At 38.3% G+C, this 144,179-nt stretch overlaps 5 protein-coding genes across 13 annotated transcripts in view; 4 read left to right on the top strand and 1 right to left on the bottom strand.

Annotated features, from left to right (window-relative positions):
* Window positions 1-359: 359 nt before the first annotated feature.
* On the top strand, window positions 360-73,320 carry map4k5 (mitogen-activated protein kinase kinase kinase kinase 5). Of its 7 annotated transcripts, XM_028437647.1 has the most exons (37): window positions 360-724; window positions 2,171-2,383; window positions 9,259-9,316; window positions 19,389-19,479; window positions 24,538-24,602; window positions 24,770-24,825; window positions 24,922-24,969; window positions 27,636-27,678; window positions 28,725-28,797; window positions 28,886-29,017; window positions 29,095-29,157; window positions 29,270-29,351; window positions 29,968-30,084; window positions 34,895-34,973; window positions 40,815-40,886; window positions 42,196-42,254; window positions 42,366-42,433; window positions 44,474-44,512; window positions 46,029-46,073; window positions 46,146-46,191; window positions 46,276-46,486; window positions 46,573-46,596; window positions 46,685-46,770; window positions 47,473-47,514; window positions 48,574-48,658; window positions 49,471-49,550; window positions 51,660-51,720; window positions 52,197-52,199; window positions 52,270-52,384; window positions 52,576-52,634; window positions 53,485-53,588; window positions 53,701-53,878; window positions 53,961-54,029; window positions 54,113-54,205; window positions 57,871-57,941; window positions 64,502-64,557; window positions 72,488-73,320. In XM_028437647.1, exons 2-37 carry the CDS (start codon window positions 2,276-2,278, stop codon window positions 72,573-72,575), a joined length of 2,769 nt encoding a protein of 922 aa, XP_028293448.1. In that variant the 5' UTR covers window positions 360-724; window positions 2,171-2,275; the 3' UTR covers window positions 72,576-73,320. The 7 variants fall into 7 exon arrangements, with proteins under 7 accessions (XP_028293448.1, XP_028293450.1, XP_028293451.1 ...); XM_028437649.1 differs by lacking the exon at window positions 46,573-46,596; XM_028437650.1 differs by lacking the exon at window positions 44,474-44,512.
* An 8,415-nt stretch (window positions 73,321-81,735) lies between these two features.
* cdkl1 (cyclin dependent kinase like 1 (CDC2 related kinase)) lies at window positions 81,736-98,276 on the top strand. Of its 2 annotated transcripts, none has more exons than XM_028437393.1 (10): window positions 81,736-81,816; window positions 82,291-82,479; window positions 84,247-84,368; window positions 87,103-87,175; window positions 87,501-87,591; window positions 93,145-93,345; window positions 93,453-93,535; window positions 93,610-93,666; window positions 96,276-96,437; window positions 97,802-98,276. In XM_028437393.1, exons 2-10 carry the CDS (start codon window positions 82,312-82,314, stop codon window positions 97,901-97,903), a joined length of 1,059 nt encoding a protein of 352 aa, XP_028293194.1. In that variant the 5' UTR covers window positions 81,736-81,816; window positions 82,291-82,311; the 3' UTR covers window positions 97,904-98,276. The 2 variants fall into 2 exon arrangements, with proteins under 2 accessions (XP_028293194.1, XP_028293193.1); XM_028437392.1 differs by lacking the exon at window positions 81,736-81,816 and adding an exon at window positions 81,856-81,946.
* On the bottom strand, window positions 98,147-109,700 carry dmac2l (distal membrane arm assembly component 2 like). 2 transcript variants are annotated; one of them, XM_028437395.1, is made up of 5 exons: window positions 109,639-109,700; window positions 109,461-109,545; window positions 108,315-108,523; window positions 106,470-106,641; window positions 98,147-98,447 (listed from the first exon to the last, which is right to left on the bottom strand). In XM_028437395.1, the coding sequence occupies exons 2-5, from the start codon at window positions 109,541-109,543 to the stop codon at window positions 98,333-98,335; spliced, it is 579 nt and encodes a 192-aa protein (XP_028293196.1). In that variant the 5' UTR covers window positions 109,544-109,545; window positions 109,639-109,700; the 3' UTR covers window positions 98,147-98,332. The 2 variants fall into 2 exon arrangements, with proteins under 2 accessions (XP_028293196.1, XP_028293195.1); XM_028437394.1 differs by having other exon boundaries at window positions 109,461-109,565; window positions 109,639-109,682.
* Window positions 109,701-110,227: 527 nt separating this feature from the next.
* l2hgdh (L-2-hydroxyglutarate dehydrogenase) lies at window positions 110,228-123,942 on the top strand. The gene is made up of 10 exons (XM_028437391.1): window positions 110,228-110,711; window positions 114,453-114,568; window positions 116,279-116,430; window positions 116,547-116,678; window positions 117,285-117,447; window positions 117,525-117,559; window positions 118,252-118,419; window positions 122,541-122,698; window positions 122,771-122,902; window positions 122,990-123,942. The coding sequence occupies exons 1-10, from the start codon at window positions 110,620-110,622 to the stop codon at window positions 123,183-123,185; spliced, it is 1,344 nt and encodes a 447-aa protein (XP_028293192.1). The 5' UTR covers window positions 110,228-110,619; the 3' UTR covers window positions 123,186-123,942.
* An 8,113-nt stretch (window positions 123,943-132,055) lies between these two features.
* sos2 (son of sevenless homolog 2 (Drosophila)) overlaps window positions 132,056-144,179 on the top strand; it is a 49,861-nt gene continuing 37,737 nt past the window's right edge. Inside the window, 1 exon segment of the mRNA XM_028437638.1 lies at window positions 132,056-133,184. Within this exon segment, the coding sequence (XP_028293439.1) occupies window positions 133,101-133,184 (84 nt within the window). The 5' untranslated portion in view covers window positions 132,056-133,100.

Raw genomic sequence — 144,179 nt, forward strand, 5'->3', positions numbered from 1 at the left:
AAAATGTACAAAAGTAAACAAAACGAGCTCAAAAACACACAAACCATTTGTGTTTCCTGTATCAATGCTTAGTTTGGTCATTAATATTCTAAATGTTATATCAGATCCGATACGAACGACTGTCATAAAAGTTGCCCATCTCTACTTTACACAGATACAATCTTTTTTAATCTTATCAATCTAAACATTACAAAGCGTCCATATAGATTTTTGGTCTTTTGTTGTGTTTTGAACATTCTGATAAGTTCTGCTTAGGGTCAGTAGCTTTTATTTGACTTGTGGTTAATAAAATATGTCATGAATGTTTTGGTTTAACAGAATCCGAGGGTCAGTGAACGCTGCACCAGTGTCCCGTCGTCTCCACAGAGATTAGCGTCACACACTGTTGCTTTCTGCGGAGCGAAACCCTCCAGTAAAGCCGCAATTGAAGACTTTCCTCTGCGTTCTGTGGAGCTGGTGCTGTGCATGTTAGCGCCGTGTGTCGGTGGAAGTGTTCTCAGTGGGACATGACACGTCCTCGGCAGGCTTTGAAGCTGCTGTTTTCGTGTTCGGTGCTTCTTGTTGTGTGAAGGGACCGTGAAGTTTGCTCCTGTTTCCTCTCCAACAAAGAGGGGACACCTCTGCTCTCTACGGCCCGACATTCGACGCCAAAGCTCGGCTGCAGGCTGCCAGGAGTGCGTTAGCATGGAGGATGTGCTCGTCGTTTGTGTCTGACACGTAAAAGGTAACACACGGCTGAGTTTTAACTGAGCTAAGTCAGCGGTTGCCTGATAGCTTAGCATTAGCATTAGCTTTAACGATAAGCTCCCCAAATAAAGCCCCGGCTATTCACTGGAAATGACTCAGGCTATTTACTGCACTGACCACACCGTCCACTTATTCACATGTAATCACCTACAGGTAAATATGATCAAAGTAAATGCCCAAATTAAAAAAATGCATTAATAAAAATTTAAACGGACTATTTCACATAATTATTTCATCATCTCTAATGTACTTTGAGTTTGTATGTGTGTAGATATATAAAATAGACATTATAATTAAAGTTCTTGTTTATATAACAAAGTGCTACATTGTATATATATCATTGCATTTCTCTTTGAAAAGTTAATTTCCTCATGCACATTTACTAAAGTTTCAGTGACAAAATGGACAACACATAATTAGATTTTATTACAATAAAATACATAGTTTAACTTTATAGAATTACATTAATGTCATTTTGTATTACTTTAGACCAGTGGTTCCCAAACAGCGGTATGCGTACCCCTGGGGGTACAGGATCCCATTGCAAGCTATACTTGGAAAGATTTAACAATGAATTTAAAAATGATTAGTAAATGTTCCAAGTTCCTTTTTAGTTCCTTTATGTTTTAGACAAATCACCACAAACTAACAGTACTATTGCTCAATAAAATACTATATTTTCTAGTAATTTATTGAAACAGGATGTTTTTGTCACACTTCAGACAATAGGAGACAATAACTAGCTACATTTGACAAAGGAGATCGTACTTACTTACTATTGGAAATAAATGTTGTATTGTATTTTTTTTAATTTTTAGTAAATTCCCATTTAAATTCCACTCATTGTTTTAAATTTGTATATCAAGGCTTAGGAAACCAATGTTCCAGACACAGTTAGGCAGTGATGTCCAGAGAAAAAAAAAATAGTGGCAAGTTGCCGCCGCTGTGCGCCGATGGTGTGCGACAATTTAGCAAAAATGATGCGATATGGTGGCTTTTGATGCATTATATTAGTGTAATTGTGGCTTTTCTTCTGTCTATTTTGTTGCACTTTTCTTATCATGATGTATTTTCTCACCTAGTTTTTGTTTGCATGATGCATTTACAAGTTGAAATCTGGTATCCATGATAATAATGATCAAGAATTGAGCATCATTATCAGTTTACCTCTTTCCAGTTGAAAATGTACCAACTTATAGTATAGCAGTAGTAAGGGTGCTTGGTGGCTGGCACTGGAACATATCTGCATGATTAACATCATTTTTGTGTGGTTTGCTTGTAGTTGGTTTTGGTGACATATTTAGTGTATCAATGCACATTAATATCCATAATACATCTAACACAAGCATATTTTAATGAAGCACAAAAGTTTATCATGCAGTCTTTCCCTTTTTAAAAGAAAGTTCTAATTCTCTGATTGTAGGACATGGAGCACGGAGAAGGGCTGTCTGAATAGCCACAGAAACACTTGAATCCACATCTGTTGGATCCATCTAAATGTAAAGAATCCACTGCTTTCAACGCCACCATGGACATATTTCCTCGGCCGAGCCATGAGATCCAGCGGAGGAACCCTCAGCATGACTTTGAGCTCATTCAGAGGGTGGGAAGTGGCACGTATGGAGACGTGTACAAGGTAAAGTAGAGACTTATTGGTTCCCACACTGCTGTCATACACCATGGCTTGTTGATCACATGATTGGCTGATCCATGGTCATAATTTAGACCGGGGACGTGTTTGTTTTCTTATTCCTGATAACACGGTTGATGTTTTTTAATCTAACTCAAGTTCTTTCACATAGAACTGATTGAACATGACACAGTATGGTTTACTCTCGTCATGATAGAATCATTATAAAAGTCACCCTGTGCAAGTATCCTATTGCTGTAATAACAAAACACTGAAGCCTTGACTAAAAAGTTTTGACTTTAAAAACAATTTAAAAATTCTACAGCTGTTGAAAACAGGAGTTGAGCAAAGGTAGCGGCAAAAGATAATCTGTAGGGATGCACGGAAATGAAAATTCGTGGCTGAAACCGAAAATGAAAAAACCCAAGGCCAGAAACCTAAACGTATTATGCAAATGATTAGTTCTAAAGCATTTATGGCTATGAATGTGTACTGACCTCACTAAAATGAAAACATTGCAGTTGTATAAATCTATATTAATGTTTCAAAGAATAAATACATTCCAAGTATGAAAATATTTATCTAGCACTGACATTCAACAATGCACAATATAAAAAAGAAAAAAATGTAACTTGTCCCCACTGATACATTAAATAATGTTGTACATGCCTAACGGTGTGCGATCTGACTATATTAGATTGTGCAGGGCTCGAGACCTTGACCAAAATGATCGCATATGCGAGTATTTTTTCAGTGTGTGCGAGTGAAAATTTTTATCTGGTCGCATCCGTGTGAGTGCATATGGTTGATGTTATTTTGGACGAAGATGTTCAGCTGTGGTTCTCCCAGGACAGTGGTCTGCAACCTGCGGTTCTGGGGCCTAATGTGGCTCTTTGACTCTTATGCAATGTCTTCCTATAGCTTTAAAAAAAAAAAAAACATTGAAATAGTTATTTTTTACAGAACCTATTAATGATTAATGACAAATAAAATCAAGATATAACAATTTGTTAACCTAAAATAAATCACGTTGTCCAATGACTCAGCACATTCCTACTTCACCTCCTGCAACATCTACAGATTATCAACTTTCCTGCACCTGTGACTAACCTTAAGTTTTAAATCCCTGGTAAGATAATTAAACCAACATAAACACTATTCTGGAAGAAAATAGAGATTTTAATTGTGTGGGAACAGATTCATTTAACCACCAATGTACAGGTTAAATATGTATGTTTTATGTGTGGCAAGAAATTAGTAATTAACATGTGTTATCAAATTCAAGTTGTAGCCTTTCATATACATTAACTAAAAAAAATCTTTTTTATATAACATTATGTTCATGTAAACTGAGATGTGTAAGAATTTGAAGATGAAAGATACAGTTTTATTTCTTGATGTCAATTTATTTTATTTTGAACTATTTTTAAGTTTCCATTTACATGATCAACAAAAATCAAATAAAATTAAATCAAACATTATTCTATATCATTTTAACTGCCTATAATTTAATACACTGTATTGTCTTCATTGAGAAGGTATTTATGGCTCCAGGAGGACTTTAATCCAGGTGAGATGAGGTTAAATGGTTCCTTGTAGAGTAAAGGTTGCAGACCCCTGACCAGGGGAAGAGGGTTAGGAGACCCCACTATCAGAGCTGGACCCTCCGAATTTAATTCCATGGGGTGAAACAATGCAGATGCTAAGTTGGTAATATTACTGTTAACTTAATTAAAGTACAGCATTTCTGCAAAATAAAATAACAGAATACATGGAACCTGTTGTTATGCTTTGCTGTTATTCAAAAAAAATTGTTACGTCTTCTTTTAAAATGATATAAAATAAATGAGCTGTTATTTCAGCCACTGCTTGTTGCAGAAAAACTTTAACCGCTCAAGGATCCGTCTGTGTTAATGCACCCTTAGTCCCAGGACCAATCGATACTTGATGCCTAACCCTACATAAAGTACAGCAAGTTTGATGTGAACAGCACCCTCTGGACCCTTGTGTTCTTTTAAATTACACCAAAAAAGAGAAATTCTTCTTGACTCTTCAATTATCCAAGTAATAATTTGTCATCCACCAGGATTTTGGTGCTTCCTTCAGGCGTATCTGAAGATATCGCCGCCCTCTCTTGGAAGGCATTGGGTTTTAGTGTTTGGTGTGAGCGGCTGAGTTCTTCTGGTGTGCGTGTGTGTGTATCTAACGCTGTGGACATCAGGCACGCACACGCACACACACACACACCAGGTGCCTGACACTGCAAGCCTTTTCCTGCTGCGTCCCTGGTCTGGAGTGTGCCGCGTTTGGCCAGAAGTGTTTCTCTGCTTATCCATCCGTCATGGACAAACAGACCAAGCATTTGATCCACACGCCTCACCATCGCCTCCCTCCACACAAAGCCTCTCCAGCTTGGCCCCCACCCCCAGACATAGCCACTGGTGGAATGCTGCACCGTGTGTTCTCCAAGAGCTCACAGCCAGCGAGGGCTGCAGCCAACTGAAACCTGATCAGGCCCCTGTCTAAACATGTGTTTCACGATGGGTGTGTCCTACGCTGCAGACACAGCGGAAACACTTCACATTGTGGGGGAAAGTCTTCTTCTGCTCTCAAGTGTTACTCTCATTTAAAGTAGTGGTTCTCAACCTTTTCAGCCAACGACTTCCAAAATAAAGGTGCCAGACATCGGGACCCCCACTGTACCTAAAGGTAGTTGAACACGGACACAACCATAAAGTCCATAAAGTCAGCAAAATTATGGTCCATTGTTCTATGAATTTGTGATAGCCTAATTTATTTATTTATCTGAATAATATCCACTATTATCCAGGAAGTTTATTATTATTCGCACCATGGTATATAGTCATCATAAAGATGTAAATCCTTGTTTTAATCAGAAATAAAATGGGTTAAAAGTGACCAAAAATTGAGGAAAAGGTAATTAAATGGGATTTTGAAAACGACCGAAATTGGTTAAAAGTTGGGCAAAAAAAGTGGTAAAAGTGTTCAAAGTGGCAATATTCGAACAATTAGTTTAAACTGACAAATAACGGGCATGACAAATCATGAATGTGGTTAAATTGACTAAAATGAGCATGAAATGTGGTGAAAATAGGTTAAAAGTGATAATAATGGATCAAAATGTGCAAGATTAGGTGGAAAAGTGGTGGAAAGGGTTTTATAAGTGCTGAAAATGTCTTAAAAGGGAAACAATTTGCAGAAAAGGCATTGAATTTTGATGGAGAAGATGCAGAAATGTGTGTAATGTAGCAAAGTTTGGTGTAGTTGCACGAAAAAGGGTAAATATAAGCAAAAAAGGGCTCAAATTGTTCAAAAATTATTCTTAGTTTCTTGATGGCATCTGACGACCCCCCTCCCAGTGTCTTGTGATCCCAAATGGGGTCCTGACCTCAAGGTTGAGAACCCCTGGTTTAAAGTAATGTGTGTTAAATTCTCAACAGCTCTTTGTTAATGTGTAATTAAGTCTATCCTGAAAAGAAGCTACTTCTTGCATCCACTGACTGTATGCTCTGTAAGCATTATGGAATATTGCCCACACTGTACTTTTATTAGTTATTATTATTTGATCAGTATTCCATTTCAGCCTGTCTGTCACATCTGTGGTTAGCTTCTCACTCTGTCCAAGGTTAGTTCTAGTTGAGTCCAGTGCTCTCTTCCTCTTTACGCTGTATGTGCTCTTAAGTGAGACTTTTGTGGTTTGAAAGTTACATCTGGTGTTTTTACCTGAAAGCAGAACAGCTTCTAGTTTACCCATGGGAACATACAAACATGCCTCAGTGCTGCACGTAACAGCCTTGTTTACTTTTTTCTAAACTCGTGCATTTGTAGATTTTTTTCTGAAGCATTTCCACAAGTTGTGAATCACCCAAACACACCCAGTGCTGAAAGGTAGCTTTCCTGGGAAGCTTTTCACGGTTGACGGCTGATTGACCCGCTCCTCCTCCTCACTCCCGTGGATCAGAGAGCATCCCGTCTTGACCTAGATGTCGGAGCTGTGAACAGCCGGCTTTGGTACTGTAACAATAAACAGTGAGACGTTAGTTGCAGTGCTAAATCTTCATATGACACAAATGCAAACAAACATCAGAAAAGGTCACATTAGAGCCCTGTATTCATTAGGTTAGATGTAGAGTTGCTGTTATTACTTTATTTATTTACATTTTTTTGCTATATACGCTAATTGATAAAGCGGGGCACACCTCAGACCTCATATGTTCTTGAATGTTTATTATTGACTATGTCTTACAGAGTTCTCACCAGGAGTTTTTCTCAGCGTAAAGGGATTGCGTTGCGTGCGAAGTGTTGTAGCTCGGGATGCAACAAAATGAAAATTTGCGGCCGAAGCCGAATAAAATATAAACGCTTGGCCGAATATCGAATGCGGTTAAGTTTTTCAATTTTTTAATAGTGCATAAATAGCTTACATCTGGTGTTTTTACCTGAAAGCAGAACAGCTTCTAGTTTACCCATGGGAACATACAAACATGCCTCAGTGCTGCACGTAACAGCCTTGTTTACTTTTTTCTAAACTCGTGCATTTTAGACATGTTTTTAAAGAAAGTAAATGTTTATTGAATATTTTGACATTTTTTTTTTTTTTTTAAATATTCCAGTAGCCTGTGCTTTTTTTCATTGATATTAGCTCTTCAAATAAAACAAAACATGCATCTAAAAAAAAAAAAAAACTAAACTGCATTAAAGGGGAGGTATGATGAAAAAATCACTTCCTGGTTTTGCTACAGTGATATACATCCTTTAGCTTCATTCAGAGGAACAAAGTTCCTTGTTATTCTACATTTTGTAAAAAGTCAGCTCCAAACGGGCGAGTTGGATTTTGCCCACGTTGGCAGGTGACGTCACGTAACATGCCTCCTAGAATGTGAGCTCCTCCCTCTCCAACTGTTTAACAGCTAAAACAAACACTGTGGTTTAATATAGAATATATATTATACTTTATTGCCATGTATGTAAATGCAAACTGCACTACTGGACGCCCAATCTGCACTACTTTTTCTGCTGCCGATTGTGTTGGGAGTCACTGCTTGGAGTCACGGTCATTGTTCACACACATCAGCTGTTAGCACTCCGTGCTAATGCTACACCAGCCTATGCAGGGAGACCCAACATCGCTTGTGAACTGAGGGGGAAACGATGGAGATGTTTACGGATTTGTGGCTCACAACGCTAACAACGGACTCGGTTGTAAAAATGGACGGCTTCCAACTTTTACGTGGTAACGGGCGACGGAGAGCGGAAAGGAGAGAGTCTGGTTGTGTTTGTGTGTGGAAAGGAGGAGCTGCTGCTGCTCTGGTTCTGCAGCAACGCATGCATGCTTTTCCGACTCAAAATCACTGTACGTTGTTTTATTGCGTTACACGCTACTATTTGGCCTTGCTTTTAACTCACTCCACCGAAAGCCGAATGTGGCTTTTTTTGCAATATTCGGCCGAATATATTCGGTTACCGAATATTCAGTGCATCCCTAGTTGTAGGGGGTGTTGAAATTCATAAGCCTCTGAATCACTTTTGCCTGCATTTTGAGGGTTAAGATTTGTGACGTAAAGCTAAAGTTTTTTAGTTTTTTAACCTCTTTCCAGCCTTAGTTTAAAGTCGAAAGTTATTTGTTGGATTAGTGAAGGGTCATGATGAATGTAGTTAGTTACTAATGTTTGGTATTGGTCCGCCACTAATAAATACTTACACACACTGTTTAGACAAGAAATAACATTGGATTCAAAAGACTGATTCCAAGACACGCTTCGACTTTAAAACTCCTGCGCTCGTTCTGCCTAGTTGTTGACCAATGAGCGTCATGCGAGTACATACAAGGGTGTCGATTATATCCTCTTGACACATAGCCCGGGCGAGCGTTTGGGTGGCCATATAAACAGTGTAAAACGAGATGCACAAACGGGTCTTACATTGTTCTCCATTCTCTGAACTGTTCCTGCAAAGATGATATATTTTTTTTTAATTTGAAAGAGGTATTATGTGGGACCCTCAGTAATTTTGGGACTGTTATGGACACCCCCACCTCCCCAAACTCATAAATTTCATATTTTTTTTATTTAGTTGATTGTGTTTGTTGAGACTGTGATTATGGGTTGCAAAGCAGAGGATGCACACGGGCAACATCGGGGGCAGCTAAGTTGCTGCTGGGGTCCTCAGGTGAAGACGTAAGCATCCGAGTAAATTGCCTGTAGTAAGTAGACGGTGCGTCTGATGTATATATTTCTCGGATATGCAGAATAAAAAGAGAGTTTACACCAGTGTTTTTCAACCTTTTTGTAGCCGAGGTACTTTTTTTCATCGAAAAAAAACCCAAGGCTAAGTTTTTTCCCACGGCACACCTGATGATCTCTCACGGCACAGTTTTTGAGAATCACAGGCATGCCTGGAAGTCCTTTTTGTGTCCAAGTGTGCAACAACTATTATGACGGTACTGATCAAAAAAGGGAAAAAAACAACAGAATAGCCCCGAAAACACAGTGTAGGGGCTGACATCACAGCGTAGGCATTGAAAATCACAGCGTAGGGGCCTACATCACAGTGTAGGGGCCAACATCACAGTGTAGGGGCCGACATCACAGTGTAGGGGCCGACATCACAGTGTAGGCGTTGAAAATCACAGCGTAGGCGTTGAAAATCACAGCGTAGGGGTCCCCTATGCTCAACAGCACAGCCAAGAACCCTGCTTTTGATTTACTTACAATTTTACAATCACCAGAAAAGATGAGGCATAGATATTCAGGGTCCATGGCTCCTTCAGGTGCAAACACAAGGCTTCAGTGACCACCTGCAGTTGCTGCACTTCTTCATTTGAAAAGTCTTTTTCACATTGGACTGTTTTCTATTTTCAGGCTCGAAACATTCAAACTGGAGAACTCGCTGCAGTGAAGATCATAAAGCTGGAACCAGGTGAGAAGATTACTTTCACCGCACTTGGTCATTGTTACATTTTCTAAAACACACGTGTCAAAGGCCAGGGGGCTGAATTTGGCTCGTCAGAGGCTTCAACCCAGCCCTCAGAATTATTTCTGCACAGACTTTAATTGATAAAAATTAAAAGTAAAGCTCTTCAAATTCAGTAAAAATGTCTTATCTTATTTGGAATTGAATAAAACAAGTTTGACAGCCCTAAAATAAAACATTATGGGGAAAAAAAACAAATGCAGATCTGAAACCAACCAGTTCACATGAAATATTTGGGTGTCAAACCCAAGATCAGCTTCCCTAATACGTACCACCAAAGAATTTTAAGGATGATTTAGCTTTAACTGTTACTTTTTATCATTCACACACCAAAGTGTTGAAGTTATGGCACAAAACTGTTAAAAATTCTACATATTTTTTTAAGAAATGTTTGGATTTCTCTGTTCTCTCCACTTGAGATTGAACTGGTCCAAATGTGGCTCTTGAACTAAAACGAGTCTGACACCCCTGTTATAAAACATTAAAAACCTGCTATATGTATTTTTATATACTGTATAGATGGATTGTATTAAAGCTGAACAATCACCAATCCTACCACTACTTTATGGTACCTGTGTTTTTTAAAGACTTTATGTGTTGTAATGGATATTGTTCATAATATGGGTGAATGTTAGGTATTAAATGGCTTATAAACATTGTGTTAGCATAGTGAGACTTTTCAGGTCCACTGATGACCCAATGACAGTGAGTGCTGTCCAGATTAGTGGGATTATCCAATGGATTTGTGCCAACAGCAGACAGAGCTCAGCTGATTACAAGTGAAGGAGGAGATACTCTGCTGCTTTATTTTCTCTTTCATTCATCAAACGAAAGCCTTTTTCTTTTTACCAGGTCTGCAGCACACAATTATTTTATTCATCCAATAATCCAATAATTTGTAAACGAATAATTGATTAATCATACAAGAGAAATTACATGTTGTTACACAAGTCTTCATATTTACATGACACAAAATTGCTATTGAGCTCTTTTTTTGCACAAATAATCTCATGAAACAATTTCACATAGGTATTAATATTAGGGCTGTCAATTGATTAGAAAAAAATGTCCTAAATAATCGCACAGTTTTCTGTAAATTATTGCGATTAATTGCATTTTTCTATTTAAGACTGAAGAATGTAATATATATTATTTATTTAATAGAAAAAGATTTTAAAAAATGTTTTTAATAAGACTTAAAGAATATTACAACAGTGTATTAGGGCCACATTAAAATAAAAAAATCTGGGCACTACCAGATTAAAGTTGTAATATTTTGAAAATAAAGTAGTAATTTTGTTAGAGTAAAGTCGTATCTTAACTCATTGAGTGCCATTCACGTCTATAGTTGTGAATTGTGTTTTTCGGCTGAGGTTGCTAGGAGACAGTGTGACGAAGCTCTCTGGTGAATATCGAGCTTGGACAAAGATGTAGTGACCAACTGGTGACATGTAGGGGACAGTAGCGCACCTTTGGATGATAGATCACCCGTGATGGGCAGAGCTCAGAGGAAGAGGAAAGGAGTTTATGAGACAGAAAATGGTACTACAAGAGTTCCCACCTGCTCACAGCAGTGCACACTCAACCAGAGCATGTGTGGACTATTTAGAGTGTCGCGTTGGTGAGATTAAACAATCAAAAAACGGGGCAAGTGGTGACACTCTGCATGTCTGGGATGAGGAGGAAGTTGCATATGTGGGAACTAACAGGGAGAAAGACTTAGAGGATGGCCAAAATGCTCTAAAATTGTAATATTTAAAGATTAAAGTCATAATATTTTAAGATTAAATTTGTAATATTTTGAGAATAAAGTCCTAATATTTCAAGATTAAAGTATTCATTTTATGAGAGTAAAGTCCTATCTTAAGAACATCGTCGTTTTATGAGAATAAAGTCATAATATTCCACGAATAAACTCTATTTTGAGATTAAAGTCAGATTATTTCGAGAATAAGTTTTTATTTTTATGAGAATAAAGTCCTATTTTAATAACGTAATTTTATGAGATGAAATTCATAATATTTCAAGAATAAAGTTGTAATATTTTGTGAATAAAGTCATAATTTCATGAGAATAAAATTGAAATACAAACAAGTGAGATTATAAATGACTATCATCACCCTTCTGTTATCAGACTTTAAAGACCCTTTGCACACGTTTGCGTTTGTTCCGACCAAAGAACCAGACTGGTTTGGAGCAAAAGGCCTCTTCAACGTTAGTTGCGTTCACTTCCACAGGGAATTCTGAGCGCTATACCATTACGAGTTTTTAAAGTGTCGGCTTTATTCTCATAAAATATTTCCTGATCTCAGTCTTTTTAGCCATTTCTTTACACCACCCTTCATATCACTGTAATTACAAAAATATTGAATACTTACTTGAATAGAAGTGTTTGGTTGTGTCCGTGAGCATAAGGTGGTATCTTGAGAAATGTCTACATTACTGTCATTGACTTTTCACACATCCAAAGGTTAAAGTAGCAGAAAACAAAATAAAAGTTTTCCCCAAATATATCTGATTTCAGATTTTTGTAAAGTTTTAAATGTTCTATATTGATGTGGTACAAGAGGCTTTACAGGATCAACAGACTTTGGTGTAAATTTGTTAACGTTTTTACTGGTTGAAATATATTGCCAAACAAGAACAAGAAGCTCCTAAAATATATATTTATTTTATCAATCAGACATAAACTGTTTCACACAAATGTTGGGTTTTTTTTCATAGCTTTTTCATTTTTTATATATTTGTAAGGTCTGTTTTTTCTTTACACATGGTAAACATCTTAAGCCAGACTACAATCAAACAGGTTTGACCAGGATGAGGAGGCCCGAGTGTCAATGTAATAACAGTGAGAGAGGGAGAATAGTTTTAGGCGTGGCGAAGCACTCTCGCTACATACTGTATGTGCAGACTTGTGCTACTCTGTTTATGGTAGAATATTTAAAGGAAAACTACTACTAAAGCCCAACATTTCTTTCTCTTTTTAAGAGCAGATTTTATAACTTGAGTTCCACACATTTGTTTGTTCAGAACTTCAGTTCATGGTAACTTTTAACACAAGAGCCACAAACATGTGATTGTATCTGAGCTGAGGGTCACATGATCAACATTCATGTCAGATTTAGATTAAACACCAATGTGAGTTTTATGATTTTGTGTGTTTTTTTAAACTTGTTTTTGTTGTTTGTATGTTTTTCTATTTTCTGTCAATTTGTGTGTTTTTAGAGTGAAATTTGTTTTGTGACCGCACAAAATTAGACAGAGGGCTGCATGTGGCCCCCTGCGTTAGTGTTTTAATACTGACTTTCCTGTAATGACTTTAAATGTGTTGGTCATCTTTTGAAGTTGTCATAGCAGAGCCTAAAGCAGGGCTCAACACTAACTGTTCTAGTGGTGGCAGTGGTGCGACGACCCTTCTCAGTTGGTTGCACCAGTACAGAATTTGGTCACACCCTTTTTTCTTTTTTTATTTGAGTGGGGATGGGGGAGTGTACAGCATAGCCACGCATGCGGATGAATAGTTGACTTAACTGGCGTACTGTAGTTTTGTATGAGGTAAAGATTGACGATGACTCGAGATATATTTGCTAAATGTTTTCAGGTTTTAGTGTCAATATTACGTTTTTCTGCAACAAGCAGTGGCTGAAATAACAGGTCATTTATTTTATATCATTTTAAAAGAAGACGTAAACGTTTTTTAAATAACAGCAAAGCATAACAACAGATTACATGTCTTATTTTATTTTGCAGAAATGCTGTACTTTAATTAAGTTAACCGTAGCATAACCAACTTAGCATCTGCATTGTTTCACCCCATGGAATTAAATTCAGAGGGTCCAGCTCTTATAGTGGGGTCTCCTAACCCTCTTCCCCTGGTCAGGGATCTGCAACCTCTATAAAATGCAATTATCTAATTGCAAAGGCTGCAATTGTATAATTTTTAATTTTCATTTATTTATTTATTTTTTTCTTTTACTGTCCTGTTAAGTTCAGAGAGTGTTTGAGAAGTGCAGTCCAGATTGATTTATTGCTTGTGTTCACTGAAAAATTGCATATTAAATTGCAATTGAATATTAAGGAAAAAAAATTGCAATTAGATTCTTTTCCAAAATTGTCCATGCCCCACATGGGCTTCGTCACTATGCTCGGTGAGCTCAGCGTGCTCTCATGGGTCTTCTTTCCGAAGATGCAACGTACAAATCAGAAGAAGAAGAAGAACTCTGAAGCGTCGCCATTAAAACAGAAGAAGAAGAACCTGGAAGTGGAGAGATGCAAATCTCAACAAAAAGAGCTTCAAAAAAGAAAAGGCGGCAATGTGATGGACCGGGAATGTGCTGTGTGAGAGTTTGAGGTAAGCCGGTCCATGGCACTGCTTCAACAGTGATACCTTCACGAGGAGCGACCAGGATTTCAAACATGTTTGATATTCTTGCGACCATACGATTGCTGATCGGTAGCTTGTCGTATGGCGACTGAAGTGACTAGATTACATTCAAAATCTATGTAATTGACACGACTTCAAGCAAACTCCTTCAAATGACCCGACTTGCGTCATTCCAGCGATAAGTCCTGCGCGACCGAGTCGCTCAAAGTTGAAAAAATTGAACTTTTCAAGCGATAAATCCCCTGTCCTTCACTGTTTGTAGAGCTGAGGCATCAGCCTCTCCCTCCCGCTACAGTGAGACGGCTGCAGTGCATACTACACCATGCATACTACACCATGCATACTACACCATGCATACTACACCATGCATACTACACCATGCATACTACACCATGCATACTACACCATGCATACTACACCATGCATACTACACGATTTAGCCCGATCCCTAAAATAGACGCACAAGTCAAAACTTGGCCAAAAATTGCACAGTGTATGCCTGCTTTTAGAGATAACTCTAAAGTTTAACATGATGAGACACATACAAAGTTATTCAATTTCTTCACTGTGCTTATGTCTATGAAATAACACTAAAAACAATCATTTTGATTCTATTTACACTCTGTCAACAAGTATTATAAAGTATTATGAGTAATCAACAGGGGTTTCCCTAATCAGTTTACTTTTAGTTGCAGCAATATCTAACCATAACCCAAATGGTCAGTTTTTCTGTTTTTAAAGCGACACATGTATGTAAAGTAATTTCTACTTATACATAACCTGTTATGAATATCAGAAAGTGTTTTTTTACTGTTGGTTTGATCTCTTTGCATGTCGCTCTACCAGTTTTATGTTCAGACGTGACGCGAGAACTACTTAAGCTTACCCCATGGGCTGAGTCATGTCTGGAGATTTTATGTTTTTCACTGCATACAACGGATTTCCTTTGCACACTTGATCTGTGTGTGTGACGTTAGAAGGAAATGAAGGCAAGTGCATCAAAAAGCACAAAGTGTGTCACGAGTGCCTGACAAGACTACTCAAATGCAGATTTGGTGAAAGTATTAAACTATAAAATAAAGAATAGTTAATCTGTTCTTAAATATCACCGAAAATAAAAGTAGTGAGAGGAGGTTTTAACCATATGTGAAGAAGGTTTCTTTATGGAATTATCTTAATTCAAGAATTATTTCATGAAAATCAAACATTTCCTGGATATATTTTCACCATATTAGACTAGTAATGAAGTATATGTTGTGTTTCTATACATTGTGTTTTTTTAATCAATTGTGCGCTTTTAAATGTTTTGACTCTGAATGATTGCACAAGAGTTCCTATGTGTGTGAACTATTGATTGATTCTTGTTATTACACATCATTGTAGCAGCTACAGCTATGCTATAAATACTTAAAGGGCACCTGTAGTGAATTAGAAGATTTGCCAAAAGATGGTGTACTGTATAGTAAATTAGGGTTATCCAGGTAAAGTGAAAAATCCCCACATGGGGCGGATTTACTCAAGATTTAGGGTTATTAAAACGTGTGCAGATGTCACTCCACACGCTACTAATGGTTACAAACCCCAGGGAATCAGGAGTGCGCGGCTGCTGTGCGTTGCAATGCACCCTCAACCTTCTAATGAATATGTATAGTAGGCGGAGCTCCCAAGGGGAGCAAAAAAATGGGAGGGGGAAATGTAGATAAATTAATGCAGGGGAAGCAATGCAATTCATCAAAGCTGGACTTAATATATGCCTCTGTTTTTTGTATAAATTTAGTACGGCCCACAACCAGGTGGTAACTGTCAAAGCTGATGGCAGCAGTAATATTTGTGAGGAGACGGGGCAGGGGAAAGACGACCGAGGGATGGCATTTTCAGACCTCAAGTTAATATATTTAGGATGAATGAATTCACAATTTTAAGTGTTAAAACCTTTCCGGTGTTGTCTCCCTCACCGTGGCTAGGGGGACACAGCGGAGATCTGCACTCTCCGTGGCCGGAGGCTGCTTCTCCTCCGGGATCACTTCTGCACACCTCACGCTTGTTAAAGATGCTACCGCGTAGGAAGAACAGACCGTTTTGTTGTTGTAGAGCTACATTTTATTTTCTAGCTGCACTATAAACATAAGCTGGCTACCTGTCCTGGTCACAGTGTCGGACTCTACCCATAGGCACGCACATACATCTGTCTTCCGCATGCACCCACTCCATCACTCACATCCACGCACATTTCCCCACTGTGGGATGAATAAAGAATCTGTCTGTCTATCTATCTATCTATCTCTCTATCTATCTATCTGTCTATCTCTCTTTCTCTCTCTCTATCTTTCTCTCTATCTATCTTTTTCTTTATCTTTCTGCTGTATTTCAACCATTTTGTTATTAGCTTCCTCTACTAACACCTCCAATTCTGTTCAAATTCATGTTTTCGCTTCCGTGCACTCGGCTCTCCTTCACTCTCCATGTTCAACATAACACGTTCAAAGCGCTCATTTAAATAGAGCGGTCTCCACCACTTCTGCACGTGCACTAATCATTGCTGCAATCTTAGTGGATTTATGGAAAGCAACTGGTTTGCCACCCTTTATTTCAGATATCACTGAATCTGCCCCATAGAGCGCACCGCCACATTGGCCGCACCCTCAACTTTAAAGGAAAAAAATTGCGTCTTATACACCCCAAAAAACGGTAGCTACTTGTCATGTACTTTAAGTATGACTTGAACTCACCAGCGAGGGGAATCCTACATAGGCATCATTACTTACGCCGAGCGGCGTTCAGTTGAACAGAGTGGGAATGGAAATGCCACTACAAAGTTATTCTACACTTTTAATACCACAAATGCCAAATTAAATGACACATAAAAGTAAAAGTTGAGGAGAAAGTGAGTGTTTATTTCTCATGCTGTGAGCCGCCATTTTGCTAAGATGTTATTCTGATCGAGTTGGGCTGCTTGGATCCTGCGCGAATTCCCTAGTCATAGTCTGGAGCTTAAGGGTAGTTTTATTGGACTTTTCTGATTCGTTCTCTTGGATTTATCCGGATTCCGAGTGCATTATTACTATTTACTATTATACCAAAGCGCACATGGAACCATAACAACAGAAAAACTACACTTATAGACCTGCTATGCCTCTACCTCCCAGAATGCACCATTTCTTTAAAGTGACAGGCCATGTCAATCAATGAACGTGCGTCATATCCTTACCAAAACAGTGGCTCTCTCCCAAGGTATGAAATCATTCATTTTGATGTGTTTTTTACTAAAAAGGTGCAGTTTTTTTGTTTATTAGTAATACATTAAGCTTTATTTACAATAAGTTATCTCGTAGCACTCGTCTGAAAATATAGTTATGATAAAAAAAAACATTTCCACATGAGCAGAATCAGCGATGGAGGTGAGGATAAACAGGAAGAACACTCCTGCTAAAGCATTCTCAGAAATGTCTCCATTAATGATGTTTTCCTTCATCCTGTAGATGACCGCTATGAGTATAGCTGAGGTGTCAGCATAATTACTGACATTAAAAACCTAATATGTTGATGAAGAGATCCTCAGGCATCATCATAGGTTTGTTTGTCAGCAGGAGCGTGTTATGAACTTAAAGATATTTGGCGGGTTCCACCAGGAGAAGTTTTTCTGTGTGTGTTAAGTTGTGGAAACGTCTGGGGCTCAAACTAAAGCAATGTCAAAGCATTAATTATTTCAAATGTTGTTAAAAAACAAAATGTCTGGTCACAATACAAAGATATTGAGGTTTGATTGTATTCATATTGTGTGAACTGTTGGATTAGATGTTACTTACCCATGTGGTATTCTGTCTACCATTGTTGGTACCAGATCCTCAATATTACTTACCCTTGTGGTATTCCCATTACCATTGTTGGTATTTGAAAATCAGTGTTACCTCTGGTAATATCTGTATAATATGAAGTCAGTATGTATGTGTGGTTTTGCTCTTAATACTGTAATACTGTTTCTTAAAGGGACCCTTCACTGTTTTTACAAATGTGGATCATAACCTTTGAAATGACCATATGAGAAGATCTATGCCTAACAAAACGCATTATTTTGCACCATATTCGTTATATTAAGTTTTAGAAATGAGACTACTATACCTTTTGAGAGCCTGTGCGTCGCCATGTTGAAATGATGCTCCTATAGAACTCAATGTTTATTGAGTTCTATAGGAGATGAAGCATTCAGGATCATTTAGCAGCTTTTTCCAGTCAAAATGACAACTTGTGCTGCTTTGGGTTATTCTAAAAATCAGTAAAAGTTAAAAAAGTCAATGTAAACCTTTTTTGTTTACCGAATTTGATAAACGAAATCTATGACCGCAGGGGGCGACAGTTCCCATTCTGCTGTTTCGTAAACGGCATGAAGAAGAGAAGAAGAGCTCCGTGCATGTACAGTAAATACAGACAACCAGGATCGACTGCTGCTCATTAATGCCGACCCAAGTTGAATCTGTCAGCTGCAAAGAACCAGTGTTCTTGTCAGAAATGATTGAAGGTATAATTTAATTATCTAGAATTTTTGCTCTTCTTTTCTTTTCTTTTCTTCAATTTGCTGTTTCTACGAAACAGAAAATTTAGAACTGTCGCCCCTTGCCGTCACACAGATTTTTTCGGGTCACAGATTTTGCTTACCACATTTTGTTAAACAAGCACAAGTTGTCATTTTGACTGAAAAAGCTGCTAAATGATCCTGAATGCTTCACCTCCTATTGAACTCAATGGACTAAAGGGGCGATTGGTGTCATCAACGACGTCATTTCAACATCGCGGCACACAGGCTCAAAAAAGGCAAAGTAGTCTCATTTTTAAAAGTTAATAAAACGAATATGGTGCAAAATAGTGCGATTTGTTAGACATAGATCTTCCAATAAGGACATTTCAAAGGTTTTAGGTCACATTTGTAAAAACAGTAGAGGATCCCTTTAATGAGGTATTTATGAGAAAATTGAATAAGAAGCAGCTATTTAGTTCATATTAATTCTTTGATAAATCGGGGTGGGGTCCAATAAGTTTTACTTCCCCACACTCCATTTCAAGTGTCACTGTATGTGATTATTATTGTTTAGCCTTTCCTTTTGTTTTGTTCTTGGCTCACTGTTCGCTTGAAATGAAAAATGAAATGAAAGTGGCTGCACGTGTATTGGTGAAATGAGTCTAATCTGTGATGACTGTGTTGATTGTGCGGGCTGGCGGTGTCCGGTGGGTTTTAACCTCCTGTTAATCTATTCTAGCTTTGTATTACTGCACGACTGTGAGCAGCTGGGCCCACATATTTCACTCTTTTCACTCCCCACTGGTTGTACATGTTAAGAATGTATTTTATGAACTGGCAGCCAGAATGTCGGCCTTTACTGCATGAAGGAACACGATGTTCCTTCTGTCATTTATATATTTTATTCCTCTATTAGAGTTTTGCTATAAAGGACTTTTTCTCCTGTGTGTTTGAATTATTTACCTCAAAGAATTTTTCCGATTGGCAAAAACTGACTCCAGTTGCGTTGAGGTTTTTAACGTTTGTCTAAAATATTTTCAGCCCCCTGTGCTGCAATAAAAATAAATTAATTGTTCTTTTTTTTAAGTTTTTTGTTGATCTATTTCCTCTTTTTTTTTCAGGGGATGACTTTTCCATCATACAGCAGGAAATCTTCATGGTGAAGGAATGCATGCACCACAACATCGTGGCCTACTTTGGTAGCTACCTCTGGTAAGAGCCAGCTCCAAATACTCCTCACTGTGTTTCCTCCTATCTCTCTCACATCGGACTAATTCAAACAGACTTAGCAAATACACACATGATGTATTTCATTATTTTGTCACGGTGTGTGAAAGTATGACACAAAGCACCATGAACACACATGCAGGTGCTGACATGACCTTTAAGTGGGTGGAAGCTGTTCTTATGCTAGAGCAGACTTTGGGTTTTTGTGGTTGGCATCTTTGAGGAAGTGAGTCCAGGTTCGCCCACATGTGCCTCAGAGTTCCAGCAGGTTTAACTGGATCAGGAGCAGAGATGGGAATCAAAAACCGGTTCTTTCTGATAACCAGTTCCCAGTAATCCAATTCCTTGGATTTTTTTTGTTTGCTTGCCTGTCAATTCCGTTTATCGATTCTTCTTTTATCACAAATTGGTGATGACGTCACACGCAAGCAGCGCGTTGTTTAAACCATAGACTGGTGGCTCCGTATTTAGGAGTCAGTGAGGATTTGCGTAGTTTTTTGGCACTTTAGGCGGTGTTTGAAGCCTGTTTTATAGCAGCCAGGACTGGAGGGCAGCGGGCGGTGCACCAGATGAGCAGTCCCTCCGGAAACATTTTCTCTTTAAAAAAAAAGTTCCCAGTGACGATGTTTCATGCCGATTCTGTTCATTACAGTGAATTCCTTTTTCATTGGTCGATTCCTTTTTGTAGGGCCCTACATAGTCTATATAGGAACATTCCTCCCATCCCAACCAAAGACAGCGCCACCCTCTGGTGGTGGATGAAGAGGGACACATTGCCAATGGTGTCAGCTTTAGCTGAGAAATATTTCTGTCAAAGCATCCTCGACACCATCTGAAAGGGTGTTCTCCACAGCTCGTGACACTTTTAAGTTCAGAACAATCTCGTATCCTTCCTGACAAGGCAAACATGCTAATTTTTTTGCACCAGCGATGTAATGATTCACTCAACTTCTGATACAATTCGATTCACGATACTGGGTTCACGATACGATTCTGTCACAATTTATTTTACAAAATGAGACTGTAGACAAATGATGACTGAAAAATGTTTCTTTATTTTTATCGAAAAAAACCCAACTTTATCTTTCATTGTCAAAAAAAATCCCTTGATAAACTATTCACAACAATGCAATTTAAATAAAGGAATAATACAAATGAAGAAGCCTATTAATTTAAATTCTTGCTTGACAGTAAATAATGCAAAACTGCATAATAGCTTCTTTTCTTTTTAAAAGTGCAACTGAAAATGTATTTTGTGCCTTAACAATTGGACTTTTAAAAAAAAAAACAGTCAGTGTACTGTATTTACATATGTGTTTTGACCAACAGAGGGCGCTGGTAACCGAGTGGTCAGTTGGCATGCATCTATTCTAGCAGTGAAGAAGAGATGCTATGTGCTAGCAGACAGAGCTAATAGAAAAACTTGACTTTTACAGGTATTCAAGTAATATTACAGATATTCTTTCAGTGCTAAAGGGGTAAGGAATAATTTATGAACATGTTTAAGAGTAGTTTCTGGACGGATAAATTATTTTCAACATGACGAGTGCTGTTGCTTGTATTTTGCATTTTCTTCCACGCTACTTTCTTACAATGAGCTGACCAATCGCGGCAAGGTCAGGTCCAACGTCACTCTCTAGGTTGCCAGTTTGTAATTACAAACAAATGCATGGCTGGATAGATTACTGGAAATGTGCCCTGCAGTTTTGATGTGCGCAATGCACTGCAGTACCAGTAACATGCAAGTGGGGTTGCCAGGTTGGGGGCCCTAAGCAGCCGCTTAGTCTGCGTATAAACTGGGCTGGCCATACCAGTGTCATGTACTGAGTTCACATTGTACTGATATTGTAAATGCTCATATATGTGCATGCGCACACGTGCACTACTGAAAAATTAATTTTTGTTAAAAAAAAAAAAGGTATTCATGTATTCATTTTTGTTTTTGTTTTTTTGTTTTCAAAGTGAACGGACACGTTTTATTTGTTTATTGGATTATGTTAGGGTTATAATCTCAGTACGGAGGTAAACTCAGTGCATGACACCGGGCGCCGATGCGCCTGTCACGTGTGAGTGACGTAGTTCAAACAAGAGAAGGATAAATAGATTGCGCACTCTGCTGTTAAAAAAGTACTGCAATTCAATTTTCAGAGTATCGATATGAACGTGACACCTATGAATCGATTTGTAACTACCTTAAGATTATTCTTTACATCCCTATTCTGCACAAAAATAGTTCATCTACCACAGTTGATAAGTACAGCTGTACTCCTGGCTAATAGGTTCTTTTTTTTTTATAAAGAAGAATCTTTTGTTTCATGTCTGAATTAGTTTTAGATCAAGTTGTTCAAGTTCAAAAGGAGCACTGTAAATTTTCTCAAATGTTTGTTGCCAAAGTGTCATCTATTGTATATATTGTTATCCAGTGAAAACAATCACTAACTGCCTATCCTGGTGGAAAGAGAGCTGATATCCCTGTAGGAAATTAAAGGGACAAAGATAACATGATAAAGAGTTAAAGCAAACAAATCAATTTGTATTATTTCATTCCCTCACCCAATGAGAATCGATAAGAGAGTCGGCAAGGAATCAAATCGATAATCGAATCAGAATCGCTAAATTCCTATCAATTCCCATCCCTACTGGCCACGGTTACATGATGTTTTTTAATTCAGAATTAATTAAATTATTCAGAATTAAAGTGTTCTGCTTGATGTTTGCATGGTATTAGTAATTCCAAATTAAGGTTTAGATGGAAAACCGGTTTATTCGGCTTTATTCAATTCTGATTGATACGTCACTTCTATCAAGAAAAAACACACAGCAAACTTTTTTTTTTCGGCTCCAACATAGAAGACCATATAAGAACTGTTTCCACTTTTATTTTGAATGTAGTTTTGAAGCAACAGCTCAACGATAACACACGGTGTCACTTTCATCAGCGGAGCAGGAGAAAGAGATAGAGTAGCGGAAAAGGGAGGCAGAAAACCGTAGTTTGGTCAAACAAAGCCAGCGGTCAATGCAACAGCTGCTGTACCTCCACTGTACAGGACGTTGAGTGAAAAATGTACTTTAGAATTTGTGAAGCTCTGTGGGTCTGGTACTTCATGCACCGGTGAAGCCTGTTCAGTTTTCTGATGTCCATGTGTGTGTAATAAGTCCCTGTTTCTGCATGTTTATTCTTCCGTCTATCACTTTTAAGGCTCTCATTAAATAAATAGTATTGGCTCCAATCTGGTTAGCCATCCAGGACTTTGTCGTCACCAGCGCGTCATCGCGGCAAGTCGCGCATGCGCAGAACGACCGGAAATAACTTCAAGTGGAATTAAGTGTTTACAAGAAAGATGAATTATTTAATTCAGGATTCAAATCGAAATAAACCAGCCACCTAATTTTCGATTTAAGTTTAAGTCGGCATTAAATTTGCATTAGGAATTAAGTGTTTACAGGGTCGGTTTGAAGAGGATTTAACTTTTATTATGAATTAAAGAGGAACTAAAGCTCCCATGTAAATGTGGCCAATGACACAGAAGAGCTCTTCTAAGGGACCTTTATGCTGCACTCACACCAAACGCGTTTCGGACGTCAAAATCGTGCCTCATGCCCCTAATTGGATGCTTGTGCTCATTAAGACAGATGCTTGTCACCAGCGTTGAAGACGCTCTGGGTACGCGTCCAACTGTTGCCGGTGGTATTCATACAATGGATGATATTGTGGTGATCGGTTACATTCATAGTTCACCCAGTGACTGTGAAGGGGTGGGGAACATTATTGTGTTGAGAAGGCGGTGTTTCCGGTCGGATGTAGTTTGGTGTGACTCAGTGTGTGCACTGTGATGTTAAAGGGGACATATTATGAAAAATCCACTTTTGCACACATATGAAGTAAGTTGATTGTCCACCGGCTCACAAATAATGAAATAAATCCATCCAGTCCATTTAGTCCATTTAGTTAGACGAGCAGAGGAGGAGGAGGAGAAAGTGACTTAGCAGTTTAACACTTTGGTGAGAGTTTGAATGACTGCTGCTGCTGCTGCTGCTGAAATGCACGGACCCTGAAAAGCTGAGACGGACTCAAAATAACAATAGTCACTTAAATAACCATGTGTTTTAATGTAATGTGGGTTTTTTTTGGCTGAAAACAATAATATTGTGTGGATAGCAATAATAAAATTGCTTTGGTGATCACTGATTACCCTGTAAAAGAGCGAGACATGAAGTGAGTGAGCCTCTATAGACACGCCCACTCATGAATATGCATAAGTAGGCCCTAAACGGCCCCATTTCAGAACTGCTCAGAAAGTGACTTTTCAGAGGCTAAAAGTCTAGAAAACAGGAGAGTTTGGGAAAATAATTTTTGGGGTTCTTAGAACATATGGAGATGGGTGAAAAATTGCATTATATGTCCCCTTTAAAGGGCTATAGACAAGTGTGTTTGAATGGAGAATAAAGTTTGGCGTTCCTTGCTGAACACGCCGCCTCCGACTCACGTTCATCTGCGACATTATCAAGAGAGTGACTTGGCTTTCTGGATTCACCAGAGCTGCGCTTTCAGCGCTACTTCCGTCTCTCCCATGCCCAGTTTGATGACCTGCTGACCGGCAGAAGAGCACCTCTCCATCTGTCTCTGGTTAGTGTTTTTTTCTTTTATTATTCTGAATTTGTCACGGTTGGGGAACCCTCCTCATTGGTAGACGCACCGCAATATGCCCCAAAAGTTCCACAATCCCAACTCTAGCGTTGGCCGCATTGAAGGCGCCGGACGCACATCAAAAGCTTGAAATCTCAAATTGTAAAGCTTCAAAACGCGCCGCACAGGAGGCGCGGGACGTGCAGCGGGACCTCTCAATACTCCTAGAAGCGCGTCCACAATATATTGTTTATGTAAACTTCACGCTGTTGACGTGCTTGGTGTGAACGTGCCATTACTCTCCCTTAAACAGTGCACGGCTGACTCTCTGGTGGCTAAAGTTAGATTAATCACGGACTTGTCAAAGTTTCTAATGCACTGACTGTGATGATTTTTCTGCTTTTTTTTTTGTTCAGTCGTGAGAAGTTGTGGATCTGTATGGAGTACTGTGGTGGTGGATCCCTGCAGGACATTTATCATGGTGAGCTCTTGTTTTCATATACATGTAAAAGTTAATACACTTACAAGGCTTTTGTCTCACACTGACTGAGGACAACAGATGAATTAAGGCTCTATCTCGAGTTTATATTAAAAGTGTGTGTCGGCCTTTTCATACTGCCATTGTCTGATGAAATGATGTGTTTGCAGTGACTGGGCCTCTGTCAGAGCTTCAAATAGCATATATGTCCAGAGAGACCTTACAGGTAACGTGTCTGGGAGAGAAAAAACCAACAATCATTTTTTGGGAGATTCTCCTTTGGCGGTGCTTTGTTCTTAATGAAATACTCTGTTGGTTCCAGGGGTTAGGATATCTGCACAGCAAGGGCAAAATGCACCGTGACATCAAGGTATGGAGTCTCATTTCTATCACTTAACTGTTAAAACCTGAGCAATCAACAATGTTGTTGTTTGAATAAAATAAAATAGTTTTTGAAGCAATGACTCCCGTCATTGTTTACAAAAAATCTAATTTTTTTCTTTTAAATCTTTTTACTTGTTAATCGCTCCTCAAACCCAAACTGTTTTATTTATTACTGCTAAAACTGTTGGCAATTGAAACTGTGAAAATTGCCAAATACATTGTTCTCGTAGGAGTTATTATTCATTTTCCGCAACTTGCTCTGTCCTGGAACTCTTCCTAGGCTATTAATGCAGCACTAATGATATGTATGTCATCTCATAGGGACAGTGTCAAGGATGTACAGTTGACCTTTTTTGGAGTCAAAATGTCAAGGTCACGTCAAGTGTCAAAAAACTAAATTTTCCATATCTCTGAGTATTTATCGTACAAGTTTGATTCTTACATTTATGAAACGCTCATCTCAAGTGAAGTATTTTTTTTAATTGGGCCGAAGCTGTACGACCTACCAGTAAAAAGATTGGTAGGGGTTAAAGTTCATGACGTCACCAAAAAATAAAATGTCCCCTATAACTTGACCACAAATTGAGATACAGGGCTCAGACTGGTACCATTGAACAACATTTCCTTTCAATGTGTGACCTTGATCTTTGCTCATTGTCATTTAAGATCAAGTTCAGTCTTCTGTTTTTTCTGCATTATATAACTCGTCAACAAATCCAGATACAGTTTGTCATTTTTGCAATTTTCAATTGCCAAATATGTATTTGCCTTGCGAATACAGGTCTTGCCTAGTTTTTATTGTTATTTATTTCTTTATTTTCTTTATTTGTGTTTGTCTTTGAGTACCCAAAAAAGCGCTATATTAATTTGATGCATTATTATATTAAATCCAACATCATATACAACAACTATCATCAGTAGAGGAACTTTTACATGTTCATTTTCTAACAGATAAAGACATAGTGGCAGATTCACTAAGATCTGAAATAAAGGGTAGTAAACCACGCACGTCCCTAAATCCTTTGGTGATATTGTTTCCTCACCTGCTGTGGGGAATTCACTAAGATTGTGGCGTGAATTGGTGCATGTGTAGACGTGGCTGAGACCGCCCTATTTAAATGAACATTTTGCTCGTTTTACATGAAGTGGTGAAAGAAGCACAAAATGACATCTGAAGAAGTTCAATTGGAGGCAGGTGGACTTCTCTGTCTGCTGCACAAACATTCATTAACGTAGAAAACTAAATAAACACATAAAAACGCTGTATAATTAACTTTACAACTTCATTAACGTGGCTGCTCCATCAGTTCCTGTAACTTTTCAGTCGATGGAAAACAGGAGCGGCTTTGGACTGAAGCATCACCCAGCATGTGTGAGCCCCTGAGTATCGCTTTGTCAGGCACACGCTAAACGTATTGCTGCCGGTAGATTAGTAGCACGGACACACGCACCGCAGCTCTGCCCAAAAGTTATTGTAATGACGTGACTCGAGCCGTGATCACAGTTTTACAGGCTTTAATGGCGGTCATAGTAACACGCCAAAAATAAACAATCAAACACACAAAGAACCATCTTACACCGTCATACACCTGCTCTACCGTGGGAACAGAATTGTTCACTCTTTTCCCCACTTACGCCCTGTGTTTATTAAAAAATAATAATAATGTAATAGAGATTTAAAAAAAAAAAAAAAGAAATTTTGAAGCCGACTCTAATGCGTGACATCTTGACCCAACCGGGCCCGAATTTCGGGTCGTGCTCGGGCCTAAAATCTAACCTCTAATCAGAGCCACAGACTGTACCCAAAATGAGGCGGATATGTGAACATGTCTGTGATGTAATAAAGTGAAACTGATCAGAGTGTAATTTTAATCTCCCATAAATTAATATTGCGTACTCATCAATTCTCTGCCTGCTTTCTCTGCAGCAACAGTGTTGTTTTGAATTATTTCTTTTTTATCTTCATATTTTAAAATAATTATTCCTCAATTGTGACGCAAGTTGCTCTGCACAGTTTCTCCGTGTTTGTGATTGCTCAGAAGCTGCAATCTCTACCGCTGTCACAGGAGTGCGTATGTAGCCAGGCTGAAATCACCTGGGTTAAGTGAAGGTGTTGATACCCTGCTTTGTAGTACAGCTGCTCTGTGACAGGGAATGTTTGGTTAGGTAAAGCTAACAGAGAGAGATTGAGATATACAGCTTCGTAGTACAGGCCCAGTAAGAATGAAAAGAAACCACTTCTTAAAGAAATCGTTCTGCTTCAGGCTTGTCTTTTTATTCTTCTGCAGGGTTCCCAATTCCACAATGCAATGTGCAAAATGTTTCCAAAGTTCAAATCACATGACCATTTGTCAACAAACCCAGTGTTTACAGTGGAGATGAGAACAGAGTTTCGAGCAGCAACTTCAACCTTTTACATTTGTTTGTGAGCAAACAATCTTTGATTTATTGACCTATGAGGTCTACACTACATCAGCTTTAAAAACTGAGGATTGAAATTGACAAAAGGGAAGTGGCAATAGTTTCCGTTGAGTGTTACTGGCCTTGGTTTGAATACTTTCTCCTGTTAAATCAGACTCTGTGATTAGAGAAAATGTGTGATATGAAGCGGATGATGAAATGTAAAAATGAATGGTTTGTGATTGTTAACAGGGTGCCAACATCCTGTTAACAGACAATGGAGACGTGAAGTTAGGTAAGTTGGTTTGAGGTTTTAAAGGGATCCTCCACTGTTTTTACAAATGTGGCCTAAAACCTTTGAAATGTCCTTATTAGAAGATCTATGCCTAACAAAATGCATTATTTTTGCACCATATTTGTTTTATTAACATTTAAAAATGGAACTAGTTTACAGTTTGAGAGCCTGTGCACTTTCAATTTATTGAGTTCTACAGGAGGTGAAGCATTCAGGATTATTTGGCAGCTTTTTCAGTCAAAATTACAACTTGTGCTGCTTTGGGTTGATCTAAAAATCAGTAAAAGTTAAAAAAGTCGATATAAACCTTTTTTGTTTACCGAAATTTGATAAACAAAAATCTGTGACCACAGGGGGCGACAGTTTCAACTCTGCGGTTTCGTAGATGGCATGGAGAAGAGAAGAAGAGCAAAAAAATCCGGACTGAAACCATTAAACCAAACCTTCAACCATTTCTGACAAGAGCACTGGTTCTTTGCAGCAGACAGATTCTACTTGGGTCATCATTAATGAGCTGCAGTGGATCCTGGTTGTCTGTATTTACATGCACGGAGCTCTTCTTCTCTTCTTCATACTGTCTATGAAACAGCAGAGATGGAACTGTTGCCCCCTGCGGTCAAAGAATTTTTGTTTATCAAATTTCGGTATACAAAAGAGGTTTACATTGACTTTTTTAACTTTTACTGATTTTTAGATCAACCCAAAGCAGCACAAGTTGTTATTTTGACTGAAAAAGCTTCTAAATGATCCTGAATGCTTCACTTCCTTTAGAACTCAATAAACTGAAAAAGGCGATTGGCGTCATCAATGACGTCATTTCAACATGGCAGTGCACAGGCTTTCAAAAAAGGTAAAGTAGTCCCATTTTTAAAAGTAAATAAAACAAATATGGTGCAAAATAATGTGTTTTGTTAGGCATATATCTTCTAATAAGGACATTTCAAAGGTTTTAGTTCACATTTGTAAAAACAGTGACGGATGCTTTTCACAGCATTGTTCACATCTTTGTTGCGCAACATGAAGAGCTGTGGTTGTTTCTGTCACAGCTGACTTTGGAGTGGCTGCCAAAATAACAGCCACCATTGCAAAGAGGAAGTCCTTCATTGGGACACCGTACTGGTGAGTGTGTATTTCTTACTAATGTGTAATGATTAAGTTCAGTTGCATGTACTAATAGAACTTTTTTGTAACGACCATGTTTTTTAAGGATGGCTCCAGAAGTAGCAGCAGTGGAGAAAAATGGTGGATACAACCAGCTGTGTGACATCTGGGCTGTGGGCATCACATCGATTGAGCTGGCTGAGCTGCAGCCTCCCATGTTTGACCTGCATCCAATGAGGCATGGATCACTGATAAATACCTGCACAGTCAATCTAATCCTTTGATAAGCTTATCTATTTCTCTTCTCTTCTGTAGGGCTTTGTTTTTGATGTCAAAAAGTAGCTTCCAGCCTCCCAAGCTAAAAGACAAAAACAAATGGTGAGTTTTTCTTTATTATAGGACGGTGTATTTGTCCGTCTTTGATATTAAGCAGTGATTCTGTCTGTGAGAGCAAATCATTTTATTCACACACATTTCCTCTCTGCCTCAGGTCCCCTGCCTTTCATAACTTTGTGAAAATGTCTCTTACAAAGAACCCAAAGCGACGACCCACTGCAGAAAAGCTTCTTTCGGTAACGTGTTGGCCCTGTGAGGCCTGGCCCATTTCACCTTTGAATGTTAGATTCAAATAAGTAAAAGTGCTTTTTATTAAAAAAAAAACGTTGAAGTTTTGTCAAGCTTCTGACCAGCTTTTTTTTATTCAACTTTAAGTTATTTTGGTTTCTGCTTCAGAACGATTAAATAATAAGGATTTGATAATGTTATAGCCTATTATATTTTTTGTTGAAAATCTGTAAAAATATGTTTCAAAATATGATTTGCAGAACCAGTAACTCAATGACATAATTACAATCTGAAATAAATGTATACAAAGTCGACACGTTTATTGCAGATTGTAATTATGTCATTGAGTGAGACTTTTCACTGTAGATGAAATCAGAGTGCAGTCACTTATTTTAGTCAAAATTTCAATCTAAGCACGTATATATTGCAGTTTTTACAATTTGGTGAATATTACAGGTTGTTTTAAATACACTCTTCCCAAACAAATGAGAGATTTAAAATCTCTTTGCTGTTAGAAATGTTTTCCACATTTTAACATGACAGTATCAATGTTAAGACTTGTGCTTGTAACGTTTGCTATGGTCTCGTTGTTATTGACTTGTTCACTATCTGCATTTTTTGCAGCACGTGTTTGTGGCTCAAACGGGTTTGACAAGGAGACTCGCCGTCGACCTCCTAGATAAGATGAACAACCCAGACAACCACCAGCATTACAATGAAGTTGACGATGACGACCTTGAGGTAAAATTTAATTGCTTTACAAAATAGAAAAAATAGTCTTTCTCACGTGAGGAAGTTTCTTTTTTTAAACTTTTTTCTTACAAAAGACCATTACCGTTTAAATTTATTTTTTTTCAACAACAAAACATTATGCCACTGACCTTTAACCTTCACAGAATAATTTAATGTGAAATTTTTTTTTAAACGTTCTAATGCACATTGTTATAAATGTCTGTAGTTGTGTTTGGCAATTGAAAATGATCATAGGAGTTTTTATTATTATTTTTCCTTCTGTTACTCCTTTGTCCGAGAACTCCTCCTAGGCTATTAATGCAGCACTAATGACACGTATGTCATCTCATAGGGGCAATGTCAAGGAAGTGCAGTCAACCTTTTTTGGAGCCAAAATATCAAGGTCAAGGTCACGTCAAGTGTCAAAAAACAAAATTTTCCATATCTTTATGAATATTTGTCATACCAGTTTGATGCTTACATTTATGAAAATCTCATCTCAAGTGGAGTATTTTATCTCATTGGACTGAAGCTGTACGACCTACCAGTAAAACGATTGGTAGAGTCATAGTTCATGACGTCACAAAAAATAAAAATTTGAAAAATACTTTTTCCCCTATAACTTGGCCACAAATTGAGATGCAGTGCTCAGACTGGTACCATTGAACAACATTTCCTTTCAATGTGACCTTGACCTTCGCCCAAGGTTATATTTAATTTCAAGGTCAGTCTTCTGTTTTTCTTGCATTATTACGTTCAGTTTAATTAGTAAACAGTCCAACATAAAGGGACATTACACAACAACAAAATACACACAATAGTTCAGTATAATCACGGTGTTAACCTCACGGTACAGTAATTATTGCGATATTGTAACACTGTAGGCACTTTTAATAACTTGGTACTGCATATCGTCAATACTGTGACATTCCTACCAAATACGTATTTGCGTTGCGAATACATGTCTTACCTACTTATTGCTGTTCTCGAACTACAGCTTGAATCAAAACATGATTTTCTATTATGATTTTTAGCATGAAAAGTGTTCATCACATCTTTAATATGCTTTCTACTTTTTAACATCTTAATGGTGCGTTCACACCGAATGCAACTTCAGTGACTATAGTTGCTTAAATCGCCCATGATTAGTCACTTGAACATAGTCATGCTTTTTATTCACTTCATCTACCCCTCCATTTTCTTTTTTTTTAATTGTAACAAATACAAGTGACCACCCCGCCCATTTCAAAGACTATTTCCGGCTCAATTTTCATTTTCACATAAAACATGGCTGATTCTACCATGATTGCAGTACTGTACTTGTACAGAATCCAGAAATGCTGGAAGGCTAGACACAGTATTTTATTTTATATTATTGTTGTCCCAGTAAAAAGGAGGACAGGTAACTTACAAGACGAGGTAACCATGTAATCTAGTCACTGAAGTTACGTCACCAAGAAGCTCTTAATTTCAACACAACCAAAATTATGAGGATTTTATTGTTGGAGCATCCTCCAAAAGATTCACATTTTTTTCTTGTTCCAAGATTATTCAATAGGGAATATGTGTCGATTTTTGCGCATCTTTATTTTCTTTCATTTTCAGCTTCCAATATCTCAGGAACTACATCCCAAACTGAAATGTGGTGTAGTAATACAGCTTCACCTACTCTCTTAGAATATACAAAGATCTGCCATACATCCTATGTGGTGGACATGACAGCTAATTTAAATTGGTTTGGGTCTGGAACATGTTTGGGTGTTCAGTAAATAACTTATATGTCTCAGCTCCCTGTGATGTGATCAGCTTAGAGCTATGAACATAGACTGTTCACATCACTAATGATTAGTCACATATGCATTGGTTTTTGGGTGACATGCTGTTAAAATCTGAAAAATATAACTGCATGTGGGGTATCTAAGAAAAAAATCTGATCTCTGTTTTAATTTATAGTATAAATTTTACTCTTTCATGGGATATAAAACACGTTTTTAATTTGAACCCAAACTGGGTTTTTTCACCACTTGTGAATATTGAAAATCCTTTTAATGCATCAGAAAAACATTTACCAATGTCTCATGTTCATCATTTTCTCTTTTTTGGGGTGTTTTTCCCTTCAAAATGCATTAATATATATATATATCAATCATCATTATCATAACAGTAATTAAATTTGTTAAAATGACATGATTCCCAACAAATTGCAACAAAATTGTATTTGCGATACACAGCCCATTTTGGCACCAGTGTGGAGCAGTAAAGTTATCTTATGTTGTCCTCAGTTTTTCCCTGTTTCTTACTTGTCTCTATTGACTTTATTATTCCAACTGGAATCAACACCACATCTATGTAGCAGCCAGATGGGTGGTACCAGCTCCATTGTGCGACAGAAGTAGCACTGTTAAAGCCACAATGAGCGAGGAGAGAACCCACGGGCTATTGACTGCAGGCATTGGATATGCAGACGAGCAGCTTGTGGGATGCATAATAATGTGACGATGTCTAAGGAAGGCCGATCACAGCTCAGCTTTAACTAGTCAACTTCACAAGTTTTCATTAAACCTCAGCAAAACAAAATTCATGTTATTTGGAAAATGTAAAACAAATAGTAAACTGCAGATAGATAGTGTCAACATAGAAAGGGTGAATGAAAATACATTTCTCAGTGTGATCATTGATGAGAAAATTAGCTGGATGTCTCACATAAAACACATTCTGGATCACTATTCACTCCACATTCTCTATTGTTCACTAGTCTTACTATACTTAAATTCCTGTTCAGAGGTTTTGTGGAAACATGGGGAAAAAATTGTATGTGTGTGGAGCTAAAACAATGTTAAAATATAATTCATTTTAAAAAGAAGTATAAAGAAATGATTTTCACAAAGTACAGGAATGAAGAAGGGCTGCACTAATTACCAGGGGCCTCATGTACAAAGACTTGCGTGAAAAATGCCGTCAAATAAGCATACGTCTCAATCCAAAGACGGGCGTACGCTCATAAAAATGCAGATGTTTGAATCTGCGTGTTCAGCTTTCCTTTGAGCATTTGAATCAGCGTGGATGTGAGCGCACGTGTCTTCATAAATCCTTAGAATCTAAAGCCTCACCTATGTAGAATCGTATGTATGCCACCTCAGGACTTGACATTTTTGGGCGTAAGTTGTTTAGTAGGGAGGTTTAGCCCCAAAAATAGACAAGTGACTTTCATGATGCAAAGGTCCTTTTTGGTGTAGAAGTACTTTAAGGTCATAAGATTAAATTTACCCTAAGACACAAGTGAGATCACACTGTGTATTGGAAATGGACCTGTTTTTTTTTTTTTTTTTCAAAAATTGCCACCAATAAGCCTTTTCACACTCTTGAAATGAGCATGTGAGATCTCAGGGGTCATAGGTCGATATGGATTTAGACGTAAACAAGCTCGGTCGGTTTGTTGATATTTCCAACTTAACAGCGTTTGTAATTTTAGTCCAGAGTCCTTTAGTGTTTTAATAGTGTTTATATTATTCATATTACACATATTCAAACTCGAGGAGGGACCAGGGTTTTTCGCTGATGTCACTTTCGACCGATTTGAGCACTTTTAAAAACCGATGGGAGCAGCTCAGCAGCAGTATGGAAGCGAGGGGACTGCCCTCGCTTCCACACAGGTGACCCCTGGTGGACGACAACACGACTACCTGGGTCTCCAACGGGCAGAATTTGGACTCTGCTTCCACACAGCAAGGATCAAAGTGTCCACCTTTGGGCTTGAACCCAGGACCTTCTTACTGTGAGGAGGATGTGCTAACCACTAAGCCATTGTGTGCCTGACATCAGATAAATAGTTTCTCGTCCCTGAGCAAAGTTGTTACTGACATGAAAAACATCACGTCTACTGATGTCCCTATCAGCTTTCAAAGTAGCTAGAAACACATGAATATGTCTTCATGAAGTATGCTCTTACAGGTTCAACTTCTTGTGAAGCTGATTCTATTCCTCCCATGCTGAGATCGTTCTTTCACATGCTTCTCATTGGATCAGGTATTGATCAGCCATCTTCTGAACCTGAGAACTCTGAGGCTGTAACATCCATTGGGGAGCAAATAATGTTCAACTCTGGAATGAAACTGTCCGTGTTCCTCGGCACAAAAAAGAGACAAAAATACCAGCTTTTCTTTAATTTTTAGTGATTAATTTACTCTAAACCATTAGTCTCCATCACTAGAACATTGTAGGTTGCATATGTTATATATGGTTATTGTTGTTTCACTGCTCAGTTCCTCTACATCAGGGGTTCCCTAACTTGTTCTGCTGGGCCCCTCTTTGAAAAAAGAAAAGCTTTCATTGTGACAAAAAAAAAGCAACCTTTTTGAAAACAATTTTAATGCTTGGACTATTCTTCTCCAAATCTCATAAAAATAACGTAAAATTTGAAATCACAAAATGTACAACATTAATAAAAGACTTTGTTTCTTGCTCAAGGTTCCGCAAGGCCATTCTAGCACCATTCTATTAAATAGAAGGTGCGACTGACGTATGTGTTTCTGGGTTATGCTGATTCAAAAGAGAGTTAGAACAGCCCATGCACACCTGGAAGTCCCTTTTTGTGCCTAATTTATTACAGTTTATACGACGTTACCGATTAAAGAAGGAAAAAACAACAGAAATGCCCCCTACGCTGGTTGAAACACAGCATAGGGGTTAACGATGCTCAACAGTGCTGGAGAGAACCCTGTGACAGAATAAAACTTCATCTTACATTCCTCATGCACATGGATTTATGGCTTCATTAAACCTGTAAATTGTCCTAATCTGTGCCACTGTGTTGTTACAGCCTCTTTCTGAAGTCAGACACACCATCCGTTCCTCAAACAAACACCCCCGAGCTGAAAGGACGCGCTCAGAGATGGACTGTAAGTGAAGCCCAAACACTGTGTGTCTGTGTCTGTGTGTGTGTCTGTGCGCGTGTGCGTGCGTGTTTCTTCATTGGCTGCTGTGTCTCTTCCTCTGCTGGGCTGTGTAGGTCTGTCTAAAGGCTGAAACGATGCTGCATTAATGCTAAAGTAGCATGTCCATATTTTACAGAGGATAAAAATGTTTCATCATCAACTATTCCTGATTTAAATATTGCAAACAGGATATCATAAGAAAAGATTCTCAACAAATTTTGCAATTCAATTGACATTTCCGAAAAGTAATGGGAAGAAGTACCTTATTTTCCGGGCTATTGAACGCACTTCTGTATTAGCAGCATTCCAATAATTTAGCAATTTTCCAAGAAAAAACCACCTAAAGGCCGCTCTGTGACATAGGCCGCACCCTATTGGCTGAAGAGAGCGAACTTCAAACAACTAGGCCAATCAGAACGGGCAAGTAGGCGGGCTGCTATACTCATGTTAACGGAGGTTTGCGTATATTTCCGTGTATTCTGATAAGTTTCAATGGACGAGTTTCCATCTCCACATGAAATTACATCCTCACTGCCCCAAGTCTGCATATCAGTCCATTTACAGCTTTTTATGGTCAGCTGTCAGCCTGTCCATCCTGTGTGTGATCGCTCCTGATAAACGTAACACAATGATTTCACAACTTTATGCTGTAATCGGAGGGTTGCCTGTTCAGGCCTCACCTGGGCCATCACTGTGGGATGTTGAGCAAGTCCCTTAACCCCGAACTGCTCCCCAGGCGCCGCAAAATGGCTGCCCACTGCTCCTCAGGGATGGGTAAAATGTAGAGGACAAATTCCATTAATGTAATAACATTACATAAATGGTAAATGGACGTGATTTATATAGCGCTTTATCACCACACTGAAGCAGTCTCAAAGCGCTTTACATATCAGCTCATTCACCCAATCACTCTCACATTCACACAATGGTACAGTTGTGGCAAAGTGGGCTTCCGCCTGAACTTTTTTGTACAAAAAAGGCCTATTTTTGGCATTATCACCAAACTTGCTGTAGTTGATGTCTCTGCATTAGTTCTATTATTTTTTCTTCATAGCCTTCACTACTGAGAATTGGCTTTATATTTGATATAAGTCTATATTTATTTATTTTTTGGGTAGACTACAGATTTCTGTATTTAAAACATGATTTATTGTCACTCAGTATCATATATTTCCAAAATGTCACAATCTGTAGCCACTAAGGGTCCCACTTCAATGGTAAATGGACTCGATTTATATAGCACTTTATCCCCACACTGAAGCAGTCTGAAGGCGCTTTACACATCAGCTCATTCACCCAATCACTCTCACATTCACACACCAGTGGGACAGGACTGCCATGCAAGGCGCTAGTCGACCACTGGGAGCAACTTAGGGTTCAGTGTCTTGCCCAAGGACACTTCGACACATAGTCAGGTACTGGGATCGAACCCCCAACCTCTCGATCAGAAGACAACCCTCTACCACCTGAGCCACGGTCGCCCATGGCCAATTAAAGGCGAAAGCCCCGATTTAATTGATTTGATTTAATTTTTAATTTTATATTATTACTTACTATTAAAGACAGGCTGAGATATCTTTCATTTTAAACCTTGGTGTACTTTTTATTTGCTCTTCCCACTGTAAATGTATACAAACCACCGCTACCCTCTCCACAAGCTTCAATTTATTACATGTTTATTTATTTTTATTTAAACAATCAGCAATCTTATTTTATATATAAATATCTAAATAAAAGCAAATATTGAGCAGATGTATGACTTCTGCTGTCACTCGCTGCCACGCAAATTCCCTCCATGATCAGACACTGACCTGCACACTGACCATGATGCATCCGTCCTGTTATTAAACCTGTGAGCGTTTTCTTTCCCCACATTATCCGAAGCGCGTTTCTGAACGTTTTGTTCACCGTGATGTTCAGTGGCTGTTTCAGTTCATTCATACCGCTGTAGGGGGGACTGTCAGTAATATTCTGCCTAACGAGGTGTCAAAGGATAGGTCTGGTCTGCCCGAGTCTGAATATGTGCATCCCTCCGGGTAGAGTCAGGACTGCGCCTGCTAGAGGCGACACTCAATCGCCTTAAAAAACTTTAGAAAAATCCAAAAAATGCTCGGATCAGGTCAAACCAGAAAAGTCTGTTCCTCCCGAGGCCACAGAAGTTTGGTGTATTCCTTCACCAGGGGTAACCTCAGAGGAGTATGAGCAAAAGGGAGCAACTTTTATACTGCTTTCTCCCATTGACTGAGGTTACCCCCGATGCAGGAAAACACCAAACTTTCTCGGCCTCTAGCCGAAAACAAACCACATATTTGGACTCGAGGGAATAAAACGCGTCCGCTGCCACATTTTGCCCGGGAGGGATGCACATATTCGGACTCGGGAGAACCAGATCATTGAATAGCAATGGCGGCCATCTTAAAAAATGGCGCCATATTGAATTTTTGAGTGGCCAATGCCTTTTTCCAAAATAGTGGCCCTTAGGGTGTACTCACACTGGCAACCAGGGCCGTTCCTAACCAGCTCTGTGCTTGTGTGAAACCATGGGGGGCCATTGTCTGGCCTGCGTAGGTGTGAACTGCACCACAGGGGGGTAAACGGCCCGATGGTCCTGCTAGAAGAGGTGGTCCAAACACCGTGCCAACGCACAACTCGACTCGACCCACGCGCAAAATGTGATGACGTTGGTACCGCGCAACGCTTTACGGCACATAAACATCCGCATTCCGCAATGATAGCGGTGTCAGAAGTGCTCGTTAGCCGATGAAAAGTTCAGAGTTGGCGTTACCTGATATATATGAACAACACCACAGAGAACTCATGGAGGAAGAGGACAACATGACCATCAGGACTTCTCTTTGTTCAGCCGACAGCGGGACGGTTACGGAGTGTAGCAGCTCATCATCAGGTCCGGGTATTTCCGAGGGTATAAATATACATATAAACACATTACTGGTATATTAACCCATATAAACCAGAAAATATGGAAATAGGACGTTTTACTGCTGCAAATGTGTAACATATTACTGGTATTTTGTGGACAGGACACATGTGGTTGGCTATTATATAACCCAGAAAAAAATGGAAATTGGACATTGTACTGCTGCTAATGTATAAATAATATAAATATATATATGGTGTTTCAGTGTTCTGGGACACATACTCACAAACTCTGTAGAATGAAAACAAACACAGTGTCTTGGGGAGCAAAGTGTAGTGTATTAATTTATTCATCTAATTGTAACCAAAAACAGAACATCACAAATACAAGCCCAAATAAATGAAATGTCTGAAAGAAAGGGTAATAATTTTCCAAACAAAAATCAATAAGCCAGAAATAAAGTGCAACCTTTTGCAAAATGTAACATGAACCTTAAAAACAAAACATTTAAACATTAGAAGTACAAGGATGGGAATATTATGACAGCAGAACCTGGAACAAGACTGCAAAATGTTGCAACTATTTATTTATTTTTAATCTTATTTTATTTCTCTTCTTAGGTCGTGTCGTGTTAGTGCACATGTGGCAATACCAATTTTCAGTATGTGGAGTTCTTATTAGTCCTGCACAACTATAATGAATTGCTCAGAAATCTACATGTGTCCTGTTCTCAAAATACCAGTAATGTTACACATTTGCAGCTGTAAAATGTCCCATTTCTATATTTTTTGGTTTATATGGGTTAATATACCAGTAATGTGTTTATATGCATGTTTATACCCTCAAAATTACCATGGAATTTTGGGTTTTACTCGGACCCCTCATCATCACGTCTCTGCAGAAGAAGACCCTCCACTGCACCTCAGCACTTTAACAACTCACTAATTTCATAATTTAAATAAACTATTTCTACCTTTGTTTTTCTGTTTGCATGTTGTTTGCTTTGTATTTAATAAAATGGTTTCTCCAACAGTTGGTTAAATCTACACATTTATACTGTATATAATGCACATGCAGGATGATGTGTAACAATAATCAGTAAAATTAGCTGTAAACACATTTTTAGAACTAAATATAAGATTATGCTGTGAACAGAAAGAAAGGAAGACGAGCCAGATAATTATAAACTTTAGAATATAATACAATCATAACTTTTAATCATAAATATGACTATTCTCAAAACAACAACCTTTGATATCTTTGTCACACAATATCTAAGCTTCCAGTGAATAATTTACAAAAAAAAAAAAAAAAGTTCACTGATGGTGACACTGAGATCTCAATGTCACCATCAGTGAACTTTTTATATTTGTAAATTATTCACTGGAAGCTTCTCTTGTGGCGTGTGCAGTGGTTGTTGTTATTATTGTATGAAGCCAACATTACTGCAGCTTTGCACATCATTGTTGTCCTGTTAAAGTATTTTTATACAAAGACTTAAAAACAATCTGAAATTAGTGCTGACTCAAGTAAATCACCTTTATTATGCATTATAACAATCTGTTCCTTAAATCTCTAAATTATTGAAACAATTAAAAACATCTCCTAAAAAATAAAATTACAGAAAATTAAATAATCATTTAATATACATTTCAATAAATAAGTGCATCCCATGGTCCCATGTTGACTCTGAGCTTTATTCTGTCTGTTGTCTGTAGAAGTGATGGGTCTAGACCTGATGATGGAAACTAGGATCAGCTCATGGTTTTAATGTCCAGGGAGGGGCGTGTCCACTCTGCATGGACTTAATGAAGAAGAAATAAAAGAAGAGTTAGATAATGTAATGTTCATCAAAAGGAAAACTGAAAGTGATGGAGATAAATATGCTCAGATGGACACACACACACACACACAAAGTTTAAACAAACACACAAATAATTTGTCCTAAACTGTCTCACACATTAAAAGCATCTATTTACACTTATATTAATGCACACAAAGACTAGCTCCACAAAATCAGAACGACATTTATTGATCCAAAAATTAAACTGATCTTACGTTTATAGGCTCAGTTTCCTCCTTTGTTTTTAAATCCATTTGAACCTCCATTCATGGTGGTTTTTATCATCAGAGAGTCTTTCATTTTTAATAAATCCACCATTATTTGGTCTGTTTTAATCTTTCTTTCTCACTCACTTGGTTCTCTCTGTTCCTTGTGTCAATTTCATCAAAACAAAGCAGCATCTTTAATGTTTCCGTTACGTGTGAGTAAAATTACCGCAATGTACCGACACTGGCTGTAAAGAGCAACTTATTATCTTTCATAAACTGGTGGAATTTCTCCGATTGAGCAAATATGAGCAGAGTTACGGTCATTTAAATTAACGTGATGCGTTCAGGGGCCCTGGGAAACCCAGTCCGTGAAAAGAGCACGTGTCTGGGTAAATCTTGGTTTTTAGTTACCCTACGCAACAGAAAATATGAAATTAACATAATGTACTATCAACAACAAACCCAGAGTCGCTTAATGGTGACGTAACGCCATACGTGTGTCATAAATTAACGTGATGATGTGTTTCTCTGTGGGAACCGAGTTGAGCTGGTGATCACGTCCGTTCTACCGTGTCAGAAAAGGGACAGGGAGGGGGGGATTCCTGCTGTGAGCTTGGAACGGCCCCAGTTGCCAGTGTGAGTACACCCCTAGAGAGTATCTGTTCCAAATTTCATACTTTTATACCAAAGTGAAGGATTCTCTTGAAATATGCAATTAATCTGCTGCACTAAACATGCTCTTTGTTTCAGAAGGTTGTGGTTGTTTATTGCCTCTTAATTCTGAGGGAAATGTAGCCACTCTGTTGGTTTTTAGCAGATACACTTTCTGTTTGCATCTATGTTTCTCACCATTATCTAACCTTCCCTCCACAAAGCAAACAATGGAACAGACCATGGAAGGGGACAAACAAGTCCTAGCTTCGTTGAGGGACACGGGGGGGTTGCAGGTTAGTCCCAGTTTAGTGAGGCGGTGTGTGTTTGTCTAACCCCTGAGCTCTATCCTACTGGGAGACCAGTTGGGAAATAGGACAATGATGTTGCATCAACAAACTTTGGGGGAAGGATTTTATTGGCTCGATTAGGTGAGTGTACAGGCTTGGGGTCAGGAGACACTGGGAGCAGGTTGTCAGATGCCTTCAAGAAACTATGAATATTTTTTTTGACAATTTGCTTCTTTTTTTGCTACATTACTCTCATTTCTGCCAATTCTCCATCAAATTTCAAGACATGTTCAGCATTTATAAACCCTTTTCACCACTTTTCCACCTAATGTCACATATGTTCACCTATTATTGTCACTTTTAACCTCTTTTTATTATATGTCATGCTTATTTTTGCCAATTTAACAACATTCACCATTTGTCGTGCCCATTATTTGCCAGTTTAATCTAATTGTTCCAATATTGACCCTTTTTAGCACTTTTTCTGTCCGTTTTTGGCAACTGTAATTTTCAGTCTTTAACCAATTTATTTTCTTTTCCACCCATACTTGGACCCAGTTTATTTCTGATAAAAACAAAGATTTACATCTTTAAGATGACTACATACTATGGCACAAATAACAATAAACTTCCTGGATAACAGTGGATATTATTCAGATGTGGTTATCACAGATTCAGATAACAATGGACCATCATTTTGCTCACTCCCTCCCTACACAAATAAATCTAATTTTTATTTGATAGAAACAGTCTCATCAAAATGTTTGATTGGTTTCAAACATCACCATCAAAGGGCGACAACTATAAAGTGCCAGTTTTTAAAACTAAATATGATTGTTTTGTGTAGTTTCTCTTCATGGTTCAGTTTGAACCACCTCTCTGCATATCTCAGGCTGATAAACAGAAAAAAAATCTCTTGAAGAAAAAGTTTCTTTGTTGATGAGAAGCCGATTATTTGCAGGTTACTGAATATCCTTCACCTTCATAATTTCGTCATGTTTGTGATGAAAATTACACCAGCTTCCTACAAAGCTCCAGTCGTTTTGCAACTTTCCTCTGCTTTCACTTCATTCCTCTGAGCGAACCTGCTTAGTGTCTAATGTCATCTGTGTTAGTCTGACATCACCAACTCGTCTTCAGGCTGCACTCCAAACATTTCCACCTTGATCTTATAAACATTTGATGTAATTTTGGTTTTCTATCCTCCTGCTAACATTCTCCTTCCTGTGTTTGTCCTGAGCTGTTGGGTGCTGCTGCCCTCTAGTGGAAAAGAAAGCTGTAAACCTTTCTTTTTTTTTTTTTTTACATTTCACAGTCGACAAGCTTCAGTTTGAACCACCACTGCGTAAGGAAACAGAAGCTCACTCTGAAATGGTAAAGATCCCCTGCTGTTTATTCACAGTTTAACCTTCCCCATTTGTTTCCTTTTGAAAGCACAAATGTAAGATAAAAACTTTACTTTTGAGAACATGTGTTTTTCCACAGGATGTGAGTAAAGAAAATGATTTCCCTTCCCCTTGGAGTCCCTTTGCTGAGGGAGGAATAACGAGCAGGTAATTCATTAAGAAAACCAAAAACACAAACAATTGGCAGAACTGTTCTAATAATTTCACATATTTCCATTTTGCTTTGTTGAAGCATGTTTGTTTTCTCCCCCTGATCTTGTGTGAATAAACCATCTTCCCACATTGGCCATGTTTACATGAGAGCTTGAATTCCCCTTTAATTCAGAATTAAAGTTATATCTTCTTCAAACACCTCATCCCAAATGAAAAAAGCATGTCAAAATTAAATTTAAATCAGAATTAAGTGCCTGGTTTATTCTGATTTTAATTCCGAATGGAATAATTCCTGAATCTTTTAAATGTTTCATTTCACTTTAAGTTGATTTCGGTCGTTCTGCGCATGCACGTCCTGACGTTCTGATGACGACTTAATCCAAGATGGCCGCCCAAACTAGAGCCGACACCATTTATTTGATAAGAACCTTAGATGATATGGATATAATGAACAGAGTGGATGGACGGAAGAATAAACATGAGGACACACACACATACACACACAGATATTACACAGATAAATAGTCAGCGTGTGTATGTATTATGTCTTACATACACACACAGACACGGACATATTACACACATTTACACACAGACATATTACACACACGCGGACGTATTACGCACATCCACACAGACATATTACACACACAAGGACATATTAAACTCACACACAGACATATTACACACACACAGAGACATATTACACACATATTAAACACACTAACACACGGACATATTAAACACACACACAGACATATTACACACACACACCGACATATTACACACATATTAAACACACTAACACACAGACATATTACACACACACACGGACATATTAAACACACAAGGACATATTAAACTCACACACAGACATATTACACACACACAGACGTATTACGCACATGCACACACAGACATATTACACACATATTAAACACACTAACACACGGACATATTAAACACACGGACATATTAAACACACGGACATATTACACACACACACAGACATATTACACACACATAAACAGATTACACACACACAGACATATTACACACATTTACACACAGACATATTACACACACACGGACGTATTACGCACATGCACACACGGACATATTACACGCATATTACACACACACGGACATATTAAACACACTAACACACAGACATATTACACACACTAACACACAGACATATTACACACATACACACACAGACATATTACGCACATACACACACAGACATATTACACACACGGACATATTAAACACACACACACAGACATATTACACACATACACACACATGGACATATTACACACATACACAAACAGACATATTACACACAGACATATTACACACACGGACATCGGCAAAGTAAACAGTCTTTATTGGTGGACGTGAAGCCCTGCACCAGGACACAGAGCTTCACTAATGACGCGGGTCATTATAAAGTTCTACTTTCACTCAAAATCCTGTATAGTGGAGGCAGAATAACTGCTGCACTAACCGCTGGCTCTGATTGGCTAAAGTACGTCTTCTATCACCTTCTCCTGCTCAGCTGACCAAAGTGAAACGGTTTGTTATTGTTGAGCTGCTGCTACAAAACTACAATAAAAATAAAAATGATAGCAGTTCTTATTATGTGGTCTTATGTTTTAGCTGAAAATAAAATGTTTGTGTGTTTTTTCCCGATAGACGTGATACGTCACATTTGCCCCGTCCAATCAAAACCTTTCCCAACCCTAAAGCGGAATTGAATATAGTCAAATAAACGTGTTTCCATGTAAACCTCAATTCTGAATGACCAGTTCCTTCTAAACATGAAGCAGAATACTTTCATTCCAAATGATTAAATTCCGAACAATGAATTCCGAATTAAAAAAAACATCATGTAACTGTGGTCACTGTCACTAATGCACTTTCCTGTCCCTGCTGTTTGACATCACTTGTGCATTCAGGCTCATGCTTACACCTGCTTTGATTGTTTTTCTCTCTCACTTCTCTGTCTGTTATTGACTCGTCATGAAGGAGCCTTCTCAAAAGCGTTGAGGATGAATTGTACCAACGGTAACACTGACTCGTGTGTGTGCTGTAGTGCTGCATGCAGCCTGAGCTTCCTGTCATTTCAGCTGCACATGTAGTGCTCTGAGGCTTACAAAAAAAACTCCTGTTTAGCGTCACTGCTTTAACTGTACAAACCCACTGGGTGCCTGCATGTCTGTCTGTTCACACACGCCTGTGAACTGTGGTGGGGGCTTCTGCGTATTTCATATGAAGAGCTTGTTGAAAGATTTGTTAACTTGCACTTGTTTAGAATTGATAAAAGATCATCATTTTGAAAACCGCAAAGATGACACTCAGGCTTAGGGTCAATTACAAATACGTCTTCAATTATCCATGTTCAAATACAACTCATTTACGATTACAGAGACCAGCATATATTTTTTTTCCAATAACCATTAAAACTACAATTGTTTTTTTAATTTTTTTACGCTAAAAGTCAATTACAATTACGTTCTCAATTACTAAAGTTCAATCACAACTGACCCTTTAATAATTAGCCCCATAAAACCTAACCTTTCTCTTGTATTTGCTTTCTGTTTGCATCTCTTATGATAACGGGTCAGTTTTGACTAGGCCTGGCCAATATTTCAAGAGTTGCGATATATTGCGATTCATGTTTTGGCAAAATAGAAAATTACAATATGGCATTTCTCGATATATTTTTATTTTATGGCTTATTTTTTTTAATTAAAATACTCATTTTGGGAGTCACTGTTTTCTCTACTTCTCAAAACAGCATGAAAAGCATCACTGAGTGTGCCTTAACCCAGACCTTCCCCTAAACAAGCCACACTACAGAACTCACTCACACGTGCTGTCCCTTAGAGGAGAAAAAGCCAAAAGTGGCTCATATCATGCAGCTGTTTAATAAATGTGCCTGTATGATGCTCGCATCAGCAAATTTAACCTAGGATTGACTTTCTGGTAAGACTTTGAGTTAAAAAAATTGAGATTTATATTGTATATGGCCATTTTGAGAAAAAATATTGTGATATGAGTTTTTATCCATATCGCTCAGCCCTAGCCTAGTTTTAATCCATGTCTTAAATGAGCTGTAAAATAAAATTATCTATCATTTAATTTGTTTTTCATCTCATGTAACCTTGTTAGGCTTCCTTATCCATTAAAATATTGGTATTAATGTTTTTGGTGTGAGTGTTTTTCTGTCAATGTACTGTTCTGTTTTTAATGGTAATTTGATCCTCAAGAGAACTGACAGGTAGTAGAAAAAATTTTATGAAACATATTCTAATCATTAACTAAATACGTAAAAGCCATAGAACGATAACTTTGTTCCCCAGTTTTGCGTTTAATTAAATTGTAATAGACAGTTTTTATGCAATTTCCATGGTAATTACAAAGTCAATTAATTGAACTCAATTAAAATTTTGTTAGAATTACAACAGCAACATATTTTTATAATTATAATTAAAATGACATCATAATTGTAGTTCATTATCGATTATAATGTAATTGACCCAACCCTGGTTCCCCACTTATTGGTGTCTGTGCCCTGCAGAGGACACGTCACTCGTCTTGAAGATCCAGTTGAGGACGTAGAGTTGTGAGTGACGAGCCTTCATTTGGATTAGAACCAAGTTTTTTGGGTTCATAAATAAAGACTCTGTTTCTATAGATCAACTCTAAAGCCAGGATATCCCCCTCCCCCTCTGCCTCCGAAGGTAACATCATCTTAATCTTCTTATAGCATTGTTCCACATTTGGCTTGTGGGGGAAAAAAGCTGAGTCATGGTTGTCTCTTTCAGCCACGCGTGAACAACACCTCAGAGGAGCTGGGCCTGAATGATGAGAGTCTACTGACTGTGCGTAGGTTCCCCAACGTAGAGAACGGACCCAGCCAAGCGGCGCGCAGACAGAGCACGCCCGAGCAGGGCAACAAGGTGGAGCGCTTGTCTCCTGACTTCCTCTCAGCCAGCGTCAGCAGCCCGGGGCTATTGTCTAATGCGTCCGATAATGGTGAGCGATTAGCATCATTTGTGACATGTTGTTACAGTGTAATGGCACAGTTACTCTTCATTCAGCACCTGTTTTATTCCAACAAGCTTTCGTTAAACCTGATTGTAAAGGTAAGAAAGGCTGATGTGATTTCCACTTGTGTTTGTGTGGTTGGTGATTACATCTAACATATAATAATCACCACGTTTGTCATGACAGATAACGATTCAGACGACAGTGTAAACGGGGGGAGTCCTAAGCCGCTGCCCAAAGGGCAAAACCGGAAGGAGAAAAAAGAATTCCCAGTAAGTGGAATGACATTGACACTTTCTCATTTTCGCTGCTAATCCCAACTTGTTTCATGAGATTTTTACAACATATTTACTGTATGCAATGTCTCAGGCCACAGGTGTACAACTCAAGACCCGGGGGCTAAATTCGACCCGCTCGAGAAAGTAAAAATGATAGAAAAATACATGAAACATTTTGTTAAATACCAACTAATTTAGTTTTTTATATATATATATATATATATATATATATATATATATATATATATATATATATATACTGTATATGTGTGTGTGTGTTTGAAATCACAGCCCCTACAAATACAAAAATTCAATGAAACTACACAATACTTGCAGAGCTCCATTTTCCAGTTCTGATATTACATGACGCAGTCATTTTTTAACTCAAATTGTTGAAAGAACTCAATTTTTCCAAATTGCGGAAAGTTTTCCCCAAAGATTTAGGTGAAGTTCCTGCTGAGACATTCTTGTCTCAGGCTGTCTTTGATTAATTGGTAGATTTTTTTTAGTTTTCTTATTCTAAAAAGGCATCCTAAGAGGAAAAAAAGCAATTTTGAGGAAAGAGATGGGTTTGGAATAAGGTTGTAATAGTTTGGAATAAGGCTGTAAAAGAACAAAATGTGGAAAAAGTGAAGCGCCGGGAATACTTTCCGGATGCACTGTATAACACTGTTTGGGTTTCCTTCTCTTTAACAGAAACCAGCAATCAACGGCCTGCCACCCACTCCTAAGGTTCTGGTGAGTGAAGATTCTGATCCACTCTTTATCATTAAAGCCTTTGTGTGTTTAGGGTCAGTAGAATAGAAAAGAGTGCTTTTATTATCATTATACACAAGGTACAAAAAAATTAAGACCACTGTTGTGGTGCAAGATACATAGAACATAAAAGATAGATAGATATATGTATTTACAAGAGGAGCCACTAAGACGATAAATAAACTAATATACAAGGCAAGACCTGTATTTGCAAGGCGAATACGTACTTGGCATTTGAAAATTGAAAAACTGGGCAAAAATGACGACCTGTATTTTGATTTGTTGACAAGTTTGTTCTTTTTATTAATCGAAATAAAAGTAATAATGCAGGAAAAACAGAAGACGACCTTGACCTTAAATATTGAAAGGAAATGTTGTTCAATGGTAACAGTCTGAGCACTGTATCTCAATTTGTGGCCAAGTTATAAGGAAAAAAGTATTAGTTTTGGCTCAGTTTCGTCCTGAGAGAGTTGAGGTCTCACTTCACTTTTCTGAGGAGTTATTGACCTTAAATATGACCTTGAGCGAAGGTCAAGGTCACACATTTAAAGGAAATGTTGTTCAATGGTACCAGTGGCCAAGTTATGGGGGAAAAGTATTTTTTTATTTTTTTTTACTGGTAGGTTGTACAGCTTTCATCCAAAGAAATAAAAATACTCCACTTGAGATGAACTTGTCATAAACGTAAGCATCGAACTTGTACGATTGATATTGGGGGAGATATGAAAAAAATTGTGTTTTTGACACCTGCACATCCTTGACATTGTCCCTATGAGATGACATACGTGTCATTAGTGCTGCATTAATAGCCTGTAGGAGGAATTCTAGGACAAAGCAAGTTGCAGAAGAAAACTAAAAAGAACTCCTACGAGAACAATGTATTTGGCAATTTTCAATTGCCAAATACAATAAACAGTCAGAAAAATGAGTAGCGGCTTCCTGATCATTGGTCACTGGTATCAGCTCATCCAGCCTTGGATAAAATGAAAATGCAGGGTTTAAACGACTGCCTCAGTAAAGCCATGCTGCGTTTCATTGCAGATGGGAGCTTGTTTCTCCAAAGTTTTTGATGGATGTCCATTGAAGATCAACTGTGCCACGTCATGGATTCATCCAGACACCAAAGGTGAACACACCGCCATTACAGAACATGTATAATACAGTACAATCAGGGTTCGGGTAAATTATATACATTATGTATATTCACGTAATTGATAAGTAATTTGTAATCGGTAAAAAGTATTGCTGTTGGAATTGAATTGTAATCAAGTTCAGATAATTAACTTTGAAATTGTAATTGCCATGGGAATGATGTAAAAATGTACAATTTAATTAAACGCTAAACTGTTACAGTTCTATGGCTTACACTTACAGTATGTAGTCTACAATTTGTAGTTTACATATGTAAACATAACCACTTTTCCCACTACCTCTTGAGGATCATTTTACTATTTAATTTTTTTTTTTTAAATCAAGCAGTTTACAGACCGAAAAAAGGCTCAGACTTCCACACCAAAAATAATAATACCTATATTTTAATTGATTAGGAAACCTAACAAGGTAAACAAGAGATGAAAAACAAATTAGATGGTAGATAATATTTTTTAGTTTATTTTACATCTGATTTAAGACATGGGTCAAACTGACTCCTTATCATAAGAGATGCTAACAAAGCTAACACAAGAGGAAAGTTAAGTTTTAGAGGCTTATTTATTTTAGGCTCAGTAATTGTAATTGAATTTTAGTAATTTAGAATGTAATTGTAGTTGACTTATAGGGAATACAAATAGTTTGTATATTATTGTAATTGGAAAAACTAGTGGTCACCATAATCATAATTGAGTTGTAATTAAATATGGATAATTGAAGACATCATTGTAATTGAAAAATGTAATTGACCCCAACCCTAAAACATGTGCACTTTGTTTGTTTGAGTAGATCAGTACCTGATCTTTGGAACAGAAGATGGCATCTACACACTAAATCTTAATGAACTGCATGAAGCCACAATGGAGCAGGTAACTTCAACTGAAAGTTTTATTCATTTATTTATTTATTCTAGTCATGCGGTAGGAGGCGCCAAGCTTGCAGTAGGTGGATGTTGTGTTATTAGGCGATGCAGGTGGTGTCACTGTAGAAATGCATTTAGACTTTATAACAGTAACCTAATTCAGAAATCACATGAAATATTTTGAATAAAAAAATAAACAGACTTACATAATTAAGTAAATTGATTGATTATTGAATTGATTGAATTGATTATACTTTATTAATCCACGAGGGGAAATTCAGTTTCAGTTACATCCCGACCAAGAAACATGAAAGATAACATATCACATGGGGAACAGGTACGGAAGTACTGGGGAGCAGCCAGCAAGAGCAGCGCTCCGTTTCTTAGATGAGAAATATGAAACAATGGGTAAGAAGAAGAGATTAAAAAAAAAAGTCAAAAACCAAACTAGGCCCTTGTAGAGAGGGGCGGAGTTTGGGATCATGAAAAAACTCTTCAGCCAACATTGCAACCCAAACTCAACATACAATTCAATACAACAGAACGTTAGCACAAGGAATGAATCTTTAGGATGGGTAGTTCGCAGGTCAGCCACAGTGAGGCGGTGCCCTTATGGCGGGCCTCCTACTGCCCAACCGCTGGGAGGGAGGAGGGTTGGAGCCAGAGGAGACGGTGACAAAGACAGGATATGTAGTGATGTAGGGGGAGTGAAAGTGTTCGTTGAGATAAGCCTGTTTACTCAGACTCTGCTGCTGACTCTCACATAGAGATGACCTCGAGAGTTTGTTGGCAGAGCCGGGTCCAGGTGTTCATGAAAAGTGAGGGTAAGGTCAGAGCGTCTTATCAACATTCCGTCCTTAGAGAGTTTGGAGAGAAAAAAACAGACCACAGGCTGTTCATTCAGGGGGGGCCGAATGAGAATATAGAAGGTGTTTTGAGACGGGCTAGCCATAACATGGCTGCCAGCCCTACTGTTCCTGGTCAGTTCAATAAGTAATCCAATAGTGTGGCCATATCCTATGAGACAAACTCCTCCTCCTCCTCCTAAAGTACCACGGTGGAATCCATCTGAGAGAATTCGGAGAGTTTGGCTCCTTTTGTCATTGACTGCGGCTTCCAATAGTGCTGCCAACGTAATCCAATTTTGCGATCATTCAGGAAAATGCCAGATCCAATCAGCAGAAGACCCGATATCATACATTCCAATTTGGTGGTGGATTTCTTCCACATCCTCAGGACTTGTGAACTCTCCCATTGCCCGTCGTAGTAGAGAAATTTGACCAAAAGCCTCTATCAGCATCCCCATCCTGAATAATTAGATTCAGGATGGGGATGCTGATAGAGGCTCCTGTTAGATTTGAACAAGATAAAAGAGCAGCAAGCAGGGAAAATGAGGGAGAGGGAAAAATAGCGTCCGTCTCCCCCGAGAGCAAGCGTTCTGTGGAGCACCGTGGTGGGATCAGCCTGATGCTGAAAGTGCTCCTGAGGCCAGGGCTGTACTGGGACCAACTGTCATCAACTGTCCGTGATTATAACTTCAGCCATCAGAGCATGTCAGCGCACTGTTTAAGGGAGACTAAAAATCTTTTAGGAGAGATCTTTTTCATTGCTTCATTGTCAACTACCAAACCACAGAGTTGGAACTGTTGCCCTGTGGTCACAACTGTTTTTAATCCTCTTTCGGGACAAAAAAAGAGGTACACGTCGACATCATTATTTAGATCAACCAAGAGCAGCACAAGTTGTCATTTTGACTGAAAGCGCTGCTAAATGATCTAAAAAACAGGCTGAATACTTCACTCCAATAGAAAACAATGGGATGTTTACTGGCAGTAGGGCCTTGAGACATCATCAGTCACGTGATTTGAAGATGGCGGAACACAGGCTTTAAAACTGTAAAGTAATCAATTTTTAAAAGGTCATTAAATGAATTTGGTGCATAATAATGTGTTTTGGTAGACATACAGTAGATCTTCTAATGAGTACATTTAGAAGATTGTTGGCCAAACTTGTAACAACAGTGGAGGATCCCTTTAGTAAATCAATCCCTGATTCCCACTAAAATCTAATAATAATTATAATTTTATTCATGTATTTTCTTACATATTTTCTCCAGCTTTTTCCAAGGAAGTGTACCTGGCTGTACGTTATCAACAACAACCTGATGTCCTTATCAGGTGAGTGACGGACATCAGCCACTGTCATAACCTGCTGCTTCTTTGTCCTGCATTATCTTGCTGCCCCTGAAGGCCACACACACACCCTTGCTCCACATCAGTAGGCCTAAAATAAATGTGTCTTTTGTTTGCCATCAGAGACCCTGAGTAAAGCTCTGTGTTTTATTTTCTGACACATCTGGCTTTATAGCTGGTTTTACTGCAGCTGACACGCTCAGATGTTGAGATCTTTGCAGGTCACATTGTTCACTGAAAAGGTGCCAGACTAGTCAAATCCATCCATCCATTTGATACCAAACCTAAGAGCCTGACCTTTTTCTCCATTTAACAGTCGAGGATGGGATTACAAAGAATGACGTCCACTTTGGGTTTTATCTTCATCAGTTAACCTCTGTTCTCTTCTTCTCTTCCCTTGGACGCTGTCCATTGTCCTCTCGGCCGGCTTCATTTGTTATTCTACTAACTGGCATCATCAGAAGGTAATCATGCCTCACATCACTGTCACAGTGCGGTTTTTTGCATATTCACATTTATTCATTGGTTTTGTAGGAAAATCCTTCCAGCTGTATTCTCACAATCTCATCGGGCTGTTTGAGCAGCTGAAGAAACCCGGTTTGGCAGCTCAGTTCCAGACTCATCGATTCCCAGACAAAATTTTGCCAAGGTGAGAGATCATTTGGCGTCTGATCTATTGAAGTTTAGTGTGTGTTGGTGTATTTCTCAAAAGCAAATACTGTATTGGAAGCTTTGAAGTCTTAACCAACAAGCATGTGTATCAATACAAGTAAAGACTTATTTACTTCTTCTAATCCAACTGGAATGAAATCACAACTACTTGCCTGTTTCTCCTTTTAGGAGATTTGCCTTAACAACAAAGATCCCAGACACAAAAGGTTGCCACAAATGTTGCATCGGTGAGTGTCAACATTTGGTTTATTCATCTTTCATTCAAGTATCAGGAAAACCTCTGTCATTCATCAGACCAAATGCCCTCACTTGCCAAATTAAACGTCGTCAGATGAAAGGGCCTCAGGCTTCAAAATAAAAGTCATCAGACTCAAATGAAACCGTCTCAGGTCGTAAAACACAACATGATATTGTATTTTGAAAAAAACTGAAGGAGACTTGACGTCATCACTAAGTGCTGCTTCGCATTCGAGAGTAAGTTGAAAGCTGTTATTTTCTATTTATTTTTAAAGGTTAAGATATATCAATGTTTCATTCAAAGGTATCGTGGAGGATGTTATTTTGGCTTCAAATTCCATGTGGATCATAAAGACTATTGGTCCTCCTGTTCATGTAAGGTCGTCGTACGTGCTCATCCCTAGTAGGGGTTGAACAGACTAGTCGACTTAATGCTGCTTTCACACCGGATGTGTCACAAAATGTCCGTACGTCGAGATTACATACAAAGTCAATGGATAGATCCGGCCCAGATGCAAAATCTTCCCCGTGCGGTGGTGCGGTTCGATCCGCACGTGAAGTGCGTTAAAAATGAGGCCAGGCCCGAACTCGGCTCGGGCCAAGACTCTAAACTCTAGTTTGGTTTGACAAGTGAAGCCGTTTCATCTGACGGATGTTTTCCTTATACCGGATACTTCACTGTGAGACCTGAGGATGTCCTATAATCTAGAGTAGATCTTACTTATCACGTATGAACATAATGACTCAGGAAGGTGTTTTCTCTGCCCAGGTTGATTTGGTTTCTATGTTTAAGCCACACATTCACCACGTGAAGTGAAACTCTTTTTCTGGTCATTTCAGTGAGAAACCCATATACTGGCCACAAATACCTGTGTGGGGCCCTTCAGTCTGGAATTGTCCTGTTGCAGTGGTACGAGCCCATGCAGAGGTTTATGCTCATCAAGGTCAGTTTGTTCATTGATCTTCATCTCAGATGCTTCCCAGCATCAGGCAGTAAGAAACCTAATCCCTTATTAACATTGAACACTGATCTCTCCATCTCTGCTCTGTCCACAGCACTTCGACTTTCCTCTTCCCAGCCCACTGAAGGTGTTTGAGATGCTGGTGGTCCCAGAGCAGGAGTACCCTCTTGTGTGCGTGGCCATCAGTCAGGGCATGGAGCCGGGCCAGGTGGTCCGCTTCGAGACCATCAACCTCAACTCCTGCTCCTCGTGGTTCACAGAGATTGGAACAAGTGAGGGAAACATCGTGATCTGAAATTTGAAACAAATGCATTGAAGATGACACAGATTCAGAAGTTCTTGTTCTTCCCACAGGTAATCAACAGGTGGATGCGATCCACGTCACCCAGCTGGAGAGGGACACAGTATTGGTGTGTTTGGATCGTGAGTACACTCAGCTTCAGTCAAAATTCACATATCTTACGCAGCCTTCGTCTCACGTTTGGGTTTTAAATCTGCCTTCACAGAAAATTTGAAAATTGTTAATCTTCAGGGCCGACTTAAGTCCAACAAGAAGCTGGCGTCTGAGCTCAGCTTTGACTTTTGCATCGCATCAGTTGGTGAGCTTCCTTCTCTCAGGTCATTTCTTCTTGTTGTCGTTAAAGCGGTCGTTCCAATCGTACGTTTTCAGAATTAATCTATGTTGTTTTCTAATGTTGTTTTGTTAATAGTGTTATCTGACTTAAAAAAATCATACTGTCAACCGAAAATTACAAACCCTAAACAAGACAATAGGGGTGCATACAGAAGTAGTTTAAAAGATCACCTTATTGTTCTTTTATCACCTGAGACAAACATCCACATTTATTGTTTGTACACCTTTTTTTAAAAAAAATTGGCACGCATGTTAGAGATTTGGTCAATTGAAATCTGATCTTACTACTTTAACATATTCTGTCCATTTGGACCAAATATTGTAGCATTTGTCTTTTTGCACCCTGAGGGAAAACGGCGTGCGTGCGTATACGTATATATATATGTGTGTGTATACCGTATTTTTTGGACTATAAGGCGCACCAGTTTGTTGTTGTTATTATTATTATTATTATTATTATTATTGTTATTATTATTATTATTATTAAGGCTCATTAAACGAAACAAAATAGTCAGATAAGTCAAACTTTATTCAACTCATTAACAATAACTCTCAACATTGTTCAGGTTTAACACATAAAATACAGAACAATACACTCTTTCAGTTCAGTATGTTGAAGCACAGTACTGGTACATATCGCTCCATGAGGCGTCTGACTAAGGTAGCCCTGAAGCGCCAAAAATCAAGTGGTGCAGCTTCATAGTTTATCAAAGTTGTACTAAAACATTTTGACATATTCATTTCATACATAAGGCGCACTGTCGATTTTTGAGAAAAGGATTTTAAGTGTGCCCTATAGTCCAAAATATACGGTATATATACAGTGATGTTGATAGGTTTTCAATGTAGTGAGTCTCCAGGACCCACAGGTAGTGATATGAGTGGGTCCATGGGCAATTCAATGGGTCCCCAATAAAAAAATGTATTTCTTTCTATTTCTTAAATTGTAGTGTCAAACTCTCTTAATGGTGGTATGATATGTCTATAATTATCATATATATTCATGTACTGTATGTTAAAAATGTATCTGAAATTAAACAATACAATTTCAAATCTGAAAAGTTTATTGCACAGTAACAGTTTATATTATACTTTTGTAGCAACATAAAAGAGCACCAAATTAAATGACTAAAATTCAAATGAAAACAAAATGGTGTCTGTTGTACAAACATAAATTATCAATAAAAGTGTTGATTTTAACACAAACAAAACATTTTCATCACCATGACAGAGTCAGAAAATAAATTGTGACCAAAATCTTCTTGTCTGAACATCAACTAAATCAAATGAAGTCAATCACTATGAAACTTATAGCACAAAATGTAACTTAACTAACAGTGAAAAGTCTGTTGAGAAAAATAAAATGATCAGATATGTTTGTGGTGTATTATAAGCAGCTAGTTAACTGGCTGATTGTTGTTGTAGCGGCTAAACTAGCATGTACTCAAGGTGATCATGTCTGTGCTGAGTTAATGCGTAAAGGGGTCAGCTGACGGCTAGCATTCTTTTGCTAGTTACTGTGATTTTAAACATAAGTTGTTGTTCACAATGTGTCGTTTTTCATGGGAAAAATGAGGTGCGTCACTGGGACGCATGGATAGTGGATTTAATGCGTCCTTTTAGATTTTTATGCGCAGGACGCGTACCTAGCAACGTCACTGTATATATGTATGTACAGTGTATATATATTAGTTATACCCCCCTCCCCCCAAAAAAATAAAAATTAAAAATGACCAGTCACCCCTAAATTGCATTTCACAAGCACAATATTCAATAAACCACTAAAATACAGTAGAACAGATTTATAAAATACAAACAATTCATATGGAGTCATTACGTTATTGCAGTTTTTTTCAACCTTGGGGTCAGGACCTCATGTGGGGTCGCCTGGAATTAAAATGGGTTTTAAATGTCTAGTAATTGGTTAAAAAAAGAGAGAAAAACTAGGTGAAAATGGATTAAAATTCTATTTTTAAAATTTTTGGAATTATTTTTCAAATACACATCACAGACAATATCAAATAACTATATCCTATACTTTAACTTTCTCAAATAGTTTAAATAAAATGTAGTATAAAAATATCTAAGCTGGCACACTTGTCACTTTGTCACTAATCCTGGCGACTGTATTTGTAACACACTTTAATAAACGTTATCAAAAAGTAATTGAAGAAAAAACAAGTCTCTAGGGTCGCTGGACATTTGTGATATTAAAATAAGGGCTTATATAAAAATACTAATATAGTTTCCGGACAAAAAAAAGTGTACATATTTTAACTTAACGTTGGTGCCCAACAAGATGGTTTTTACCCAAAATGTGGTGCTAAGCTCTGTTGGGCAGTTCCTGGTATCAGTGGATAGGTCTGGTCCTACCGAGTCCGAAATGTACCTGTGGTGGCAGTAGAGTCTGAATTGAGCCGCTGGCGGCGAAACGCACACTTTGTGGAAACGATAAAAAACCTAGTAAAAATGGAACGGAGGCTCTAAAGGATTAAAGCATGGCTTCATTTAAAATGATCATTTCATTCTCTATTTTTTTATTAAAATTAACTTGTTTTATCATGCCACTAGTTAAATGCCTTTCTTCATTGACAATAAAGATCATTAACACTAAACACATAAAGAAAGTAATAATGAGAAACCTAAAGATCCCAAAAAACAGAAATTAAAAGAGCCTTATATTATTGGACCGGGAACAAAATGTAACGTGGAACTAAAGTAAAAAAAATAATGATTTACGTCAGCATTTACTTCACATGGAGCAGAACAATAAACAAACTTTCAATAGCTGACTTAAAAAATAAATTTCCTTTTTTGTTTTGTTTTTTAAGCTTTTTGTTACAGATTGCAAACAATGTTTGGTTATTTCCTGTATTTTAAAGCAGTACGTGTTCCCTGTTAGTTCAATACATTTGAAAGTGTGTTATTTGGCAACATAATTTGTGGGCGGTGGGGGGGGGGGGGGGGGGGGGCTGGAAAGTTCACCTTCATTCAAAGTGGGCAATATCCAGAACTACTGCACAAATGTACTCCTTCTCATTTTTAAAAAGTGTTTTTGTAATCTCATTTCCTAATGAAGGGGGTCCTGTTCAGGGTGTTAATATTTGTTGCCTTAGACCACGCCAGGGGCCATAGCAGCCCAACCCTAACCCTAACAAACAAACAAAACAACAAAATTACACAAATAATACACAAAACTACTCCAAAACTACAAATATGAAAAATAACTGAAAAATATCCAAGAAACAACATAAAATGACTCTAAAAACACAACAAAATATAGAAAAATAACTGCCCTGTCCTCCGATTGGTCATCATTTTGACTCAAACAATCATATTTTTGTGGCCCCCGCTGTGATAAAAGTTGCCCATTTTTGCCTCAGACCCCGATTCAGCTTTGATAGGCTGCACAGGATAATTGTGCATAAAGCACAGTTAAATTAAGTATTTTGGGCACGTATAGCAAACATAATAAAAACTGCAATAAATAACGATGTTTGTTTAAATGGTCTTTTTTTTTTATTTCAAGAGTGCGTCTACACAAATCCTAACTCATCATTTCAAAAGAAACAAAGCTAATTTGTGTTTGAGGACCTTGTTTACTAATGAACACGTTTGTTTTTATCCCAGTGTGCCTGCAGGACAGCGTCCTGGCCTTCTGGAAACATGGCATGCAGGGGAAGAGCTTCAAATCTAATGAGGTAAACGTCATTGTGTGTGCGTGCATGTGTGTGTGTTAATCCAATACAAGTAAAAGTAGCTCAGTCAAAATAAGTGAAAGTACTTGAATAAATAGTATTGAAAGTAGTTAAAAATCTCCATCATAATTTTCATCATCATAATTGCAATTAAGTAAAGACTGAAGCACCATGTGTTGCATGTTTATAGTACTGTAGTACAACTGAATAACACTGTGGTGTTTCATTAACTCACATAACATTTAGGTTTGTGTTTGCAATATTTTCATTTGACAAACTTGATTTATTGAGTAACATTTGATCATCGTGAGATAAGGGTGTACGATCTGAAGATATTAGATCGGATTACAGATCGGAAGGATTACAACATGATGACCATCTCTCAAATCTCGGAGACCGTAGAACCGTCTGTTGTTCACATTTTAACCCTCGCGGACTGAGAGACGTTTGAGGAAACTGCATGTATTTCTCTCCTATAACTAACTCTCCGTCGCTCCACAGCAGCAGAGCGATGAGGCTCACGGGGCTGTTTACACATTCTTAAAGGGACAGTGTCCTAAATGTGATTTACTTTAAAAACTACTTTCTACAACTGCCCTGAAAAAAAGCAACACTACAGAATTTAATGACGCATTTCAGCCTTAATGAAGGAAAACGTCAAAAGTGACACAAAAATGTTGTTATTGAGCTGCTAGTGATTAATAAAAGGGTCTTTGTGGCATTTTTCTCCACTGACTTTGACCTATTATTGTTTTTCTTGTAAAACTATTAAAAGAAATTAGAAAACATAAATTAGATGGTTTATATCGCCTATCGCCATTTTAAGGAAAAATATAGAGATAACGATATTGGTTCATATCACACAGGCCTAATGTAACCAAAGCAGTGATGTTTTATCTTGTTAAGGATATGATTGTCTAAACTGTGTGAAATGAGGCGTTCAAACACTGCTTAAAGTAGGATTTTATTAATATGAGTGTGTTACCTCAATAACAAATAGAAATCACTAGACAGATGTGCTGCCTTGTTATGTAGCAAGTGTCGCTAATGCTAATGCTACACCACTTTAATTAAACAAAGTAAAAAGACTGTGACTATAAGAACATATCAGCCTTTTTGTTTGATGTTAATTGTACTTGGAACCAGTTTGATAAATTGCTTACATACATTTTTAAAAATTATGTTAAATGACCTTGTCGTAAATGATCTTTATTGCTTTTTTCCATTTAGGGCGATGATTTTATATAGTTAAATGTGCAAAGGAAACTGAATAATTATTTAATTTCAACCATATAAATTCTAACTTTTATTTGTTTTTTATTGCTTTTATGCTTTTGTACATGTACTCTTATCATGCACCAAACAACACTATAAGTAATGAATAAGTATTTATAACTTGTACAAATATATTGGCAACTTCTATCATAGTAGGACCACAAAAATGGGTTTGTTTGCTTAGAGGGCCACAGGAATTTTTGTGTATTTCTATCTTTTTGTGTGCTTTTGTTGTCATTATCTGTAATGTTGTATATTTTTCTAAGTAATTATGTGTATTACTGTTGCTTTTTGTTCATTTTTGTAGTAGTTTTGTGTGTTTTTGGAGTATTTTCTGTTTTCTTGTATTTTTCTGTCATTTTGTACATTTGCTTTGGGGGCCGCATAACATAGACCGAGGGCCGCAATTGGTCTCCAAGCCGCCAGTTGCATATGTCTGCGCTAATACATGTTGTAGTAATTAGGAAACGCACCTACAATTATCTAATAGGTTTAAACCGTTTATCTATCTATAAAAGCAAAAAAGGTCTGTGTGTGTGGAGCGAATATCTCAAAATACACTAAACTAAATATTTATACAAAAAATACACTAAAATGACGACAGAAATGCACAAAACTACGCAAAAAAAAATGAAATACACAAAATGACTCCAGAAACACACTACAATGGCAACAAAAACAATAATCATACAAAAAATGCACAGAAAGATATAAAAATACACATAATGACTCCAAAAAACATACATTACAGAAAAATACACCAAACGAAAAAAATATAAAATGAGTAAAAAAGAAACAACACATTCATCTTGTGCATGTCTCATAGAATTAAACCAGAGAAATAACACACGCTATTTTACTTTGCACATGCAAATATACCCCTTTATAACACTACAGAGTATGTTATTATTATGCCCATAATTGACAACGCTACTTAAGCTCCCACTATATATGAATACATATTTCCGACGGGCACTTTACTAGTTAATGTTAATGTCAAACGTATTAAGCGATGGAGTGCAGTTGGGGAATATGTCACAACAGAATTAACTAACTTTAAATTCAGAAATGGCAATACATTTTTTTTATATATTGTACTTAATATTTTGCAAATATATTAGGTACTTTTATATCATATATATATTGTAATTTTTCACAAACCACAACTATACCAACTATTCACCAACTTCACCCTGGGACCCGTGCACATTTTGCCACGGTCATTAACCCTCTGGGGTTAGAGAGCCAATAGCGGAAAAGTGCAGCATCCTCGGATGTCGGTTTCAACCCGTGTCGAAAGTGCGGATGTCGAACTACAAACCAGTTTTTAAATCAGATTGATTGGCCAAATAGAAGTGACATTTTCTTGAGCTGTCCGTGCAGGAAGACACTGCAGAGCGCTTCTAAAATGAAAGCGAAAGTGTTGAGCAGCAACAAAGAACCACGCTGAAACCTCTCATTATAGCTGCTTCCTATTGGTTGAGAAGAAGAAGGCCATTGTCCAATCATAATGTCCACATATAGCGGAAATTTTGTTTTCAAGCGACTGGTAAACAGAGACGGAGAAAGAGAGGGTGAGTTGAGAGATTTGAGATAATAGTGATTATTACTGTGATTTGACTGTTTAGTTAGTGTGTAGTGAGTGAGATTAGAGTGTAGTGTAGTGTCTAGTATATTAGTTTATTGTTTTATATCAACACAATGAGGCACAAATAATTTGCCTTTCCCTGTATTTGTGATTCATAATTTTTTGTAAATCTTTGTACAAAATCACCAGAGACATTGCTTCCATTTTACTGTAAATAGCTGTATATGTGTTTTTTGATTCATCTGTATATAAATTTTTGAAATATATAGTTTAGATTTGCTATACAAGCAATAAAAATAATTCGTTAAAAATGTTTGTGACTTTTATAGTAAAAAAACTAACTTTTTCCCACTCGAATTTGAGTTTTCATAGTGGTTTTAGATCCACTGTGTTAATACAGTATGCCGTATTAAAGAAAATACATCACAGTCATATTTGGGAGGTTCTCCTGAAAAAAATGATACCAAACATGCAATGTTTATGGATTTTCTTATATGAAAAATAAAGATAAAATCAAACACAATGAAAAAACAGCAAAAACGTCTTAGGCCCCAGAGGGTTAATTCGTGACCCACTTTTTTTCTTTTTTTTTTTTTTTTTTTTAGAATTCCTTGACCAAGTTTAGTTTTTCAAAAATAGCTGTTGAAAACACACATACATAATGTTTTCTAAAACATAAATCCATAGGAGCAAATCACTGGTAAAAAACCAGTAAAACTTTGGAAAACAATCACCAGTAATACATATTTGCTTCCTGGTAAAGATAGTAGCTCTAACAACTGGTAAAATGATAAACTACAGGGATGCATTTACTCCTTCTCTGGGTCCTAGTGCCAGCCGGCCGGTGAAGCCTGTTCCATTTACCGTGTTTACTGAGGTCCGTGTGTGTTCAATAAGTCCGTGTGAAAGTCTGCATGTTTGTGCTTTGGTCCATTCAATCTTTTCATTATATCCACATCTTCAAAGGCTCTTATTAGATAAATAATCACCATGTCGTCATTATTGCGCATGCGCAGAACGACCAGAATTAACTTAAAGGGGAATTAAGTGTTTATAAGATAGAGGAATTATCTAATTCAGAATTAAAATCGGAATAATCTAGCCACCTAATTCGAATTTAAGTTTAATTTGGAAATAAATTAGCATTAGGAATTAAGTGTTTACAAGTTCAATTTAAAGACTAATTAACTTTTATTCTGCTTGAAAGAAGAATTAAGGCTGCCATGCGTGTGCGTGTGTTGACTGCAGCGCTTAAATTAATCAGAAATGAAATTATAAGTGTGTGGGACAACGTTTTTACGCGTGAGCAATGTATCAGTGTTATTGTTCATGTCTTTTGCGTCTTCACTGCTCACTTTTTGTTTTGGCCTCATCAACAAAGCCCTGTTCAGTCTGTTTTTGTGTTGGTGCTAATTTCAAGAGCTCAGCCTTCAGGTGTAACGCAGCCAAGTGCCTTTGTGTCTGGCCCAGGTAATGAATTTGTCCACCTTTCACGGAGCAATGGCGTGCTAACCAGATCACAAGTCGCCTTCAACGGCACAATGAAAGTTCAAGAGATCAACGGGAGGTGAATGTTTCTGTGTTAATGAAAGGTGATACTGCCACGGAGGCCTTGTCAGACGTGGCCTCTGTGGCACTGGGATGGAACAAAGAACCCTGCTTGAAGGATTTTTGAAATGTCAGCAGCCATGCAACATTTATGGCCAATCATAAACGCGACCTGTCACACAACAGGGAGCAGCATTGAATAATTCAGGCTTCGTCTTGTTATGATTCCTCTGAAAAGTGACGCCGTTGGAGGAGGGCAGACCTTTACCAGATCACATCCCTCCTTTGGCCAAGGACTCACACCTTGCTGTGTCATTCACCGATGACCTTACATCTGTCATTCACACAGCTCTGTGTCAGGCTAGCTGGACAGGTGAGCTCTTAAGATGCGTTCACACCGAACGCCACTGAAGAGATTACATTACATTCAAATCAATGTAAATGATTCAACCTCAAGTTATCCGCCCTCAAGCGACTTGATTTGAGCGACTAGGTTAAGGGCGATTATGTTGCTCAAAAGTTTTCAACTTTGAGCTTTTTAACCATCTTCAAGCAACAACTCCTCTGTTCTTCACTGTCTGTAGAGCCAAGGCAGCAGCCCCTCCCTGCTCCCTCCCACTACAGTGAGACCGCTGCAGTGGAGGGCTGTACTACACCTCCTCAATTTATTAGGGTAAAATGTGTTAAGTGGTTAACTTCTTGAATGAGTCTACATTCTGAGTGAACTCATCCTTTAGTAACTCCGTAAGTTGATAATTTAAACCATAAAAGCTGAGCTGTTTATGATAAGTGCTGTAAATGTACGGCCAGAGAAGAAAGAAAAGAAGTGATCAGACCTCGCTCTCCTCTGTCACCGATTCCACACACACACACAAACACACACACACACACACACACACACACACACACACACACACACACACACTGTTCCCTGATCGTCCCGTCAGTGGAGCGATGGAGTTACCAAAAAGCACCACTATGTTCAAGCAACTCATCAGGGGAAATTGACTGCAGTCGCTACAGTCGCGTTTGGTGTTAACACACCTGTAGTCGTACAGCTATGACACACAGCTAAGATTTAATCACACAAATTTAAAAAAAAAAAAGCTATGTAGGGCTGGGCGATATGGACCAAAACTCATATCTCCATATTTATTCTCTAAATGACGATATATGATATAATTCTCAATAAAGTCTTCCCAAAAAGAGAGTTCTTGGTTAAATGTATTGATGCAAAATGTCACACAGGCACATTTATTAACGAACTGCTGCACAATATGTGTCACTTTTGGCTTTTTCTCCTCGAAGGGACAGCACGTGTGAGTGAGTTCTGTAGTGTGGGTTAGGAAGCACTCAGTGATCATCTAACTGTGCTTTACATGATATTCTGAGAAGTAAAAAAAAAAGCAGTATTTTAATACAAAATAAGATGTCAAATATAAATATATTGTTATAGGCATATATCGTCAAAATAGAAAACTCGATATATCTTAAATCTTGATATTTTGCACAGTCCTAATGCTATGAAACTCTGAGCCTCTCCACAGGAGAACAGATGAAGACATGATGTTTGTGATGCAAACCTGAATGAAATCAGTTGTTGAGCTTCAAAAATTACATCAGAGGGGGGCAACTTTCATCACAGCGGGGGCCACAATGTGATTATCTGATCCGAGGGTCACATGATCAACATCCATGTGAGCATTTAGCAAAATGACCAATCAGAGCATTAACACAGATTAAAGCCCACGGTGGTCATGGAGCGTCACTTAAGAATTTGTGTTCATGTACGGGCCCGTCCGTACATGAACACCGTAATTTCAGCTTATGAACCCGCTGTGTGTGTGTCATACATCATTGTATGTATTACATTCTGTCTGCGCACAGTGTTGACCGGCTATCTGAGTGGGTGTGTCTTACTCCTACAGCAGCAACGCCCATAATCAAAGCATTTTTTGAATTTCCCTCCTAGTGGCAGCTCAGCAGAAAGCAGAGGTTTAGTTACTTTTTAAAGTGACTAAATGTCTGTATTTCACCTCTGAGGATACTTCATCTTGTTACGCAGATCTGAGTGACCTAACGGCTGATAAATGAGGGCCGTGATCTTGTGATTAAACAGATGTTTAATGACCTACTGTTTGTTGTTTTTCAGGTGACCCAGGAGATCTCAGATCCAAGCAGAGTCTTTCGCCTCCTCGGATCTGACAGGTTAGCTGGTGTTTGTGATTGAAAGGCTCCCCAGTGGCTCTAATTGTCCTCCTCCAGGTCTCTGTGTTTTCCTGTGAGCTGCTAACCAATGAGCAGCAGCCTCCTCCTCTCCTGTGATTTATGTTTTCTTTGCTTTCGTTTCTCACTGAGCAGCTCAGAGATCTGATGTCATGTCTTTTCCCTCTTCACTCCGCTGTGTTTCCCTTAACGTTAATGTCAAGGTCGAACACAGCAACATAACCACAGTTTTAATACACATAATCCATCAAAAGTCAGTTTCATTTAACTGAGAGAAAGGAAGGCAGAAGAAAAGACTTAAGTGTAAAATATGTTTACTTACATTGAAATAAGCCTTTATTTTGCAACAATAATTTATCCTGCTAGGAAGCCTAGTGGACATGTGGCGGAGGGGCGTTGTAGAGCGCGCTGAGCATAGTGACGGAGCACATGTGGGGCGCGCTTATCAGACCTGAGACAGGGGGCGGTGGCAGGGAATAACATGCCGAGCGGCGTGATAGAGCGAACACGCGCAGCACATACACGATTCCACCCAGTGGAAGAGGGTTAGGAGACCCCACTATAAGAGCTGGAGCCTCTGAATTGAATTCCATGGGGTGAAACAATGCAGTTGTTAAGTTGGTTATGGTACAGCATTTCTGTAAAATAAAAAAACAGAATACATGTAACCTAGGGGTGTGACGACATCTCGTGCCACGAGATTTAACTCAACAAGATTTCTCGTAAAAAATCTCATGAGATTTTTTATTTATTTATTTTTATTTATTTATTTTGTGTGAGCTATCCAAACTTCTATTTGTGACCTGTGGGGGCAGTAATGAGCCTTTGCTACTTCGAGCCTGCCAGAACCGATTCGCAAAACAATATCCATAGACCTTAACCGTGACTGTACATTGACCCAAAACAAAGCCACATGTGGCCAAAAATAAAAGGAATGCATCAGCCACTGCTTGTTACAGAAAAACTTAAAGGTAGGGTAGGCAATTTTCAAAAGCTAGCATGATTTTTAATGTAGCTTCCGCGACGGCTCCGCCAATGGGTAAGAAGAAGAGGTAAAAAAAAGAGGCAAAAACCAAACTGGGCCCTTGTAGAGGGGGGCGGAGTTTGGGATCATGAAATAACTCTTCAGCAAACATTGCGACAAACACAACATTCAAGTTCAATTCAATACAACGGCACGTTAGCACAGAGAATGGATCTTTAGGATGGGTAGTTCACAGGTCAGCTACAGTGTGGCGCTGCCCTTACGGCGCGCCTCCTGCTGCCAACTGCTGGGAGGGAGGAGGGGGTGGAGCCAGAGGAGACGGTGACAAATGGGATATATAGTGATATAGGAGGAGTGAAAGTGTTTGTTGAGATAAGCCCGTTTACTCAGACTGTGCTCCTGACTCACATAGTGCATCTCAAATACCAATGACGTGGGACGGCGTTGCCGTAGAGATGACCTAGCTTTATTTTTGCTAAATTTTCCGAGGGGGGCATACCCCCAGCCCCCCAGGTGTTGCGCGTCATCGGCGCACAGTGGCGGCAGCTCGCTATGAGTTTTAGCCTACTACTTTTTTTTCTGGACATCTCTGGTCATGCTTTTCTGGATTTTTTGTAAACTTTCAAAAACAAAAGTGTTTTTTTATATTAAAATAACAAATAAAAACCTCACAGATAAATATAAACTGAACAGTGTAAAATAGTTAGAATATCTGTGGATATCATGAAATACACAGAACAACTGATGAAGATGATTCATTTAGTTTGAAATAGTTTTTCTCCATAACAGTTGATAAGTTGGGTCAGACGATGCTATCTGTAGCAGCGCTTCTAGCCCCGCCCACATCCTCTACCACAGAGAGTGGTCGACTGTCACTACAATCATTTATCACTGACTTTGTTCATTTGTTACTCATGGATTTATTCATTTTAGTTCTGAACCCTGTCTGAGTGTCAGTGTGGATTGGAGACACTGTCTGCTCCACGAGGACAGTGATTCTCAACTGGTGGGTCGCAGACCTGTACTGGGTGGGTTGCAGAAAGCTGGTCAAAAATAAATAAATACTTAATGTCTTTCATGTTGGACTCTTTTATTTTGAAAGAAAGGAGTGCTGTGAAATGCATGCTGTACAGGAAAATATATAGATTTATGTTTTTAAAAAATATTTTATAAGTGTGTTTTCAACTAATTTTGATTGGTTGACTTCTAACATAATGTGGGTTAATGATCGTGGCTAGATGTGGGCCCCAGGGTGAGACCAGTTGAGAACCACTGCTTAAGGACTGTTGTCCCTGTTAGCATTGAGGCGCTAGCTGCTAGATGTTAGCATTGAGGCGCTAACTGCTACATCTTTAGCATTGAGGTGCTAGCTGCATCAGTATTACGGGTATACTGGGAACTTCTGCAATTAGAAAGGTTCCACGCTGTTTGGAGTGCGAGAAAAAAAAAGCCATTACCGGTAACTGCGTTATTTTTTAGCGCGTTGTTTTCCTGTCATTTATTAATTGCAGTTAACGCAATAATACTTAATACCATAAAAACACAAAGATGAACTGAATTTCTTAGTTTTTACAGCTTTATTTTTTAGTTTGATGTATTTTTAGGGACTGTGTCATAGTCCCACAGTTCCTTTAAAGAGAAGACGATGAATAGCATTTCAAACAGAAATAGAAAGAAATACAAACTTACCAAAAATATTTATAAAAAGCTCCTTTTTTTAGTTCTCAGCTGATGGCTGGTGTTTGATTTGGTTTGCATGATTGTAAAAGTAATCCCATTACATGTGTCTGTGAATCTGATCACATTGGGAATAGCTCAGTGCACGTTTTGAAGGTAAACGTCCAACGATTTTGTTGCCCCGCCCCCTGCCACAGCAGCCAGTGATGTGTCTGTTTGATGCCACATGATTAATTCACCGGCGTGTGGGCGCTGCCAGCCTGGTTTGAGTGTCTCTGCTCTCCTCTGTAATTTCATCTGATGGAACATACAGTAGAGCGTCACCGCCTTCAGACGGTACCTGAAGATGTACACGCCGCTGTCCTGGCCTGACTTTTGGTCGGCATGACATTTCAGGAGCCTTTGATCCTGTTCTACACACTGAGTCAGTTCTGAGCTGAAAATTACAGTCACAGCTTTTTAAGAAGTATTTTTACCTACAGCAGAGATGGGCAACTGTTATTACAGGGGGGTGTGGCCACAAAAGTGTGATTGTATGTGTATGTGTGTGAGGGTCACATGTTCAACATTCATGTCACCATTAGAATAATGACCAATCAGAGCATTAATACAGAAAGGAACAAAGGATTTGCGTGTTTTTGTGTTCATTCTGTGTGTTTCAACAAAAATTACATTTCTGTTGTCATTTTCTATGTCTTTCTGTTATTTTATGTGTTTTTTTGTGTGTGTTTTTCGAAACGTTTTCTATTTGATATATCTTTGTCATTTTGTGTGTTTTTCGGGTCATGTTGTGTTTTTGTTTTATTTTGCTATAGTTTTTGCATGTTTTTAAGAGTCATTTTGTGTATTTTTGTTGTCTCGTGTGTTTTTATGTTATTTTTGTATTCATCTTGTGCGTTTGAGTAATTTTTTATATTTCTGTTGTCATTTTCTATGTCTTTCTGTTACTTTGTGTGTTTTTGGAGTAATTTTTGTGTATTTATTTTGTCTATCTTTTTGTTATTTTGTGTGTTCTATGAGTCATTGGCCTTCATTTAGTGGATCAAACGTTCATACTGATCAGATCTGAGCGTATGACGTGCGTTCAACCAAATTCACACAAGCTCCGGTATTATTATTGTGACGTAAGCGTACGCTACGATCAGATCTCACGTCTGGTCTGACTTTGTGTACTCAAATCTAAGTGTGTATTTGTGCTGCAGCACAACCAAGTCTGACTGAATATCAAACAAGCTGTCATTTAAGCATAAGCAGACACACTTTCAGAACAGATCAAAACGGATTATTAAACAGAAATACTTTTATAAAATTTTTTTTAAAAAGCCCACATTATTACTGATACCTGCACTTTTTTGGTTTTCCTTCAATAAACGCACTGACAAACTCTGCTACCAGGAAGGAGCGCTTCGGTTTAGCATTATACGCACGGATCACAGGAGCGCTGCTTGTGATCTGTTTGTTGGACCAGCGGGGGAACGCTGCTGTGTATACTGTATACAGTGGAAGTGTGTGACATTATTTTAACCTGTTTTGCACAACAATGTGTATCCGAATCAGTGGCAACTCAGCCTCCACTGAGGCTTTTTAAGGGATTCCTTCATTTCTTTTTATGCGTTATTTATTGCTTCCAGCGTGCGGACAACTGAGGCCAATGAACAACATATTTCTGTGTGTCTCACATAGACTGTACAAAGAATGGACGGAATAAATGAATTTTTGCTAAAACAATTTTATTTTGTTTTTCAAAGTGAACAGACACGTGTTTTATTTATTTATTCATTGGATTATGTTAGGCTTAGAATATCAGTACGGAGGTAAACTCAGACCGTGACAATGGAACAATCTCCCCGGTGGACTGAAGCATTTATTTTTAGAGCTCCCCCTGCTGACTGGCTGCAGTATAGGTCATAAACCCCGCCTCCTCGTCACGTCATTTTTTTCCAAACCTAAACTCTGCTGTGATCGTTAGTTATTATCACCCTACGTTGTGTTCAAGTGCTCATTTTTCTGTGAAGTTTGTTTGAAATAAGTTATTTGAGATTAAAAACGGGATTTTATGTCATATATGACGATGATTGACAGCCGCGGGTTTTGCGTAGCTCTCTTTGTGAATAGCATAAGCAGTTACATCGTGAAGGAACGCAGAGACGCAATTAAACTTTTTTGTTCAGTTTTTTTTGTTTTTTTTGAGCTATCAAAATGAGTTGTTCTGCAGTAAGCTGTTCTAAGACGTTGGTAGAATTTCCTGTGAGAAAGATTCTTATGTTCTTGGCGTAGCAGGGTTGTGTAAGTCATCGGGGCTGTACGCTAAATGGGCGGGGCGTGTTACCAGGATAGGAGGGATTTATGCTTTTACATTCTATTTAAACCATCATTTGGCAAGGTAAATTTATTTGTATTGCGCATTTTATACACAAGGCAACTCACTGTGCTTTACATGATTAAAAAGTGCAACAGAAAACATTCAACAGCTTAAAATCAAAAAGAACATTAAAGTCGGCAACAAAAACATTTAAAACATCAACAAACATCAACAACAATATCACCTCAAATCTCTCTCTCAATCATATGCAGTAGAGAAAAAAGTGCTGCAGCGTTCTGAACCAGCTGTAGATGTTTGATGAAGACCATTACAATAGTCCAGTCTGCTGGAGATAAAAGCATGGACCAGTTTCTCCTGATCTTTCTGAGCCATTAAACCTTTCACTCTGGAGATGTTCTTTAGGTGGTAGAAGATGTTTTTGTGATAGATTTGATCTGATGCTGAATGTCAGATCTGAGTCAATCAGAACACCAAGGTTTTTGACTTGGTCTTTATCTTCTAAAGATCCAGACTCAGATACTTGCTGACAGCAGTCCTCTTTTCATTGTTACCAAAGACAATCACCTTCATCTTGTCATGGTTTAGTTGAAGGAAGTTTTCACTCATCCAGCAGTTTACTTTTTCTAACCAGTCACACAACACCTCAATGGGACCATAGTCATCTGGGTTCAGTGATACATATAGTTGTGTGTCATCTGCGTAGCTCTGATAATCAACCTTACAGTTCTGTAAGGTCGATCGGCACCGATTTCCCTGAATTTGGGGGATCAGCGATTGGCCGATCTTTGCATATGAAACCGATCTTTTCTACCTCCGCAAAGGTCTTAAAGTCAGTCATAAAGTCAGCTACTGTCTCGTTCTGCTGTGAGGTGACTGACAGACCCGCCCACCAGCTCATGTGTCAGTGTGTGTGCTGCGCATGCCTCTATAACACAGGACAACAACAGCCAGAGCAGCCATTAGCTTAGCATGTCGGCAGTTTTACACAAAAAAAGAGAGCAAAAGATCACTGTTTGTACTTCCTGTAACGCAGAAATAAGCCTTGGTGGAGCTTCAAACAAAACGCTACTTCATTCACTATTTAATAAACCACCACACCACGCATTATCCTTTAACTGATGAAACCTAAATATTTATAATTATTTATTTATTTAGCTTTTGTCCTGTCAGCTGTTGCAAGTTATTTATAGAATAATATTTTTACATTTAAATATCCACAAAGCTGCTGCATTTGGATGTTTTTTTATTTATTATTTTTGCTCTACAAGGAAACTTAAAACTCAGGACACTTTATTGGTATTTTGTTAGTTTGTCCTGTAGATTATTATTTTATCATCTACCCCAAACCCTGTGATTTTCTTTTTTTGTAAAACTAAAATACTGCTGACTGTGCACTTTATTTTAGTCAAAGAGCTCCAAACAGGTCTGCAGTGTGACCTGATGGACATGTTTATTTAGTTTTTAAAATGTCTAAAGGAACTGATATCATTTAGTATTTTGGAGAGCAATGTTCTAAACTTTTCATTTATATTTGAGATAACTACCTCATGTGCAGTTAAAACAACACGTTTGGTTTGTTTCACAGGTATTATTGAATGTTTTACAATCAAATAAGTTTGGAACATTCAAGGTGTATGATATCAATTATAAAGAAAAAATCAAGATCGGTCAAAGTCGGTATCGGCCAGTCAGGCTTTTAAAAAAATTGGTAATCAGTGCACCCCTAGTATAAAGGCTAAACAGAAGGGGTCCAAGACCAGAGCCCTGAGGAACCCCACAGGACATTGGTAATCTGTCAGATTCAAAGTTTACAATTACATTGATTAATTGATTGCAAAATAACTTTGCTCCTCCAACTAGGACTTAAACCATTGCATTACTTTTCCATTTAGTCCAACCCATGTTTGCAATCTGTGCAACAAAAGTGTATGATCTACAGTGTCAAATGCAGCAGAATGAGAACAGATACTTTTCCTGAATCAGCGTTCAACCTGGTAATGATGATCAAATTCAGCCGCCACATTTATCAACACCTGATCATTGGTGCGCTGACACGTATGTCATCTCATAGGGGCAATGTCAAGGATGTGCAGTCAACCTTTTTTGGAGCTAAAATGTCAAAGTCAAGTGTCAAAAACCCAAAATTTTCCATATATTTAAGAATATAATAATTTAAGTTTGATGCTTACTTTTATGAAAAGCTCATCTCAAGTAGACTATTTTTAATTCATTAGACAGAAGCTGTACGACCCCCCCCCACCAAAAAAAAAAAAAAAGTAACTTGAGATACAGTGCTCAGACTGGTACCATTGAACAACATTTCCATTCAATGTGTGACCTTGACCTTTGCTCAAGGTCCTATTTGAGGTCAAGATCAGTCTTTTGTTTTTCTTGCATTATTACTTTCAATTTAATTAGTAAAAAGAACAACATAAAAGGACATTACTGAACTACAAAATACACACAATAAGACGTCTTTCACATGAGGATTTCTATTTGCCAATTTTCAATTGCCAAATACGTATTTGCCTTGCAAATACAGGTCTTGCCTAGTTTCATATATTTATTCTGTTATTTTGTTTGGGTTTTTGTTTTGTGTTTTAAGAGTCATGTGTATTTATGTTGTGCTTTTGTGTGTTTTGTTGTATTTTTTGGGGTCATTTTGTGCGTTTACTTTCGAAGCCACACAAAATTAGTCCACGGGCCATTCTTAGCCCATGTCATTTCTAATCCACTGTATTTACAACTGTGTACTTATAAGATGCTAAATCCAGAATTAGTCTTTTTCTGCATGTTGTCACCCTTACATACTGTATATATGCACTGTGCATTTATTCTTTTTCGTTCTTGATTTGAATATAAAGTTTATCCATGTGTCTTCTGATCAGAATGATTGATTATGAAACGTGTTTGTGTTTGTTGTGCAGGGTGGTGGTTCTGGAGAGCCGGCCCACCGACATCCCCACGGCTCTGAGCAACCTCTACACGTTAGCAGGTCACGAGAACAGTTACTGAAACACCACGTCTCATTTCTGGGAGAAAGGCCTGTTTTTCACCTGTTTTTTTCGGGAGAAATTCTGTTACTGATCCAAGTGTTTGCAGGTCAGTCAGAAGTCTGGAGTCAAACGTAGCCTTAAAACCAGATGGACTGAAGCTCTGCTCATCAAAAGTGACGAGCAGAGGAGGAGAAATGGTGACTTCATCACCAGTGTACAGTGTTACTTAGCCTTTTCCTTACAAACAACTAATCTCGTGGTATTATCGTCAACTAAAGTGCCAATAAATAAACTTCGCCAGAGTTCTGATTGTATTAGGCAACAATGGGAGATTTTATCTGCTTAATCTGTAAATGCTGTTGCTTTAAATATTCACTGAGACGACTCGAAAGGGTTTGTTCAAACTTATCGTCTGTTTTAATAGAAGTGGGTTATTTAAGCAATATTTATTAACCTCGGATAGATTTAGACACAAAGTGACGGTCTGCTGTGCAAAGGATGAACTACCTACTGAAGCGTTTCTGGGCTCATTTTACTGCTTTGTAATATAGGTGCATTTAAACCCCTTTATTTTACTCTTTTATAAAAATCTATTTTACTTCTCAATATTTGCACCTTGTATGCACTTTTGTACATTTTTTTAATTTAAATAAAATGACAAAATTGGGGGACAATGCTCGGTTTTGGGAACATCTCTGCATTCCCTTTGCAACATGTTTAAATGTATACAGTTTTTGTAATAAAAAGAAGCTGTTAACATGGCATGAATGGACAGTCGTCATTTAAGGTGTGTTTGTTCTACATGCTGAGTCAGCTCTTCAGGAAGTATTTTTACCTGCAGCAGAGATTGGTGATTGCCATCATAGGGGGCAGGACCACAAACTGAGGGTCACATGATCAACATTCGTGTCAGCATTAGAATAATGACCAATCAGAGGAAATGACAGAGTTTGTGTTTATTAGATTGGTCTATTTTTTTGTATTTCTCTTGTCATTTTATGTGTTTTTGTTATTTCTGTTTGCATCTGGTTTGTTTGAGTAATTGTTTTTGGAAGATTCAACATTGTAATTGAAGAAGTTTTTCTTATTATTATTCTTCCGCAACTTGCTTTGTCCTGGAACTCCTTCTAGGCTATTAATGTAGTCCTAATGACACGTCTGTCATCTCATAGGGACAATGTCAAGGATGTGCAGTCAAACTTTTTTGGAGCCATAAGGTCAAGGTCAAGGTTGCGTCAAGTGTCAAAAACCAAAATGTTCCATATCTCTACGAATATTTAATGTACAAGTTTGATGTTTACATTTATGAAAAGTTGATCTCAAGTGGAGTATTTTATTTTGTTGGACTGAAGCTGTACGACCTACCAGTAAAAAGATCAGTAGGGGTCAAAGTTCATGACACAAAAAAATCCTCTATAACTGGTACCATTGAACAACATTTCTTTTGTATGTGTGATCTTGACCTTTGCTCAAGGTCGTATTTAAGGCCAAGAACTCCTCAGAAAAGTGAACAAAGATAGATAAATACTTTATTGATCCCGAAGGAAATTGTGCAGCAGTCTGTTGCTCACATTCGCACAAACAGAGCAGCATCGACAGAATTTAAGAAGTTAAAAACACATAAAAAAAAAACAAGCAATAAATACATAACAGTCCAACAAAAGTTAAGGCACTGCAAGACATTTCTCTGCTCCTCCCAGAAGTGGCTCTGTTAAAAAGCCTGATGGACAAATGAGTTTTTCACTCTGCCAGAGAGAGGAGTCTGGAGCTCACGGCGCTTCTCTGGTGGGAGAAGACCCAGTTAAGGGGTGGCTCTGATTGGACAGGATCGCCCTGATCTTGGAGAACGTCCTCTGCTCCACCATCTTCTCCACTGAATTCAGGCCCAGTCCAACCACTGCACCCGCCTTTTTAATGAGCCGGTTCAGCCTCTGAGTGTCCCTTCGCTTTGCACTGCCCCCCCAACAAACAACAGCAAAAAAAGGACACTGGACACAATGGACAGACAAAACATGTCCTGTAAACAGCATCCATGTTCGCTGCCCAGCTCAGCTTGTTATCCAACTGCAGCCCCAGGTACTTCTAGGTAAAAAGACCGAGTTATTCCAGAGTGTCTCACATTGTCCCACAAGTGTCTCACATTGTCCCAGAAGTGTCTCAAATTGTCCCAATCTCCAAAATTGTCCTACAATGTCTCAAATTGTCGTACATGGTCCCAGAGGGTTCCATATTGTTCTAAATTATCCCAGAGTGTCTCAGCATGTCTCAAATTGTCCTGAACTGTCCCAGAGTGTCCTAAAATGTTTTACATTGTCCTAGAGCAGAGGTGGGCAACTTACTGTATATCACACCGGGGGCCACAAAAATGTGTTTGTTTGATGGAAGGGCCACATTATGTACATTCATGTCAGCATTTAGAGTAATGAGTGATCTGAGCATGAATACATTCTGTGTACGTTTGTTGTCGTTTTGCTTGTTATAAGTCATTTTGTGCATTTTCCTATAAAATGTATGTCTTTCGGAGTCATATTGTGTTGTCGTTTTCCTTTATTTTTGTTTATTTCTGTTGTCGTTTTGTTTGTAGTGCTGTGGGTTTGCAGAGTCATTTTTTGTGTTTTTCTAGTCTTTGTGTACTTTGGTTATAATATTGTATGTTTTTGAGTAATTTTTTAGCTTTTGTGTATTAGTGTTTGTTTTGTTCATTTTTGTAGTAGTTTTGTGTGTTTCTGGAATATTTTCCGTGTTTTTCTCTTGTCTTTTACTGTATTTCTCTGTAATGTATTTCTTGGTATTATTTAGTGTATTGTTGTCTTTTCTTTGTGTTTTTTACTGTCATTTTGTGCATTTACTTTGGGGGCCGCACAAAATTAGACAGAGGCCCGCATGTGGCCCCCGGGCCGCCAGTTGCCCATGTCTGTCCTGGAGTGTCCCAAATTGGGCCAGAATGTCTCAAGAGTGTCGAGAATCGTACTACATTGTCCTAGAGTGTCCCACATTGTCCCAGAGTGTCTTACGTACAAAAATACCTTTTTCCCTATAACTTGGCCACTGGTACTTTTAAACAACATTTAATTCAAAGTGAGACCTCAATGCTCTCAGGATGACGAAGCTCAGTCAAAACTAAAAAAAAAAATGCTGTTTTCCCGGTAACGCAAATTGAGGTACAGTGCTCAGACTGGTACCATTGAACAACATTTCCTTTCAATGTGTGACCTTGACCTTTGCCCAAGGTCATATTTAAAGTCATGGTCAGTCTTCTGTATGACTGATGCCATTTTGCACGCCATATTAGGAAAAACCGCTATAACTCTCATATACAAAGTTCAAACAGCCTCATACTGTATTTGTTACACTGTCCATCCCTAAACACGAATCAATGTGACAATTTTATTTTATTTATTTATTCAGTTCATTACTCATTACTCATCATGCTTTGCATTCTCAGATAGTGCCACTTTTAGTGGCGTCCGATGCTAACAGCTCTAGCGGAAAGATGGGAGCAGGTCGTTAATGAAGACAAAATAGGCTGTGATGAGTGGGAGGGGCCTATAATGTCACTGGAAAATCCTTTGCCATCACATTCTCAATTTATTTTCAATGGATTCACATCAAGTTCTCTGAGATTGATTTTTAACTGGTTTAGCCTTTATACTGGAGGTTTACGAGCAATGTCAAGGATGTGCAGTCGACATTTTTTGGCGCCAAAAGGTCAAAGTCACGTCAATTGTCAAAAAACAAAATGTTCTATATATCTACAAATATTTATTGTACAAGTTTGATGCTTACATTTCTGAAAAGTTCATCTCAAGTGAAGTATTTGATTTCTGTGGACCGAAGCTATACGACCTACCAGTGAAAAGATCGGTAGGGTTCAAAGTTCATGGTGCACGCCATAATAGAAAAATGCATATAACTCTAATATACAAAGTTTAAACTGCCTCATATTTGATACACATGATGACTGTCTAGCCCTAAACAAGAATCAATGTGAATATATATCTATATATATAAATATATATACTTTTTCCCCAATAACTTGGCCTCAAATTGAGATACAGTGCTCAGACTAGTACCATTGAACAACATTTCCTTTCAATGTGTGACCTTGACCTTTGCTTAAGGTCTTATTTAAGGTCAAGGTCAGTCTTCTGTTTTTCCTGCATTATTACTTCCAATTTAAATAGTAAAAAACATGAAGGGACGTTGCCCAACATCAAAATACAGACAATAAGAACAATTCTTACAATTCAGAAATGGGTACTTTTAACCAGTTTTATGATATTGAATTTCTTTCCACAAATTTTCCAAATTAAATTCTTAATTGCCAAATACGTACAGGTCTTGCCTAGCTCTTCTTCTCACGTATGTCATCTCATAGGAACAATGTCAAGGATGTGCAGTCAACCTTTTTTGGAGCATCAAGGTCAAGTTTTCATCAAGTGTCAAAAACCAAAATGTTCCATATCTATATGAATATTTATTGTACAAGTTCAATGCTTACATTTCTGAAAAGCTCATCTCAAGTGGAGTATTTTGTTTATTTGGACCGAAGCTGTACGACCTACCAGTAAAAAGATCAGTAGGGGTTAAAATTAATGACGTCACAAAAAAAAAAAACAGTTTTCCCCTATAACTTGGCCACTGGTACCATTGAACAACATTTCCTTTCAATTTGCAACATTGACCTTCGCTCAAGGTCATATTTAAGGTAAAGAACTCCTCAGAAAAGTGAACAAAGTGAGACCTCCACACTCTCAGTACAACGATGCTCAGCCAAAACAAAAAACAAAAACTTTTTTCCCTATAACTTGGCCACAAATTGAGATACAGTGCTGACTGGTGCCATTGAACAACATTTATTTTTAAAGTGTGACCTTGACCTTTGCTCAAGGTCATATTTAAGGTCAATGTCAGTCTTCTCTTTTCCTGCATTATTACTTTCAATTTCATTAGTAAAAAGAACAGAATTGTCAACAAATCCAGATACAGGTTTTCATTTTTGGCAATTTTCCTTGTGAATACAGGTCTTGCCTCGTTCTTTTTTATTATTTTTCCTTCTGCAACTCCTTTGTCGTGGTACTCCTCCTAGGCTATTAATGCAGCACTAATGACATGTATGTCATCTCATAGGGACAATGTCAAGGATGTGCAGTAATTTTTTTGGAGCCAAAATGTCAATATTTATTGTACAACTTTGATGCTTACATTTATGACAAGATCATCTCAAGTGGAGTATTTTATTTTGTTGGACCAAAGCTGTACGACCTACCAGTACAAAGATTGGTAGGGGTCAAAGTTCATGACGTCACAAAAATAAATATATACTTTTTCCCTAGTACTTGGTCACTGGTACCATTGAACAACATTTCCTTTCAATGTGTGACCTTGACCTCAAGTTCATATTAAAGGTCAAGGTCAGTCTTGTGTTTTTCCTGCATTTTTACTTTCAATTTTATTAGTAAAAAAACAAACAAACTTGTCAACAAATCCAGATACAGGTTGACATTTTTGCCAATTTTTAATTGCCAAATATGTAGGTCTTGCCTAGTTCTAATATATTTCTATTGTCATTTTGTATGTATTGTATGTATGTAATTTTGTGTGTTTTTGGAATCATTGTGTGTATTTTTGTTGTAATTTCTTTATTTCTTTCATCTATTTGTTTATTTGAGGTAGACAGTGTGTATTAATGTACAGCCAAAGTTGTAAATATACTGTTAACAAGTCATTTTGTGTGAGTGTTTTTTGTTTTGTATTTGTGGAGTGATTTTTGTGTATTTCTTGTCCGTTTGTATATATTTCTGTTATTTTGTTGGTTTTTTGTGTTGTTTTGTGTTTGTAGAGTAATTTTGTGTGTATTTATCTTGTGTGTTTGAGTAATTCTATTATTTTTCTGTTGTCATTTCATAAATCTTTCTGTTATTTTTTGTGTTCTTTTTGTTGTTTTGTGTTTTTAGAGTTATGTGTATATTTTTTGCCCTTTTGTGTATTTTGTTGTAATTTCTGCATGTCTTTTGGGGTATGTTTATGATTTTTTTTAAATCATTTTTGCACAAAATGAGTCCAGGGCTGCATGTGGCCCCCGGGCCCCCTTTCAGCCGTTTGTCATCCTGTGAGGTTCGATGTGTGCGACGTCAGCTGCACTAATTGGTCTCAGTGCGACGACTTTTCTGCGTAGCTTCACAACAACTTCCCATGATGTCACAGTGAGGCTGAGAGCGGAGGTCAGTGGAAGCACAATGATTGCTGTGGGAGGCCACCAGTCCTCGTTAGTGTCCTTTAGATCAGGGGTTCTCAACCTTTGGGTCAGGATCCCATTTGGGGTCGCGAGACACTGGGAGGAGGTCACCAGATGCCTTCAAGACAAACTAATATTTTGAACGATTTGAACCCTTTTTGCCACTTTTTTTTCCATCTTTAAGATGACTATATTAATAATAATAATAATAATAAATGTTCCTGATAACAGTGGATATTATTCAGATGAATAAATAAATGTGGTTATCACAGATTCATAGAACAATGGACCATCATTTTACTGACTTTATGGATGGACCCCAAAAATCTCTCCTTTATTCCCCCTTATAGATGGTCCTGTCTCCACATGACTGTTTTATAATGTTCATGTCTGTGTTCAACCACCCTCAGCTACAGTGGGGGTCCCCGCTCTGTGGGACATTTATTTTTTTGGGGGGTCGCGGGCTGAAAAGGTTGCGAACCTCTGCTTTAGAAACATCTCCATCTTTACTGTCACTCAGTGTTTCAGGTGCTGCTTAGAGGCTGAGGAAGAGGAGGAAGCCATGAGTTATCAAGCTGTCCAGGTCAGGAAGTCAGATCTGAGGCAAGTGAATTCACCTTCAAAATAAAAGCACTGCACTTAATTAGTGTAGCTGCATTTGCAGAACTGAGTCACTGCAGCTCTGGTTTGGCCACTGCAGGGAAAAGACTTCAATATAATCCATTGAACTTTATTTATAAAGCATCTTTCTTACGAATTCAAATGTAAAGCAAAGTGCTTCACAGAATTTTGCTAACGTGATGATTTTTTTTTTAAGTTTTAGAGACTAATGCACACAGAAGTAATTTTATAGAATAATTAAAAAGATGGCATAAGAAAGATATATGTTTTTTTTTAAATATGAAACGTTAGAATTAGCATAAAAACATTAACACAAAGTTAAGAACCATAAAAATGATAAAGCACTACATAAAAGCCAGACTGAATAAATAAGTTCTTAGCTGGCATTTAAAAACAATATTATTCTCAGATGGTGGTTCAGGTTTTTCCACCGTCTTAAAGTAGGAATGAACCATTTTGGAAACTAATCTAATTACGATTTTTATGTGATTATTTTTTCAAGGGCCTTTTGTCATGTATTTTTCAATGAACACGAGCAATAAATCAATCTGTTTCATAATAAACCATTTCAAATTTATTTAAACTTTAAATAAATATACATTTTGAAGCACAGATTACAACAATAAAACAAACAAATCTGTAACTTTATCTCTTCAACATATCATAACTAACTTCACGTTTCATGAAACATGTAAACATGTGGACTGCACTTCTCAAACACTCTCTGAACTTAACAGGACAGTAAAAGACAGGACAAGAAAAAAATTAAAATTAAATAAAATTGCAGCCTACGCGATTAGAAAATCACGTTTTGCAATCGCGATAATATCGCAAATGCAATTAATCGTTCAGCCCTATCTTAGAGCATAAAAACTGAAGGAAGTGTCTCCACACTTTTTGAAACAGGTAAAAGAAATGGGTTCATAAACTAAAACAACCGAACAAATCATAACATCCTTCAAACAAATATTAATCTCTGTGCATGGAACCTGTATTTAAACCATCAAACTACAACGCTCTGAACATCCCAGGTTCAAAATATGAATATATTCTTTTTCCACTATATTAACAGGAATATATTTACATGCAGTAACTGAGGGTTTTGGTTAAAAGTTGTAAACTAGAGTGGCCAAAAACGGACAGAAAATGTGATAAAGTTCAAAGTGTCAATATTGGCTTAAAAGTGGCAGAAATGGGAGGAGGGGTTAATTCAATTTAAACTATATAAAAGGTAGGAACATGTGGTTCAAACTGGTAAATAATGGCCATGACAAATGGTGAATGTGGTTAAATTGGTAAAAAAAAATAAGCATGAAATATGGTGAAGAGGTTAAGAGTGACGATAATGAGTCAACACGTGACATGAGGTGTAAAGGGTTTATAAGTCCTGAAAATGTCTTGAAATTGGAAAAAATGTGCAGAAAAGGCATTAAAATGTGATAGAAATATGGAAAAAGGAGCAAAAATATGGCAAGAAAAAGTGATGAAAATAGGTTAAAATATGGCAAGTTTGGTGTCGTTGCAGAAAACTAAGAATATTTTTTGAACAATTTGAGCTCATTTTTGCTTATTTTTTACTATTTTTCTGCAACATCAAACTTACCATATTGTGTGTGCATCTTCTTTTTTTAACACTCTAATTTGCGACTTTTAACCAATTTTTGCTGTTTTTAAAATTCCATTTCACCACCTGTTCCACCCTTTTAATGTTCATGTCTGTGTTCAACCAGAGTACTGTGGGGGTCCCTGGAACCTTTATATTTTGGGGGTTACGGGCTGAAAAGGTTGAGAAGCACTGCAATATTTAATAGTAATAAGGGTTGTCCAGTTAAATGCATGTTGTTATGAGATCATTTTGTATTGATGGGGTGAGTTAGGATTTAAACTGACTATAGGCTTCATCCCCCTCACACCATAGATACTGTGACATTTTAATGTTGTCCTACGTCACTCCACCCTTGGCAAAAACACTTGAAATATGTGTTTTATACTAATAAATAACATGAAAGTGTACATTCATACACTTATTTTCTTATACTTTCTTCTTCTATTAGAATGTCAAGAAGTACAAATACTCTGGTAGACAAATCTATATTATATAACTTCAACGTATTAAATAAATATACGCAAATTGGAAGCTTCATAAGCAATAAAAACCACTTTAAACGCACACTTGTGATGTGAGTTTTGTTTTTTTTTGATTCTGTGCATTAGTAGTTTGTACTGCTCTTATTTTGAAGGTCTGGACCAGAAGTCAGCATCCACAGTGTGTGAGTGAAGTCTTTAAAGCAGAGTGTGTTTGAGATGCAGAGACAGATGAGCTGAGAGCTCCAGCCCTGCAGCTCAATGCCTGTGCACTGAAACAGAGGAGGGGGCGGAGCCTGAGGAGCACCAGCAGAAGGTCAGAGAAACACTTCATCCACTATCATCCACATCCACTCATGCACACAGAATCAGTCCTGACTCACATGCTGAGGTGAATTATGGAAAGAAGGTTGAAGGAGGGAAACATCTCAGAGCTTTAAATGAAGGTGGATTTTTTAAATCAGAAGTGAAAGTGTGTAATAATGTGTTGTTATTCAGAGTTTGGAGCTGCTGTGTTTGTTTCTACCAGTGCAGCTCTCTGATTTGTGTTGCCCAGGCTCTAACCCTGGGGGATCTGAGCTCAAACACTTTGCATTTGCATTGCAAATGTTTTCATGACGTAATCTAACTGTTACTAGAGGGTGTAGAGTTCCCTCCAAGCACTGAAATCCCTTCTTTTTGTAGTGAGATCACTCAGAGGCTGTGGTCTGTGTGCAGCTTGGTCAGAGGAACGTTCTCAGATGTTTGTTGAAGCAGCAGATCTTTTCTGATTGTCTCTGATCGTTTGCAGCCTCAGAGTTTAACGGTGACGATGGAGAAGTACGAAAAGATCGGGAAGATCGGAGAAGGATCGTACGGCATCGTCTTCAAGTGCAGAAACAAAGACAGCGGGCAGATTGTGGCCATCAAGAAGTTTGTGGAGTCTGAGGACGATCCCATCATTAAGAAGATCGCTTTGAGGGAGATCAGGATGCTGAAGGTACAACTTTACACGCTCCACTTATCCTTTCCCTCCCATTTTTACCACCTGATAATCAGAGAAATGCAGTCAGGGAACAACCTGTGGGTCCTGGAAAGGGCCAGGGCCGGCTGTAGGTCATTCATTGCCCTAGGCAAGAGTGGACATTAACCCCCCCCCAATAAATGAATAAGATAATATTATTATTTATTTTTATTATCTGGGACACAACAAACTATTGGAAGAAAAAAACAAAACAAAACCTATTTTAAAAACGGAAAAAGGACAACAACAAAGGTGCAAAATCCAAAAGAAATGCAAAACAGTGCAATCAAAAGTTAAAATTAAATATAAAAGTTTCAGTGCAAGGAAATTTCTACTTTCCTGTCTGGTTTCACTAGTTAGTAACACACATCTTAAAACCAAAGAACACAATGTGCAAACAACACAATAGAATTATATAGAATAGAACAAGAATTAAAATAAAATAAATACAAATATGCATAAATATGGGCAGAAGATCAGCAGGTATAGTTACAGATTTTTTATATTAATATTTAATTAAGAGGGCGTGTTTTGTAAAGGGTGTGTTTCATGTTTATTACACCTTTTTAAATTATTATTGTTATTATATGGGGGTGGGTGCAATTTGGCGCCCTTCCAGCAGATGGCGCCCTCGGCGGCCGCCTGTGTTGCCTGTTGGGAAGGCCGGCCCTGGCCCACGCACTTCGGTCTCATAAAATTCTAGAATTTTTACCAATTGTTCAGTTATTATTCAATAGTCAAACTGTACATGTTTAGTTTGATTAGACCTGGACCATTCAGTGGGGGGGGGGGTCCTTATTTTTCTTTCATTTTCAGCTTCAGATATCTCAGAAACTACGTCACAGGAAACTGGAATGTGGTAAATTAATACAGCTGTAGGAACAATTACTTTAAACTGGTAAATAATGGCCATAACAAATGGTGAATGTGGTTAAATTGGTAAAAAAAATAAGTATGAAATATAGTAAAAAGAGGTTAAGCGTGACGATAATGGGTCAACATACTGTATGTGACAGTGAAAAGTGGTGTAAAGGGTTTATAAGTGCAGAAAATGTCATGGAAGTGAAAAAAATTTGCAGAAAAGGCATTGAAAGTGGCAGAAATGGGAATAATTTAGCAAAAATATATTAAAAGGAGCAAAAAAATGGTACAAAAAATAATGTTAAAATATGGCACGTTTGGTGTCGTTGCAGAAAAAGGGGAAAAATAAGCAAAAATTGGCTCAAATTGTTCAAAATAAATTCTTAGTTTCTTGAAGGCATCTGGCGACCCTCCCAGTGTCTTGTGATCTCAAATAGGGTCCTGACCCCAAGGTTGAGAACCCCTGACTTTACCAATTAAGCTGAGGAGAACCTCTGTTCTAGATGATAATACAGTATGAGGTGTTATTGATTATTACTTAGACACGTGGTGAAAAAAGCTTTGTTTTTTTACTGATGATGATGATGATGATGATGATGATGATGATGATGATGATGATGATGATGATGATGATGATGATGATGATGATGATGATGATGATCTGCTGGTTCACATAAAGTACAGCTTGTGAAGGGCTTCCTGATAAAGACACAGATTGTGTACCTTCATCATACTCTTCCTCCTCAAACTGCGTCTGTGTGTGTGTGTGTGCGTGTGTTTGCGTGTGTGTCTGTGTGTGTGTGTGTCTGTGTGTGTGTGTGTGTGTGTGTGCGCGTGTGTCTGTGTGTGTGCGTGTGTTTGCGTGTGTGTGTGTGTGTGCAGCAACTGAAACACTCCAACCTGGTGAATCTGATGGAAGTGTTTCGACGTAAGAGGAAGCTTCACCTGGTGTTTGAGTACTGTGATCACACTGTCCTCAACGAGCTGGACCGACATCCCAGAGGGTGTGTATTAGAAAGCTGTGTGTGTGTGTGTGTGTGTGACTACAAAAACACACTCATTGAATCCAAAAATACACCAAACGAAACGCAAACATCAACAACTGAAAAATACACAAAATGACTTTGAAAAAACACTCCAAAAACACACTTATCGACAAAAAAATGCACAAAACCAATCAATAATACACCAAACTAAATATGCACTTTAAATTCCTTGTTATGGTTACTTTAATAATAATAAATCTAACTTTTTAAGAAATAGTAAATGAGTAGCAGCTGAGGATGATTTTTGAGGTTTAGATCTTCTGATGTGTCGCTCCAACGTCTCAGGGCATGAACGACAAAAGGCTTGACAACGTTTGTTGACCAAAGAAGAAAGAGGAACCATTAGAACGACTTTAGGCTCATAAAAACACAAGCAAAGGAGGCGGGGCCACGATCCCTGCATACACACGTCTGTACAGGATCAGCAGGTATCTAATATAATAGGACTGGATCATTTTTAGCATCTATTATTCACATGAGACGGAAATATTTACAGTAGATTTCTACTGAAATGGTGATTTAAAGCTTGGTGAATAAAAGAGGGACTTTACTTACTTTTATCCTCACATCTGCTCACAGACTTTATTTTTTAAGCAAACACTGAGACGAGTGTAAATCTGAGCCGAGCACAGACTTGTGTGCACTCAGCTAAGCGCTCATTGTCCGTTGCTCATGGGCACTACGCTGGTGTCCCAGGAGGCAGACGGCCTCTCTGTGGTATGCTGCCCACACCCATGCTCTCCCAGAATGCTTTGCTGGCAGGGAGCCACACCTCACTGCGTTCACTGGGCTACAGCGGGCGGAGCCTATTATTCATTGTGAGTCACATGGCCTGAATTAACCATTTCCCCCAGCAACGCTGACAGACGACGGCCCCTCAGCTAACAGAACCTTATGTTGAACCTGTGTGGAAAAGCTGCAGTGATCTCAATATTTTCAGCTCGCGACCCCAAAAATAAAGGTTCCAGAGACCGAGGACCCCCACTGTACCTGTGATACAGTACAGACTTACAGTTTTAATGTTGTGGTTGCAATGATACTGTATATCCAAAGGTCTCATGTACAAAGACGTGCGTGAAACAAGCGTTCGTCTCGATCCAGAAATAGGCGTACGCTCGTGAAAATGCAGATGTTTGAGTCTGTGCGTAGGACTGGATCCACGCAGCTTTCCTTTGAACATCTGAATCAGTGTGGATGTGAGCGCACGTGTCCACGCCCACATTTACAAATGTAAATCTCATTCAAATGAGATCGGAACGGGGATTCTCGTCAGCGTGAGCAGAAAAAGCTGCAGCGCGAACCACCAGTAACACAGGAAACATTATTAGACCAACAGCAGCAGGTGATTCAACAGTTAAGATACTAGAATTAATATAAACACAGTTTACTAAATGCTTGAGTGTAGAAATGAGAAGCAGAATATATATATACAGACCCTTTCCAATAAATTACAATATCATGGGAACGTTGTTTAATTTCCATAATTCTATTTAAAAAATTAAACTTTCATAGATTATAGATTCAGGGCCAACAATTGAAACAATTTCAAGTATTTATTTGTTTATTTTTACATAATTTGGGCTTCCAGCTCATAAAACCCACGAAAACAGGAATTCAAAAAATTAGAATAGTCATTAATTTCATTAATTTTGGGGGCCTCAAAAAAATTGACCAAGGACTGAATGTGGCCCCCAGTTGTCTTTAGTCTGCTGTATATAGTAATATTAAACATTAAATAGAAAATAATGACTAATTGATATGAATTTGATGAAGATGGGACTCTATTTAGTACAAAAGACACATAAGTTTATGTTTCTAACTTAAATAGTTTATAATACAGTATATCTGACCCTCTCAGCCGCAGTTTGATGACTTTGTGGTTGAGTCGTGACCCAGAACATGCAGGAGGGACCATGTCTCTCTGATGGCCTGAAAACGCCTGAGGAAGAGCTGGACCATGGGGCCGGGGAGAGAGAAGTCTGGGTATCCCTGCTGAGGATGCTGCCCCTGGTTGGCTCCCTCTTTCTCTCTGGGCACCAGGGCTATTTGTAGTATTTTATTTATTATTCAATTTCATTACATTTATGTGTGTAAACCTTCACTGTTCATTTATTTATCTTCATCCGCTTGTTTGTCATTAATTTAAGAAAGAGAAAAACAAACTACTACCATTAGTTATCATTTATTTTGTATTTATTTTCTCCTTTTACACACACACACGCACACACACACACTATTGTAATTTGTAGATATTTGTAAATGTTGTTTCGGGTGCTGTACTGTCTATATATTGTACTATTGTCTTTGTCTCCGTCATTTCAAAGTAAAAAAAGAAGATATTGCCCTTTCAACCAACCAGCAGATGGATGGATGATGAATGATGGAGGGATGGATAATTACACAGAGCAGCAGATTTATTTGCTGTTGCTATAGCGACGCCTCATGCATCCGTCTCCTTGTAAAACATGTTTGGTTAAGTTGAGTCTAAATGTTTAGGCCATAAGTTGATTGGAATATGAACGACTGATTGGCTTTTCTACTGAACTGCATTAAGTGTTTGCTATACTGGGGCTTGAAGTGTAGAGCATCATTATCAATAATGATAAAAGAAATGAAGCCTGCAGTGAAAAAGCTTCAGTGGAACGTTTTAATGTGGCGGTAAATCCTTCTTTTGTTCTCTTCCTGTTTTCAGTGTCCCAGAGAGTTTGGCTAAAAGTATAACCTGGCAGACGCTTCAAGCCGTCAACTTCTGCCACACACAGAATGTGAGTTAAACCCCCCCCCCCCACTCACTCACCCCCCCAGAGAGCTCATCGTATATTTTCCAGTCATCAAACACTCATGTCAGCCTGTTTTTGAATTCCTGCTCCTTCAGCCTCTGCTTTATGACTTTGGTTTTTTAACAAGAATTCTTTCCTCTTTGGCTGAGCAGCAGTTAATGTGTCACATGACAAAAACAGCCTCATTACTCTCAGCATCATACGTGTGTGTGTGTGTGTGTGTGTGTGTGTGTGTGTGTGTGTGTGTGTGTGTGTGTGTGTGTGTGTGTGTGTGTGTGTGTGTGTGTGTGTGTGTGTGTGTGTGTGTCAGTGTATCCACAGAGACGTGAAGCCAGAGAACATCCTCATCACCAAACACAACGTTATCAAACTCTGTGACTTTGGCTTTGCCAGGATTCTCAGTGAGTCTCAGGGGGGCTCCACTGCCCCCCAATGATGGACGATACACAATGTGCGCTGCCCCCAAAGGAAACGACAACAAAAAATACACAATAGGACAACAAAAATACATAGAACAGAAGAAATACACAAAGCAACAGCAAAAATACACAAAACAAAAATAAACAAAACAACAACAAAAATACACAAAACAACAAAAATACACAAAACAACAACAAAAAATACACAAAGCAACAGCAAAAATACACAAAACAAAATAAACAAAACAACAACAAAAATACACAAAGCAACAACAGAAATACACAAAGCAACAACAAAAATACACAAAACATCAAAAACACACAAAGCAACAACACAAATACACGAAGCAACAACAAAAATACACAAAACAAAATAAACAAAACAACAAAAATACACAAAACAACAACAAAAATACACAAAACAACAACAAAAATACACAGAGCAACAGCAAAAATACACAAAACAAAAATAAACAATACAACAACAAAAATACACAAAACAACAAAAATACACAAAACAACAACAAAAAATACACAAAGCAACAGCAAAAATACACAAAACAAAATAAACAAAACAACAACAAAAATACACAAAGCAACAACAGAAATACACAAAGCAACAACAAAAATACACAAAACATCAAAAACACACAAAGCAACAACACAAATACATGAAGCAACAACAAAAATACACAAAACAAAATAAACAAAACAACAAAAATACACAAAACAACAACAAAAATACACAGAGCAACAGCAAAAATACACAAAACAACAAAAATACACGAAGCAACCACAAAAATATACAAAACAACAACAAAAATACACAAAACAACAACAAAAAATACACAAAGCAACAGCAAAAATACACAAAACAAAAATAAACAAAACAACAACAAAAATACACAAAGCAACAACAAAAATACACAAAGCAACAACAGAAATACACAAAACATCAAAAACACACAAAGCAACAACACAAATACACGAAGCAACAACAAAAATACACAAAACAACAACAAAAAATACACAAAGCAACAGCAAAAATACACAAAACAAAAATAAACAAAACAACAAAAATACACAAAACAACAACAAAAATACACAGAGCAACAGCAAAAATACACAAAACAACAAAAATACACGAAGCAACCACAAAAATATACAAAACAACAACAAAAATACACAAAACAACAACAAAAAATACACAAAGCAACAGCAAAAATACACAAAACAAAAATAAACAAAACAACAACAAAAATACACAAAGCAACAACAAAAATACACAAAGCAACAACAGAAATACACAAAACATCAAAAACACACAAAGCAACAACACAAATACACGAAGCAACAACAAAAATACACAAAACAAAATAAACAAAACAACAAAAATACACAAAGCAACAGCAAAAATAAACAAAACAACAAAAATACACAAAACAACAAAAATACACAAAACAACAACAAAAATACACAAAACAACAACAAAAATACACAGAGCAACAGCAAAAATACACAAAACAAAAATAAACAAAACAACAAAAATACAAAAAACAACAACAAAAATACACAGAGCAACAGCAAAAATACACAAAACAAAAATAAACAAAACAACAAAAATACACAAAACAACAACAAAAATACACAGAGCAACAGCAAAAATACACAAAACAACAAAAATACACAAAACAACAACAAAAAATACACAAAGCAACAGCAAAAATACACAAAACAAAATAAACAAAACAACAACAAAAATACACAAAGCAACAACAGAAATACACAAAGCAACAACAAAAATACACAAAACATCAAAAACACACAAAGCAACAACACAAATACACGAAGCAACAACAAAAATACACAAAACAAAATAAACAAAACAACAAAAATACACAAAACAACAACAAAAATACACAAAACAACAACAAAAATACACAGAGCAACAGCAAAAATACACAAAACAAAAATAAACAATACAACAACAAAAATACACAAAACAACAAAAATACACAAAACAACAACAAAAAATACACAAAGCAACAGCAAAAATACACAAAACAAAATAAACAAAACAACAACAAAAATACACAAAGCAACAACAGAAATACACAAAGCAACAACAAAATACACAAAACATCAAAAACACACAAAGCAACAACACAAATACACGAAGCAACAACAAAAATACACAAAACAAAATAAACAAAACAACAAAAATACACAAAACAACAACAAAAATACACAGAGCAACAGCAAAAATACACAAAACAACAAAAATACACGAAGCAACCACAAAAATATACAAAACAACAACAAAAATACACAAAACAACAACAAAAAATACACAAAGCAACAGCAAAAATACACAAAACAAAAATAAACAAAACAACAACAAAAATACACAAAGCAACAACAAAAATACACAAAGCAACAACAGAAATACACAAAACATCAAAAACACACAAAGCAACAACACAAATACACGAAGCAACAACAAAAATACACAAAACAACAACAAAAAATACACAAAGCAACAGCAAAAATAAACAAAACAACAAAAATACACAAAACAACAACAAAAATACACAGAGCAACAGCAAAAATACACAAAACAACAAAAATACACGAAGCAACCACAAACATATACAAAACAACAACAAAAATACACAAAGCAACAGCAAAAATACACAAAACAAAATAAACAAAACAACAACAAAAATACACAAAGCAACAACAAAAATACACAAAGCAACAACAGAAATACACAAAACATCAAAAACACACAAAGCAACAACACAAATACACGAAGCAACAACAAAAATACACAAAACAACAACAAAAAATACACAAAGCAACAGCAAAAATACACAAAACAAAAATAAACAAAACAACAACAAAAATACACAAAGCAACAACAGAAATACACAAAACATCAAAAACACACAAAGCAACAACACAAATACACGAAGCAACAACAAAAATACACAAAACAAAATAAACAAAACAACAAAAATACACAAAGCAACAGCAAAAATAAACAAAACAACAAAAATACACAAAACAACAAAAATACACAAAACAACAACAAAAATACACAAAACAACAACAAAAATACACAGAGCAACAGCAAAAATACACAAAACAACAAAAATAAACAAAACAACAAAAATACACAAAACAACAACAAAAATACACAGAGCAACAGCAAAAATACACAAAACAACAAAAATACACGAAGCAACCACAAACATATACAAAACAACAACAAAAATACACAAAACAACAACAAAAATACACAGAGCAACAGCAAAAATACACAAAACAAAAATAAACAATACAACAACAAAAATACACAAAACAACAAAAATACACAAAACAACAACAAAAAATACACAAAGCAACAGCAAAAATACACAAAACAAAATAAACAAAACAACAACAAAAATACACAAAGCAACAACAGAAATACACAAAGCAACAACAAAAATACACAAAACATCAAAAACACACAAAGCAACAACACAAATACACGAAGCAACAACAAAAATACACAAAACAAAATAAACAAAACAACAAAAATACACAAAACAACAACAAAAATACACAGAGCAACAGCAAAAATACACAAAACAACAAAAATACACGAAGCAACCACAAAAATATACAAAACAACAACAAAAATACACAAAACAACAACAAAAAATACACAAAGCAACAGCAAAAATACACAAAACAAAAATAAACAAAACAACAACAAAAATACACAAAGCAACAACAAAAATACACAAGCAACAACAGAAATACACAAAACATCAAAAACACACAAAGCAACAACACAAATACACGAAGCAACAACAAAAATACACAAAACAACAACAAAAAATACACAAAGCAACAGCAAAAATACACAAAACAAAAATAAACAAAACAACAAAAATACACAAAACAACAACAAAAATACACAGAGCAACAGCAAAAATACACAAAACAACAAAAATACACGAAGCAACCACAAACATATACAAAACAACAACAAAAATACACAAAACAACAACAAAAAATACACAAAGCAACAGCAAAAATACACAAAACAAAAATAAACAAAACAACAACAAAAATACACAAAGCAACAACAAAAATACACAAAGCAACAACAGAAATACACAAAACATCAAAAACACACAAAGCAACAACACAAATACACGAAGCAACAACAAAAATACACAAAACAACAACAAAAAATACACAAAGCAACAGCAAAAATACACAAAACAAAAATAAACAAAACAACAACAAAAATACACAAAGCAACAACAGAAATACACAAAACATCAAAAACACACAAAGCAACAACACAAATACACGAAGCAACAACAAAAATACACAAAACAAAATAAACAAAACAACAAAAATACACAAAGCAACAGCAAAAATAAACAAAACAACAAAAATACACAAAACAACAAAAATACACAAAACAACAACAAAAATACACAAAACAACAACAAAAATACACAGAGCAACAGCAAAAATACACAAAACAACAAAAATAAACAAAAAACAACAACAAAAATACACAGAGCAACAGCAAAAATACACAAAACAAAAATAAACAAAACAACAAAAATACACAAAACAACAACAAAAATACACAGAGCAACAGCAAAAATACACAAAACAAAAATAAACAAAACAACAAAAATACACAAAGCAACAACAAAAATACACAAAGCAACAACAAAAATACACAAAGCAACAACAGAAATACACAAAGCAAGAGCAATAATACACAACAGCAAAAAATACACTAAACAACAGTAAAATTACATAAAACAGCAAAAATTGCACAAAACAGCAAAAATACCTAATAGCACACAAAAATACACAAAAACAAGAGCAAACACACAAGACAACTACAAAAATATTCTTTGTCACTTTGTACGTTTACTTTGGGTGAAACAACGTCCTCGTGTTTTCACACACATGTAAATGTCTCTGACGTTCCTAAAATGTAAATTGATCAGTTAGATTTATCAATAATACTGAGCCTTACATGTCTAATGAGTTAGTTTGTACATTACATTTAAGGATTTACAGTATTTGGCAATGTTTTGTACGTTAACTAAACAACTACACTTGTGCAAAGTTAGCTCTCAAATGTTAACCTAATAGTCTATAACTATACTGTGGATAAAGAATAATATTAGATTTATATCAATAACGGTATGTATGAATTACAATTAATTTAATTAAATTATCAGCTCCATCAATTCCAAACAAGCTTAAAAGCATCCTGTTGTCATGGTTTTGTTGAGTAAAATTTCTTATCAGTGGATCAGTACATTTAGTTACCATGGTGATCTAGCCCAGTGTCGTAGTCCAGCAAACACAGAATAAATCCAGGAAGTTAGCGATTGTTTGAGGAACGATCCTCAGCCTTCAGTCAAACAATGATGAAAAGAAGAACCTCCTTTTGTCTTCTTTTACTGCGTAGTAAAGTTGTGTATTTGTGTGCTTTGTGTACCTCAGCTGGTCCGTGTGACTACTACACAGACTATGTAGCCACACGCTGGTATCGGGCCCCCGAGCTGCTGGTGGGGGACACCCAGTACGGGCCCCCAGTGGACGTGTGGGCCGTAGGTTGTGTGTTTGCTGAGCTGATGTCGGGGATCCCTGTATGGCCTGGGAAGTCTGACATGGACCAGCTGTACCTGATCACAAAGACTCTTGGTGAGACACTAAACCAACACCTTCTCTCTTCATGAAGACACACACTTTGACATGGTTAAAAGAACAAAACAAAGTGAAGATAACATCACCTCTGTGGTCGTGTGCAGGAGATCTGACCCCTCGACATCAGCAGGTCTTCAGCAACAACCAGTTCTTCTGTGGAGTTTCTATTCCAGAGCCACAGCAGATGGTGAGCGGGGTCACTGGTTCCAGTCTGTGGAAACTCTTCTTCTCATTGTCTTTCTAATCTTTTTTTTTTTATAGGAACCTTTGGAGCAAAAATATCCAAACCTGACACACCAAGCTCTCAGCCTCATGAAGGTAACGCAGCTTTTCACACTCACCCAGCTCAGTCTGAGGCACTGCAAACATATTTAATACCTCTATTCACCGTATATCTGGATGTTTTTGTGACGATATTAAAAATCGATATTTTTCTCCATGATTTATTGCTTTTTTCCCCAATGTGTGCAAACGTGCTCATAGGTTAACGCTACGTGTAGTTGTGCACTTTCACGTGTTCCAGTGTAAACGTTTCCTTTATTTTATTTATTAGTTTATTTGACAGAGGCCATGCAAAACAGAACGAGAGCTATTTATGTATAATATATCCTCAGTATCGTTATTCATAAACTTTATTTTCTTCTTCTTTGTCCGTCTTCCTCAAACTCGTCCCACAGTTTACAACCGATATGAATAATTAAGAAATCAAAATCTGCAGATAATTTCTGGACATTATGCTATGTATCGGTTTTTTAACTCTTCAACTTTTTGAAGCCAATCAGAAGCCAGCAGAGGGAAATGCTTGCCTTTGATGTTTGTCACCATGAGTTACAAAGTAGGGGTGGGCGATATTGACAAAAAAATATTATCCCGATAATTTCTGGTATTTATTATGGTAACGATGAAAATCACGATAAATTAAATAAATAAATTACAACGTAGTGTAAACAGGTTCTTTACAAACACAAATAAATGTTAATACATTTAAAAAGGCTACAATAACTGCTGACTCATAGAGTTCATGAGCTGATATTTTATGGAATATATTTGTGCATGTGGGTCACTATTAGTGTTATTGTATGTAATTCATTTATTTCCTCATTTGAAATAAAATTATTTTCTAAAAATAAAAAAGCACAAATAACTCCATTAGTTCATTATTTCATTTATGTGATAATGAGTTACATAAAGTTATGGTTGATAAATAATTCCTATAATTAAACCAGATCAAGCTGATGATTTAATCATTCATTATATTTATGTGTAATAATCTCAATAGTTACATTAGTCCAATGGGACCAGCTTTGTCTGTGAACACGTGAAATTTTATTAAAAAATATTGCGTTTCACAAATTGGGATGAATTAATAGTGACATCAGTATTTATGCTAACATTTATTTCACACAACGTGTGACATGTTTAGCTTTTATTGTTTCATACAAGTGTTAAATCTGACAAAAACAAATCAGTGGATCTCTGTGGTTTTATGACAGTAAGACGTGTTCTTTTTATTTGGTTTATTCCTTATATGGAGTGGTTAGCATTAGCTCTTAGCCCAGTCAGTGTGTCAGTGTGTTAGCTTAGCATAGTTAGCTTTAGTTGAGTTTCCAGTTCATAATCGTTGCTACAGTCAATCTTTATCAATCAATCAATCTTTATTTGTATAGCGCCAAATCATAACCAATGGTATCTCAAGACACTTTACAGTAGAGCAGTCTTAAGGACGGACTCTTCATTTTATGGATACACACATATGCATATATACGTATATACACATACATATGTATCCCACACCCAACATGAATTCATCATGGCGGCAAGGAAAACCTTCTGTTAAGCAGCAGGAACCTTGTGTGGATCCCATTCCTATGATGAACAGCCATCTCAGGTGCATCTCTGTGCCTGTGTTTGTGGAACTTTGGATGGATCTGATGGAGGAACTTGAATCGGTTTCCGTTGTTGGATGGTTTTCTGGTTTTAACCAAGTAGTGGTCCATGATGTGTCACAGCTCAGCAGCTTCAGGTAGCTGAGACGATCACCGCACACACACACGGCGGTGCACGTCAGAGCTTCCGTAAACAACGTTCTGCTCCAGAGAAAATTAAGCTGACAACAAACGAGCAGTTTGTCCGTGGAACATGGTTTTATGGGGGCATTCTTAGTTAAATTGAGGGACAAATGGCCCAAGGCACTCGCTAATATCCGACATGGGAATTTATCGTTTATATCGTGGGATGACATATTCTTACCGGTGAGAATGTTTTTGACGATAAATCATAAACAATAAAATATCGCACATTCCTATTACATAGCGACAGTATTATGGTCAGCAAATGGAAATGTTGGCTCCTGATTGGTGGATGACATCTGGCTCTTTTTGTTTTTTTCCCCAGCAGCCAAATAGGGGTGTGTTTCAGCTACTGTATGTATCCCCACTTCCATTTACTTCAGGAAATGCAAAATATTGTAGTTTTCATCTGTGGCCCCTGGGCAGGAAGATGTAAAATACTATACAATCCACATGATAAAGCAAACATTTTAGCATTTAAAACAATGCATATTCACTAACAGTCCATCATTAAAAACAACACATTTAAAATGTAAATAAATATCAAAGCGACTGACTGTGATGGGCGTTGATTATATTTTTTAACAATGACTTGTATATTGTGTTTTTGGAAAAGGAAAATAAGGAAATTAAAATCCCAGTAATCGTTACCATCGAATCACAATCAATCATAATTACATTATATATCAAATCAACCCTAAAATATGGTGATATAATATAATCGGGTCTCCCCCTCTAGTTTTGAAAAGATAAACATCATCAATTAGGTTTCAGTGAAGGTCTGTGATGTGGAAGTTCTTGCTTCCTGTTGACAGACTGATTGTTCGTGCTTGTGTCTGTCCTCCATGTCTGTATCAGGGTTGTCTAAGGATGGACCCCTCAGAGCGGCTCAGCTGTGAGCAGTTGCTGCAGCAACCGTACTTTGACGGCCTGAGAGAAAAGAGCGACGGCGCGTCCAAAGAGCCGGACCGCTCGGGCAACAAGAGGACACGTTTACCACGCAGACACCTTCCCCCCGGGGTGAGCCTAAACCCTCTGAGCTGCTTCACTGTGTCAAATACTGGAGTGGGCGGGGCTACGTTTACTTTCCTCCACGCACAGCAGATCAAACATGGGAGCATTTGCTTTGTCCACACCTTTTGTGTGGCCACAGATTTATTACGTTTCCAACGCTTGAAGGAAAAAGTCAAACAAACAAAAAAAGTAGTTTGTTTGAGAGGGTTTCCTGTTGTTCTTAGTGACGTCCAAAGACGTTCTTAACCAACAGCTCCAGGTTTGAAGTGCATCAGTTTGATGCTCGGGGACATTGATTTTCAAACGCTGTCACAGAGAACGCGACTGATGCATATTGATGGGAGTGATTGTGCCTTGTTTTAATATCAAAGGCAGAAAATTACCGTTGGCATCATGAAAGCATTCATCCATGAGTAATCTGACCACGGCTGTTGCCACGGTAACATGCGGCCTTGCTACAATCAGCCCAGATGTTTCAGTTTTAAGCATCATATGCTAAAAAGGGGGTTGGGAAAGCAAATTCTGGCTTGCCATTAGCTGTCAAAAGTATTCCAACCAATCAGGGAGCTGGATTTGGTTCTAACACCTCCTACTTCATTTGCATTAGGTCTACTGGTAGTACTAGTGAATCTTTTGGCTTTACTCGTACTACTATCAATTTATCCATCTTCTACCATTTATTCGTGGTCAGGTTGCAAGCGCAGCATCCTTAGCAGTGAGGCCCAGATTTCTCTCTCTTTGGCACTTTGTCCAGCTCTTTCTGGGGTCTTCCGGGGAGTCTCCTACTGGACCAAGGAGGCGTCCAGGGGGCATCCTAATTAGGTGCCCGAGTCACCTCAGCTGGCTCTTCTCAATGTGGAAGAGCAGCGGCTCTACTCCGAGCCCCTCCCTCACCCTATCTCTAAGGGAGAGCCCAGTCACCCTACAGAGGAAAGTCATTTCATTTGTACCCATGAGTTGCTCTTTGGGTCATGACCCAAAGCTCATGAACATAAGTGAGGGTATGAACCAAGATCGAACAGTAAATCAAGAGCTTTTCCTTTCGGCTCAGCACCTCTTCACCACGACGGATCTGTGCAGAAGCTGCACCGATCCACCTGTTTATCTCTCACTCCATCTTTCCCTCACTCATGAACTCCTCCCCTTAGGGCAGGACCTCATCCCCAACCTGGAGAAGGCACTCTATTGCCTGGATATTGTCGGTGCCTTATACACTACATACTTTTATATCATTCATACATAAAAATACAAATTATCACTAATGATGAAATTGCACTTAGGGTCAAATTTGTCCGTATTATGCCTCTGAACTAAAATGAGTTTGACAGCCCTGATCTAATGCCTGACCCTGTGTTCTTTCCACCCTCCAGTATCTGCCACAGCTGACCAGCAGCAGCATCTTTCCAGCTCTGGACAACAAGAAGCAGTATAATAACCTGCGCAGGTTCAACTACCACCTGCCCAATATATAAACACGTAAACATGTAAAAAAAAAAAGGCTGCCATGCTGTTTGGAAAGGGACTCAACCACTTTTTTAAGCTCCTGGGTCTATGTATGGTTGTTTGAAGCTGTAGATGTGGAGACGAGGAGCAACGTACCGCTCTGACTGTAGACTGAAGGTAAAACTACAATGTGCTGCCAAATGTTGTTTTTCTATTGGACGAGCAGCAGTTAGCTGATAGACACACACACACACACACACACACACACAAGCTTCTCTGAAGGTGATATTTATTGACGCTGAGAGTGAAATAAACCCTCTGAGCTTTTACCAGTAACCAACACACTGTCCTCTAATATTTTACTACTAAAGCCATATTTATAATAAACTCTCTGTACACACACGTGTTGTGACTTTCATAACAAGAGTCACATATTTACACGTCACATGGTTCCTCCATCAGTCCAAGTCCGTCACCACGTCCAGCTGAGGGAGCGCCGTCTTTAATCTGTCCACGGTGGTTTGTTTGTCTTTGATTGCAGGTAGATCACTGAGAAACAGATACTCCAGGTTCCTAAAGGGGAGAAAACCTTAGATTACAGCATGGCCTGATGCACATCTGACTAAAAACACATTCATTCAAACACAAGCACAGAAAAGTCCAAACTGTTAGAAAAACAAAAACAGTGGGTAGGCCCTGGTGCTGGGGGCTTGCGTGTTTCTCTGGCGTTATTTTCTCTTACTCTCTGTCTCTTGGTGGGGTGGGTGGTGGGATGGCTCCTGTTGGTCCGGGGTGCTGGTGGGGGGGCTATGGGTTTTGCCTGGGTGGCGGGCGGTGCTGCGCCAGCTGGGTTAGCTTGGGGGTGGGGTCCGTGGCTCTGGGGGTAGCTACTGCTCAGGGGTGGCTCCTACATCCCGGGTCGTTGTGTAGCGGGATGTTGCTCTACCGGCTTGTCTGGCGTGCACCTTCACTGGGGATGTTGCTGGCAAGTTGAGATGGGTCGAAGAAGGACCTTGTAGGCCGGTGCCTTTTGGCCTGGCTGATCCTGTGCTGTGCTGGCAACATTGATGTGGGGTAGCGGTGCACAATTGGGGGTGCATGGGTACGCCTGCTTGTTGTCTGTGTCTGGTGGAGTGTCCCTGCTTGGGCGGTTGATGGTGTCCCCTCTCTCGGCTCCTTGGGGCTTTCTAGGGTGTGTATGAGGGGGTGGCGGCTGCCTCTCGGCCTGGGGTCTCTAGGGCGTCTGGGAGGGCTGCTCGGTTGTGGCCTAGGGCGCCTTGGCTCCCATTTTTTCTGCCGGCCAGGCTTTACCTTCGAGCCCAGGGTGGTGCCTGGGTTTGCGGAAGTGGTTCTTGCACAAACATTGGTCGTGGATGCACTGCTGTGGGATAAGCTCGTACTGGGCTTAATCTTAGACACGTCGATCCCAAATACCTGTTTTAAGTATAACCACTCACTCCTGTCCACAACCACCACCATCATACTTAAACTGGGTGCTGTGTCACCCGCTTCAATTTCTCCACACTTGTCACCAGACTGGCTGAACTGATTACACAACAAAATAAGCACAAGATGCACAACTATAATATCACATTGCACTCTCACCTTAAAACAGTTAACTCTTCCCCACCCCTTCCCTGTTCCCTTCCCTCTCACCCAGGTGTAACACTGCCCTCTCTTTTTATATTCTTCCTTCAATAAAGTATTTCTTACCCTTCCTTAAGGAGGGCTGGTGATGGTCACAATTATGCAATAAAATAAATTAATTTCTTTAAATGAAAACCATAATAAAATAACATGTATTGCAGCATGTGCAGACAAGATAAAAAAAACAAAAACAAAATAACAGAAGAGTTTATTAAGCTGTAAACACATCGTGACACATTCAGAGCTAAACACTCAGCACATTCAGGATGCTAATCGTCCTGCTTGTTAGATAACTGAGTGACAGTTCATTACTGTATTATTACATGGAAGTTAATCCACAAAATAAATTACTCCAAAAACACATAAAACACAGAAAAATACACAAAATGATTCTAAACGATATTTCAAACAGACTCATCAAGCATAACCTCGATTAGTCACAAAGTCACGGTGAAGGAGCTTCACTCAGTGACACCAGTGGATGTACTCAAGGTTCTAGAATCTGACTTCAAGTATGACAAAAATTATAAAAGATCGGTATCTAAAGATAATCTCTTTTTGAACACATTAAAGAAAGGAATATACAAAAATGTAGAAGGACATTATGAAATACCACTCCATTCAAAAGAGAGTCACTTACCTGACAATAAACCTATGGCCATGATGAGATTTGTTTTACCAATTCCATGTGTATGAAACGGATTATTTAAGATTTTTATGGTGGAAAAATGGCAACCTAAACACTGAGCCACAAGAGTTTTGCACTTTTCGGTGCTACATTCTAGCCAGGGTGTGCCAACTACGGTTTAAAACAAGTTTCCATGCATTATTTCCCCTTGCTTCACTGTTTATAATGAAGGATTTCTACGTAGATGATGGTGTAACCAGTACAGCAAGCATCTCAGAAGCCATCCGGCTTGCAAAGGAAGCTCTGCACAAGTTTATGAGTAATGATAAAACAGGGTCGGAAAACATTCCATCATCTGAACATGCTACTCCAAAGCAGGCTTGTGACCTAGACTTTAAAGACTCAGAACTTGAAAGTGCTTGAAGCATTCAGTGGCACATTCAGATTTTGCTTTCATTTCAACAACCAACATGCCACAAGGCATGGCATCCTATCTACGGTTGCATCTCTCTATGATCCGCTAGGGTTTGTCTCCCCTTTTATACTCAGGCAAAAGAGTGCTGCAAGAGACATGTAAACTGGGACGACCCCTTAACCATTCAACGAAGGCCAGTGTGGGACAAATGGAAAGGTGACTTAGAGAACCATGAGAAAATCTCTATACCACGTTGCTATGTAACCAAAGACTTTGGACAAGCTGTTAAGACTGAGTTACGTCATTTTTCTGATGCATGTTTGAACAGTTATGGTCAGTGTACCTATTTAAGACATGTAAACAAAGTTAGTAAAGTCCATTGTGCTGTAGTCATGGCAAAGACCAGAGTTGCTCCAATTAAGACCATAACAATCCCAAGACTTCAACCGACAGCTGCCGTTGACTTCATTACAGATGTTAAGGGATGAACTTAAATTGATACAAGTGAATGAATACTTCTGGACAGACTCTAAAGTAGTCTTAGGCTACATCAATAATGAAGCGTGATGTTTTCACACCTTTGTGTAGAAACAGAGTTCAGAAGATAAGGTTCAATAGTTCTCCTCACCAATGGAAACATGTCCCTACAGATCAAAACCCTGCAGACATTGCCTCCAGGGGCGCAAATGCAAGTGAACTCATCACATCAGGCTGGTTCAGGGACCACAGTTTCTATGGGAGAGTGAAATACCTCTAGCAGAAATAACCCTTGGGGATCCGGAGGTCGAAAAGATACTGTACATGCACACAAACAGAACAGACAAGTTTGTCAGACACGTTGAAAAAAAATGTAATCATGGTACATGCTAGTGTTGTGTTCAAGACCACACTATCCGAGACCAAGACTTGCCTGAGACCAGAATGCACCGAGACCAAGACAAGACCAAGACTTTCGGGAGCCGAGACCGAGTCAAGACCAAGACCGAGACAAGCCGAGACCAAGACCATAAACATTTTTTTTTTCAATTTAAAAAAATATATAAATAAATAAAATTATGACAAGGTTCAACAGTTAAATAACATTCTCTCTTTAATTTTAGTTTATTTTAAATACATTTGACGGACAAAAAAGGTGCCTGAAAAAAATTAACTAAAATATTAAAACTACTACTGCTACTGATAAATTCACAATTACTCTACATTTTTGAAAACAAGATTTCTATGTCAGCTGAATGTACAGAAAGTGTTTAAAAGTATTTCTGCCAAGAAATAATGATTCTTGATTCTGATTCTTTGAGTTGTGCAGGTTAACAGGTCACAGATTTCACAAGATAATTTTTTAGTTTGAAAAAGCCTTTACACAGGTTATTTTTATTAATTCACTTAGTTGATATAGTTTAATTTGGTTACTGTAATGTACCTAGGATATTCAATTAACAAAGGTTTCCAGCTGTAACTGTAAAAGATAAACTTTGTGAAAGTCTAAAAAACATAGAGCTACAGGTAGATGTGAAACTAAATAAAACAAACTCAAACCCTGGAAAAGTCATGTGACAAATTAATCAATAGTTCTTGTTGAGAATTATTATTATTATTCTGGATACTGTGTAAACAGAAACTATAAAAAATAATTATGTTGTGAACCTGTTTATATTGTGGGGAACATATTATATACATAAATGTAATTGGAGTCTAAAGCCACAAAAAACACCACTTTAAAAAGAAAATAGACTAATATAAGACCTCTTTACAGTTATTTGACTCATTCTGCGCTCGTGCGACTTATTTATGAAAAGCTCATCTCAAGTGGAGTGTTTTATTTATTTGGACCAAAGCTATACCACCGACCAGTAAAAAGATTGGTGGGGGTCAAAGTTCATGACATCACAAAAAAAAATATTAATAATAATAGTTCCCTATAACTTGGCTACAAATTGAGATACAGTGCTCTGAAAGGAAATGTTGTTCAATGGTACCAGTGTATTTGTGACCTTGACCTTCGTTAAAGGCCATAGTTAAGGTCAAAATCAGTTTTCTGTTTTTCCTGCATTATTACTTTCAATTTAATTAGTAAAAAGAACAAACTTGTCCACAAATCCAGATGGTCATTTTTGCCAAATTTTTAAATTTTCAATTGCCAAATAAGTATTTGCCTATAGCGAATACAGGTCTTTCCTAGTTTAGTTTAAAGGGGACATATCATGGTTTTAAATCCTTCCTTTTTACATATAAATCATATAGTTGTGGTCTATATAAAGCGGAACTGCAATGCTTGGGTCTGAATTCCTCATTATTATAGCTCCACCCCTTTTCTACCCCTTTTCTGATGTGCTTCTGAGAGCAACTCGTTTTGGTGCTGTCTCTTTTAATGCAAATGAGACACTCCATACCCCGCCCCCTCTTCAGGTGACACTCGGTTCAACTCCACCCTGCTCGGCCATTTTTGTAGTTTGATAGAAGAGATACGGCTATGTAGCGGCGCATAAACTTTTTATTCGGAGGTTATTTACAAAATGTCAACAACAGAAGACTTGTCCATCCAGCCTTACATGTTCGAGCCAGAGTCTGACCCGGCGGAGCGAGATGAAAATGAAGATGATGAACCTGCAGAACCCTAACAAGTGAGCTAACACAAGCACCGAGCTAACGCTAGCGCCAAGCTAACATCACGAAATGCATTTTAATACAATCTTTTCAAAGACAAAAATGGCAAAATGAAATGACTAAAGAAAACTTTAGACTTAAATTAAATCACGTAGGCCATATCATCAAGGATCTAAAACGAGCACACAGCGCTAACATATGAAGACGGTGCAACTGCTAATGCTAACAAAACAATGACAGGGACGTCTTATCATCACACTTTTTAGCGTTATTTACAGCTTACCGAAGTGCTCTGTTCATCGTCTCCAAAGATAGAAGGAATTGAACCCTCAATCAGACAAAGTCTTTCTGTAAATCCTTCTTTATACTGGTGGAGGTTGATGAAGCAGTCATCATTGAAGTGCTTCACACACAAAAATGACCTTATCCACAGATGTGGTACATTTCTATAAAAAATAAAACTCAACCAGACACTTTGAAAAGGTTCTGATGCTGTGAGACGGTGTAATGAAGCGTGGGTTACTACATCCAACAACCCAACATATTGACTTATCCTCTCGTAACTTCGGCATCCTGGAGCTTGGACTACAAAATAAAAGCGAGAAATAAAAATGGCGGATTGCTCGAAGTGTTGGACCTGGAGTTGATGTACTAATTTGGCAGTTCCGCTGCAAATACTGTGATGTAATAGTTCAAAAAACATAACAGAGAATAGAAAAATCGAAACAGATTGAAAAATATGAGCAAAACAAAATATAAAGATATCTACGGAGCACCTGAAGAGACTAATTTGATTTTTTCTGTACTTCTAAACACTCTAAATATACAACAACATGCATTTAAGGGCTAAAAAGTGGATTTAGCATGATATGTCCCCTTTAAATATGTTCACAATGAAAATATCATGGTTTTAATTTGAAAAACATTCTGAAGTGATATGCCACACTTCCTGTCGAGACGGAAGTGACGGAAAATACAGAGAAGTAAATGAGTACCAGCGCTCCGCATGTGTGCAGAGTGTCAGTGTCCAATCCTTTCACAGGCCTGATCGTTTCGTTTCCTTCCAACGCATGTGGGAAACGCGTCTCCATCCAGTCGGCCTATTTTACTGCAGTTCAAGTACTATTTAAAAGATTGAAACCAGCTATTTTAAAATAATTAGAAATTCATTTTTTTATTTTATTTTGGTTTTTATCTTATTTTCTGTTTGGTTTTTGATTGTAAATGTTGTGTGTTGTGTTTTTATCAGTGTTTTTTTAAACTAACGATTAAAAACACCACAAAACAGTCACATAGTTACATGTGTACTATTAAAATATTTAACAGACGTCATATGGTCGATTTACATTCAAATATCACGTCCCAGGATCTCTGTCGTAAGGACTGCGAGAGAAGGAAGTGACGTAGTCTACGTCTATGTGTTGAAAGGATCTGAAAGGATCAGGCCTGTGAAAGGATTGGGCGCTGACACAGAGAACAAAAAGGTGTTTTTGTTGATGAATACGGCTAAAGGTAAAGCTAGCTTGTACGGATGGTACCTGGTTGATGAAGGAACAAGGTGTGTTTGACCTTATTGTTTTAAGGGAGTTTTTGTGTTATATGTTTTACTGTGTGCACATTGCCTGTACTTACTCTTTTTGTCCAAAAGATAGTGCCAATGTATTGATAAATAATATACGTAAGGTTGGAAAAATGTGTTACAATGCACTGAAGTTAGAGATTAACACAAAAGGGCTGCTTGTTTATAGAAAAAATAAAAACCAAAAACTTTTTTGGTTGACAAATAATCGTTTTGTAAAGTTTTTTGGACAAAAAAAAAGCATAAAATATATACTTTAAACATAATAAAATCCTTCAAACACTAATATCAAGTATGTTCACTGTTGCACAAAACAAAACACTTCTTGCACGTGATGTGTCTTAGCTCTAGGTCTTCATCATCAAACCCAAAGTGTTCCTATAGAAGAGAATTTGACTTGTTTTTGCTGTTTTTCTCCTGCCATGTTTCAAAACCACTATCAACAACTGTCCTCATGTTAGCCTGCAGGCTAGCTTTGGCTTTTACGAGGAGCGGGGCGGAGGGGAGGGGAGGAGCTTGCATATGCGTGGATTAAACAACTCAAAGTTATAATTAATAACATGTGTGCCAAGCTTTATTATTTGTAGATGTCCGAAACAGTGGGTTTTGTTTTATTTAGTAAATAAAACCTATGTAAAAAAAAAATTTGATTATTTTTATAATCGTTGGGTGTAATAATCAAAATCATAATCGAATTTCGATTAATTGAGCAGCCCTATAACACATTTAGTAAAGATTTATAAATAAGTCAATCTATTGTAATTAACAAAATGTTTCATACTGTAAGAGTATTTATATTGTCTATGAATAGCTTTTACGGTGTGTTCACTAACATTAACAAGGTTCAAATAAAAGTGAAGTGAATCATCAGTTAGACCATCAATCAACCAGAGGACGTTACAGTGTCCTGTGCTAATGCTCCGTTTGGTCTGTATACTAATGCTGACATGAATGTTGATCATGTGACCTTCAAATCAGATACTGTGTCTGAGTTGTAAATGTTGCATTCAGTACTATACACTACAAACTCAATGAGTATATAATGTCTACTACAAACTATAAGTATGATTAGGATGATGAGCGTTCCCACTGAAGTATACTTCCAAGTTTCCCAAGATGCATTTGGAACCTGAATCACACTGAAGCTAAATATATCTGTTGATTCTCCACCTTTACTTTGAAAGTTCTGAAAACATTTTAAGTGAGAAAGTGACCAAGTAGAATATCAACATGTGCTCATTTGATCTATAAAACTCACGTAGACACATTTCATTCACTCATTTCAGAGACCCACCATTGTGCTACTGACTAAACTTCCCATTAACTTCAAAACAAGAGCCCTATTTACAAAAAAAAACTAATGGAAGACAAGAAGAGATGCTTTTGTTTTGAAAAAGGGTGATTTTTAGATCCTGGTATTTCTCATGTACTCAATCTTTTCATACTATCTAATGTAAATGCACTACATACTCATTTAGACTTCACACTTAGTATGAGTAGTACGTTAGTATGACATTTACAACACTGCCGATCACATTTGTGGTCCCGCCTCCTGTGATCAAAGTTGCCATGTCTGATGTAAAGTACAGTAACTATTCAAAGGAGAACTTGTTACAGAGAATAAGAATGGCTGAGGGTGATATCTGTGTCAATAAATGAACGAAACAACAGAAGGAAACCATATTTGTAACATACGTGTGTGTGTGTGTGTGTGTGTCTGACCTGAGTTTGTGCAGAGCGATGACACCCCTGTCGCTCACGTTCCCACATGACACCACCTCCATCATGTAGACGCTCTGCTGCAGGTTCTCAATGGAGCTCAGCCTCTCCAGACACACGTCTTCAATGTAGATGCATTTATTCAACTTGATTTCTTCCACACATTTCAAACCCTCTGAAGAAATAAAGACACAAAAAGAGAATCAGGCCAACGACCCCTACTTACACTAAACTAGAAGCATGTTTAGCATCTTCACTATTGTTTTCTGTGGACTTTATCATAGAACATCCTTGTTTTAATCAGATAAATAAATAAAATAGGTTAAAAGTGACCAAAAATAGTGGAAAAGGTGGTGAAATGGGATCTTAAAAACCACAGAAATTGGTTAAAAGTTGCAAATTAAAACGGACAGAAAAAGTGATGAAAAGGGTTCAAAGTGTCAATATTGTCTTAAAACTGGCAGAAATGGGAGAAGGAAGGGTTGTAATATAAAAAGTAGGAACAATTAGTTAAAACCGGCAGATAATGGGCATAACAAATAGTGGTTAAATTGGCAAAAAATAAGCATGAAATATGGTGAAAATAGGTTAAAAGTGACAATAATGAGTCAACATATGTGACATTAGGTGAGAAACGTGGTGTAAAGGGTTTATAAGAGCTGAAAATGTCTTAGAAGTGGAAAAAAATTGTAGAAAAGGCATTGGAATTTGATGGAGAAGTGGCAGGAATGGGAGTAATGTAGCAAAAATGCAAAAAATATGGCAAGAAAAAGTGATGAAAATAGGTTAAAATATAGCAAGTTTGGTGTAGTTGCAGAAAGAGGGTAAAAATAAGCAAAAATGGCCTCAAAAAATATTCTGAATTTATTAAAGGGATCAGGCGACCTCCTCAAGGTGTCTCACAACCTCAAGGTTGAGAACTCAAATCTAATCTATTATCATATTGTATATTATCAAATCTACTGTTATTATTCTGCTATATCTCACTATTATTGCTATTATTTATTATTGTTAGGCCAGGCTACCACATTCAAAACGCCACTCACTTTGTTCTTCTTGTTCTTGTTGTATACACTAGTTAAAATCACTACTCCTCTGTTATGGGGCCCCAAATAAATCAAAAGTCGATTTCTTATTTATTTGTGAGTCAAATATTACGATGGTTGGTAGTACCAAATCATTGGCACATACCAATATATAAATGGGACCCGTATATTACCCCGTATGTGTCATGGGGCACCAGGGGGCCCCATTTTTCAAATAACTACTCCTCCGTTAGTTCTCTTTATATTGAAATGCAGTTTGGTATAAATACTCTATGAATGAATATAATGAGACACTTGGAGCCCTTTTTTTTTTTTTTTTTTTTTTATAAAATGGGGCCACCCCCCATTTGCAGTAATTTCCAAATTTATGGGAACATAGTCGTGTGATATATAATTTCAATTATGATTATGCCTTGCACAATGCGATTAGGGTTTTTTCAGCAATTTCCATTAAAGTTGTTTTCTCATTTATTTGTGAGTCAAATATTGCCACAGTTGGTGGTACCAAATTATTGACACATACCAATATATGATGAATGGGGCCCATTATTCCATACGGGGGCACCAGGGACTGAGTTTTTGGGATTGCTGTACGTGCTATTCGGTGAGGAGACGTTCCGTGGGCCCGGCCGCAGTTCATCCGAACTTTTTAATTACAATATCAAGCCTAATCTATTAATATTATCAAACCCTAGTCATTATCCATCTAATCTATTAATATTGTTATATTATTTATTAACATGTCTTATTATGCATTATCATTCCAGGTAATAAATGATGTAGACTTTGGTCTAACACTGACCCAGGTGGTCAAAGCCTCTGTACATGATGCAGGACTCAGTAGCATCGATGGCCTGGATCTTGTACCTCCCCAGGGGTCCCGTGGGCAGCCCGTTGTAATCCATGTGCCAGCGATCGAAACCCTGAAAACGAACTCTGGCCCCGCATCGCAGCAGCCACTCGGCCGCCGCTCGGTCGGGACCCACAGCTTTGATCCTCTCATAGTCCACCCTGAGCAGAAATATGTAGTAATGTTTTTACTGCTTTCTAAAACCTAAATATATACAAGAGCAGGAGAATACGTATCACTTTGAATCATTTCATAAAGATATTGTTTAGATAATGCCACTAAACATTTAATTCTTGTTTTGACTTCTAAACCCATGTATTCTGTACAGCACTGAATGTTAACACACTGTCCCCAGAAACAGAGGAAAGACATATTTATTTCATTTTCTATTAAAATTCCATCTATTTTTTGGAAAATAATATTCCTAATAAAATATTCATTGATTTATCTTAGGACATGTAACTATTACAAAAACAGAAAACATATTCAGAGCACAGGACTTTCTCTGAAAATAATAGTTGCGGCCTAATTTTCTGCCCCCCCCCCAAAAAAAAGGAAACGCACAAGATGGAAGAAAGCTACACAAAAAAAAACAAAGAAATTACATATTACTTAAAAGATAGAAAAATATACAAAACAACAACTAAAAATACTCAAAATGCCAGAAAAATACACAAAAGTGCACAAAATGAGGCCCATAAATTATTGCAATTACAAATACACAGGAAAAAAAATACAGAAAATTACTCCAAACACATGCAAGAGGACTACAAAAAATTTAAATATACAAAAAAAAGCACAAAACTACAATATACAGAATGACAGAAAAGCACACAAAATGCAAAAGTACAAAAAATGACTCCCAAAAACGTACAAAATTACAGAAAGAGGAAATTTAAATGTACACAAAATAACTCCAAAAACATGCAAGACGACTGATTGAAACAAAATGACACACACACACACACACACACACACACACACACACACACACACACACACACACACACACACACACACACACACACACACACACACACACACACACACACACACACACACAGTGTAAACATGGTGATAGGTTGGTTGTTTTCTCACTTGTTAAAAACTGCATTAAGCCATCCCCAGAAGTGTCTGCAGCTCTGCACTGTCCGAGGTACAGCAGCACACAGCAGCCCCATGTCTGTGAGACACACACTGAGACTGAGAGAGAGACACACACACACTGAGACTGAGACACACGCGCACACACACACACGAGCTTCTGCCTTCTCACCTTTATTTCTTCTTGATTTACTGTTTACGACATTTCGTCACGTCTTAATACGTATCCAAACGCGCCCTCCTATTGGCCTTACGTAATGACGCAATTCTAAAGCGACGCTGTTTTTGTAATATATTTTTGTTTTCACGAAATTTATTCGTCAATAAATAAATGTCATGTTTATTTTAAACTTGGATAAAAGGGAAAAAACTGGAGTTTACATTTAGTAAAATATGTGATTATTAAACTTGGGGTTGTAATAAACGACATACTATGGCAAGAAAAAGTGATGAAAATAGGTTAAAATATTTAATCAGTTTGTTGCCGAAAAATGGTAAAAAAATAAAAATAAAAAATAAGCAAAAATATCTTTGCCTCTTAACCCCTTATCTAGCTTTGGACTTTTTTCTTCCTCATTAATATATATATATATATATAGTTGAGTAGCTGAAATATTATTCATATAATTAGTTGTTTACTTTTTTCATTTGACAGTTTGTTGAAGATAGTTGTTATAAATTGTCTGACTTTTTTTTTTCAATAGTGTTAATAAAGTTTTGTTAAAAGATAAAAACAGCTATACAGATGATTGTGAAATTGGCGGAAAGATTCCTGGGGATCATGGATCTGGTTTGGGAAGAAGTTGGACATTTGTTACATCAAGGTTTTGTGAGTGGTCTCATTCTCAGTCAGAGGTTGGATTACACTCCATTAGGTCGTAATAGTTCTTAGATGCTTATTTTTGTTTGTGTTTGGTCACTGTATAGTAATAACTTTTAGGTTTTGTAACCAGTGGATGGTGGTAATGCACCTATAACTGAGTGTAAACTGCCAATAAACCCCAAAAAGAAGAAGAAGTTCCAGCTACGTCATGGAGATGGGCGTGGCTCCGTGCTGCTCGGAGTGTAGTTTATAACCTGTGTTCAAACACTGGATTTGGAGCTCAGGGAGACGATGTGGAAGTAACTGGGAGCCGCTGGCTGAGCCCTCACCATGTTCAGGGTTGTGAACGCTGCGTGTTTGAAAGCTGCTGGAGCTCCGCAGTCCACCGGGCTGAGAGCCGCCACCGGCCGACACTTCCACAGGTGAGACCGGTGTCAGTGCTGCTGTGACCTGGAAGCTCCAAGGACAGCATGTGTCCATTTACACTAGTTACTGCATTGTTGAGCAACATCATGATCAACATTCATGTCAGAGTTTAGAACAATAACCAGTCTATGAACACAGAAAACAACTAAAGTCAATTGTATGTGTATTCAAGGTCCTTTTGTATATTATTTAATTTCAGTCATTTTGTGCATTTTTGTTGTCGTTTCTTGTGTGTCTTTGTCGTTGTGTGTTGTTCAGGTCCTTTTGTGTATTTTTTGTTGTTGTTTTGTGATTTTTGAGTCCTTTTCATTTATTTTTCTATTATTTATTTTGTTTTTGGACTCACTTTGTGCATTTTTGTTGTCATTTTGTGTACCGGTATATTTTTGTATACTTTTGTATATTTTTGTTGTTTTCGTGTATTTTTCTGTGATTTAATATGTCTTTGGAGTCACTTGTACATTTTTGTTGTTGTTTTGTGTTTGTTTGTGTGTTTTTGGAGTCATTTAAATAATTAGAGGCGCACAAAATGAGACCACGGTCCACATAGTCTTTGTGGAAGTTTCTTTGCACAACTGTGCAGTCCTGCTAAAATGGGATTTTCTGAAAACTGTAACACATAGTTGGGAGCATAACATTGTCCAAAATATTTTAAATCACTTTGACATTTGAAGTTATTTATAGATGGTTTTCACCAACGTCACGTTCTGAGCAGTAACCCGGATGCGCGGCCATGTTGGAGGCACTCGGATGTAAACACTGCGATGGATAAATGTCTGAAACCACAGAAAAGCTCCACAAAATGTGTCATAAATGCAAAGACATACAGGAAAGCCTTAATAACCTAACCTACCTAATCTTCAGATTTTTGCCTCTTAGATCTTGGTTTAGCTTCGCTAGCCACAAGCTCCTCCTTTGCTCTGATAACCTTTGACACTATTCTCCCTGATTTGTTAGAATTTTTGGAAGTGTATAAAACTCCAAATGTTGTTCACGGTCTGACCGATTGGTACAGCCAAAAAGATGGCAATAATTCACCATTTCCTCTTGAAATTCTGGATTTGCGCTTGTGTGTGTGTTTACCTGCAGACTACCTCCAATATGGCGACTTCCGAGTTGATGGCACGCCATGAAAACCTTCTTGAGGAGACCAAGCTTAAGCCTAAACAATCCAAACAGCTTTGAGCCTAATTACTGAACATGTCTCAGTGGGCTTGGTTTCACCTTATTCCAAGACTAGCTCAATGCAGCTCAGCAGTGATCCAAACCCATCCTACCCACTACCAGCTGACTCTGGACTTATGCTTCCAGGACATTTCACAAATGAATGTAAATAAATTAAATCTGTACTAAAGTATATCCAGGTGTGTTCTGCAGGAGTTACAGATGTTCTCAAAGGCTAATTATCTACAGCTCTCTTGATTCATACTTGTGCTTGTCTTGACAGGATTTGTGTCTCGTTCTTGTCAAACTCGTACAAATAAGAACAACAGAGCCCTGCAGAAATCCCTCTTTCATAATTAATCACTAGAATTTTTATCTGCTCATTGATGTCAACCAGTGGCTTGTAAAGCTCCATGTTTTGATCTGATGGTTTTTCTCTTTTTATTTGAAAAATGTAGACCTTTGTGTTTCCACCAATGAAATATGAAGTAGAATGTTTACATCGTCTCATGAGATAGATAGATTACTTTATTAATGCAGAGGGTAAGTTTGTTTAAGAACAAAGGTAATGAGGGGAACATTGTGTTCCCAACGCTCTGAACACAAACTCTGTGTGTAAAAAAAGACAGACTGGATGGACCAGATTTAAAAACATGTACATATTGACACAAAATGAACATTAGCCCCCAAAAACTTAAAACACCATTTTACCAAGCAGATAACTCCTTATTGGGTCATTCCAAGTCATTTCAAGTAAAGGACCACACACTACCAATTATTCCTTAATGATTTAATAGGCACACTCCACATTTTTAGTTAGATTGGTTGAATACTTTTGGAGACGATTACGTGTCGATTTTCACGTGTTCTTATTTTTCTTCCATTGTCAGCTTCCAATATGATGATGATGGGTACATGTTTATGTATTTTGAAGAGAAAACCTGAAAAAAAGCGAAAATGTAGAACATGAGAAATGTTTTCAAAAATAAATGTTTTCTGATGCAATGGTTTTTATATATTTTTTAATCTTACTAAATGGTAAATGGTAAATGGACTTGATTTTATATAGAGCTTTATCACCACTGAAACAGTCTCAAAGCGCTTTACATATCAGCTCATTCACCCAATCACTCTCACATTCACACACCAGTGGGACAGGACTGACATGCAAGGCGCTAGTCGACCACTAGGAGCAACTTAGGGTTCAGTGTCTTGCCCAAGGACACTTCGACACATAGTCAGGTACTGGGATGAAACCCCCAACCTACCGATCAGAAGACGACCCACTACCACCTGAGCCACGGTCTCCCTAGTGAAAAACTAATAAACAATAAATGATTATAAAACACAGACAAACCCACACAAACATTTTCCATATTTTGATATAGTCTGAGAGAATCCAGCTGTATTACTGGAACAAATGTGCTTGTAGTCCCTGAGATATTGGAAACTGAAAATAAAAGAAAAATAAGGACGCACAAAAATCTACATAAATTGTCAATAGCTCAAAAATATTTATCCGATTGAACTAAAAATGTACAAAAATGATGTTTTTGAGACCGACGTGCGTGGGCCATGACATGGAATGATGTTTGAGAAATTTCATCATTTAACTGTATTTAATCAGAAATATTACATTTAAAGGGTCCATGTTAAGCTAAATGAACTATTCTGTGCTATAAACATGATAAAGGTCTATTAGGGCTTCATACACATGCCCAAAGTGTTTATTTCATTGATTCCCTCCATCGTTAGTTAGAGGATGATTTGTTCCTTTCTTACTGCAGGGTGAGCACAAACACCTCGCTACAATTTGATGATGAATTTGTAGCGGTACTGAGCTGGAGAAGCCACACCTCCAGGAAGCTCTCTGCCGTGATTGACATGTAAACAGACACAAAAGTGAGCATTTCAGCGTCCTTCGTGCAGTGCTGTGTATGTATTTTCTACAGTCTATGTATGTACCAGTGAACGCCCCGCCCCCACGCTCTGTCTCATGTTTATAAAGCAGCATGAGCTCGGATACGGAGTGGGTGGGAGGAGGGCGGGCCGTCCTCTGGCCTGTGCGGAGAGGAGGAAGTCAGTGTCCCGTCTATAGACACGCCCACTCATGAATATGCTTAAGTAGGCCACAAATCAGCCTGTTTGTGTAGAGTTGGTCAGAAAATAACTTTTCAGAGGCTAAAACTCTGGTAAACAGGCGAGTCTGGGAAAATAAACCTCAAATATTATGTTTTTGGAGTTTTTAGAACAAATGGAGATGGTGAAAACTAGCATGATATGGACCTTTATTATAAGACTTTATTTAAGTGGTGGTGTACAGTATATTACAAGTAGATCTTTAGATAATTTGAAAAAGGATGCAGTGTAAATATAATAAAATCCTTTAAAAGGAGAAATTTAAAACAAAAACAGTACACAGAGACGTATGCACAAGCTGATATGATCTTATTAAACGTAAAGCATGTTTGTGCAGCCTTTGTTTTCCCTGCTGAGTCAAAGGTCTGTGGTTAATAAAGTTATATGTACTGGTGGACTTTGAATGATTCACAGTCCACACTCTGTTTCTCCAGCTCATACGACGTCGCTGTGGTGGGAGGCGGCATCGTGGGCTTGGCCTCAGCCAGAGAACTGATTCTACGCCATCCGTCGCTCAGCTTCATCCTGCTGGAGAAAGAAAAGGAGCTGGGTGGGTTCATCATGTTTACAAAGGAGAACCATGTGTTGCTCTGTGAATGTCTGCAAAGCTAGCAGAGGAAAACAGACCAATAAAAATACTCAGGGAAGTCATTACAGCATGGCAGCACCTTGAAGTAATTTGGCTTGTTTTTTACTCCCTCATCAGTGGCGAGTTCATACCATCTTTGCCATCTTTAACTCTTGCCACCTTGATTCTTAAACTATCCTGAAATATTTAAAGAGTACCTGTAGTGAAAATGTATATAACAAAAAATAGTTTGTGTTACTAATAAACAAAATATGTGCACTTTTTATAAAAAATCACATTAAAAGGACTTTTTAAAACAATTTTATACCTTGAGGCATAAAGCCGCTATTTTGGTCAGGATATGACACATATTAGTTTATTTTTGTTAGCTATTGCTAGGCAACATTGTTCCGTTGGTCTAGTTTTTGAGTGTAAAGCCAATGGTTCGAAAAACAGAAAAACCCCACAGAAACATTTCTTTTGGATCTCTAAGTCATATAAGACACTAAGTCAGTTATCCAGACGTTGGCTCCATAAGATGAGTACGGGATACACACTTAAATAATTTGTGCTCTGACAAAATTTGGTGGTATGCGAGGACCGCTTCAAGCCAAGATGCTATGAGAGGGATCTGTGTGCTAAGCTAATGGGCTAAGCTAATGGGCACAAAGCGACAGAATGTCTTCAAAGAGAGTTCTTTAATGCAGCTTGTAAACGTACTTGTTCAGAGCACTACTATGTCTCTGCTTACAGGGGATACTACGGGGGGTGTCATGGCACTAACTGCACCCCCACCACGTTGTTCCCTTTTTTGTGGCTAAATGATGAACTCTGTTAGGAGAACTCACCTCTTTGTTTGGGCGCCGTCAGGTGCTGATCCTCAGAGGTAGTGGAGCATCATCCAATCAATTAACGGATATCTTTTCGCGCAGTTTTCATCGCAGTTGATAGCCATATTTTTCCACTTCCAACACCTAACTACTCAGCCATGGCTCGTTTCTGCTGCTAACAACAGCTTTGTTTGTTAGACCAATTCTGCTGCTGAGAGGGTTCAGGGAGGCACACAAGAAGCAAGTAGTAGCTGAGCAAGTTGACAACTCTCATAACCTGGATGCTGCACTTTATCACTGAGGGAGTGGCTACACACGGCTGCTTCACGCGGAGAGCCAACAGAAAAGCTACACTTCCCACAATGTAAACAGACCTCTTATGCCTCTACCTCCCACAATGCACCATGCAGATATTCTGTCCAAAATGGCGACACTCCATAGTTTATTTAATAGGGATGCACCAAAATGAAAATTCTTGGCTGAAACCGCAAATAAGAAAACCAAGGCAGAAAAGTAAAACACTGAAATGATTAGTCCCATTGCATTTATGGCTCTGGATGTGTACTAACTTCACTAAAGTTAAGACATTGCAACTGTATAAATTAATATTAATGCTTCAAATAATAAGTCAATTAAAACTATTAAAATATTCATCACTCGTCTCATTCCAACAATGCACAATATTTAATAAATACAATTTTTAACTTGACCCCGCTCGTGACTCATGCATTAAATAATATTGTCCAGGCCTATAACTGTCTGGGCTTCTGAAAGAGAGTTGCATTAAATCTGTTCTCATTAAAACCACAGCACTGCTGTAATCACATGTTTTCTCCTCTCACTATCCGTCCTGTGGGAGCAGCTCAGCATCAGAGTGGACACAACAGTGGAGTAATCCACAGTGGGATCTACTACACGCCGGGATCCCTGAAGGCCCGTCTGTGTGTGCGTGGTGCTACGTTAGCCTACGAGTACTGTGAGAAGAAAGGACTCCCCTACAAGAGATGTGGAAAGGTGGGCTTTGCTCCAGCACTGAGTTCTACAGCAGATCTTTGATCATAGCATTGTTTGGTTCAAACTGGAATAGACACGGCTTTGACTGTTTGGGTCGTGTGTGTGTGTGTTTACAGCTCATTGTTGCCGTGGAGCAGGAAGAGATTCCCAGACTGAAAGCTCTGTACGAGCGCGGCCAAAGGAACAACGTGAGAGACCTCAGCATCGTCGACGCCAAAGGCATCAGAGAGAGAGAGCCGTACTGTCGGGTAATCCTGTCTTTTCTCTTTTCTCCCACACAAATGTCAGCATATGAATTATATATTTTTTAAGGTTTCACTTATGAGTTCTTTCTGGGCGTGGCCAACTTGACAGTTCTGTCAGGCTGGCCACGCCCCCTATCGCCCGATGGTCTCTGGAGAAGAGAGTCCCAGGTGTGGCAAAGTTAAAGCTCCACTTCCTGGTCTCGTAAGAACTCAGAAGGAGACATGCAAGTGGTCAGCAGATGCCTCTGAGGAAGACTGACAGTTGGCAGTCCAAACATGTCAGGAGATCAAAGTAAATTTCCTGAAAAAAAAAAAAAAAAAGTTTTCTGAATAAATGAAACCAAAACATATTAATTTAAAAAAAAGACAAAATTAATTACGCGGAAGTAAAAAAAAAAAATCCAAGCGATCAGCAGACGCCTCTGAGGAAGACTGACAGTGGACAGTCGAAAAATGTCAGCAGATCAAAGTAAATGTCCTGGAAAAAAATCTGAATGAATGAAAACCTTAACATGTTATTCAAAAAGACGAATTATTAAACATCAGCATGTGGGTGAGGGCTGACCTCTTGTCCACCCTAACCCTCCCCCCCCCCCTCCCCCTCTGCAGGGCATCATGGCTCTGGATTCTCCCTACACTGGCATCGTAAACTGGAGGATGGTGGCGCTCAGCTACGGTGCAGACTTTGAGGAGGCGGGCGGCACCGTGCTGAAGGATTGTGAGGTCAATGATATCTCTGTGGTTGTAGAGAGCACATCTGGGAGCTCTGAAGGTAAAGGCTGCTCGTTTCCAACATCTGTGTCTTCTCCAAACTCTGAGCTACATTCATCATCACTTATTCATTTACAGGGATGAAGTATCCGATTGCCATCAGGGACACCAAGGTGAGACACCTCAGTAACTCTGGATATGATCTTTCAGGCTTGGGTTCAATTACATTTTTCAATTACAATTATGTCTTCAATTATCCATGTTCAATTACAACTCAATTACAATTACGGTAACCAGCATTTTTTCCGATTTACAATTATAATTTTCCCTCTGAAAGCCAGTTACAATTTCATTTTCAATTACTAAAGTTCAATGACTTCATTTTCAATGAAAATATTATTCATAATTTTGTGGTAGGGTTGGGTCAATTATAATTGTTACCAGTAATTGATCACAATTATGATGTAATTATACTTGTAATTGCAATGGTTAAATTTGTTTCTGTTGTAATTGTTTTTGTTTTTATTGTAATTGAATTGCAAATGAGTAAAATGTTTCATATCAAGTTTTCCTAAGTTCTCTCAAGAATCATTTTACCATTTTTAAAATAATTGAAATCGAGGAGTATACTGACTGAAAAAATGCTCAGACGCCTGGGTTGGTGTCAATTACATTTTTCAATTACAATTACGTCTTCAATTACAATTCAAATATGATTACAAGTTACAACGGCATTATATTTTTCCATTGCGATTACAAGTGTTACGTCACAATTGTAATCAATGATGAATTATACGATCACATTTATAATTGACCCTGACCCTGTTCTCTGGCTTTTCTCACCTTGTTCTGTTCTTTCCGACAGGGGAACGAGGTGCGCTGCCGTTACGTGCTAACGTGTGGCGGTCTGTACGCAGACCGACTCTCACAGATATCTGGGTGCAGTCGAGAGCCGCGAATCGTTCCCTTCAGAGGAGATTATCTGGTCCTAAAGCCTGAGAAGCACTACCTGGTCAAAGGAAATATTTACCCTGTAAGTGTGCTGAGTCGTTTTAATGTTAGGAATGTTGCATGAGCAACTGAAGGCCCCGGAGCCACATGAAGCCTTTGGGCTAATTCTGTGAGGCCCCCACAGTGAACGTTCAGTTAACAAACAAAATGACTCCAACAACGCAACGGACAGAAATACTAATGTACTGAAGAAGATTAGGGGCACGGAAAAAAACATGGTCAAATATTTTTGTAGTATTATTAGTATTCTGAGAAAAAAGTCAGAATTCTGAAATTGAAGTCAGAATTCTAAGAAAAAAGTCTGAGTTTAAAGTTGGTTAACTGAGAAAAAAAAGTCTGGATTCTGAGATTAAAGTCAGAATTACGGATATCTATCTATAAAGCAGCAAAGGTGTGTGCGCGTGCGTGTGCTTGTCAACAGCTTCCAAATATCACGTGTGTGCATCCTTTATTTTGGAGTAATTTGTTGTTGCAAAACATTCAAAATGTTCATTTTTAGATTACGGCTCCTTCTCTGTATTGAGCGCGCTATTTCCGATTCCGGGTTCTTGGCGCCATTATGTTGCAGTTTGTTTGGATTTAAAAAAGAAGGTCAATATTAAAAACGTTTTTGCACTGATAAAAGTTATTTAAGTTAATATTTCATGGTTATTTAAAATTATTTCCGTGATCCCAAACTTCCTTTAAATCACTGGTCACGGAGTTCACTTCCTCCTCCAAATCATTTGATTATTGTTGATTATCGATTGTTCTGCGCAAGGGTGAGTGATATACTAGCAAAGGTCTCAAGTCAGAGTAGGTGCACACGCGGCAGGTGCATGTGTGTGTGAGACAGGGCCCACGGACAGGTAGTCACACACACACACACACACACACGTGTGAGAGTGCCGGTGTCAATGTTAATGTGTACGTGGCTGCTACGTACTGAGATGTACCCGTGCTGGATTAGCCATACACAGAGATTACTGTACTGATTTTAAAAAATGTTTAAAACCTCACATCATTCGTACTAGTTCATATAATTGGGCGACCGTGGCTCAGTGGGTCATCCAATAACTGAAGGGTTCGGGGTTAGAATCCTGCTCTATCCAAGTCATTGTCGGCAAGGTACTTTACCCACATTCCCTCATATGAATGGGTAAGAATTGTGAATGAAATGTTGGCTACATTGTAGCTTACCACCGCTGGTATGACTGATGTGAGTGACTGGTGTGAATGAATAATGGTTTCTATAACACTCTTTGAATCTCCTCGAAAAAGCGCTATTCAAATCCTATTATTATTATTATTTGTCTCCTGGTGGTCTTGGGGGCGGTCTCCATGGTGTGTGGGCCCAGTGTGGGGAGATGCTGACGTCTGTGCGGGGGTTGGGGCGGGGTTGCGTGGCCCTTCAATGATGCTGTTTGCTGGACGGTGGCGCTCGCTGTTCCGGTGATTGGGGGCGCTGTCGATCGCCTGGTGTGTCTGTTTTCCTGTCTGCGTGGGTGGGTCCGGGCGCCCTTGGCTGGGGGCTGCTGCACTACCCCAGTTTCTCAATCTTAAGTATGCATACTCCATACTTGTGAACTCCTGGGTACGGACTCGTGGGAGTAAACTTGGAGAATGGACTCGTCGTTTTGGGACAAAGCAAACTTCCTGACATCCTCGTTCTCTACGGCGTAGAGTTTGTGCGCTCCACTGATCAAAGAAATTATGTATCATTGAGTAGATGTCATTGTTGTTAATATTATTTTGTAAACCAATAAAACAATTGGTGATAAATTAAAAAAAAAAATATGGACAAAAATGTAAACATAATAAATATGCATGTATGTATGTTTTGTTTAATATATTGACAGTCCCTATAAATATGTGATATGGTCATAGCTAATTGAAAGGCCAAAAACACCTGTGACAAAAATCCTAAGAAGCAACCAGGCAATAGGTGATACAGGCAATTTGTCAAAACAAATATAAAGGATCATTTACAATGGATCAGACAGGTATGGCTGTTGTGGCTTCCCTTTACCACATAGATAATAATAATAATAAATAAAGGGAAAAGGAAAAACATTTACTAAATAGTAGTAATAATAAAATAATGAAAAATAGTAATAGTCGGCTATTAATGGTAGAAGGATGAAGTAGGTAATAATAGATCGTTTACAAAATAATAATAATGAAGGAATCATGCGCGTGTTCGAAGTGCATGCTGGGAAATATAGCTGGCGGAGTACGCACAAGTCTCCTCTGATGCATGCTTGGTAAAACGCGTGGAACCAGTTCTCATCCGGGGATTAACAGCGGAGTTTCACGAGTCCACGAGCACACAAGTACGCACAAGTACGCACAAGTACGCACAAGTACACAGATTGAGAAACGGCCCAGGTGTGTGGCGTTGGTGTGAATCCCAACAAAAACACACAAAGCCTTTGTTGTTTCCTGTGTTAATACTGATTGCTCATAATTCTAATGCTGACATGAATGTCAGGATCAGATCAGAAAAGACGACAACAGTTTTCTGGCTGTGTTGTCCATCTCTGCTTTGGATCATTTGAATTTAAGTGTCAGTTTGTTGAAAAATGATCCTGCTGCAGAACCTGTCTCATAGACAACTGTCTATAAACTCTGAGGGTGGGACTTCAGTTCCTTCAAACAGCTTAAAGATACTCTACAGGGGTTCATTAATCCTAATTCTAGTCACTGGATGCTATGGATTGTATTATGAAGACCAGTCTTCTAAATACTGCACAGAAAAGTTTAACCAATGCCATCAAATACTTTGTTTTCATGAAAGCTGATCAAGAATCACAAGCCTAATCTATGATATGTAGAGTTAAGCCAATAGTTACCAACCACAGTTTACGGCCTTTGTATTGCTGTATTTCTGCCGAGTCTTTGTCTATTGAAGGATGACTGATGTCACAGATGATTAAAGGTTGCCTCTTCTATTGATCAATCTGACGTTTACCTTCATATGAAATGTGGGGTTTTTAATTTATCTTAAACTGCTGGTAAATTACAGCTAAGACTGAAGTGATTTCATGGGACAGTGTCAGAGCTAAAGTCACTTATTTAGTGTAATGTTTGAATCAGTTGCGTCAAGTTTAGAGTTTAAGAGTTCTACAATATGCAGCTGTCTTTAGAAATAAACGGCAGGCGTTGAGAGGGTGGTCAAATAAAGTTATGAACCTACGTGTTTTTGCAGCAGCAGTGTTGCTTTTTGCAGCAGGTGGTCCAATGAGCTCGATGCTGTGCTCTCCAAAACGCACATCCATCTCACCTTGCACTGCATCAAAGACACTATAATACAACCTCTTAAACTCAAGCTTGTCATCTATTTCATCTTGTGGTTGCCCAGTTGTTTCCTCGACTGTAAATTCACGGAGGTTCTTGCACACTATCCGTTTCCTCTTGCTTGGGTCGGTAACTGTCACTGGATCAGCATCGGCATCTGTACCTGGTGGAGCTGAGGTCCCACAGTGCGTTAAAACTTTTTCTGTGCGCAATGTCTTTATACAGTTTGATGTAATGTCCACTAGCATCACCGCTGTGCACAAGTCCATATTTTCGGCTTGTAGTAGTCTTTTATGTGAAATATATGCCAGTAGGTAAATAATTTCAAAGATACGCGCTAAATAAATTGACGTCACTTCCTTTTTGACTCGGCTGTTGCTGTGTAGATTTATATCAATACAATAAAAAACATACACACAAACACCATTGTTTCTTCATATTTTCAAGGATAAATAATAAAAAATGCAAACATAGAATAACAAAAATTAAAACATTAAAAACTGACAAAAGTGGGTGGGTACAATGTTTGTGCCCCCCAGGGCCCGCCCCTAGCGACAGGTCTAGATACAGCTCCACCTACTCTCTCAGAATACACAAATATTTGCTATACATCTATGTTTTAATTGACTGTATAAAGGTTACCCTTTCTTAGGATGTAAAGCAATTTTTCTTTATCCAACTTATTGATTTTTATTTTAGACGCCAACTTTGGGTTATTTCACCACTCGTGAATGTTGAAAATCCTTTACATGAGGCCATAGTAGCTTGCATCTGTCTTATAATAATTTTTTGCATTGACCATTGCATCAGAGAAACATGAAAGCCCTTGTGGGATTTTTGTTTTCATTATCTCCGTTTGCTGTGTAGGTTCCTGACCCTCGGTTCCCTTTCCTTGGTGTTCACTTTACTCCCAGGATGGATGGTAGTGTGTGGCTCGGCCCCAACGCAGTCCTCGCCTTCAAAAGAGAAGGTTATAAAGTGTTTGACTTCAATGCCCGAGACTTTGCAGATGCCCTATCCTTCAGGTAGAGTGCCCATCATTGCTCTGTGGGTGGCGATCTGGCTCCAGAATCCACACTTGTTCTGTTTTTTTGCAGGGGGCTTCAGAAGCTGGTGATGAAGAACATCACATTTGGGATTGGAGAGATGTACCGAGGGGTGTTCAAAGGCGCACAGGTCCAAAAGTTGCAGAAGTACATCCCAGAACTGTCGGTGAACGACGTGCTCAGGTAGAGAAAACACTCCCACATGTTGTTTTTAGGCTCCTGTACTCCAACCTGAAGCTGTGCCACATAACGTTTCCTTTCTCCGCCCAGGGGTCCAGCTGGGGTCCGAGCCCAGGCCCTTGACCGCGATGGAAACCTTGTGGACGACTTTGTGTTTGACGGGGGCGTCGGAGACGTGGGTAGCCGGGTGCTCCACGTGCGGAACGCTCCCTCGCCGGCTGCCACTTCCTCCCTGGCCATCGCAGAAATGATTGCTGATGAGTTTGAGAATCGGTTCACACTGTAGAGGAATCTTCAGAAAGCTGAAGCTGTGGTGCTCTATGAAACCTACTTGAACTGAAACTTTTGGCATTATGGGGAATTCCAGGATGAGACGTTGTAAACATGTTGATCATCTTTTTCCTTCTACTGACTCTAGCCTGGCAGATATGTCAAAAACATGTTCACTTCTGGAAGAAAGCATTAAAGTTTGTACATGGGGGTTTTTCAGTATGCTGAATCCATTTTTAATGAGATCCACACTGACAAAACCAATGGTTCCCACTCAAAATCAAGAAATCCAAGATGGTCGCCATCCATATTTCCAATTTGGACATTTTGTTAAAACTTTGGTTCCAAATTGGAAATATGGATGTGGCCATCTGGATTTCATGTTTTTGAGTGGGAACCATTGGTTTTCCAGCGATGATCCCATTAAAAATGGATTCAGCGTACTCAAAAAACCCCATGTATAAATTTTCATGCTTTCTTCTGGAAGTGAACATCTAAGCCTATTATTGCTACTTACAGTATCTGTTGGGCTACTGTACGCACATGGTCCTATTTCAGATCAGAAATACACAGGACGCTTAGTCAGCAAACCCTACATATGCAAACAATGTGATGAATGTGCATCAAATATTAGAAAAAAGATTGTTTGAAGTTTAGATTACAGATTTTAGTTTGTTTGTTTGCGTTCTGAACTGATGTTTTCCAGCCTTCTGTGTATGAAAACTTATTATGCTCTTACAAATTTCAGGAAAGAAGAAAAAAATCTAAATCTACAGAAAGCCTTAAAATGTTACTGTTTTTTTTTTTTAAATAAAGGTTTAGAAAAAAATAAAAATCTACCAAAAGAAGCAAAATTTTGCGTTCTCAGTTACAATCCCTCTACCTCACCATTAATTCTTATGAGACATACAGTATAGGGGCTTCACTTGTATGTTAGGCTTCATTTATTCAGATAACTTTTTCTAGGAAATTTATTTTGATCTCCTGACATGTTTCAACTGCCAGTCTTCTTCAAAGGCATCTGCTGATCACTTCGATGTGTCCTTGACTTTTGCCCAATAATTCCAGAAAGTTCATTTTGTCTTCTTTTTTAATATGTTAATATGAATTTTCTGGAATTATTACAGCCTTTAATCGGAAAGGAAAAAGTACTTAGCATGGTGGCCCATTTCACTTTTAAACATATTCATAAATATCTTTAAAGGATAGGAACAAAAATAAAGACACCGCTTACTTCGATGGGTCCATCCATCCATCCAGTTTCTTCCACTTATCTGTTGCCAGGTTACGGGGGCAGCATCCTTAGCAGGTAGGCCCAGACTTCCCTCTCCCTGGCCACTTCATCCAGCTTCCAGGGGATCCCGAGGCGTTCCCAGGCCAGCCAAAAGACGTAGTCTATCCAGCGTGTCCAGGGCCTTTCTTGTGGTCTCCTTCCAGAGGACGTGCCCTGAACACCTCACCAGGGAGGTGTCGTCAAGGAGGCATCCTAATTAGGTGTCCAAGCCCCTCCCGGATGACTGAGCTTCTCACCCTATCTTTAAGGGAGAGCCCAGCCACCCTAAGGAGGAAACTAATTTCAGCCATTTGTACCCGCGATCTTGTGCTTTGGGTCACCTATGGTTATGACCCAAAGCTCATGACCATATGGGGTAGGAACTTAGATCAACCGGTAAATGGTACTTGAAGTCCTCCACTTGGGACAGGACCATATCTCCAACACGGAGAAGGCACTCCACCTTTTTCTGGTCAAGAACCATGGACTCGGATTTGGAGGTGCTGATTCTCATCCTGGCCATTTCAGACTCTGTTGCGAACCGATCCAGTGAGGGTTGAAGTTCACGGCATGATGGAGCCAACAGAACCACATCATCTGCAAAAAACAGTGATGCTATTCTGAGGCCCCCAAACCGGACCCTCTCAAGGCCCTGATTGGGTCTAGAGATTCTTTCCATAAAAGCGATGCTGCAGAGTCGTGTCAACCATGACAGCCCCACAACATCCAGGGCCTTGAGGAACTCTGGGGCCTGACACCGAGGAGCTTTTTAACCACCTTGGCCACCTCCGCTTCAGGGAAAGGAGAGTGCACTCTGCCAGGCGTTCCCAGCAAACCCTCACAATACGTTTGGGTCTGCCAGGTCTGACCGGCATCTTCCCCCGCCATGGGAGCCAACTCAACACCAGGTGGTGATGAGTGTCCAACATGACTATGAAGTCTATCATTGAACTGCGGCCGAGGGTGTCCTGGTGCCAAGTGCACATATGGACACCCTTATGCCTGAACATGGTGTTTGTTATGGACAATCTGTGACAAGCACAGAATACCAATAACAAAGCATCGCTCGGGTTCCGATCGGGGGCGCCGTTCCTCTCAATCACGCCCCTCCGGGTCTCACTGTTGTTGCCAATGTGAGTGTTGAAGTCCCCGAGCAGAACGAGGGAATCCCCAGAAGGAGCATTCTCCAGTACTCCTAAAGTCCAAGAAGGATGGATACTCTGAGCTGCTATTTGGCCCATAGGCACAAACAACAGTCAGGATTTGTCCCCCCACCCGAAGGTAGAGGGAGGCTATATCCTCCCGTCTATCGGAGTAAACTCCAACATGGAGGCACTGAGTCGAGGGCAAGAAGTATAGCCACCCAGCGCCTCTCGCCATTGGCAACTCCAGGGTGGAAGAAAGTCTAACCCCTCTCAAGGTGGCTGGTTCCAGAGCCCTTGCTATGTGTCTAGGTGGTAGTTTTAGCCCGAGGAATTCAAAAGGCTTAAAGTTAAATCAGAATCAGAATCAGAATCAGAAATGTTTTATTTGCCATGTACAGTTTTAAGGACAGTACAAGGAATTTGACTTGGTGGTTGGTGCACAAAACAAGCAACAAAAAGAAATAAAAGAAATAAAAAAAAAAAAAAAAAACAAAACAACAAAGAACAACCCAGCAACAATAATAATAATAATAATGATAAATATAAAGGATGAGGGATAAATAAAGGATAGATAGAGAATAAAGGATAAATATAAATATATATATATACAGTGCAGCAGATATCAAGCTGGTGGAGGTGGTGATCGGGTGGGGGGGTTCAGTGGGTGACTTGGGGTGTGTTCATGTGGATGGTGGCAGAGGGAAAGAAGCTGTTTTTGTGTCTGGAGGTTCTGGTCCTGATGGACCGAAACCTCCTACCAGAAGGGAGAGATTGAAACAGTTTATGACCGGGGTGGGAGGGGTCGGCCACAATCTTTCCTGCACGCCTCAAAATCCTGGAGGCGTACAGGTCCTGGAGGGAGGGCAGATTGCAGCCGATGACCTTCTCTGCAGAGTGGATGATACGCTGCAGTCTGGCCTTGTCCTTGGCCGTAGCTGCAGCGTACCAGATGGTGATGGAGGAGCAGAGGATGGACTGGATGATGGAGCTGTAGAAGTTCACCATCATCTTTGTTGGCAGACTGAACTTCTTCAGCTGCCGCAGAAAGTACATCCTCTGCTGAGCTTTTTTGATAAGGGAGCTGATGTTCAGCTCCCACTTGAGGTCCTGAGTGATGATGGTCCCCAGGAAGCAGAAGTACTCTACAGAGCTCACTGTAGAGTCTCCCAGGGTGAGGGGGGTGAGGGGGGCTGGGTTCTTCCTGAAGTCTGCTATCATCTCCACTGTCTTTAAAGCATTGAGCTCCAGGTTGTTCTGGCTGCACCAGGACACCAGCCGGTCTGTCTCCCACCTGTAGTCAGACTCGTCTCCATCAGCGATGAGACCGATGATGGTCGTGTCGTCTGCAAACTTCAGGAGTTTGACCGACTGGTGAGAGGAGGTGCAGCTGTTGGTGTACAGGGAGAAGAGCAGAGGAGAAAGAACACAGCCCTGAGGAGATCCAGTGCTGATGGTCCGGGGAGCAGAGATGGTTTTTCCCAGCTTCACGTGCTGCTTCCTGTCAGACAGGAAGTCTGTGATCCACCTGCAGGTGGAGTCTGGCACGTTCAGCTGGGAAAGCTTGTCCTGAAGGAGAGCTGGGATTATTGTATTAAAAGCAGAGCTGAAGTCCACAAACAGGATCCTGGCGTAGGAGCCTGGGGAGTCCAGGTGCTGGAGGATGAAGTGGAGAGCCAGGTTTACAGCATCGTCTACGGACCTGTTGGATCCATAGGCAAACTGCAGGGGGTCCAGGTGGGGGTCGGTGATGTCCTTGATGTGGGAGAGCATGAGGCGTTCAAAGGACTTCATGACCACAGATGTCAGAGCGATGGGTCTGTAGTCATTAAGTCCTGTGATCCTCAGCTTTTTAGGGACAGGAACGATGGTGGAGGCCTTAAAACAGGCTGGTACGGTGCATGTCTCCAGTGAGGTGTTAAAAATGTCTGTGAACACTGGAGACAGCTGATCAGCACAGTGCTTTAAGGTAGAAGGAGAGACAGAGTCCGGTCCACAAGCCTTACGGGGGTTTTGTCTCCTGAAAAGTCTATTCACATCTCTCTCTTTGATGGAGAAAGGTGTCTCTGTAGGAGGGGGGGAGGAAGGGGGGAAGATAGGGGAGAGAGCCTCTGTAGGCAGCTGGGGTGAAACTGTAGCTTTGATGTGGGGGGTGAAGGTGTTGGAGTGAGGCTGGTCAGAGGTGTGAGGGGGGTTGGAGTCAGGTCTGTCCCATTGTCTGTCAAATCTACAATAGAAGTTATTCAGACTGTTGGCCAGGCAGAGGTCGTTAGCAGCAGCAGGGGCTCTGGGCTTGTAGTTTGTAATTTGCCTGAGCCCTCTCCAGACAGAAGCCGAGTCATTTGCAGAGAACTGATATTGTAGCTTCTCTGAGTACAAACGTTTGGCTTTTCTCACCTCCTTTTCAAACGTGTACTTCGACTCTCTGTACCTGGCTCTGTCTCCACTCCTGAAAGCGACCTCTTTGTCTGCCCTCAGCCCTCTGAGCTTAGCTGTGAACCAGGGTTTGTCATTGTTATAACTCACCCTGGTCTTTGATGGAATGCAGCTGTCCTCACAGAAGCTGATGTAGGACGTCACAGCATCTGTAAACTCATCCAGAGAACTGTTCGCAGACCTGAAAACATCCCAGTCAGTACAGTCCAAACACTCCTGGAGTTTCTCCACTGCTCCACTGGTCCATTGTTTAGATTCCTTCACCACAGGTTTACAGAGCTTCAGCCTCTGTCTGTATGAAGGAATCAGATGGACCATCAAATGGTCCGATTGGCCCAGTGCAGCACGGGAAACGGCGTGATAAGCACTGCTTAGTGTGGTGTAACAGTGATCCAGTGTCTTCTCCTCTCTGGTCGGACATTTAATTAATTGTCTATATTTGGGGAGCTGGTGTGAGAGGTCCCCTTTATTAAAGTCACCAAGCACAATGATAAAAGAGTCCGGGTAGGTCCGCTCCATGCACAGGATCTGGTCGGCGAGTGTGCGCTGTGCCTCGCGCACATCAGCTGACGGTGGGATGTACACACCAACCAGGATGAATGAAGCGAACTCACGGGGAGAATAGAAGGGTTTGCTGTTGATAATAAAGGATTCCAGGTGAGGAGAGCAGTGCTGAAGGATCACTGTCACGTCGTTACACCAGTTACTGTTCACATAAAAGCAGATTCCTCCACCTTTCCTCTTCCCGGTGAGCTCCGCGTCTCGGTCCGCTCTGTGAAGTTGGAAGCCGGCCAACTGCAGCGCAGAGTCCGGTACCGCTCCACACAGCCACGTTTCCGTGAAGCACAGAACAGAAGATGAGGAGAAGTCTCTGTTTCTACCTAACAGCAGCTGGAGTTTGTCCACTTTGTTACACAGTGAGCGCACGTTAGAGAGGAATATCCCCGGTAACGGTGTGCGCCGGCCGCGCTGGCGGAGGCGCACAAGCGCACCAGCTCTTTTTCCTCTCCTCCGGCGCTTCACTGCGTGAGCAAAGGTGAGCGCACCTTTGAGTAAAATGTCCAGTAAATCCACAGAGGAAGCGATGAAAGTGGGAAATAAATCTCTCGGGGTTGTTGCCCTGACATTCAAGAGCTCTTCTCTTGAATAAGAGAAGCCAGTTGCGGATTTTACAACAAAAACAAGACAAAAAAGTGCGGACCAACACACCACAGCAGCCATCCGCGGCGCCATCTTTTTTTCTAAAGATAATTAGATCAGGGTTTTTCAAGCACTGTACCACCGCACACTTGTGTTCCGTGAGAGATCGTCAGGTGTGCCGTGGGAAATTATTAAATTTCACCTAATTGGTCTAAAACATTTTTGAAAACAAATTGTCTGTAAATATGCTGATGTGAAATCCTCCTCGTCCCAAAGCTCACGAACAAACATTCAGCTTCACAGCAGCTCCTGACCTCAGCTGCAGGTCAGAGAGGACAGGAGACCCCCCCAAACCTCTGTGGATGTGTGTTAATAAAGCTACTTTAACATTAAAAATCTGGTAAAAGTACACTATGTGATATCTGCTCACTATAAGAACCACATGTGTTCTTTGCTGAGCTTCAGGGCTGATCTATTGACTCTGAGGAGGAACAGATATGAGGAGCTTGTGTTTGACAAAATATAAAATAATCTAAAAGAACGGCACACAACTGCCACTCAGTGGTCATTGTTCATGTTAATAAACTAGAATCAGTTCATACGTGAACATCAAATCTCTCAATAACGGCCTTTAGATCAAATCTGAAACTCTCAATGTTTAATTTACTATATATTTTTAACATGTTACTATTAAAAGGCTCAAAAACCCTAACCTAGACTCCATTTAACCAAAAAAACAAAACAAAGAACTTGTATTGTCGACTTTTGCTAAAAACTATTATTAGATATTACTTGGCTGATCTACTCTGGGTTTACAGACACTCTCTGACTTGTCAGTATATACTGTAGTTATAGGTAAAAATAAATAAATAAATAAATAAACATTCAACATGGATAAGTTGGAACATACTGTAAACCAATTTTCCTTGGTAATCCCTCCCTCATACTTCTTCCTCCTGTAATGTTATATTATTCCAACATTTACACAGTTTCTCCACAAGGAGGCAGAAGAGGTGAAACATAGACATATTGTGGAAAAAGCACAAGATGTGCCTTCACTTTCCTTCCTTGGAACAACTAGAGAGCACTGAGTTTTCATACATTTATCTTAGGAAAACCTATGAGCCAAACTCAAATGTTCTTTTCATTTCATTTGGTAAGAATGAGATGTAATTGCACTGCTTTCGTACTCTTTGAGAACCTGGAAAAATGCCTCTGGAAAAAACAGATCTACTAATAATGGCCACGAACATTTATGTCTATATTCAAGCAGGGCAGGGAATAAAACCATCAACTTCCTCAGTGATGAGTTACTTACTGTACACCAGCATGAGGCCCTCACTAAATGACTGTATTTAACATTATTTTATAGTTAGATAAGATAAAATAAGATTAGATTTGATAAATTGTAACAGCAGCAAGAACCGTAAAAAAAACATTTCACACATTAGGAATAAATAAAACATGAATAACAAGGATAAATAATAAGAAGAATATTTTAACAATATTAAGAAGAGTAAAAAATGGTCTCTTTCTTTTCTTTTTTTAATATTTTCAAATGATAAATTATTTTTATATTGAACAAGTCCTGATAATCTGGGGCAAAAAAGTTTATATTCTGTAACAATGTTTATAATAACAATATCTATTTAATTTAGTAATTTTAAAGATATAAAGAAACACTTTAAAAACAATAAATAAACATTAAATCAAATGTGTGTAATTTGTGATTTTAGTTTTCTGTCATCTTTATTCTCTAAAAATTATATATGTTTATTTTTAATAGTCAACAAAAATAAATAAAAGTATATATGTTATATATATCAATAATCAATTAACAGACAAAAGCAACAACAGGGCATGTATTTACAATATCTATAAAAACACAAACATAATATTAATAATTGTAACAATATTAGTCAAAGTAAGAAGTGGTCTCGCTTTTTTTTTTTTTTTAACATATACTGTAACCCTTTTCAAATACTGCATCATTTTTATATTGAAAAAAAAACAGTTCTGATAATCTGAGGCAAAATATGTTATTTATATTCTGTGGATAATAATAAATATCTTTAGTTTAGTAATTTAAAAGATATAAAGAAAAACTAAAATTGAATATAAATAATAAAAATTAAATCAAACATGTGTAATTTTAGTCTTCTGTCATCTTTATTCTGTAAAAATGATGTGTTTATTTCTAATAGTCAACAAATACTAAAAGCATGTCTGTACTGTTTGTCTTTCTGTCTGTCTGTAGACTATTGTCCTAGCCAGGGATGGGATCAATTACATTTCTAAATTACAATTAGGTCTTCAATTATCCATGTTCAATTACAACTCAATTACAATCACGGTGTTGATATTTTGTCCAATTACAATTATCATTCTCCCCCTATAAGTCAATTACAATTATGTTCTCAGTTACTAAAGTATAATTACTGAAATTAATAAGCCCATAAAACGTAACCTTCCTCTTTTGTTATATTCTACACAAAGTTTTATATATTATACAGTTTATATACATGCACATCAAACACATAAACATACGTACACATTCACATACATACACATGAATGTACATAATAATAATATTAAAATATTTAATATACTACTCAAAGTGTGGCGATATTTAAATTGATAATATTCTGTATCACATTATATAACTTTTATTAAGTATTAATATATTTTGTAACATTATACACATATTATATATTATTGCTGTCAGAGGTAAAATTGTTGCTCTTCTTTCTTATATTTACTAACGCTATATGACTTAAAAAGCTTTTGTTTGTTGTGTTGTCTGTTCGTATCGTTTGTTGTGTTGTCTGTTCGTATCGTTTGTTGTGTTGTCTGATCGTATCGTTTGTTGTGTTGTCTGTTCGTATCGTTTGTTGTGTTGTCTGATCGTATCGTTTGTTGTGTTGTCTGTTCGTATCATTTGTTGTGTTGTCTGATCGTATCGTTTGTTGTGTTGTCTGTTCGTATCGTTTGTTGTGTTGTCTGTTCGTATCGTCCGTGCTGGAATCGTTCTGAGGTCCAGCCTTGTTTTTGTCAGCCCAATAAAACGAGGCGGGCCCTGCCGTGCTGTGCGTGGCTGACAGGACGCACAGACAGCGGACTGACTCGGAACGAACATCCTCCGCTAGTCAAACCCAAAACACCCGGCTGCCCCTCGCTACAAACCGGGAACGATGGTTATCGTCGGCTGCTGTTTGCGGGGGATTTGTCTGATTTAACACCCTGTCCCAGGAGATGTACGGAGGTGGAGCGAGCCTGGACGGAGAAATGTGCCTTGTTTGTGGCTGAACGGGTCGTGTTCAGCACGGAGGAGCGGAGCGCATCGAGGCCAGCCTGTAGCACCAGTTAGCACGGCAGCTAACGCTAGCCTGCTAACGTTACAGGTGTCTGGGCAGCACCAAACCTATTTCTCGGCTCAAACTAGCTGGAGACGAACCGGATTACTTCATCTTGACTTTTAATTTAACCAAACGTGTCTCTGTTAAGCTTTTCAACAAACGCCAAGTAGTTAATATAACTCTTAGTAGCGTTGTTATTAGCATTTAGCTCGTCACCTAGCCGCTGACCCTAAGATGGAACAGCAGCAGTGAGCTAGCACTTAGCAGCACTGTTATTAGCAGTTAGCCTGTTGGTTAGCTGCAGCTCCATGTTTATAGCAGCTGCAGTGAGCTAGCTAGACACGTTAGCCACCGATTTAGCCACTTAACCATATTGCTACATGTGCTCGTGTTTTTATGTAGCTTGTTTTTGGGTCTGTAGAGCGACTAAATCCGTGAATAGCTGTGCATTTTGGTAGCAGTGTGTTTTTTAAGTGACTTTCCCCCCGCGCTACCCTGCACTGACCCACCCATAAGGACTATCTATTCGGGCCGATGCTGACAGTTCAGCCCGGATCACGGCAACGCCAGGAGCCGCCACAGCAATGCAGCCCCAGCAGATATACGACTTTTCCAGTGACGAGAACAGTCACAAATGGAGAGGCCTCTTCGTGCAAGCCTTACGAAAGGTACGGATCACTCCCATAACTCCCTCCTTAAACTGACTGAAATGTTCAGTGACGTGCTGTTTGAAAACATCAGTTATTGACAAGTCAAACAAATGTGAACTTCTAAGTATAATCATATTATTTAGTAAAGGTTTTACAACTTTGGAGCTGTAAAACATTTGTTCTTGCTTTCTGTGGTTGTGAAGTTTAGATTACTTTAGTGCAGTGGTTCTCAAACTGGGGTACTTGGACACGTCTCAGGAGATACATAGAAACCTTTTTTTTTTTTTTTTTTTCATCCATCAATAATAATTTGTGGCACAATTCTTAATACACTTAAATACACCAAAAGGTGAAGTTCAATTTTATTTAAACCAGCAAAACATCAGAAATGAATGAATAAAAAAGTCCTAAATTAAAGCAAAATGTTGAACGAGACACAGGAAAGAGTTCAGACGAGCCTGCAGACACACAAAATGTAGGCATTGGCTATTGTACGGTTGCTTTAATATACCGACATTCTATCCGTACGCAGCGCCCCTCATTGGCCAGTTTAGGTCGCGTGATAAGATCGGTCATTTGCCAGTCTAGGTCACTCGACTAAGATTAAACCTAAACCTAACCCTAAGACGCTAAGAACGTGGACTTCGGTAGATGTACCAATAGCATCGGGGTTGTCCGTACTGCAATTGTATGAATCGACACTTTTAATAATATATAACATGAGCTAAGGGCTACTTGTGATAAGAAAGAAAGGCTAAGGGTTACATGGGGCAATCAACTTTGGTAAACACTGCTTTAGTGCATTAAATACGTGTTGATTGGGGTGACCATATTTTGATTTGCCTAAAAGAGGACACGGACTACCAGTCATGTCTTGAAAAAAAGGTAGTAGGCTAAAACTCGTGGCGAGAAATCACTGCGGCAACACCGCTGCCAATGGCGCACGACAACTAAGGGAGTTGGGAGTTGGGGGGCATTCCCCTTGGAATATTTTGCTAAAATGATGCTATATGGTGGCTTTTGGTGCATTATATTAGTGTAATTGTGGCTTTTTTTCTGTCTGTTTTATAGCTGCTGCAGAGAAAAAAAACGTTGGATGTGCCAAAGACATATGACAAATGTTTTAATCCTTAACGATCTAATATTGTCAGATCGCACACCCTTACCTTAACTTCCTATTGGCTAAGTTTCTGCCAGTGGCTCCTTCATTTTCAAATCCCTCTCTGAATTTGCATGGAGGTTTTATCATCCAGGAGGTTCTTTCTGCTGATATTTTTTTAATTAAATCCACCATTATTTGGTCTCTTTTAATCCATCTTGGACTTTGTTCTCTTCCGTCTGCTGCATCTGACAATTTTGTCAAAACAAAATTTATCCGATAGAGCAAATATTAGCATAGTTATGGTTAGGCTTTACACCAATCTGATCAGCTATATCAGATCGGCCGATAATTTAGCATTTTATATAATTAATGTGATCGGCTGTAATGTCTTAAAGGTAGGGTAGGCGATTTTTGAAAGCTAGCATGATTTTGAATGTAACCTCCCTGACGGCTCCGCCTTTCTCGGTCTCACACACATGCATGCTCACAGCTGCTGCAGAAGAGGAGCTCAGCTCATCGCTTGATCTAAATCAGGAGTTCTCTACTGGTCTCACTCTGGGACCCACTTTTTTTTACAATTCAAGCAACCACATTTAGTTTTTCAAAAAAAGCCTGTTAAAACACACATATCTTAAAAGAAAAGGGTGCCACCACTAGAAAAGTTTGTATAGAGCCCTGCGCATGCATGTAGAATAATCCGTCTAAGTGGCTGCAGGGGTCTTCGGGTTCCTCAGGTAAAGAGGGGAGCATCCGAGAAAATTGCTTGTATTAAATAGACGGTGCAGCTGATGTATGTGTTTCTGGGTTATTCAGATTAAAAAGAGAGTTAAAACTACTCGTGCATGCCTGTTGTTTCCATGTGTGCAACAATTAATACAACAGTAACAATTAAAAAAGGAAAAAACAACAGAAAATCTGGTCTACGTTGCTGAAAACGGAGCGTAGGGGGCACCATCGCTCCGTAGGGGAGACAAATTACAACGTCGGGGTCCCCTATGCTCAACAGAGCTGGAGAAAACCCTGTACTTGTGTTGTTAAGCTTGATTGATTACAGTGTGTAAACAGTAGATTGTGCATCAGAAAAGCTGCCCTGACCCCAATGTCACCACTGACCATCCTCCTCCTTGGGAACATTTATTCTTGCAAATCTGAAACTCTTTGAATGGGAAACATTTTATTTTTAATTTCCTTTGTCAGCAAGTCTAAAATGCATCAGTTCCTTTTCGGTCATTGTCTTCTCTCTTTCCCTTTTCTTGCATCATCATGTTTTGCCTGTTCCCAGCAGATTTACTTTCTCTGTGGTCTCTAGATTTTGATATCCCTAACTCACCATGAGCGCATCACATTTTCTTTCTGCTTATCTCCAATGCAGTGAGCGTTTCATGTAAATCTGGAAATTGAGGCCAAGTTTTTCAACATCAGATTTTTAGAGACTCAGATTTTCCAAAAATAAGCCTTTTCACACTCTGGAACTGCGCATGCGTGACCTGGAGGGGTCATAGGTCGAGAGGGATTCAAACGTCAACAAGCTCGTTCACTCTGTTGATATTTCCAACCTGTCAGCGCTTGTCATTTTAATCCAGAGATAGTGTTTATAGTATTAATATTACACATATGGACTAAAGGCGGGACCAGGGTTTTCCGCTGAAGCCACTTTCGGCCAATCCGAGCACTTTTATAAACCTATGGGAGCCAATAAAGTGCACATCATTGACATTGCCCTTATTAAAAGAAAAAGACAGTAACTAGGGCCCTATAAAATACGCGTTAACGGAATCGCGGACGGAATCGACCAATAAAAACGTTTAAACGCGGAAATGGACAAAATCGGCATGAAACACCGTCACCGTGGTGCAAAGAACGTTTTTTTATGGGGAAATGTTTCCGGGGACCACTTATTAGGTGCACCGCCCTCTCTCCTCCTGTCCTAGCTGCATTAAACTCATCTTAAACCACCACAAAAACCCTCTAAAACAACGCAAACCATCACTGACTCCTAACTACAGAACCTCTAGTGCCCGTTACCTTGGCTGTGCCTGTGATGCTCCGTCCATGTTTCGTGTAGTGCAGCGGCGCTCTGTGAGAACGTGATCAGCTTTAATCATCTTCCCCTGCTAAGTGTTAGAACTGTTTTGCCTGGTTAACTAAGAATAACTCAGTCCGTGTTGTATTTTAGTTCTTTTAATTCCAGCTTTTTGACCATGTCTCGTAAGTACTCATTCACAGTCAGCTAGCTACCTCAAGTACAACCCTTTCAGTGGGAACTTCCGGTTTACAAAATAAAAGTCAGTTGGAGCAACGTTACTAGAATGTTACATTCTAACATCTCATCAGAGCTACAGTAAAATGCATGTTGAAATAATGAATTAATAAAAAATAACTAATGAACACAAAGTTTATACCTAATTGATTTTTTTTTGATTAAGCAATGAAAAATGTAATTTTTTTTTTTATTTAGAAAGTGCATGGCTTATTAGCCAGAACATTGTTTTGTTAACTTCAGTGTATTGCATGGTGTTACTTTCGTCCTGACTATGGGGGACAAAAGTAAAAGTTGACATCTAGTCAACGTCAAAATCCACATTACACAGAAGATAGGATCATTTAAATTAGGTTAATTTAAACTAAATTGATCAGAACTTAATCAATAAACCTGATCAGATTCAATGAACCATTGATCCCTGAGAGGAAATCAGGTGACATTAATGCTGTTCTCATGCATCTTTATGACATATAAATAATTAAAAAGGAGCAGTCAGAATAATCCATGACACTACAACTAATATCTACCTTTTAATTGTGTGTACTTTATTTTTGACTTACATTTTTGTTTGAGTTTTTTTTTATTTTATTTATTAGTAGTTATTTTGTTTCCTCACAGGAGATAAAAACTAATATTTTCTTTAAAAAATGATAGATATTTCTTTAAAAAAAAATGGAATTAAAAAAATTAAAGTGGAAAAAAAGGAATTTGGAAAAAAATAAAACAAAATGTGGAAAAAAATAATTTTTTAATATTTTATAGGGCCCTTAAGTAACCTCAAGTGTTGGATCATTACACAGTACATACTGAACACAAAGTTAAAATAAAGATAGCACTGTGCGCTGAATTTATTGTAAAACATGATTAGCATTTCTTCGTCTAGCACTGAGTAGCTTGACTAGAGGATCTATTTTACACAGTGGACTTGGTCTTGATCTTTGCTAAACACTTTCCTTCTTAATTAAGGCAGATATACCTGTAAATTAATTTGGGTCTAAAACATACCTTTTTTTGGTAAATTTCATGAAAAATTAAAACAACCATCACCTGTATCTTGCAATTTAAAAAGATTCAAAATTCATATATGTTGATATATAAAATTAGTACAGAAAAACGGACACTAATTGTTTAAAAATGAATAACAACAAAGAAATAAATATAAATATTACTTACAAAATACAGAAATGTTCTTATTTTGCTTCATATTTACAGAAGTTTTATTTGTTGTCACATTTAATTGATTCTGTCTTACTTTTTAAGTTTAATCCTAAACTATAAAATGTTATTGTTCATTAATTAATGTTGGGGTTTGGTGGAACACTGTAGTTGTTTATTTAAGCAATGTTGCTCTGTAGGCCTTTATTGAAGTAATACCTGTTTCAAAGGTCATGTGAGTTTTTGTTCTATTCGTCTTTTTTATTTTGTGGAATGAGTACAAGAAACAAAACGTTTAAATTCCCTCATATGATTAATTGATGATAAAATTGATGGATTACTCGATTACTAAATCATTCACTCTTTTTTTTTTTTTTTTTTTTTTTTTTTAAACAAATAGTGTGTAAAAGTGTAATATTTTCCCAACATGCGTGTGAAGCCTGATTTTAAAAAATAAAGAGGGAAAAAAAACCATGTTTAGATTGCTTTTTCTCTTTCAAGATGTCATTTTCCGTGTTGTATTTACTTTGTCTGTGATCATTGGAAATTGCAGTCCCAAGATTTCAGATTATATTAAAATATCTTTAGTTTTTGAAACTGCAACCTTCAGTCCTCCTCTACTTTTTTGGATTTGTGTCATATTTTACAGATCGACAGCTTCTCATATGAAATAGCGCCATATAGGAGAAGTTGCCTCAAAGCCGCTTCAGTCTTGCAGCAAAAGAAAACTGTCTTCCTCTGTGCTCCCAGACCGTAATGAGGCTCTTAAAAATATTTTAAAAGGTGTTTCAGTGTCTCGAAAAGCGCTATACAAAATAAATTCCTTACTGTACTCAGAAATGTCCTGAGAAAAAATATCAGGAGGCTTAAAAAAAGGAGAAGGCTAAAACTCACGGCGAGTTGCAGCCACTGCGCGCCAAGAAGGGGGGTGGGGAGTCATGCCTCCCCCCTGGAAAATTTTGCAAAAATGATGCTTTATGGTGGCTTTTGGTGCATTATATTAGTGAAATTGTGGCTATCTGTCTTTTTTGTATTACTTTTCTTAGCGTGATGTATTTTCTCACCTAGTTTTTCCTTGCACGATGCATTTACAAGTTGAAATCTGGTATCCATGGTAATGATGAGAATTAAGCATCATTATCAGTTTACCTCTTTGCAGTTAAAAATGTACCAATTTATAGTATAGCAGTAGCATGGGTGCTTGGTCTCTTAGTAGTCCTCTGTAGAATGCTGTCTGGTACTGGAACATATCTGTATGATTAATATCATGTTTGTGTGGTTTGTTTGTTGTTGGTTTTAATAATATATTTAGTTCTATCAATGTACATTAATATTCATAATATATCTAACACAAGCACATTAATATTCATAATATATCTAACACACAGGGCTCTACACTAACTTTTCCAATGGTGGCACTGAATTTGGTCGCACCCTTTTTTTGAACGGGGGGTTATTTTTTAAATAACAGCAAAGCATAACAACAGGTTAAAAATACCAAAAATACCTTCTCAATGAAGACAATACAGTGGATTAAATTATATAGAGTTAAAATTATATAGAATAATGTTTGATTTAGGAGAGAGAGAAAGATGCACGACGAAGCGCTCAGCCACTCCGTCCATAATAAGGTCACCCATACGCACTCGCACGGGTGCGACAGATAAAATTTTTACTCGCACACACTGAAAATATACTTGCATATGCGACCATTTTGCAGTCTCAAGCCCTTGGTGGAGCTACTCCATCCGTGCACACCAATCGCTCCAGCAGGATGCACACAAACAAATATCCATCCATCCATTTTCAGACCCGCTTTGTCAGCACATAAACAAACATGTCACAAACATTTCCTCTCCTTCTGCATTACTCACACATCATTCATTTATTACCACTTCTCTCTCTTCCTCAAACTGTTCACAAAGTCAGTCAAGACCACACACCTGACTCCTCTATGTTTCACCTGCTCATACATTCTCACATCTTCACGCATGCTTCTGAGCGCTGACGGAGTAGCTTCATCTGTGTTTATATAGCGCATTATTGCAGGTTTTGGATTCATGTGATTAAGGGTTATTTTGAATTATTATTAATGACATTTCTGGGGGGTTTGTTTTAGGATTCCCTTTGGAAAATATAGGAAGAGGGACCAAATATAGGATATAACGGCGTAACTCAGTCAGTGACAGGGCAGCAGCACACAGTCACACAAACTGTCATCACGGCAACGAGCACGCGCACACGTACCCAGCGCTCCTCTGTCCTGCAGCAGCACACATACATACACGGCACAAACATTTCCACAGTCATTGTGATTATGGGTTATTTTGGATCATTATTAATTACATTTCTGGGGGTTTATTTTAGGATTTCCTTTGGAAAATGTATTTTTCTGACAGAAGTGCTGTTTTTGTTTTTACTGGAGGCGGAAATATTCTGTTTAATAGCCCGTGTGACGTTGTTCAGAAAGTTTGGTACCTTGCAAAGAGTAGTGTGAAAGCAGACCAGACCAACAATGTTGCAGATTCATCATATGTGAAAGCACCTTAAATGAATCCAAAGACACCTCTTAAAAAGTGTTGTTATTCAGCTTTAGTGCAGTCATAGGATGGCTTTGGTATCGCTTTAACCTGAAAAGAAAAACACAGCAACATACATTTTTAATGTCTTAACTGTGGTCGAGTGCCGGGACTCCCATTATCTGTGGTTACGGAAAACTGACGGCGAGTTTGCCTCTTGACATTAAAATGGAAATTTTCTTTATTTTTAAAATGTGTTATTTATTTGTAGGGATGGCCGATGCAACTTTTTCACATACGATACGATACCGACATTGCAGCCTTGGGCATTGGCCGATACCAGCATGAATCATACATACTTTTATTACTTATTTTGTAGTGTGTAATGTTAGAAAAGGCTTGATCATGTGATGTTACTCAAACAGAGAACAATAGTCAGCAACAGTAGAGATCAGAAAAACTGACCCATTTATTATTAACCAATTAGTTGCATACATTTTAACCTTCAACATAATATCTACAGTATTCTACAATTGAATAAATATAATATAATATACATTGAAGATTTTAGATGCAGTCCGATAAAATCCTGTATTTGTTTTCTGTCTGATATCGGACCGATATCAATATCGGACCGGGACACCACTATTTATTTTTTCATTTATTTAATTAAAAACAAATCAGGTGGAAATGGCAATAGGACAGGGCTAATACTAAGTGTGTAACGATTGATCCATTAGATCAATGAATGGATATATATTCCTACGATCCAACTACATCGATCTGTGCTCGGCAAGTTGTCCTTCCTGATGACATTAGTCAATCTAGAATTGTTTTAAAAGCTAACAATCGATTGTATGGATGTAAGGAAATAACACATTGGATGCAAGCACAGCAGCTTTATATGGATGTGTTCTAAAGCTCTTTTAATAATAAAGACTTTACTGTCCGTGACGTCATCGCCACGCGCCTTCAGACAACTAAACATGTGATGGAGGAGGACCGGAAAAGGACAAATGGATCAATAATCCACCTTTGGGGTCCGGTGTGTGGAAAAGACTTTGGCTTAAACACAGATGGAAATATTCTAAAGGAGTCGCTCACCGTGTCCACCGTCCACTACCAGGCCCTTCTGACAGCGTTCACTGTAGCATGTAGCATTAGCTCATTAGCGTTAGCCTCATGATAGCCATCAAGTTAAAAGGAAAAGTATCAGGGTCAACCGCTGCTCATTAAACCTGATCAGATCTCAGCTGTACTTTATTTTTTACAATATTGTTGTTTTGATGTATTAAAAACAAGCAGAAAAGTTGGGCAAACCTAATATGTATTTTTTTTTTTATTAAAAATTGATTATTGAAATTGAGAGCAGATAAGTTAACATCTGGTTAATTTAAACTGAAGTGTCGGTTGGACTTTAGTCAAATAAAATATAAATGCATTTGCCATTAAATGTTGTTTACTTGTTTGTGTCTAATTAATTCATAGAAGATTCCCTCATAAGAGGGAAGCGTGCGTGCGTGCACATCAAGCATGATTATAGACTATTTTATGTAAAATAGTTCATACTTTTAGTTAATACTTGTTTTCCTCTTGAGCGTAGATAGGCACCAGCAGACCCCCGTGACCCTGAAAAACAGGTCTGAAAATGGATGGATGGATTGTTGTCCTCTGACTGTAGAATTGGTGCTACGTGTGAAAACAATTATAGGGATTTAAATTGTGATCGTTGGTGTAATACGTTTTAATGTGTCTACGATGACAACCAGTTATTGATTCATCCATGTAATTGATGGATGTTTATTGATTACACAGAACTATAATTCCATCTGCATAGCAGAGCTGATGCAATGTGTGGGATAAAACTGAAAAACAAGGATGGGGGTCTGTGATGCCGTGCCACAGTTTCTTATTTCAAGTCTCTCATCATGTGCCTGAGGGAAAAGCAGTCACCGATTGACGTAAGAGATGTTTGTTATGGTTCTGACAGACGGTGACGCGCTGTTTAATCACAGCTGTTCACTTATCAGAACAGGAGCTGGGGTTTGTAACTTATTACAATCAGTTAAGTTTTTTTTTTTAACCATAGCTCAGAAGTAAATGGTCACATTGGTCAGAAATGTTGTTCTTTCAATTGCAGCTCTAGCCTTTTTGATGTTTTCTGAACTAGGGGTTCTCAACCTTGGGGTGACGAGACACTGGGAGATGCTTTAAGAAAACTAAGAATATTTTTTGAACAGTTTGAGACAATTTTTGCATATTTTTACCCTTTCTCTGCAATTATACCAAACTTAGCATATTTTAACTATTTTAATCACTTTTTCTTGCCATATATTTGCTCCTTTTAATGCATTTTGCTACATTACTTCCATTTCTGCCACTTCTCCATCAAATTTCAATGTCTTTTCTGCACATTTTTTATAAACCCTTTCCACCACTTTCCCTCACTTTTAACCTCTTCACCATATTTCATTCTTATTTTTGCCACATTTATGATTTGTCATGCCCAATATTTGCCAGTTTAAACAAATTGTCTCCTCTAAATTACATTACATACGTACCCCCCATTTCTGCCACTTTTAAGCCAATATTTACTCTTTAAACTCTTTTTATCCCTTTTTCTGTCTGTTTTTGGCCACTCTAATTTGCAACTTTTAACCAATTTTTGTGGTTTTTAAAATGCCATTTCACCACCTTTTTCACCATTTTTGGTCACTTTCAACCCATTTTATTTCTGATTAAAACAAGGATTTACGTCTTTAAGGTGACTATGGCGCAAATAATAAGAAACTTCCTTTTCTTAATATATATATATATTATTCAGATGAATAAATAAATGTGGTTATCACATATTCATAGAACAATGGACCGTCATTTGACTGACTTTATGGATGGACCCCAAAAATCTCTCCCGTTTATTCACCCTTATAGATGACCCTGTCTCCACATGACTGTTCTTCAATGTTCAGGTCTGTGTTCAACTACACTGGGGGTCCCCGGTCTCTGGAACCTTTATTTTGGGGGTCGCGGGCTGAAAACACTGAGAACCACTGGTCTAAACCAAGTTGAGATTCACTGTTGGGGGTTTTTTTGTGGTGCAATTGGTCGTGTCGGACCATGGGATGATGGACATCGGTTCACACAAAGACGTTGTGCAGAAATCCTCTTATACAGTATGAGGATATTTCCATGTGGAACTATCTCAGTGAGGGTTTTGTCTTGTAACCAATCAAATAGTTTTCAGTCATATTTCATTGTGTGTGTGCTCTGATAATCAATACTTTTATTAACAAAGCAATGGCATCCACTTTAAGTAGAAGACGGGTTGACTTCTTCCAGAGAAAAGACTAGCCTGAACAAAACACAACTCCCTTCACCGTCCCTGTGTATCTAATCAGGCTTTGGGTTGAGACGGAGGCATGGTGCATTGTGGGAAGGCAGGGGTCACAGTGTCAGGTCAGTGTGGGGTCAAAATAAAACAGCCACAAAAACTGTGAGCAAGTGTGAAGGAGTGTCTGTATGAATGTATTTGTCTTAAATAGTTGTGTACATACAGTATATTTGATCATATCTTCTATTTTGTTTTCCTAATGGCTCATATCTCATTTTAATGTTTTCCATTCCATCAATATGATTTGGGCAGTTATGTTATTAAGCTAATGCTGTGCTATAATACACATGTGCTCACTGTCTCCAGGCTGATCTCTGCTCCACACTGCTCCAGACAGACTGCTTATAATGGCAGATGATGTCATGGCATGAATCACAAACAGTGACACATGCTCGGGTATAATAACAAAGCTCACCCCCCACACACACACACACACACATACACACTCTAGCCACATTACCTGCAACCTGAGCCTGATGCAGAGTCATGTACACAGCATGAGGATGGTCAATCAAATTGGAAGTCTTAACCTCATATGAACACCACCCCCATCTCACTTTTTATTCCATCAGTTCAAAAACAC

This window comes from Gouania willdenowi, chromosome 22 (assembly GCF_900634775.1).
Source record: "Gouania willdenowi chromosome 22, fGouWil2.1, whole genome shotgun sequence".
In the NCBI taxonomy this organism is placed as follows: domain Eukaryota; kingdom Metazoa; phylum Chordata; class Actinopteri; order Blenniiformes; family Gobiesocidae; genus Gouania; species Gouania willdenowi.

Bases quoted from the DNA above. Each gene is read 5' to 3' on its own strand.
- cdkl1 (XM_028437392.1), top strand. The intron at 82,480-84,246 runs GTACAACTTTAC...GTGTGTGTGCAG, and splicing joins GGGAGATCAGGATGCTGAAG to CAACTGAAACACTCCAACCT. The intron at 84,369-87,102 runs GTGTGTATTAGA...TCCTGTTTTCAG, and splicing joins CTGGACCGACATCCCAGAGG to TGTCCCAGAGAGTTTGGCTA.
- map4k5 (XM_028437647.1), top strand. From the start codon at position 2,276: ATGGACATATTTCCTCGGCCGAGCCATGAGATCCAGCGGAGGAACCCT. The intron at 52,385-52,575 runs GTGAGAGATCAT...TTCTCCTTTTAG, and splicing joins CCAGACAAAATTTTGCCAAG to GAGATTTGCCTTAACAACAA. The intron at 54,030-54,112 runs GTGAGTACACTC...CTGCCTTCACAG, and splicing joins AGTATTGGTGTGTTTGGATC to AAAATTTGAAAATTGTTAAT.
- l2hgdh (XM_028437391.1), top strand. From the start codon at position 110,620: ATGTTCAGGGTTGTGAACGCTGCGTGTTTGAAAGCTGCTGGAGCTCCG. The intron at 117,448-117,524 runs GTAAAGGCTGCT...ATTCATTTACAG, and splicing joins CACATCTGGGAGCTCTGAAG to GGATGAAGTATCCGATTGCC. The intron at 122,699-122,770 runs GTAGAGTGCCCA...GTTTTTTTGCAG, and splicing joins GCAGATGCCCTATCCTTCAG to GGGGCTTCAGAAGCTGGTGA.
- dmac2l (XM_028437395.1), bottom strand. From the start codon at position 109,543: ATGGGGCTGCTGTGTGCTGCTGTACCTCGGACAGTGCAGAGCTGCAGA. The intron at 108,524-109,460 runs GTGAGAAAACAA...ATTTCTGCTCAG, and splicing joins CTTAATGCAGTTTTTAACAA to GGTGGACTATGAGAGGATCA. The intron at 98,448-106,469 runs GTCAGACACACA...TCTCCCCTTTAG, and splicing joins ATCGCTCTGCACAAACTCAG to GAACCTGGAGTATCTGTTTC.